The sequence below is a fragment of the Peromyscus leucopus genome, chromosome 15, assembly GCF_004664715.2.
Source record: "Peromyscus leucopus breed LL Stock chromosome 15, UCI_PerLeu_2.1, whole genome shotgun sequence".
Lineage (NCBI taxonomy): Eukaryota > Metazoa > Chordata > Mammalia > Rodentia > Cricetidae > Peromyscus > Peromyscus leucopus.
Window position 1 is genome coordinate 57755427 of NC_051076.1, and position 130071 is coordinate 57885497.

Sequence of the window (130071 nt, forward strand, 5' to 3'; positions counted from 1 at the left end):
GGAGGACAGAGATGATGGTCGCTGGCATTATTCATAAACAGTGATTCAAAACCGGCCTTCTAATGCTGCATCCGTTACCAGAATCGTGTCATTTACACACCAAACTGTCACCCCGAACACAAGATGGGTCTCTGTCCCGGATCTCATCCAGAACATGGCCCCCTGAGAGGCACAAGTTTCAAACCTAGTGGAGATGGCTGGATGACACAGGGTGGAATCAAGCAAATATTTACATGCAATGCGGGTTTCTACAAGAACCCGAGAGCTGTTTGCAGAAACACTGGAGAGGAGGAATAAGAGGCCATAAAGGCAGGTTGTACTTCCCTTTCTCACATTCAAAGAAAGCACCAAGGAATACCCCTGCTGGGTTCTCTCCGTTACAACCAACTCAACCCCACAGATCCTGGGTATGGAACAGAGGACCTCACTTCCTCACTGCTGCCGAGGCCCTAGGGCAGTAGTTCTGAGAGGACCATCAGCACCAACACTATGTGGGGACTTGCTAGAAACACGAAAGTCTCATATCCTAGCCCAGACCTACCGACACAGGAACTCGGGGTGCAGCCGGCAAACTGTGGTTTAACAAGCCCTCTCAGATTGGTTAGCCTCCAAAGTTTGAAGTACCAGGATGGAGAGAGAGGAAGGGTGCAGGAGCGGAGTAGGGACCACTGTGTCCCAGTGGCCACATCACAGTTCTCCCACTTTGTAATACTCAGAGTCATTCTTTCCACTACCCAGGAACCAGTGAATAGTGAGGCCCGGAGAACAGGAACTCACCGGCTGCTACCAACTTGGAAGGAAGAGGACACCATTACCACCACCACCACTGGGGGGAGCGGGGGAGGCATCGTGGAGCAAGGGAGGCTGGGAATTCCCTGGCCACTGGACTTTTAGGAATTGCCTGAAAATTACCTTCATGGGGGGAAAGCGAAAGTGAGGATTCCCCAGCCAGACACTAGGGGGAGATCCATATCTGGCCTGGAAAGAACCCTGAGGATTAAGGTGTAGACGAATTTATAGACAATTTCAGAATCTCCACCCACTGCATACACACACCATTGCCCCCATACTCCAACCTGAGGATCCTCGTCCCTTTTATAAAGTAGCTTAGTGCGCACAGAGAACGTTTTCGGCCATGTCTATATTACTTATAACATCCGGTATCGTGTAAGTGTATATGAATCATTGCTATCCAGCATTCTTTAATGAGTAATAACAAGGAAAACTGTGTACACGTTCAGTACAGACACGGTTTCCCCCCCCCCCCGAATATTTCTATCAGTGGTTTGTTGAAACTCAAAACGCAGACTTTTTGGATATGGTGCGTTGATTTTATTCCCAACGTTATTTGCTGGTGACTGCCGCTAAATTAATCAAACCAAACCTGTGATTTAAGGGGGAAAGTGTGAGCCCTAAGTCAGAACGACCCGAACTGGAAAGAGCAAGGGCTCCTGCAGCTACAAAATCAGGCTGTAGTAGAGGGCCGGGGACCATTGCTAGCCTACGACAGGACACAGGTTCAAATACCCAAGAGGCCTGCACCCCCATCTGTCCTCTCCCCCTTTGAGATGGGGCTGTGGACAGACCTGCTAGTCATTACCACTACTTAATTTTCAAGACTCAGTGCAAAAAAGAATAATACCTGGCCGTTTGTTCAAGAATTAGAACTTTCAAGATGGTGGCGGCAGAGCCTTAAGCCAGACAGGAGCCTATGGCGCACCCTTGGTGTGGTGGGAAGCGGACTTCTCCACCCCGCTCCCCAACCCCCACTCAGGTGAACCTCCATACCAGGAATAAAACAGATATGTTTAGGGGACTGGCGTTTCCGCAGCGATTACACCGGCAGGTTTAATTTAGGAGGAAGGCTCCTGCCCTCCCATGGAGCACAGAGACTTCTCACGATCACCCATCACCAAGGATCATCCAGGATCACCAATCACCCTAACCCCAGTCTTGGGGGCGGGGGGCAGCCTATGTCGCAGGGGCGCGAAGGGAGAGCCAATCTAGCCAGTTTCCCACGGCCAGCTTGGAGCGTCCGCGGTGCGCCTTACTGACCCGCGCGGGGCTCCGGGGGCGGCTGACAGCGGCGGGCTAGTTCCGGCGCCCAGGGCCCCACCCGGGTTCCAAAGCCCTCCCCTCCCACCTGCTCCCGGCCCTACCGGGGTGTGGGCGTGGGAGACGCCCGGAGGGGACCAGGCAGAGCTAGAGGCGGGGACCCAGAAGCCGGCGCCCCCCGCGCCTCGCAAAGCCTCTCGGATGCTCCGATCTCCACTGCCCCAGCCGCAGAGTCGCCCCTAAATCCACGCGGCTGGGGCCCGCAGTCACGCGTGTTGCCCTTCCGGCCTCTCCGAGGGCCCCGCCCCGCCCCGCCCGCGGGGTGCGGGCCCTTTAAAGGCGCGCTCGGCCGGAGCCGCCCCTTCTGTCGGCCAAGCTCGGGAGCCGCGGCCGCCAGCGGGCCTTGGCCATGGCGTCCCCGGCCATCGGACAGCGTCCCTACCCGCTTCTCCTAGACCCCGAGCCGCCGCGGTATCTGCAGAGCCTGGGTGGCACCGAGGCGCCGCCGCCGCCCGCCCGGCCACGCCGCTGCATCCCCGCGGCCCTGGTCTCCGCGTCCGGGGCGTCAGAGGGGCGCGGCGGCCGGAGGGCTGCCCGGGGGGACCCCGAGCCCATGCCTCGGGACTGCCGACCCGCTCGCCCTGTCCGGCCCGGACTGCAGCAGAGACTGCGGCGGCGGCCGGGTCGCACCGACCCCGCGACGTGCGGAGCATCTTCGAGCAGCCGCAGGATCCCCGCGTCCTGGCCGAGAGAGGCGAGGGGCACCGTTTCGCGGAACTGGCGCTGTTAGGCGGCCCGGGCTGGTGTGACCTGTGCGGACGAGAGGTGCTGCGGCAGGCGCTGCGCTGCGCTTGTGAGTGAGGGCAGGGCAGGGGAGGTGCGCGGGGGTGAAGGGCTGGGAGCCTGGGGAGAGGAGGCCATTGCCTTTTGTGGCCAGCCCGAACTTTAGGCAGGTAACCTTTGGAGACAGCTGCTGCCCACTGCCTGGTATCTTTTCGTGGCTGCCCGCTAACCAGATGTGGCTATGCGGCACGGTTACGCACCTTCAGACGGGTTCCAGCCCTCTCCCCGTGCATGCAGAGGAGCTTGTTTGCAGGTTAGGATTGATGGCCCGCCACAAGGTCATTCGGCTGTCATCCATACGCCCTTTAGATGTGCATTTTTAGACTTGGGTAGTGATATTGAAAGCGAACTGTGTATTTGACCCTTGCTTATTAGAGTTAATGGGGGACATGGCTTATTGGTCCCCTCTGGCAAAAGCGCAGGCTCTTCCTCCTAGGGGAGCTATTGGCACTGGAAGCCTGGGTAGGCTTTGAGTGGAAACAGGCTGTGAGGTTGGAAGATGCCAAGGTCACCTGCGCCTGCGGCCCCTTCTGCTTTCCACACCTGGCTCCTCGGCCCCTCTGCTTCAGGGTTTGGCTGAGTCCTGCCTCTTCCTTCTCCTGGGCCCCTGCATCAATCTTCTACCTCTAAACGACTAAGCTCCCTGCTTAGGCATCCCCCAGAATACCTGCTGGCCAGGCTTCTCTCAGTCCTGACTGAAACACCCGGCGCCAGGGTGGAGAGTTTCTGAGCCAATCTGCACTCTTTTTAGGGCTGATTATTACCTCTCTCCAATGGTGAGAATGTGTGTGTATTCCTTTCCTATGTGCCCTCCTCACCAAGCCATGTTGCCAGAGGATGCTCATAGTCATGTGTTTCGCTACTTTAAACCCCGTGAAACACACAGCACCTTGACAGTCTCCAGCAATCGGCTGTGGAAATGGATTACGGTTGTCGTCATGTGTTGTGGTAAAGGCCCTTCTCCCACCATAGCAGCCTGTGCTTCCCTCAGACTGCATCGCTGGACAGCAGCAGCTAGCTCTCCTCATACTGTAGTCCACAGCGGCATCTTCTCGGCCACGGCCAGGACTGAGTGAAAGGGGAAATGGGCGCTGTTCTTCCCACCATCAGCACGCCCCGTTCAGGTGCCTGTTCAGGAGAGAGCTGAGTGTGTGCCTCTGTCATGTGTGGACCGGCCGTTGTCTCTTGTAAATGCTTCTGAGCTGCGGAAGACTCCAGTGCATTACCTTCAGCCAGGCTTCCAGTGTTTTCTCCCTCCATGTTCCTGGGTGCCTCGCAGATCCCGATAACCCTGTACACAGGGAAACAGGCCACGCCTCCACTGCAATGGATTTACTGATGCTCACATTCCAGAAGCTGCATGGTCTGTGAAAAACATGCTCGTTGTAATTCTTGTTTGCACTTAGGTTGTAATTCTTGCTTGCATTTAGACTTAGAGCGACCGTCCGTTCCACGCCGAGTTTGTGGTATTCTTCTGGCTAGCAATAATGATGTGCTGGCGGTTTCTGTGTGGGTATCTGTGCAGTATTCCATGACTAAATGAGCATCCTCGTACCACATTAAAATTGTGTATTTCCCTTGCTCAGTCCCTAAATAGTTTCCAGCAGTTGGGAAAAGGGAGACCACAGACAAGGCCTCTGACCTGTGAATTGTTGAGGCCCTTTTGCTTTCTTGGGCTCCTGTGACCCCTGTGTGGTTGGTTTTGTGCCAGCCAGAGATGTCTGACCACTGGAGAGGCAGCAGGACCCGAGTCAAGAAGCCACAGAAAGGATTCTCTGTTTGTTGTTTTTTAATATTTAACTAACTCAGAGTGTTCTGCTGACCAGGAGCAAGTTGAGAAATTTTTGGTGTGCAGAACAGACCCACCAGGCATCTGGTGTCGAGCTGGGGTCTGGTTCCTTGAGAGGGTTGGTTTGCTTAATTTTACAGGTCAGAAAAGGAACTTCTAAAAGGTAATCCCGTAGCTGGGGGAGCTGGCAAAGCATGAGGACCTGAACTGGATCCCCAGAACCCACGTGAAAATAAAAAGGCAGGCTTGGCGGCACATGCTTGTCATCTCGGTGCTGGGCAGGGGGTGGAGACAGATTCCTGGGCCCTGCTGGCCAACCAGTCTAGCCTACACACACACACACACACACACACACACACACCTCAAACCGGAACCAAAGTCCTGGCTATGAATCCAAACTGCCACTTAGTCTCTCTGTGACCCCATCATTTGTCTTTTAAAAGTGGGAGCAATGATCTTATCTTCTGCATCGTGTTAATGTGAGAATTCAATGGATTAATCGTATACATGTAAGTTGATTATAAAGTGGTTGGCAGGATGCACAATGAGCATCTAATTAGATATAAATGTTACTATTATCTCCTCCCATTTTAAGAGCTTTAATGCCTAGCTGGGGCTCACTACACCTCATGAGCCTTGAGCACAGTTTTCCAGCTTTGCTGGGTTGTTGAGTGGAAACGGGGGAGTGGATAGTATGTCTTGGAAGTTCAGGTATGAAGTGTCCTCTAGAAATGACATCCCTGCCTAGCACTCAGGGGGGAAGTCAGCTGTGATTAAACCCACAGTCCTGAGGCTGAAACTCATGTATGCGTGCCCTCGGGGTCTCTTTCTGAGTGGCACTCGAGACCCGCACAGTGTCATGCCTGGTTTCTGTAAATGGTGCTTGGAAATGGATGCTTGTCTATGGGCAGTGGGGCTGTGACTGACAAGTGTCTGTTCAGGGAGGTGGTGCTGGGTGGGAGCCTGGTTGGCAAATGGACTTTTAATAGAGGATTGCCTTGCCTGGCTTAAGCGTAGTCCCACTTCAGGGTCTGTAGCAGCGCTGGTTAACACTGGATTTGCCAACAGGAAAGTTCAGAGCTAATGCTAACTCTTGGGATTACATCTGCGGGCTGGAAAGACTGCACAGATGATAAAGTGTTTGTCGTGAATTCAGATCCCCAGCACTCATGTAGAAAGCCTAACCCTATGGAGCTCACCTGTAAGCCAGCACCAGGGAGGCAGCTTGCAGGCTAGCCCGTCCAGCTGTATTGAAAAACTCCAGGAGCAATGAGAGACCCTGTCTCGAAAATAAAATGGTGAGCAGTCGGGGAAGAGATTCCGTGTTGACCCCTGGCTTCCAAACACACCCACAAAAAAAATGTGTAACACAAGCACACACAAAATCAAATTTGTTAGATAGAGAAGGAAACCCAATGGGCTTGGTGCCCATACTCAACAGAGGACAGTGGCCAAGGTGAGAGGTCACTGAACCCCAAATGCTTTGCTTTTGGGTGGGGTGGTAATGTTTGGACGCTACCTCCAGCATTCCCAGAGAACAGTCAGCAGCAGGTAACCTGGGAATTTCTCCAGCTGCTTCTTGCCCTTTCTTGTGTAGAAAGCAAGTAAAGATGGCCGCCTGCCATGTGTCTCCTTTGAGTGGGTGTGTGAACCGTCCTGGGCCAGGGAATGGTCTGGCCGTTGGAGAAATCAAGTCTAATTCTCTCAGCCAGGGAGGAGAGACTTCAGGTGGGAGCTGTTGATCCGTGGGTGCCCCAGGTTGGCTCCAGGAAAGAGTCCCCCTGAAGGGGCAGTTATTCAGAGTCACGAGCATAAAGTGATGGGAATGACAGGCTTGAAAAGGGGGCCTCCCCGGGGCTCAGCCCCCTAACCTCCCCCTCCAGTGGTAAACTTTGATTACAGTGTGAGAAGCTCATACTTGCTGCCAGATTCCTAGGGAGGGGCTCTGCGACTTTATTTGTGAGAGCTGCTGGGGTCTCTCGGGGTGCTTATGATTCCTCTAGTTCCGGATGCTGTATCGATGGCTGGGTTGTTTAACTAGGTCCTCTGTGGGATTGGAGCCACCCAGGTGGCCGCTCAGTGACTCTATTAGGGGCTCTTTGCAAGAAGACGAGGACCCTGACTTTGGCTACTCTCCCATCCCCACCCCACTGTGACAGACAAGGGTCCTCATAGAAAGCATCTTGGCAAGTGTCCTTTGTTACGCTGGTGGTCCCTGTGTTTACTCTGGGCACTTGGGGGCTGTTTGCCCAGAGGACTCGGTAGCGCTGGACTGTGTTCTTGTGTTTTCCTTTACTTAGACTCATATTTTGTTGGGGAAGCTGGAAAAATTAAGCACTAAGATTGATGTTTTGTTGTTAAGGATGACAAGGAAACACCCAGTTTTCTCTCCTGGCTTTAATTAAAGTCTTCTTAGGGAAGGCCTTTTTGGAGTGTGTCTTAAAAGAACAGAGAAAGGGCAGTGGTGGTACTCTGCATCCTCCAGTCCAGCATCCCTAGTTCTCCTTTTTTCCCTTCTCATCTTCTCAAAAGATGGAAGGGAAGGGATTAAATGTGGGCCAATTCCAACCCCCATTCATCAGAGCATGAAATTTTATGATTATGGAGTATGGGGGGCTTGAATTCCAGGTATAGTCAGAAATGATTAATGCCACTTGTCTGCAGCCTAATTAGACTTGGTAATGAATGTGTGTGTGTTCGTCTGCGGAAGCTGTGAGTTATTAGATGGCAGGGAATTGATGAGGTCTGGGCCTGGGATCTTTCCCTTTCTCCGAGCTCGCTCTTGAATCGGCCGGTGCCAAGCTTGGCAGGTAAGCCCTGAGTGACAGGGAAAACGGCCTCAGCCAGCCCGAAGGATTGTGCCTGGCTGGCAGCGTGAATCCCATCCCGGGGAGTATGCCCTGGTCAGGCTTGGGCCAGGCCAGCCGAGGTCTGGGAATGCACACAAGACAGTTCACGTGCCAGAGCGCCTCTGCTCTGAGGAACCTCATTTCCATGCTTCCCGCAGCCACACTCATCCTCAAAATAACCTCATGAGGCTGGAATGTGGGATGTTTCTGCCAAGCACTCACCTGCCTGCGGCTTTCTTGGCCAGCCTGCTAGCAGGGACCTCTCAGGTAGAGCCAACTGTGACAGGTCTGCCAGGCTTTGAGGCCATCTTAGGCCCTCACCATGTTTCCCCACTTTGGGCCCAGTGCCTAGCACTTCTACCATGGGCAGCCCCCAAGCATGGCAAGGCGGCATGTGTGTCCTACCCACTCCCGGGATCTCTCTGGCTCTCCATACTCACCCCCTCAGTCCTCAGTTTCCCATAGAGGGCGGGTGCTTGCCTCTCTTGCCCTGCCTGGGGTATTATTAAGGCTGGTGATGGACCTATAAACATCTCAGGTCCTTCCTGTTCGCATTCCAGAGATGGCAGGGCGAGTGTTCTTTGGAGGGCGAGCAGTTGTGGGTGTGCAAGGCATGTAAACACCCTGGCCTTTCTGTTCCTGTTCCTGGCTTTAGTCAGGGCCAGGCGCCTCTTCGCAGCTGACAGATCCTGGTCTGGAGGGCTGCAGGCGACCTCTGCCCTCCCAGATGCATGGTCTTGTCCGTGGTCTCTGCTGTCTGGAGCCACCCAGCCCTCCTGCAGGGTTCTGTTCCAGCTCCCCCACCCCCACCCCTCCCCGGGTCAGGAAGGGCTGGCAGCAGCTGACTGCCAAGGCCAGCCCTGACTGGAGAAGATGGTTTTGTATTTAGTCATGTTCGGGTTTTTTTCCAGACGCGCTGACAAACTTCTTTCCCCATGTTCTCAGTAAGAGCTCAGGGTTGAGAGGGGTGCACAGCCAGACTTGGGACTTTGGGGAGAGAAGGAGGGGTGAGGCGGTGACGTCAGGTTCGGCACAGTCGGCTTTCCCCGGGGGCACGGGTTTAGTGGGATAAAGACTGTGCTGGGAATGGTCGTGCGTACCTTGCCCCAAGGTCAAGGGTATCTTAGCTCAGACCTGTGCCAGTGATAGGTGGTGGGTCTTCACTGAGGCACACACTGTGCTGAGGAGACACGGGCAGGGCCTGGTGGACCTCAGAACCTCTTCGTGGTATGTGCATTGGCCAGCGTGCCTGTGCTGGGCCTGTTCTAGCCTGCTTGTGGTTCCTGGAGTAGAGGAAGTTCACGAGATACAGCCACTGGGAAATCTGAAGTTGCATCTTCTTGCACTTGAGTGGGGGGATGAAGGAAGTGCATTGTCGTGCCTCTTGGGAACCATGGCACCTCCTCAATGTGGGAGGATGGGCTGTGGCTGAGGGGTCTGGGTGACCGCTGGAAGCTGGAGTGTCACATGTTTGGACTGCAGTTGAGGACACCAGGAAAAGCACAAGGTGGCATTGCACAGAGGCCTTCTCAGAGGGTGGTGCTCAGTGTTTAGACTGTCCGTTCCCATGTGTCACTGGACGGGTGGCTGGTGGCGAAGTATGACACTCACCTGTGACCACAAGAGGCTAGGTCATACTTACTCCTTGGTAGAAGACCTCTGTGCCACCCTCTGCCACTCCCAACTCCCTATGTCTTGAATAGACACATTTCCAGGTCTCCAGTGGCGGCTGGGTGGAGAAAAATGAAAGCTTGGGCCTGGAGAGATGGATCGGTATGTGCAGTATTTGCTCTGCAAGCGGAGTAACCAGAGTTAATCCCTAGAACTCACATAAAAAGCTGGGCACGGGGCACACATTGGTGAGTTTTCCCCCAAAGATTTATTATTTATCTGTTTTATGTACAAGAGTGATCAGTCTTCATACATACCAGAAGAGGGCATCAGACCCCATTACAGATGGTCGTGAGCCACCATGTGGGTGCTGGGAATTGATCTAGGACCTCTGGAAGAGCAGCCAGAGCTTTTAACTTCTGAGCCATCTCTCCAGCCCCAGGTGACACACATTTGTAAGCCCAGCACTGTGGGGCCAGAGAAAGGCAGATTCCTGGAGATGGCTGGCCAGCCGGCCAAGCCTAACTAGCGAACTCATGGTCCCAGGGTGAGACCCTGTCTCACAAAATAAGATGGTTGGCTCCTAAGGAATGATACCCAAGGTTGTTCTTTGGCTTCTGCATGCACCTGTGGACATAAAAACATGGACACACATGTATGTGTACACACACGAACACACACATGAATAAAAGGAAATGAAAACTGATCTTACATGGCCCTTGATGAAACCGGTTCCTAAAAGGCGGGTCTATAAGTGGAGTAGTGTTGTTTGTGGTTCTTTAGAAATTCTTTTGAAGGTTTGGGGAGACTGCTTGCCGAACAGGTAGGAGGCCTTGAATTAGATGGGTCCTCACCACCACAACGATACTGCGGGGCGGGGCGAGAAACCGAGAGTCCTGCGAAGGAAGGACAGCTTGGATCCCCTCAGGGTTGTCTGGTGCGTGCTGGCCCTGGGGCAATTGTCTTCACTGAACCGTGATGTAAGTTGTTCTGTGAAGCTGTGGAAATGGAAATGAACACTCACCTGTCCTAGAGAGAATGGCCAACAAGTCCAGAGCGGAGAGGATTTGAACCGCACCTGGCTGTGTCTGGAGAGTTTTCCTGTTCAGCCCGTGTTGTTGGGCCTGGTGTTCTGCTGTGAGGTGGGCAGGACTGACTGGAGCATGCATGGCTGTCACAGGCGTAGAGACATCGCAGTCAGGAAAATCAAGGGGCTTCTGGGGGATGATCCAGACGCTAACGCAGAACTCTGCCTTCAGAGCTAGCCTTCAGGCCACATAGATTGTTAAGTTTTCTTAAGTCCGTCAATGGATGTTGAAATGTCCAAAACACGGTTACTAGTAATAGCTACGGGGGGGTGGGGGTGTAAAGAAAAAGAGGGTGAATCGTGTGCAAGCAGCAGTTTCCCTCAGTTTCCGGGTGGTTGAGAGTTGGTTGTACACAGCCTGTCTTCCCGTTCAGTTTCTAAGTTGGTCTTTGTCATGTGCAAATCACAAGATCTTTAAGTCCCAGGGTAGAAGAAATGAGTGTCCTTCCACTCCCAACATACCTGTTGGCGATAGGTGTGTACATGGGGTGGGTATGGGCTCACATAGACATGTGCACGGGGTGGGTATGAACACACATAGACGTGTGCATGGGGTGGGTATGGACACACATACATATGTGCATGGCGGGGATGGGATATGTACTACATAGACACATGCGTAGGGTGGGTATGGACACATAGACATGTGCATAGGGTGGACATGAACACACATAGACATGTGCATGGGGTGGGTATGGGCACACATAGACATGTGCATAGGGCGGGTAGGGGCACACTTAGTCATGGGCATGGAGTGGGTATGGACCCGTAGGCACCTCCTTTGTGTGTTGTGGCCGTCACAGTTCATGACACAGACCAGCCAATAACCAAAGTGAAATTAAGCAAACAGAACCCGAGGGGAGATGGCGAGGCAGAGAAGGGCTGGATGAGGATTGGAAGGCAAACCAGGTCTGCTCTGCAGACCTCTGGCTCGAACCCTAGGCAGCAGGTCCGCCGCCGCCTGCTTTCCTCATTCCCTTGGATGTGTTTTCCATCCAAGCCCAGAAGACGCTGGAGGTTTGGTGGTTTCTGTTGTAATAATTATGTCCTTTCTGCAACAGTGGAAAGTATTAAAAACCCAGAAAGTCTTGGTGCTGCCTTGTTTAGCCACAGATCCCTGCTGTAACTCGAGAGTTCGGAGTGAGCTCACGGAATGTCTGCTCTGGTGATGAGTGCTTTAAAAGCAATCCATTTTTATATAAGTAGGTGTTTGAGGGGAGGCTGTCTCCTACCCCAGACCTGTAAGATGGCGAAGACGGATGCTTCAGCTCTGTTCACCCTTGGCTAGACTGTCTTTTCAGCATGGAGAGAGATCCTCAGCCTAAGCTTGGACGTTAGGGGCAGCACGAGGTCATCATAGACAACCCCCTGCTGTGGGTGGTAAGGCTTCCAGTTGTAGAGCTCCTGTCTCATTCCCAAAGGATCAGGGATGAAGATTCTAGAGTACGACATTTGTGTGGGCCCCAGGTTTCATCCTGAACACTGAAAACAACAAAACAAAACCCCCAAACACATCAAAACTCTGTGTCGAGATAAGAGACGTGAAGGAAGCCCATCCTAGAGCCAAGTGGGAAGGACATCCTCTGTTATGCATATTAAAACTCTCCCAGCCTCAGATGACCTTCTTTCCTAGGGCAGTAGTGGGAATACTGCCCTTTCCTGGCCTGGGCTGGGCCAGAGTTCCTAGATGTTCTGGGCAGAGGCTCAGAGGGCCAGAAGGGCCTGGGCACCACCTCTTGCTTGACGGTTCCAAGCGTCATCTTGGGACTTGGACTCACAACCTTTTTCCAGTACAGAGCCTGCTTGAGAAGCTAACAGGCCACAAAAACAGACTAGAGAGACCCCAGTCTTCCTGGGTCAGTGTCCAGGCCTGAGGAGGGACGGCCCTGCAGAGGAGAAGCGTCAAATTAAGTCTTGGTACACACCATCCAAATGCTGGCTAAACTCCAGTCGTTTCCAAGATCGCTCTTACAACACGGTTTCCCAAATATCACGGCAGAGCCACCCCTCTCTGTGGCTGTATAGAATGATTTTTTTTTCTCCACATATAACGGATATATTTATTCTCTTCCGCGTCTCTATGTCCAGCAGCACCTGATGCTATCTCAGGACAGTGAAAGAAGGCCAGTCCACCCCCACAAGTTGTAGCCCTGAAATGTGCTGGATTTAAGGCACCTTGACTCAAGGAGCTCTTATTCCATGTTGTTCCTCCCGTTTTAAGAAGGGAGAAAGAGATATTGTCCTCAAAATAAGTAAAATGGTTGAATTTTATGTATTCTTCCTCAAACTGTACAAAAAACGACAGAAGAAGAGAATAAGGCAGGTTTCGGAGGGGAGAACACAGACTCCCAGAGCATGATGGGCCAACACACAAAATGAGCATAAAGCCACGAGGAGACAAAAAAAAAAAGGGGGGTTGTTTTTGCTGTTTTTATTTGTTTGTTTAACCAACAGGCTCAAAAATCTGTGAGACAAAAATTCTTGGAGTTCAGGCTGGGCAGTGGTGGCGCACGCCTTTAATCCCAGCACTCGGGAGGCAGAGGCAGGTGGATCTCTGTGAGTTCAAAGCCGGCATGGACTACCAAGTGAGTTCCAGGAAAAGGCGCAAAGCTACACAGAGAAACCCTGTCTCAAAAAACCAAAAAAAAAAAAAAAAAAAATTCTTGGAGTTCATACAGATTGATTTCAGAGCCCATGAACGTTAGTCAAATGTTCTACCACTGAGCTACACTCGTGGCCTCAGTAAGACAGGCCCTTGCTTAATCGCCTAGGCTAGTCTTGAACTCAGGTCCTCCTGCCCCAGCCTCCCGAGCAGCAGGGATTACAAGCATGTGGCATCATGTGTCTATATTAAATGGGGATTTGAAGCTATGTGCTGCCATTGCTTCTGCACTGAGTATGCAGACGCTCTAGGATGAGTGGGCTGGACAGACCCCCCCCCAGGCGGACTTCTGTGAGGAAGATGAGTGATGGAGAGGTGAGAAGTGGCTGCGGTTTGTTCCTTTGTCTCTCTGCTCTTTCAGCATTTACATGGTATCTGACTCTGGGTTTTTATTAATAAGACCAGTTAGGCCGGGCGGTGGTGGCGCACGCCTTTAATCCCAGCACTCGGGAGGTAGAGGCAGGCGGATCTCTGTGAGTTCGAGGCCAGCCTGGACTACCAAGTGAGTTCCAGGAAAGGTGCAAAGCTACACAGAGAAACCCTGTCTCGAAAAAAAAAAAAAAAAAAAAAAAAAAAGACCAGTTAGGATTCTGGCTACAGTGGGCAGCTTCTTTCAAGTTCAAAGTCAACATTTTCTTCTTTGAGTAGGTCAGAGGATGTGGAAGTTCAGCTCCTACCTCTTGAAGGGTTCTTAGGTAGAGGAGAGAGGAATTAAGAAATGACAGATAGAAAGAGAGACCTAGACGATGAGAAGAAAGACAGAGACACAGGATAGCTTTGGGAGGGCCTGGGTCAATACCCACCAGCCACTTGGTTTATTCAAAAGGGCTTTTTATAATATGCAAGGGGAGAGTCAAAAGACATCCCCCTTGCAAGATCAAAGCACACCATACAGCCAAGTGTAGACCCTTCCAAACATGTGGTAACCACGCCCGTGGCCAAATCATCTCCTTATGCAGCCCTGCAGGGTAAAGCAAGCTCAGATTCTCTGATCCTGAGTAAGGTCTCACTAGATAGCCTCTGTGGGCTCCCACAAGAGGATATGGCCTTTGGCCTATAGCATTCTCTTTGACTTTGGTGGAGTTGGGAGCACAAAGAGGTTGAGCTAGAATTTGGCAGTTGCTTGGGACTCTGGGACTCCCGTAGGGGCGTCTGGCTAGGTCTCTGGACAGCCTGAGGGTGGGTCCAGTGGCCTTCCCAGAAGGCTGCTGCCACCCTGGTACCAGCTCTCTTGACTTGGCCTGGGCAACAAGCAGGCTCTTCAGACATTCTCCCATGAGGCTGGCTACTTTGGGGTCAGAGTCAGGGATATCCTGTGAGCCCCAGTTTTAGGCCAGAGAGACATTCCTGTCCTTATGTGGGGGACCATTATTTCCCCTTTGCTCCCCCCACCTCCTGTAGCCCACAGGATCACATCTTTCTGCCTGTCTCTCCCCTCTTCCCAGGTATCTGGTCTAAGATAAATGCCCTGATCTCCTCAAAGCCACACAGCTTCCTCACAGCCCCCCTCCCCCTCTGCTGAGCGATATGAATTCAGCAATATGAATTAGCTTTGAGTTGTCCCTCAGGAACCCGATATTCAGCTGGTAAAGCATTATTAACCCACCCACCCCCAAAGCAATCCATTAATGAGCTCCTAGGCCGGACATGTGGTATGAGGTAACGGATGACTTTGGTCGTCGTTGGAACTTTGAAGACATTGATTTTTTTTCAGACTCACAGGCATGAGTGAGGAGAGAGACTCGGGCAGTCTCTCCTGCAGCCTGTTTGGTGGGGGCACTTTTATCTTATCTAGCTAAAAGCCCAGGAATAGAAAGTTTTCCATTGGAGGAGGTGGCAGGGACAGGATCTCGGCTGAGGAGGAGGAGACATCCGTGAGGTCTCAGGTGCCTATTCTGGTCACAGGAAGGCAAAAAGCTCTCTGCAGGGCCAGTGACTTCTCTCTCTCTTGGCACCCTCCCTTGACTCCAGGCCTAGAGAAGAGCTATTGATCGGCAGACATCTTAGAATGAGGGAGGGCCCGGAGGAGGAGGTGGTGGCCGCCTGCTTCAGCACGGTCGCTGTGTGTCTCCAGAGGCTCTTCCAAAGGCTCCCAAGGAGCCAGGAGCTGTCAGAAAAGCTCCAAACCCCACAGAGGCTCGGCAGCAAAGCCCTGGCTCATGGTAGGTCCCTGCTCCTCCATCTGGAGATGCTCCAGACCAGAAGGGAATGGGTATTTGGGTTCCCAGGTCTCTGCCTAGTGGCTTTCCTCATGGAAAAGGAATGTGGGATCCTTCAGGCAGCCAGGCCCTTAATATGGAGCCCAGCACCATTTTCTCGGTCCCCTGCCTCTGCAGAGAACAAGGTCTGGGTGCGGTCCCCTTGCCTGATTGCAGAGCAGAAGGACTGGATGGGCAGTCATCCTGGGTCAGAGACACTGTTTTGGCTGTGGGTTTTAATAGGTCTATGTATTAGGACTGAGTAGCCGTTGGGATCTGGCTTTCTGACCCAGTAGGACCCGGTGCCTCCGAGAGCTGCTCTCTTCCATTCTGCCTGTCTTGTAGTTTGCAGGGCGCCAGACTTAGTGAAGCTGAGTGAAGACCTGCCAGAGGAGCAAGGGCTCCTAGGCAGAGTTCCCCACTGGCATGGTGAGTGAAAGTAAGTGGTGTGCAAGGCTGGAAGCCGCTGGGTGGAACCTTCCGGAAGAAGCCTACCCTCGGGCCGTGACTGGCCACGACTTTCCTTTCCTGAGCACCAATTAGGATGAGAATGATCCTCAGCTGGGAAAGGACAGAGGGGCAGAGAAGGAGAGGAGCGAGAGGACAGCTGTGTCCCGTTACCACTGCTTGTCTGTTCATCCTCTGCTGCTTCCTGGGATCAACAAAGGCTCAGCCGGGGACCAGGGATGATCTGAGGTATTGCTGTCCAGCCAAGGCTCTTTCCACTGGGTAGTGTTCTCTCCAGGACCATTGGGGTACGACCTGCAGAAAACCAGAAACGTTTGTATTTATTTTTACTATCTTTCGTTTGCTCCAGATCCCTGCACGGAGGGAATGCAGGGAATTAGTCTTTTGCAGTGAGGCCCTTGTCAAAGGTCATGGCCTCGTAGCCAGAGCTGCAGGCCTTTGCCACTGGATTCTGCCCGTTACGGTGACCTATGACTGTTTCCTTTCGATGGTTGGAAGTCGTTGGAGGGCACTGTCTTTCCTTGGGGCACTCTGCCCATTTCTCTATTTTCTTCAGTACATTCAGAAATAAGTAGAGAGTCCAGGGAGTCACAATATAGCTTAGAGATGGAACTAAAATTAAATGCCATATCTGGACCAAAATTTTGGAGTCAAATTTTTTAAATGATTTTGACCATGACAGATAATTTTTCTGACTATGGCTTTACTTTTGAGAAATGGGAAATTTATCCTCATCAACAGCCAAATGCATACTCTGTGCCAAGAGGGAAAATGGCTACTGAATTTCTTGATTTCAGTGGGCACTCTCTTTCTTTAACTTCCTCTTTCTCTCTCTTACACACACACACACACACACACACACACACACACACACACACACATACACACACTTCCTCATTCCTTTGCTATTCAGCCTAATGAATTATCGACTGAATAAAAATCATTTAGGCCTATCATGGCAGCATGAAGGTCAGGGCCAATGCTACACCTCATCCACAGCTCACTGGCTAATTTTGTCAGGATTTCGCCTTGACTGTTGCAAGATGAAGGGAGAAGGAAGGGTGCTTAGAGATATGGGAGCTGTGGACTTCTGGAATACCTCTGCCTTCTTCTCAGGACTTCACGAGCAGCTGGGCTGTGGCATTAAAGAAAACGGATAAGGACTCGGGTGACTTGCACTTCCTGGCTGTCAGGCCTTGTCTTGTAGCAACTGACTTTCCTGGGCTTCAGATTTCCCAGTGAGGCCTCTCCCCTGGTCCTTCGGTCATTAGTGTTCTCAGACAGGCACTCGGGATGAGCCTCCACCGTGGCTGGCTGCCCTTCCTTTGCACACAGGCCAGAGTGGACGTCTGTGTGGGAAGGATCAGCAGTTGAAGGCCGCCCGGGCAGAAGAGGGTCACAAAACGCTTACAGCATCTTCTCCAGAAAAATCCCTGTCCCTGGGTTAACCACGCCAGCGAATCAACAGACAGAGCTGGACAGGCCCTTGGCTCAGCTTCAGGAGCTGAGCCAGCATGTCACCGTGCAACAAATCTTCCATTTGAAGGGACCGCCTGCCGGGTGGGTGGGACGAGAGAGGAGCAGACCTGGTCTCTCCAGAAGCTGCTGCACCACTTCTGGCTACAGTGATGTGGCTGCAAGGGAGCTTTTGTCCCGAGCAGAGGGACTGGCCACAGATGTCATGTATTTACCTTCCTTTTCACTGCAGAAGTCTGCGGCTCCCTCTGGCAACCTGCACTTGGGGTGTCTAAAAGTGACATAAAAGCAGATGTGGAAAAACCAGTTGGATGTAGTAGCTTAGTGTCCCTCAAAGGACTGACCCTGTCTGCTCCTGGCCACGGGTAACCCTCTGGCTCTCGGGCGAGGCACACATGCACACGTGTGTGTCTCTCTGTCCAGCTCATACCCACGCATGTGCACCTGTTTCCTTTGGTGCTCTGCGGTCTACATGGACCGGACAAGATTCCTTTCCAATCAAGCCCGCTTGGCTGAGGTCAGTGGGTCACTACCGGAAAGGTACCCCAGGTCTCCCGGAGACTGGGCCACTCTCTGTACTCCCTCTCAGAAATGTTGTCTGCTTGAGATAAAAGGGCGAAGTAGAAGGACATGACTCTTTCCCTCTTTCTATCTGTACCCCTCATTCCTGAGCCCACGTGCTTCCCTGTGAGCGCCACGCCCCCCCCCAGGAAACCCCTCCGTCTTCTTGGGGGTCCAGGGCTGGTGGTGGGGTCCAGAGCTCGGGTGGGACCTCTGATGTTTTGTTTCACACCTGGAGTAGACGGACCTATCCTAGAACAAGGGAGCCCTGAGCGGGGGCGGGGCTGAGAGAGCATCCAGAGCATGGGTTCCCAACCTTCCTGATGCTGCGGCCCTTTAATACAGCGCCTCACGTGGTGACCCACACACACACACACACACACACAACCATACAGTTATCTCCGTTGCTCCTTCATAACTGTAATTTTGCTACTGTTAGGAATCATAATGAAAATACCCGTGTTTTATGGTGGTCTTAGGCGACCCCCGCGAAAGGGTCATTTGACCCCCAGCTTGAGAACCCAGGTCTGCCCCCGCAGATTGAGACCACCGCAGTGGCCCCACCCTGGCTCTGGAGACCACGCGCGGGTCTCTTTTTGTTCGGTGCTTTTAACTTGTCGTTTGTAGTTCAAAACAAAATATTTTCTTTTCAAGGTGCTCTGGTAACTGGATCTCTCCTCTGTGACAGTCCAAGCAGGATGTGTCTGTATTGAGTTCTTTCTTTTGTTCTCTCTCTAAGGAACCTTTTCATACACTTCTTCCTGTTACGCAGAGTCTTTGGATGTCACTAGCTGTCCTCCCGTCACAGTCTTGGCCTGTGGTAGGCTGTCAGTAAATACACAGAGGGAAAGCAGGTCGGGAACCAGGCAGATTGGAAACACAGGAGACAGAACCACATAAAGAGATTTAATATTCTTTCTGAGTTCGTGTGTCCTGATGGGCGCGCACTGAAACTGCCTTGCTCAAAAACTGTTCTGTACCATTGCACTTTGGTCTGCGGGACCACACTATAAAACACAACTTGGACCTTCAAGTGTGGCGTCCTGATGACCAGTCTCCACCTTCATGAGCACATGATAAATACGATCCTTTTGTCTTGCTCACCACGGCACCCCCTCCCCCTCCACGGACATGGTCTCTTTGCTCCCAGAACCCATTGCTTCTTAGCATACAGCAGGGCCTGCAAACCCCCTTACCTGTCTACACTCCATCACCACGTCTAATCCCCTCTGTCAGCAACAGGGTACTTCATGAGGCCATGGTGCCACGGCACAAAGAGGCCAGTGAACAGGGGCATGTCTCTTTAAGGTACACACTGTACCATCAGGAAACATTGCATGTGAAAAATATAAATACACTCCCCACATATAGTCAATTAAGAGATTAAGTAAAGTTGAAAAGAGTTTATCAACTGTGACAGGACTGACTCCATCATGAATCTGATTTACCTGCTCTACTTTAGTCTGTGACTTGGGCCCAGGCGCGCTACCACCGAGCTAAAGCTGGACCTAATTTTAGAGCACATGCGAGCATTATAGTTAAATCTGTGTACATGTTATGAATGTTGGAAGTGTCCAAAAACATACAGAAAAGTATCAGGAGATGGGAAAGAGGGTGCTGGCATTCTCCCAGCCATTAGTGCTGTCTGCAGTAGAAGCCCGGGTCACCCCAAATTATTCCACTCTACTAAATTTGTTTATAATCGCACACACACATGAACACACACAAGATGGGGGCATGCTTCGGGGTAGAACACTCTCAGATAGAAGAAGAGCATAGAACTGGAATCTGGACAAGGTCCCTCTGCCCCCCCCCCCCCAGTCCCTCCTGCTTTCCACATCCTCTGTCTGAACGTGTGCGCTCAAGTGCTCTCCTTTTTTTAGCCCATCCCAACCGCCCCTGTCTCCAGCCTGGCCTGATGCTGTGCCTGCCCTCTGTTGGTGGTGTCAGTGTGGGGACATGTAGTTGGGTTGGTGATAGTTGATGAATGTGCGGGCTGAGAGGCACACCCACCCACACCCATTCACCCACAAGCACTCACACCCACCCACATGGGGCAAGACTGTGCCTCTGCATGCCTGCCTGGGAAGCCAGCTTCTGCCAGGTCAACTGTGTGTATCTGGGACATATGTTCAGGAGACACATCCCACATGCCTGGGAATGTGACAGGGAGCTCACCATGGGGAGTGAGTAACTGAGATGTCAAATGTAGAGGCCAGTGTCCCAGGGGATATTGACATCTGTTTTTTGTTTTGTTTTGTTTTTTTTTTTGTTTTGTTTTGTTTTTTGTTTTTTTTTTTTAGACAAGGTCTTACTCTATAGCCAAGGCTGGCTGGATTTACTATGTAGCCCAGGGTTGGCCTCTGCTCATGACCCTCCTGCCAAGTGTTGGGATTATAGGCTTATACCACCACAGTTGGCCCAGATATCTGTTTTAATATCTGCTGAGCAACAACCCAGGAGATCTTTCACTTTTTTTTTATGCAAAAAGGCTCCTTAAGAAAGAGTATACATGTCAACCTCACCCAACCCCACCCTAGCAAAATGGGGTCATTGGCAGATAATGGTGACCGTAGTCTGGGAGTAGGCCTCCAATCCTTCTTTGGGCCTCAGTTCTCACAGGCTCCCCAACAGCACCCCATTTCCCCAAGCCTTTCTCTCCTGAAGCTTGACCTACAAGACCTGCTTCCATGAACTCCACCATCCCTCTGTGTGACATAGCGACTGAGCAGCAGTCAGACCTGGGCATGTTCAGGTGGAGCATCTCTCAGAGACAGCACTCCTCAGCCAGCGGCCACCTCGCCTGTGTGTGAGAGGGCCAGCAACTCTGACCTCAGCGCTAAGGTCTTTTCTGTTGGTTCCCAGACTTTACTTCCTGACTGTGTGTGTGTGTGTGTGTGTGTGTGTGTGTGTGTGTGTGTCTGTCTGTCTGTCTGTCTGTCTGTCTGTCTCTGTCTTTCCTGTGTTTGGGGTATTGTTGGGGGTGGTCTGTCTTCTGAAACAAGGAGGTACAGTACATGGAAGGTGGAGGGAGCCCCAGGCTCCTTCCTGGAAAAGCTGAGAGGCAGGTGCCCCAAACTGTCTGTCTGTCCCTGGGACGTTCCCATCCTCCTGTTGCTAGTCTCATTAGGATTTTAACCAGGAGTGTGAGACACATAGAGGCTGCGTTGATTTGGGGCTGCGGTTGTAGACCTCCAGGCCTGGTCCCTGCAGCCTGTCTACCTTCCTCTTCATCTGAGAGACGAGTCCTTCCATCCACCTGCCTTACTCCTTTGGAACAGCCACAGGCAGAAGTAGCAGGTAGTGTACCACAGATGAATGGGAGAGTTATCGATCTGTTCCCACCTCCTTAATTCAGCAGAAGAGGACCTGAAAATCAAGAAAATCTTGGCTAGAGCTGGGCAAGGTGACACATGCCTGTGATATCAGCGCTGAGGACTCTGAAGCAGGAGGATTATGTGTGTGAGTTCAGGGCCAGCATGGACAACGTACTGAGATACAGAAAAAGCTCTTAGCTTGTGTTAATTGCATGGTGAAGCAACAAAAATCTGGGTACACAGCCTCCCACAGAGCTGAAAACACCTGCTGCTGTTTATTGAGCACCTACTAAGTACCAGGTGCCACTGGATGCTTTATCTAACCTTTCTCTAATTTTCAGAAAATTTTCCAACAAGAAAGCTATTATTCTAATTTTTCAGACAAGGAAATTGAGACTGAATGACTTCTGAATTTAACTAAGAGGAACGGTTCAGACATCTCCTATCCAGGCAGGCTTCAAGTTCAAATTCCGACCCAAGGATGACTCCAGTTATATCCACTTCCTAGCACCAGGCTGAGTGTTCAAGGGCCTCCAGCTGATCCACAGCTGGTGAGTGGATGCACTGGTGCCATTCTACAAGGCAGCTGGTGCTGGGAGCCTCTGTCCATCCTGATGCCACCAAGAGCAGGGTGCAGAGGGCTTCTTCCTGCGAGAGCAGATGAAAAAGCACTCCTGACCTCCAACCCTTTAGCCCAGGCCCCCAGCCCTATTCAGGATGACTCCAACCTTGGCCTCCAGGAGGAGGGGCATGCGGACAAGTGGGGATGCCTCTCTGAGGAGCAGGTTCTCACATGACCAAACAGGGCTGCGGCAAAGCAGCCATGCATGATGGATCTCCCCGCCCCAGCTGTTGCCTGCTGGCGGTGAGGCTGCCAGCTTGTAACTTTGCCTCTTTGATGCACAGTTGCTTTACCTATAAAGTAGAGGTTCAACAAAGGAGCTGAAAACCTGTGTCTTCACAAAAACCTGCGCATGGATGGTTCTGGCAGCTTTACGTGGAATTATTAAAAATTGGAAGCAACCAGGACATTCCAGCAGGTGAAAAATAAGCATGGTACATCCAGACAATGGAGTATTATTAGATGATTAAGAGGGATGGCGCTGTCAAGCCGTGAAAAACAGAGGAGACTCAAAGGCATCTCGCTTGGTGAAATCTGGTATTATATGGTGCCAAATTTTGTGTTATTCTGGCAACGGCATGACTTAAAAAGTTAGGGGATGGGTAAATCGTCAGAGCACATATTTTTAGGGCAGGGGAAGTACTTTGCCATAACCATGAATACTGGTCTAGAGCTACAGAATTAACAGCACTGAGTAAATCCAGTGTAAACTGTGGCTTCTGGATGGTGAGAAGAGTGATGTAGGGTCATCAGCTGTAACAAATGCACCCTCTGGTGGGGGTGTTCATGGTGGGGAGGCCACTCCTATGCAGGGGAGGGGCATAAAGAAACCATGCTTCCCATTGCATTTTACCACAAACCTACAACTGCCCCCAAACTATCCTACTTTTGAAAATCTAAGTGGAAGGATATATTGTGCAGGCACAGTATGGTCTGTGTAAGGTTGTCTAGAAGTAGTCTCTGGCAGCAATTAGTGGTACCAACCATTATCACAATGTGGCCACCTGATTTTTCCTTTTACATAGTGGGACGGGGGTCTCTACAAATGCCATGGCCAGCAGAGTAATGTTCCCTGTGAGGCAAGAAGGAAATCCAGTTCAGCATGACTCAGTAGCCCGAGTCGGTTCAAACTTCTAGAGTCTGACCCCGGGCAGTATATTGTTGGCGTAGTTAAGTACAGTACGGCTTGGAAAAAAAAGTTTCCTGGTGTAACACAATCCTGTGTGCACTAGGAGGCATAATTACATTGAAACACTTCTCAAAGTACATGCCACTTCTTCCATGAAGATGGGTTCTAGAGATAGGTCACCTGTGTTACCTTCAGGGCCTACAGGGAGGATCTGATGTGGTCTCGGTCATAGAGATAGCATAGAGGTCATCTGAGTTATGAGTCACCTTCAGTCCTGGTTGTGGGAGCTTGGGGAGCCCCTGGCCATTCGGATAATGCAAAGGTCACCTAAACTATTAGGTATCTCCGGTCCTGATTGTGGGAGCTTGGTATGGCCTGTCCCTATAGATAGCACAAATCACCAGGCTATTAGCCATCTCCATTCCCAGCCTTCTGGGAGAAAAATCAGTTAATACATCTTTCTTATAGAACCCAGGACCATCTGCCCAGGGCACCATCCACAGTGGGCTGGGCCCTCCCCCATCAATCACTGAATATGAAAATGCCCTGGGCTTGCCTACAGCCCAGTCTTATGGAGGCATTCTCTCAGCTGAGGCTCCCTCCTCTCTGATGACCCTAGCTTGTGTCAAGTTGACATCAAAGTAGCCAGCACACACAGTGTATTTCCCATTAGTAAAAATTATATATCCATTGCAAACAAAAAACAAACAAACAACTTAAGACACTGTCTAGAGAGGACAAACACCTGAAATCCCATCCCTTAGGCCCCCCTTGCAGACACATCTCTGCACATATGTAAGTATGCATGCATTTTATATAATTAGGGTCACGAAGTACAACCTTATCCTCTTTCGTGTTGACCAGTATGGAGCTGCAACATAAATGATAGCCACGTTGTAGTCCATGTAGAAATAGGTCATGACTACAGTGAGTCAGCTGCAGATGGATGTTGCTGGCATCTTGTGGTGATAACGAGCCATGTGATGAACATCTTAGATCTGGTAGGGAGTAGACCCACCCTTAGGAGGAATCCCTGCAGGGAGCTGATACCTCACATACCAATAGAATGCTTCCTCACATTCCCACCCCTGTTTTGTGACATACATTTCCTGGGGAGATGTAAGAGAGTCTACTCACCCCAAAAGGGAACCCATGACAGGCCAAAGTGATGATGGCACCAACCAGCTTGGTGACCACTGAGTTTTCATTGGGGCCACTAGTAAGAATGTGGGTGAGGGGTCACTTTAACAGGAGCAGGGGTGACTCAAAGGCCGTGGCTCACTGAAAAGCCAACCCAGCACAGGTGATAACTTAGGAAAGCTGTGTCCTTAAGCTCTGCGCTCAGCTTGTAGAACTGGACAGGTTGGGGAATCTCCTCTCTGCCACCGAGGGTGGTCAGTCCCCTGCCCCAGCAGGATAGCTGCCTCTATAACCCTGGGGAGGGAGTTCTGCTAAATCTTACATGTTTCAGCTTTCCTAGACATGCGCCCCTGAGTCTCATGGGCACCCCAGCCCTCCCCTCCAGGAGGGAATGTTCCAATTCAGAGGAAACCGCCACACAACAGCACCACCCCTGCAATGGGGAATCCGATCAACTTTCTTTTCCAAAACTACAGCAGAATTTCGGAAAATCAAATGTTGGGGGTGAGAGATTTACAAAAAAAAAAAAAAAAAAAAAAAGCGTGTCCCAGGGCAGCAGAGGTGCCTCTTCAGGAAGGTTACCTCATCTGACTTCAGGGACACCTGTTGTCTCCCCTCTGAGTAGCTGAGACCTGGGCATCTTGCCTGGACTGGGGGTGGGGAACAGCAGGGGCTCTGAGGAGGCGTCAGGGCCTGTTGCTTCAGGCCTCCGTAGAGGTCTGGAGGTTGGCAGCACTGATGTGGGGATGTGTACGGACAGGCTTTGGGATGCTGGAGGCCGTGGCCACTGGCCAGACTGGACCCGAGTTTTAGCCTGCTAATAAGAACGGCTAGCATTTCTCGAGCCTCGGTGTGTATCAGTGAGTGCACCGGCCACATCCGGTCTCACTGAAGTCAGCCGCACGATGAGGTAGGGACGACCACCACCCCCATTTAAGAGAGGAGAAACTGAGGCACATAGCATGCTAAGCCTAGGGTCTTATGGTCAGGACACTCTGGGCTCTTCACTTCAGCTAACGGTCAGGTATCATTCCTTCCTCTGCTGGCACAACCAATTTATGTAAGACTCTTGTCAAGTGTTCTGGTGAATCGGCTTTACCAATGCCAGGTAGGAGATTTGGAAATGCAGCCCTGGAGACTTAACAGGGGAGAGTGCTGTAGCCACAGAGAGAGAGAGAGAGAGCATGCCTATCTGTCACAGGGATGAAGGGGCGTGGTGGGACCAGTGGAGAGTGCCAGGAGACAAGGCGGAGACTGGAGGTGAGGTCAGGGGCTGGCCGCAGCGATGGAACGGGCCTGGGCCAGCCTGGGCTAGGTGGGGTGCAGAGTGTTATGGGGTCTCCTAGTCTTGGAACTGTCATAGCTGGTTCAGCCCAGAGGCTCCAACACAGGGAAAACGGAGCCCAAGAATGAGAAAAGGATTGTCTAAGAGGCCCAGGCAGCCACCCCGACTTCTTCTGAGAATTGGGATAAGCCTCAGTCCACTTGAGATCTGTAAATCGGCGTTCGGTGTTCCTGGTGCCCACCATCTCTTCAGATTTCCCTGCAATGCTGGATATGGTATTTTAAAACCAAAAGCTCCTGGTGTGTCTGTCTTGAAAGTAGCTGGCAGAATGTTGGTAAGGCCGGATTGCCCACCCACAGCTTGGTAGGGTGAAAAGGAAGTCCGCACAGAGGCGTAGAGGAAAGAGGAGCTGGAGAGGGAACACTAGCTGGGACACCCAGGTTCCGGGCTGGTTCTAGACATTAGAACTCCGTTTAATCCTCAGGGTGGCTCCGTGAACTGCCTGTTGTGATTCCCACTTCAGAGTTGAGGTTAGTGCTCAGACAAGTCCGGCATCTGGGGCACTGCCACAGAGCGAGTTGAGAGACTAGAGGCCAGGCCACCCACAGTGTCTCTTCTGTCCCCGTTACGCCACAGCATAAGCCATTAGGGCTGGTCCTGCAGAAGAGTCCAGAAAGACGTAGGGGGCAATGTGGTTGATCTCACAGAGGGCCGAGGACGCCTGAATGTGGGCAGTGGCTCTTCCTTGACAGGAGTGGCTGCAAGGAGGCAGTGGGTGCCATGTAACTAGGTCCTGTGACCTCGGGGACCTGCCTGCCCCTCACTCCCTGTCTCCACCTGGGCAGGAGGAGCTGAGGGATGAAGAGGGGATGCTGTGTTACCTTGGTATCTTGTATGCAGCTCCTTTGTGAAAGGAATTCTTCTCAATGCAAACACATCGAGTTCAGAGAAATGAGCCACTGGGGTTTCGCAGTGTGTTTCCATTACACAGCAGAATGTGTGTGAGCCGTGTGTGTGTGTGTGTGTGTGTGTGTGTGTGTGTGTGTGTGTGAACTCTTTCATACTGTGCACTTGAGAGCTGAGGTGGGGCACAAACTAACTCTGGCAGCCCTGGGGACGCAGAGGACATTTGGCGGCTTCTGCGTTTTGGGGAAAGCTGTCTCCTGGCACACAGCTCCAGTGCTGGCTTTTCCTCCTCGAGGTTCAGTAAGTAGATGGAATGCTACTGCTACACACAGGTTGCCGTGGCATCTGAGCCTGACTGTTGTTTGAGATGGTAACCTGCGGGTCAAAGCCAAGAGCTGGGCCACTGGCTGCTCTTGGGGTAGGTGACCCCAGCCTCAGTCCAGCCCTCCATGGCCCCTGGACTGCCAGTCCGCTGCAGATCTCTGGAGCTGGTGTCCATGGGAACCTCCATCTGTTTGGGCTTAAGTGTTCTGTTTTCCCAGTATGGCCCAGGGTCTGTATCAGGGTTGATCTGTACTTTCTGCCAAAAAGGCCTAAACTCCCAGGACCTCAGAACAGGGCCTCTGTAGAAACAGGGCCATTGTAGATGTAATTCGTCAAGATGAGGTCCTCCTGGAGTAGGGTGGGCCCCTGCTTCAGTCTGACCAGGATTTTTTTAAGGAGACAGAAACACAGGGAGAAGGTCCTGAGCAGATGCAGAGTTTGGAGGTGTACAGATGCAAGCCACCAAATGTGCCGCTGTCTCTGAAACCCCAGCAGCTCAGAAAAGGCAAGGAAGATTCCCATCCAGAGTTCAGGGGGAAACAAGGCCCTGTGGACTACTTAAGGCAGTCAGTTTCTGTTGTAGGCATTGGAGAGCATGCAGAGATAAGATAAAACCTGTGAGTCGGTGATCTTCCTTCTACTGTGTGGTTCTGGGAACGGCACCCAGTCAGGGCGTAAAGCCAGTGCCTTCAGCCCACTGGGCCATGAGATTAACCGTTTTACAGATGGCCATACTAACGTCAAGAAATGTCAGAAAGGCCAGCACACGCATGTTTATTTCTGCTCTGTTCACAGTAGCCAGGCAATGGAATCGACCCAGATGCTCATCAGCAGATGGGTGGAGTCTGCACACAAGGGAGTTCATTCAGCTTTAAAGAAGAACAAAATGATGCCATTGATAAGAAAACGAGTGGAAGCCGGGCAGTGGCGGCACGTGCCCTTAGTCCCAGCACTTGGGTGGCAGAGGCAGGTGGAGCTCTAAGTTCTGAATTCGAGGACAGCCGGTCTGCAGAGCGAGCTCTAGTACTGCCAGGGTACCCTGTCTGGAAAAACAAACAAAAAGATGGACCTGGAAGTCACGTTGAGCAAAGAAAGTCAGACTTACGCAGATACCATGGTTTCTCTCATAGGTGGGATCTAGATCACATAGAGAGGAATGGGGGAGGAAAGAAGTGAGATTCTCTAGAGGGGGGCAAGAAGACAGAACATGATGTACATGTCTGAAAATGCTACACTAAAACCCGTCATTTTGTACAATCAATGTACACTAATTAAAATGCCCAGAAACTCTGGCTAGGGCTTGGGAACATTCTCCCTAATCTTTTGTTGCCTCTTGGTGGTGAGATCTTTGTCCTAGCTCTTCAGTGATGGTGGGCCCCAATCCCTATGTTCCCTGTAATGAGGGCACTGAGCTGGCTGCAGTCTTTCCTTTCTTTCCATGCCTTGTAGGCGCCTTCATCCCAAGCCTGCCTTGCCTTCCCCAGCTCCCAGGACTGAACCAGCTTCCTAGATCTGTGCCGAGGGGGGCCTGGCTTTCAGCTATCTTGTGAGTCGCTTCCTATGTGTGTCCTCACTGCTCCCTGGGTCCTGAGTCCTGTCTTTTTGTTTGTTTGTTTCAAGACTGGGTTTCTCTGTGTAGCCCTGGATATCCTGGAACTCACTCTGTAGACCAGGCTGGCCTTGAACTCACAGCGATCTGCCTGCCTCTGCCTCCCAAGCGCTGGGATCAAAGGTGTGCACCACCGCATCTGGCTGAGAGTCCTTCCTATCTTACTTGGACTTACCTTTAGGCTAGCCCAGAGGATGTGGCGGTCCAGGCCTTGCACATGAGTGCTTCAGCAGAGATGGTGATATCTACACAACCCAGTTCCATCCAGGATCTATCTTCCTGTGTCCAAACTGAACACCGGATGAAGGTTGTAGAATATAATAGGACATCAGCGTCAGGGACTGTGTAGTAGTGATGAGCTAGCTGCCTTGGGAGAAGGAAGTCTATGGAGTTACCCCCAGGTGTCCCTAGGACATGGCCCAGGCTTTGAGACATGGAGCATTGTCCCACTTAAGGTCTACCCCAGCCCTGCGGAACACTGTTTCCGTGTGTACTAATGCTACAGGGGCTCGGGTGTCATCAGTGCTGGCCTGGAAGCCCTGGGCTTAGCATTTCCAGGGGCTAGGAAGTATGAGGATGTATTCCAGGGTCTTTGCTGCAGCCATGACGACATGGTCTTGTTGGAGAAGGTTGTTAGTGCTCACATGCATTTTTGTTTTCTTTTGTTGTTGTTATTTTTTTGTTGAGACAGGGTCTTCCATGTAACTCTAGTTGGTCTGGACCTCACTATGTAGACCAGGCTGGCCTTGAACTCTGCTCTCTGAGTGCTAGGATTAAAGGTGTGCGCTACCATACACTTCTCTGAAATTCCAAACCTGCTCTTGGAGTCTTCCATTCCCGTCTTGTCCAGTTCAGTGTCAGGATTATAAAAAGACCTTTCTGAGGTTTGGGGGGTGGGGGGTGTCAAAGAGAGGCAGAGAGGGGGGTAATGGAAGTCACGAGACCAACACAGGTGCCTGGATGGGCAGAACAGGCCAATTATGAGAGGCCCTGCAAGGGGAAGAGAAGAAACCTTGAGCCCTCTGGAGGTCCTTCTCCTGTGGAGGTGTTGGCTCTCACCTGCCTTGGAGCTGGCAGAGCGTCTAGCCTGCCCTCCTCTTCAGGTTCCCACTTCTTGGTTCTGGAGCATTCTTCACCACTCAGGGAATGACCAGGAGTCCGCCAGGCGTGTTCCAGAGCTGAGCCCTAAACAGTCCCACCCGTTGGTTCTGCCCTCAGTGTTACATTGTCAGAAAGTCCTGGCATTTCTGGGTGCTGTGGGTGAAGCTGGCCCACCTAGCCCTCTGTGCCCTTTCCCCACTGAGGGTGAGCTGTCTCCAGTGAGCTGTGTGTCAGCCGCAGGAGCCCCAAGACACCCGTGAGACCCTGAAGGTACGTGGTGCTGCCCTAGAGGACTGACCTTGCCGGTTATGACTTCTGTTGGGTTTTGTTTTTTTGTTTTTCTCCCCCCCCCCAACTTGACAAAAACCAGGGTCATTTGGGAAGAGGGAACTTCAATTGAGAAAAATGCCTCCATCAGATTGGACAAGCCTCTGGAGGTATTTTCTTGATTGATAATAGATGTGGGAAAGCATAGCCTATTATGGGTAGTGCCACCTCAGGGCAGGTGGTCCTGGGTTGTATAAGAAAGCAAGCTGAGTAAGCCATGGAGAGTGTCTTAGTCAGTGTTCTATGGCTGTGAAGAGACACCATGACCAAGGCAACTCTTGTGAAGGAAAGCATTGACTTGGGGGTTTGCTTACAGTTTCAGAGGGTTAGCCCAGTATCATCCTGGCAGGAAGTATGGCGGCAAGCAGGAAGGCATGGCGCTTGAGTGGTGGGTGAGAGCTTTATATCCTGCTTCTGAAGCAGCAGGTGGAGAGGGATGTTGGGTCAACTCTGGGCCTTTGAAACCTCCCAGTGACACGCCTCCTCCAGCAAGGCCACACCCCTGATCCTTCCAAACCGTTCACCAACCGGGGACCAAGCGTGCAAAGATGTGAGTCTGGGGGGGCCGGTCTCCTTCATACTTGCAGGTAGCGAGCCGGGGGCCAGCAGTGTTCCTCCATGGCGTCTGCTTCAGTGCCCGCCTCTGGGTTCCCGCTCTGACTGTAAACCGTAAACCTCCCGGAGTCGCTTTTGGTGATGGTGTTTAATCACACCAGTAGAAAGCAAACAAGGATGACCCTAGGCAAGAGCTCAGGGCTGAAGAAGGGGATGCTGGTGACTTTACCTCAGGGTCTGAAGGATATGAACACTAAGCCTCTAACTGACACCCCAGAAGGGTGGATGGGAAGTTAGACCGTGGAGGAAGGAGGGTGGAGAGTTCTGGACTCTGTGTCCCTACATGTGTCAGGGTCCCTATACAAGATGGTGCCTGGGGGCTCATTTGGAAAGACTTGGAGGGGGTATCTGGGAATGGAGTTCTGGAACTCCTGAGCTAAGTGGGAAGAAACCCAGCTGCCAAGGACCCCAAGACAGGGCGTGCCACTTGGCAGCTGGGAGAAGAGACCAAATGTGACAAATTTTGAAGTTGGTTAGCTGGAAGGGATTCTTGGGGTGCCTGGGCCATTGTGGACCACAAGCAGTCTTCTGACTTTCGGATTACCCATGCGAGCCCAGGCATTGAGGTCCCTGCCACAAAACCCAGCTGCACTGGCTTATTGATGTAACTAACCGTCTTATTAAATAAGAAACACAGAAACAATGTAAAGGAGAAAGCCGAGAGGTCAGAGCTCAGAGCTAAAATCTCACCCTTCCTCCTGCTGTCCCAGCTTCGCGAAAGAGAGCTACTTCCTGTCTGTTCGTTTTTTTTATAGTATGTTGTTCTGCCTTCTCATTGGTTGTAAACCCAAACACATGACTGCCTCGTCACTGTCTGAATGTACAGCCCCCTAGGTCTTTTTTTTTTTTTTTTTTTTTGGTTTTTTCGAGACAGGGTTTCTTTGTGTAGCTTTGCGCCTTTCCTGGAACTCACTTGGTAGACCAGGCTGGCCTCGAACTCACAGAGATCCGCCTGCCTCTGCCTCCGAGTGCTGGGATTAAAGGCGTGCGCACCACGCCCGCATAAAGAATTTTTTTTTTTTTTTTTTTTTTTTTTTGGTTTTTTGAGACAGGGTTTCTCTGTGTAGCTTTGCGCCTTTCCTGGAGCTCCAGCCCCCTAGGTCTTAAAGGCATATGTCTCCAATGCTGGCTATATCCCTGAACACACAGATATCTATGGGATTAAAGGCGTGTGCCACCACCGCCACACTCTTGCTATGGCTCTAATAGCTCTGACCCCCGGACAACTTTATTTATTAACATACAATCAAAATAATATTTCAGTACAATTAGATTACCACCACACTGGCTCACCTCAGGTACCTGTCTTCACAGTCGGGGAAGCCAGTACGTGGAAGGCTATGCTCTGACTGAGCTGTGGCCCTCCAGGACGGGGGCCACAGCTGACCCAGCAGTCGTCTGTGGGAACGGGGCTGCCTGCTGACCGCTGGCAATCATTTCTTCTGTTTCTACCCTTGCTTCCCCAGCCCCTCCCCTCCTGCCCAGTTCTCCTCTTAGCCTCTGGCCGAGTCTCTTTGCCTCCTGGCCCCTTTGCCTTCCCTTCCCTTTTGCCAAGGAGGCTCCTGACGAAGGCCCGGAGACAGGTGGGAGACAGCAGCCCCTGCTCCGCCCCTCACGGTCTTTCTCTACCTCACCTCCAGTCTCTGGGAGGTCCCCGGCTTTAAGGAAGTCCTTCGATGACAGTCTGCAGGTTCTTTACTTCTGGACGTTAAGTCTCCACTTCCATGGAAGAGAACCACTTCCGGAATGTGCTCTTCTCCCAGTTTGGGATATCGTCAGGAGACCATTCTAATGGACTTAAGAGAATCACTCCAACATTGCTGGTCTAGACTGGGCTAGAGAGAAAATGTTTATTGATAACGACTCTGCCTTTGGAGACCTTTGCATTCTTCCTGACACACCTTCCTATGCCTGCGTAAACATCTTCACATCACAGGCTGGGTGATAAACCTATGTTTTATCTACTGACCAAAGGAGACCCTCCCCAGGATGTGGCCTCTGGTTATCAGTATGAATTAGTAGAATGGGCACCGGTATATAGCCAGATGGTCTGACTGAAGAAATCGCTGAAGACTCCAGGTCACACCAGATAATGCCGGTGGAAGCCGTTTGCACAGGTGTGAAGCATTTGCTGCCGCCATTCGCTGTGGCGCAGAGGTCAGGCATCACCCTTACACGGTCCGCTGCACACACACACCCGCCCATTACACTGCTCTTCCCATCAGAGCTGGTGCAGCCTCTAATTTCTCTGGGTGGAGGGAGTAGATGTCCACCTGACCCCCGATCCCTTTGATTCTCTCCCTCTAGATTGTAAATTCACCTGCCACCCAGAGTGCCGCAGCCTGATCCAGCTGGACTGCAGACAGAAGAAGGAGGGGCCCGCCCTGGATAGACGCTCTCCAGAAAGCACTCTCACCCCAACCTCCAACCAGGTAAGCAGGGGAGCCCACAGGCTGTTCTCTGGCCAGGTGGAGCCTCAGACACACCCTTCCACAGGGAGCTGGGGAAAGTGACAAGAAGTCTACCCTGCAGCTTTCTCCATGCAGTCTGATTGGCTCAGGGCTCAGGTATGGGTGCAGGTGGGAGCAGAGTGAATCCTAGAGAAGTTTCTAGAAGGTCTGAATGGTCCTCATGGGCCTGAAGTTCCACATGTCATCTTGCCTTTAGATCATAGATTCTTCCAGACTTCTTAGACCAACCTTCAAAAGGGGCTGGGCAAGTGTTCTTTCTCTGCTTGAAGCAATGGGAGTGTAGTGTCCTCAATATCTCATGATTGTAGCTTGAGTTTTCCTGCCTGGCCCACAGTCAGGACAAATCTCTCTCACCCGCCAGTCCCACAGCCGCTCAGACCCAACCAAGTAAACACAGAGACTTATATTGCTTACAACTGTATGGCTGTGGCAGGCTTCTTGTTAACTGTTCTTACATCTTAAATTAATCCATTTCCATAAATCTATACCTTGCCACGAGGCTCGTGGCTTACCGGCATCTTCACATGCTGTTTGTCCTGGCGGCGGCTGGCAGTGTCTCTGACTCAGCCTTCCACTTCCCAGAATTCTTTTCCTTCTTGTCCTGCCTATACTTCCTCCTGCCTGACTACTGGCCAATCAATGTTTTATTTACTAACCAATCAGAGCAACACATTTGCCATACAGAACATCCCACAGCACATGATTCTGAGTTTTGCAAAGCACGTAAATGACAGTGCATCTGAACTGTAATGTTTAGGGTCTGGGATGCAGATAGAGGACAGTATGTATTGGTTAATATGTAAACATTTATCAGTTACCTGTTATGTACCAAGTGCTGTTGAGGGTAGGCATAATAAATGATAACATCAAAATGGCCCACAGAGAGCTTACATTCTGGTGAGGGATTGTAACACAACTGACTGGTATATGCTGGGACATGTGTGTAGTAAGTATCAGCCTGGTGTTTTGGGTACACAGTGTAGTTGTTTCTGCTAAGAGAAAAAAATCAAGGAAGGCTTCCCAGAGGAGGCAACATTTGCGGGCTTTTTCCTGCGGGTTGAGGAGCGTAAAGTGTATCCTAGCATATTAGCCATTTATTAACTTAACAAGGTGTTAGGTGTCCTGTGTATCCCAGGCCCAGGAGGAGTTGGAGATACAGTTAAGAAAAAATAGCTCTTTCCTGTCCTGTGCTTCCAGCCAGGTGAGGAAGGGGCAAACTCCGACCCTGAAGAGGGAAAAACAGGCAGGCGTCATGGAGGAGTCATGAGTGGTCTCAAGTCCCCACAGCCTCCATGCATAAGCTCCATGGTGTTCAAATGCCTGGCACGCCTGTGGGCGTTCCCAGTTCCCCTGCTGTCTCCGTGGAAAAGCACTGTTAGGAAACAAGTTTGACTCGTACTTCGACAAGGATAATACCGAACTGGCCCCAGGTTGTGCCTTGAGCATTTTGATACCTCCTCTCCAGTCTTGGGAATCACAGCTGCTCTAGAGTAGCCTGCAGCCAGGGCCTTCTGGGTACAGCCTGGTCCTCACAGGACGACTCGGCAAGCACTGATGAGCGATGTTTCTGTCTTGTGTTTTTTCTGGTGCTGGCGTGGACCCTGAGGCTTGCTAGCCTAGCGCTTCGAGTGAGCTCCGCCCTAGGCAGCCAGTTAATGAACACCCTCTTCCAAGGTCGAAGTAGGGGTGCAGATAGCACACATCCCCAAAAGCGTATTTAAACAACCGTCTCGTCCAGTTTCCCTTTCTCTTTGGGGACTGTCTGGTCTCTTCTTTTTTTGCTTCCAACCCTACGCACACACCCCATCCTGGATCCCAGTTCTCCACTACTGGATCTGCTTCTTGGGGTCTCTCCATGCCTCCCTCTAGAGCAGCGGGCTGCAGAAGGAAGTGATGTGCTCCTTCCCCCAAGACATCTGGTCATATCTGGAGTTGGTGTGGGTTGTTGGCTGGGTGGGTGCTCCTGGGACCCAGTGCACAGAGGCCAGGGCTGCCGCTAAGCATTCCGCATGTTACATTATGATCACAGCTGGCCCCAGCTGTCAGCTGTGCTGAGATGGTAAAGCCTCTAGGCTGTGGGCCAACTCCCAGGGCTGTGGACAGAGGCTGGGAAGGGCATGGGATTATGGCACACAGTCTCTTTCTTAGAATGATGGCCAGGAGGGGTGCTTTCTAGTAGTTCATCGGACAACAGAGCTCTGTCTGCCTTGCCTCCTCGGAAGAAGAGGCATCCTAGAGCCCTCTGGCTAACTGAATCACAGCTGTCCATCACAGAAACAGGCCTGCAACACCACAGAGCTGTAAGAAACCCACACGCTGCTAGTGGCCCCGAGCAGCCAACAGCTTGTGTGGGTCCAGGTTCCTGGGGTGCTGTGGCATGTGACCTGGACAGGCTTGGCCTAGCCTTCAGTAGAGTACCCCACCAGGCTCTGTAGGGAAAGCCAGGGTCTGATCCAGCTTTTTGCCCCACCCCACCCCCCTGTTCGTGCTGATTTCTGCCTTTGCTTGGATTCTATTACATATGAAGGTAGCTTGGTGCTTTCCTCCATCTGGCTATTGTTCCCTGGCTGAACTAACCTCTTGATATCTTCCTGTGGATTTATTGAGGCAGAGGCCTGGGCCTGAGTTCCACTAGGTGAGGGCCCGTTGTCTGTTGTGAGGTCTCATCCTGGTGACATTCCTCCTTTTTGCTGACCTTTTCCTTTTGAGGGAAAGAAGAGCATAGATTTTTCAACAGCTGGAGAGAAGCAGTCTTACATGAATTATCATGCATCCCCTCTGTACAAGCATTTATACACACACGTGCGCACGCGTGTGTGTGTGGGGGGGGGTACTGGGGATCGATCCCGGAGCCTTGTACACTCACACGAGGCGTTCACGATCCACCACTGAACCGCAACTCCCAGCCCTTCATACATTTTTCAAGCTATGACTGAGATCATCCTAAAGATCGGATTTGGCCTTCACCTTTCTGAAAGCAATAATGGCTGTCTATTTCTGGCTGTCTCAGCAGAGGAAGGAGGGGGCAGGATGGCTCAGAGCTTCAGCTGCAAACTCCTGAGGCCACGCGGCGGTCCCCGTCCCTCCCGAGGAGGGCGCTGATAGTTGCCTGCTTTTGCCAGCCCAAAGATCCGTGGTTTCACGTCTTTCCTCAGCGATCCTGAAGGCGGATGCCTTTCCCTTGGATACCCTTCCTGTGATTGGACACGCCTCCTGAAGGCCTACCCAGGTCCTGGCTTCAGCCTCGGCCTGTTTGCCAGAGAATGCCATGGCTGTTAGTTGAGGGGCAGGACACATTGCTGCAACAGCTGTGGTTCTTTTTGGGGGGCATCCTGAAGTGTTTTACGTTTCCGGTGGCTTTAAAGGTGCTCTTACCATGAAACTCCAGTGATGAAAGCCCTCAGTGGCTCCCTAGGACGCTCACAGTGAGGCAGTCCGGCCCCTCTGTTGCTCCTGTGAAAGCCCAGCTCAAGCGAGGATGCTGCGCTTGGCCGTCCTTTGATTCCCATCCTACCCTGCTCTCCAGAGCCAGGCAGCTCTGGCTGGTGACACACTTTTTTTTTGGGGGGGGGGGACGTGGAATGTGCAGATTATAAGAGACGAACCTAAGCAGGCCTCTGTCATTCAAATCCCATTCCCCAGTGCCTGTATTTCCTTCTACCCAACAGACTCCGGAGTCTCCCACCAAGCGTAGCCACTCCCACGGCAGTTCCTTGGCATGATCATGCTTGGGATCATCCTGGCCATAGCCTTATTCCACATGACTGTAATTTCAGTTCTCTTTGCATACAAACTAATTAAAATGTGTGTGTGTGTGTGTGTGTGTGTGTGTGTGTGTGTGTGTCTGTGTGTGTGTGTGTGTGTGTAGGTAGGTACATATGTGCACGTGTGGAGGCCGGAGATCAACTCTGGGTGTTATTTCTCATCTGTCCACCTTATTTTTTGAGACCGTCTCTCCTTGGAACCTGATGCTCACTGATTAAGTGAGGCTGGCAGGGCAGTGAGCGCCAGGGATCCACATCCCCAGTACGGTGACCGCAAGCATGTACCACTGCCTCCAGCTTTTTACGTGGTTTGGGGGATCAACCCTTCGGAGCAGGTGAAAGTCCACTCTACTCACCCATCTGACAACCAAAACTTGTCCCCATAGGGCCAGATGTCCTAAGAGAGGGGACAGATCACTCCCTTCTGCGACCTGCTGCTCTAGAGGAAGGTTAGACCCCCTAGCAGTAGATCCAAGACGGAAACCACAACTCTGGTCCTTGTGTTTGTGCGGCAGACTCCGTTGTTGGGTGTGTGCATACCAGCGCATATGTTCGCCTTAATAACCCTGCGGCCTAAACCATTGTGCCACTGTGTAGGTGGCCCTGTCCCCATTCACCCAACAGACAAAAGACTCTCAAAGCTCCAGAGTGGGTTGACCTGGCCTTTCAACCCAGCAGGTCTCTGTTTCCTTCTTTCTGCCTATATTCCCACCCCAAACACTGGCAGGCATCCCCCCCACCATTGTCACCATGCTTCAGTTGAGCCCTGCCTGGGGGTAGTGGTACAGGCTGAGAACTGACTCCTGCCTTTCCTTGAACCACCTCCCCCAGCACACCGGCTCCCTCCCGGGCCTTACCTTTCCAGGAAGTGCCATTGTCTGTGTTGAACCCAGGACCGCCACACGGGGGAGCCAGAGAGGGAAGAAAAGCGTCTGAAAGGACAGGCTCTTCTTTTTGCTTTATTTATTTATTTTAGGCTTTTTTTTCCCCAGGTTATTTTATTTCTTTTAGAGTTTTCATACAATATATTTTGGTTATATTATTTTCCCTCCTCCAAGCTTAACGAGTGCATGTCCCTTAAGGCCCTAGCTCCATTACGAAGATTTCTAGTAGATTCGATCATTTCAGAGTTATATATTCCTGGTTTTGGTGATGAGTCTAGGGCCTTCAGCATGCGAGGCAAGGGCTTGTCACTGAGCTATACGTCCAGCCCTTGACTTGTTTAGTTGTCTATGAGGCAGGGTCTTGATATGGAGTCCCATTGATCTGGACCTCATAAGCCTCCTACCTCAGGCTCCCGAGTCCTGGAATTACCAGCCGTGGGTACCTACCCAGCCATACTCCCCTGTTCTGAAGCTCCATTGCTGGTGTGCACAGTTTTAGGATAATTGAGTCCTTATAATTGGCCCCTTTATCACTGTGAAGTAGCTGTCTTTATCCCTGGTAACATTCTATGAACTGATATTAGCATAATTACTGATTTTTTTTTTTTTTTTGAGGTGCTGGGAACTGAACTTAAGGCCTCACACACAGCAGGCAAAGTGCTTTACCGCTGAGTTCATATTCCCAGCCTTGCGCTGCCTTTGAATTACTATAAGCTTACTATGTCTTTTTCCTTTATTTCTAGCTACCTACTTTTTGCGCACGCATGCATGCGTCTGTGAGGTCTGTGTGTGCGGTACATGAGCTCGAGTGTCTGGGTCCACACTCATGCATCCATATGGAGGCCAGGGAAGCATGTTGGGCGGCATCCTCTGTCAGTCTCTGCCTGCCTTGTCTCTCACAGAAGCTGAAGCTAGCCATGCATGCTGGGGTGGCTGGCCAGGGAGTTCTCAGGATCTGCCTGTCTCCACCCTTTAATGCTGGCTTACAGACATGCACAGCCATGCCTGGCGTTTTACCTTCATGCTGGGGATCCAGACTCCGTTCCCCATACTCGGAGAGTCCTTACCCACGGACTCTCTTTGACACTTCTTGTGTCTTTCTTCATGTCTTGTTTAGCAATAGAGATGTGCTCTGAGAAAAGGAATTTGTCCATTTGTAAAGGTCACGGGCTCTGCTGACACACAGACTTTGATGGTATAGTTTGTTACATTCCTGGCTTGTATGGTGTGTGTGTGTGTGTGTGTGTGTGTGTGTGTGCATTCCTTTGACTTCCTGTGTCTGAAAAAAAAAGTTCTTATTTCATCTTTGTTTTTGAGCTCATCGCTGAGTTGAAAATTCCAAACTGAAAGGCTTTTTCTTTTGTTACTTTAGCAACCCCATGCCACTATTTTTCTTGTGTGGTTTCCAGTTATAAATCTTCCGTTCTCTGTGTCCAGGGTCATCTGTATATGACACATTCTCCTTCCCATGCTGTGTGTATGGTCCTCTTTATTGTAACTTTTGAATAATTTGAGTATGACGTGCCTTTGTTGCTGTATGTTTCTTTTGCTTGAGATTCATTCACTTCCTTGGCTGTGTGAGTTTATGTTTTCATCAAAATTTGGGAAATTTGCCGGGCAGTGGTGGTGCACGCCTTTAAACCCAGCACTTGGGAGGCAGAGCCAGGTGGATCTCTGTGAGTTTGAGGCCAGCTTGGTCTACAGAGTGAGATCCAGGACAGGCACCAAAACTACACAGAGAAATCTTGTCTTGAAACTCCCCCCCCAAAAAAAAAAAAATTGGGAAAATTATAGGCATTATTTCTTCAGGTTTTCATGCCCTTGATTGATTTTTTTCTGGAGGATTTCAGTTACATATATATCATTTGGCTTTTTGAATTTGTCCCACCGCTTATTGCTTTGGTCTTTTTGGAGTTTTTTGTTTGTTTATTTGCTTTTATGTCTATTTCCTTGGGGTGGTTGCTACTGCCATTGGCCTCAAATTCACTAATCTTCTCTTTAACAGTGTCTAACTTCCATTAACTCCATTCAGCATTTTCTCATCCAAATCATTGTAAATTTCATTGCTAGAAGTAAGATTTGATATTTTTAGATATACTTTATGTCTCTACTTAACTTTATGGATAAATATAAAAACCTCATAATGGTTGTTAGTGTTTTTGACTAATTCTAGCATCTAAGTTATAGATTTGTTTCAGTTGATTGCATTTTCTCCAAATTAAGTATAATACTTCCCTCTGTATTTGTATTTCTAGTAATTTTTTTTGTTTTTTATTTTTGTTCTTTTTCTTGAGACAGGGTTTCTCTGTGTAACAGCCCTGGCCATCCTGGAACTCGCTCTATAGACCAAGCTGGCCTTGAACTCACAGAGATCCACCTGCCTCTGCTTCCTGAGTGTTGAGATTAAAGGTGTGTGCCACCATGCCCAGCCGTTTCTAGTAATCTTTAATTGAATGCCAGACATTTCAAATTTTGCTTTGTTAGGTGCTGATATTTTCATAGTCCTACACTTGACCTTAGCTAAATATGATATTTTTATATTCCCATAAGTATTTTTTAACTTTGCCCTGGTTAACTTGACTCTTTTGAGTATCACTTTAAAATCAAGTACATCATACTGAGGAGATAACTTGTTGCAAAGCTTGAGACTCTGAGTTTCAGTTCTTAGAGGCCACAGGAAGATGGAGATGGTAGTGTAACCCTGATGCTTCCGCGTGAGGTGAAGGATTTGCAGACGTTGGTGGACAAGCAGCATATTCGGCAGTAGACATCACAGAGACCCTGTCTCAGAGAGATGGGGGGTGAGGACGAGCACCTGAGGTTGACCTCCACCCATGTGCTGTGGTGTGCACACACACAGCATACATTATCATACCCACATGAACATGCAGGAAGAAAATGGGTGGAGGGATCCAGTGCCTGCACCTGGTGCCCGATCCTTACCGCCGCTCTCAAGTGTATTCTGATGATGGGAGAAGCAGTTCATCCTGGAGTGAGTTCCTGTCCACAGTCCTATAACCTGGCTAAAGTGGCCTAATAAATGAGTGACCTTGCAATCTGTGATGCAGATGTGATGCATCTTCTGCCATCCTTTGCCCACCATAAAATGGAGGCGACTCACCACCTATAGTTTGTGGGCATTAGCATGAAGGTTGGAAAGGCAGAGAGTAGGGTCCAAGATGCAATCCGGTCTCTTCGGGCAGAGTAGGAAGATGAGGGTGCATTAGACTCCACCTGCTGTCTCGGCAACTGTTCCCTGGGTTTCCAGGTTCATAATTTAGCCTCAGCTTCTGTCCTGACTCCTTTCCTAGATAAGGCACTGATTGTCCCTCCGGGGAATTCCAGAAGTGGCCAGACGAGTGCCAGCCTAGTCATGCGTGCCAAGGGAAAGCCGGCTCTCTCTACCCACTCTGCCTGCACTTGGCAGACTCTGCCGTGGCTTCCTTTCTTGACCCCCTACTACTTCCAGAACCAAAAAGTGCTGCTTAATCTGTCAGCCGTTCACCCTCTCCAGAGATCCCTCCAGCCTGGGAGCTTCCCAAGGCCGATTTGCCAGGCACAGGGTGAGCTCGTTTCTGCTGTGGCAGAGCCGGCTTCCTCCAAAACAGGGAAGTGCCCAAGAGCCTGTCTCTAAAGAAGGATCGAACTTGAATTCCAGTTCTATTTCCAGAAAAGCTCCAGAGCCCTGGAGGCATTCCTCTGCGCTCCTCACAGCCTGTGAGCAGTGGGTTTCGGAGGGGGCACGCCATTCCCAAAGCTCTGAGGCTCAGGCAGCAGGGCCTTCCTTTCTGTGGGTAGTATCACGAGAGTTGCCATCTCACTGTAGAAGGGCCATCTCATCCCAGATGCTAGAAGATTAGCCTCGCACCTGAGGGGCACCTGAGGGAGAAGGCTGCTGAATAGAAATCCCGACAGTCTAGGCTCCCCAAAGGACAACAGGAGGCACAGACCCTGAACCTGACCACAACCTGATCGTGTGTTTTTCGGGGAGTCTGCTTCATGCCGTGGGCAACTGAGTTCATTCAACTCCACCCAGGGTTGACATGCATCCAGACCCTGTTGGAACTGTTAGCCTGGCAGCCAAGCAAGGGAAGTGTGGCGTGGGCTAGTGTCTCCGAGAAAGTGACTCTCTTGTGAGCCTAACCTAAATGGTATACAGATGCTTATCTGGTAAGACAGGAAGTCATCTGTGGAAAAACAGCTCTCGGCTTTATACAGCCATGTCACGCTCAGAAGTGCCGCCCCACGGATGGTAGATAGTGGTCTTAAGATTCAGCCAGAATAAGACCTCTGGGAAAGGATGCTTCCGAGGAAGGTGTGGGAGGTGTGGTCATCACTGGAGGACAGGAAGCAGAGGACAGAGGAAGTGTGTGTGTGTGTGTGTGTGTGTGTGTGTGTGTGTGTTACATAGATGTATGTATGCATGTGGTGGCCAGAGGACAACCTCAAGGGAAATGCCTCAAGAATGCTATCTACCTTATTTCTGTGTGTTAGGGATGGTATGTGTAGGCATGTATGTAGAGAGCACTCATGCATGTGTGTACAGGTACACGTACTCATGCATGTGTGTACAGGTACATGTGCTCATGCATGTGTGTACAGGTACATGTACTCATGCATGTGTGTACAGGTACACGTACTCATGCATGTGTGTACAGGTACATGTACTCATGCATGTGTGTACAGGTACACGTACTCATGCATGTGTATACAGGTACATGTGGAAGCCTAAGGTGGGCATCAGATCTCTACCGTTGGCCACTTGCTACCTTAGTGCTTGAGACAGGGACCCTCCCTGAACCTGGAGCTCACTGACTCAGCTGGACTGGCCGGCCCAGGGGTGGTCCTGTGTCTGTCTCCCCAGCTCAGGAGTCATAGGTGCATGGCATCACACTGGCTTTTTATACGGGTACTGGAGATTGAACACAGGTCCTCGGGCTGGGGTGACAAAGCCCTTTATTGGCTGAGCTATCTCCCCAGTCCCCAGAAGAAGATTTTTGACAGAGAAAATAACGAAAGTGAAACCCTGAGAGGGAAGTGGTGGTTTGGGGGAATACAAGTCAAATGTTGCACCACTGTAATGAGGGCACTTGGCTGTGGCCACAGGTAACTTGCTGGCCAGGCACGCCGTGGAAGGGCCTCGAAGAACGCACTCTGAAGTTTTGAACATTACGTCATCAGTGGAGGGCAGACAGCAGTGCTAACAGGGAGTCACTGGGTCTGAGAGCCAAGCTTCCGTTTCTGCATCTTTTCAATGTTTCCTTGCAGGGCAGCAAGGGTTAAGTGAGGCCACACGATGTGTAAGAGCCCAGTCACTTCGACATGGCGCATAGCTCATACCACTCTCCTTTGATTTTATCACAAGAAGCAGGACTCAATCTCTTATGTCCATCATTTCCGTCCAAACTCAAACACCTAGTTATGTAGAAATAGTTGTTCAATGAATGAATGAAAGCACCAGGAGTTGGCTTCTGCATGGAAGGTCTTGTGATGGAGAACTTACTGTGGGTAGAGCTTGGTCTTGGGAGACTACCTTTGACAATAAGGAGGTGGGGAGCGCGGAGGAGGAAGGGACAGGGACAAAGGATGCCCTTAGGAGGCTGCGATAATTTATGGGCGAAGAAATGAGCAGGTGGAGGGTCAAACAAGAAATAATGAGCTGGATTTCAGGCTTATTAAGAGTGGGGCTACCGTGGTGTGCTGGTTGGTTCTTTGTCAACTTTGGACACAAATTGGCCTATAGGTTAAGTCTGTGGGTCCTTTTCTTGATTAATGATTGATAGGGGAGAGCCCAGCCCACTGTGGTTGGTGCCACCCCTGGGCAGGTGGTCCTGGCTGGGTTTTATAAGATTAAAAAGCTGAGCGAAGTGTTGAGGGCAAGCCAGTAAGTAGCGTTCCTCGGTGATCTGTGCTTTGGCTCCTGCCTCCAGGTTCTGCCCTGACTTCCGTCAGCGATGGACTGACTGTAAGGTGGAAGGCAAAACAAACCCTTCCCTCCCAAAGTTGCTTCTGGTCCTGGTGCTTCATCACAACAGTGGAAAGCCAACAGCAGAGACGTGGGGAGGGCTGCGGATGCAGAAGGTGGCTGCTGGGGAGAGAGATTGAAACCTTTGGCGTAGATGGACACTGGTACTCTCCCCCAGCACGCTCTGGGAGACGGGAGTCCAGGCAGATGGGACCGAATGGATCTAGCTTGTCTGTGAGGGCTTGCGGTTTCAGGCTGTGCCGTAATTATGACAGTAGTCATGGGCCAGCCCACAAGGACACAGAGTATGCAGAGTTCGAGGACAGAGTCTGGAATCAAACCCCACAGCGTTGATTCCTCTCCACCATTAACTGGCACGTATGACTAAATGGCAGGTTATTAAACTGCCTGATTCTCTTCCTCTTTGTAAAACAGATCATAACGGAGTCTCCTCGTGTGTTTGTTGGAGGGGTTAAATGAAATTATGCACATCGAGTTGGTGCAATATTAGCAAATGTTCATTTCAAAAATGTGTATTTGGGGGTGGGATATAGCACATCCTCCCAGTTCCCAGCTTCTGTTGGTGGGTCTTAGTAGATCTGCATCCCTGATACCCCTCAACGGTGCAGAAACCTGAGGCCTACAGTTGTTCCAGATGATTGATCAAGTGGAGCTGGGGGTAAGGCAAAACTCCCAGTTCCTGGGGGCTGGAGAGATGGCTCAGAGGTCAAGAGTACTGGCTCTTCCAGAAGAACTGGGTTAGAATCCCGGCACCCAAATGGCAGCTCACAACCATCTGTAACTCCAGTTCCAAAGGATCTGGCACCGGCATCTGGCCTCCAGGGGCACCAGGCCTGCCAGTGGTGTGCGGACACATGCGGCCCTGCCTCACAGTATCACCGCTTCTCTTGAACATGCAGGACTCCCCCCCCCCCCCCCCCGCTGGATCTGACAAGGGCTCGGGCCTGTCAGGATTCCCTGTGAGAACGGAGTCAAGGTTAAAAGCATTTCTTTCATCATCTGACACTGAGTCAGGGAGGTGAGCCATTCATAACTCCGCCGAGGCTTTCACAACCTGCACAGTGTAGTTTGGGATCTGCACAGCACACAGCACAGGTCCAGGCCCTGTTCCTGGCCCCATGGGCAAGACCAGGCAGTTCCCACGCTTTGTGGCTTACCCTTTAGAAGTTAAAAACCTGCCACCGAAGCTCCTCCACGCCCCCTCCCTTCCCAGGGCCAACTGATGTTATGACTGTTGATTGATTATTCAATGTCATGGTTCTAACCAGAGGCTCAAGGCAGCCAGGCCCCCTCCTTCTTGAGACTCGAAGGCTTCAGTCGGGACTTTTCCCTGCAGAAGCTGCTCAATCGCTCTACTGGGTATGATCTTTGCAGCTTTCTTTTCATCCCCCCTGGACCCTGCCTGTAATCTCGGCTTTGCTGATCCTTACGCCTGGCTTCCTTCTGAGATTAGATCCATTTGGCAGGTGGGGGTGGATGCAAAAGATGATAGCGTAATCTTTCTACTATTACACTAGGAGTCAGGAGGCTTTGAAAGTAATGAGCTGCGATGGAACAAGTTACTTCCATCAGTTTTTTTTTTTTTCCACCTGTGAAATGGGCCCAATACCTTGCTTTCAAGATCATAAAGTGGCCTGAGTGAAGTATGGCTTATCAAAGGCGCTCTGAAGAGCAGCCCTATTTAGAGCATCAGCTTTCACGGTGTTTGAAATAGCATGGAGCAATATTCTAAGAACGCAGCGTCCCGGAGAGAGCTTTCTTCCTCACCTCTGACATCCCATGTGCTGTGCACAAGAAGAGACTTCTGCTGCTTTCTGCGAGGCTCGAGCCTGGCGTTGGAAAGGCTGTTATTAGCTATGCTTCAGATCACACATTTTGAGTACTGTCACGCCGTTGTGGTAACATTGAAGAGCTCTGTGGGTGACCCCAAGGACACAGTGTGGTCACAGAGGGTCTGAGGCCTGCGTTTCCTGAATGTTAGACCACTCCATTGTACCTGGAGGTTGACTTCATTAAAAAACTGTGAGGGGTTTTCTAGCTGGACAAAGAAGGTGGGATGCTCTGGATGACCTGGGGGTTACCCAAAGCCCCCTCGGAGCATCTGTGTTACCAACATCAGACACGGAAGCTGATGATACCAGTGTCCTTGGCTTGAGCCACTGTCTCTGGGGAAAATCTTCCTGCCTCATGAAGAGTGCTGTGGGCAGAGCCAAGTCCTACCTTTAGTCCCATGCCAGAGAGGCTGCCCCCAACTCCTAGCAAATTCTCCTTAGTCCTCACCCCACCCTAGTCTCTAGCCTGCTGTCTGCCTTTACTTGCCTTTCTTCTAGGAAGGGGGAGCTAGCAGTATTGAAGGTTCTGGATTGAGGCGCCAGCACAGGGATGCCGCTCTCTACTGGCTTCTCTTTGGGAGGATGGAACTCAACTAAGTCACAGTCCAAAGCCCCTGGGCACTGGCAGATTTGCCTGAGGAGGGGGAAGAAGTTTTCCCACGAAGTAACTACTGCTTAAAATGGAGCCTGCAGCTCCATGTCTGAGGTGGGGGAGTCTGGCCCTTTGCCAGCCTGAGCTTCTTGAGCCCTGGACTATTTCAGAAGTATAAGAACAGCCACAGAGACTTGGGTCCTGATACCCTCCTCAGGACCTCTCCCGCCGGCCATCCCTGGGGTCCACGGGTCATCAGATTCTATAAATGTGGTTGATGCTTTTCAAAGCGTCATCATCTGAATATGGTGCAATCACTTCCTGGGGCTCCAGGGGTTCCTTTGCATTTAAAGATGCCAGAATGCCCACCAAATAATCTCATCCTAGCTAATGTATGGTAGGTACATCACGGCGACTCTGAGCAAATAGACCCTAGGGTCACAGATCTGCTTTGTCCCTATCATACATGGCCTATTTACATGACTCTACGCTTTGGCTTCCTCACCCAGGAAATGGAATTAATGGTCTCTGTCGAATGTTTAAAGTTAGTGGCCGACTGCATGCCATCACCCAGCACAGAGTTGTTGCTCCAACAATGGTAGCCCAAACTGCTGTCAGACCAACGAGGTCTGGATGTTGCAGAGATGTTCATTCTCTGACGTCCTGTAAGGATCCAGTCCCGAATAAGAATAGTGCTCCTTCTAGCCTGCCTAGAGACTGGAGAATTAAGTATAGGAATGCCTTGGTCTGGCAAAGCGCCTTCTTCACCAGGCTGCCAGGAAGATGTGCAAATAGCCTGGTGCTGTCTGCAGCTCTTTGAAGGTGAAGGTCTGTAGATGGAAGGGTGGGTCTGCTCCACCCTGCTTCGCCCCGCTGGGGACTTGCAAGTGCTTATTAGACCCTGCGGTTTCTTCTGGCCTTTTCAAGTTAAAATGGTGCTTCTTCTCCAGGCAGGCCAGATAATGATTTCCACCTCCAGTTACTTCTTTAACCACTGAGTGACCTAACTCCTGGGGAGGGGGAAGGACAGTGGGGTGGGATGATGGAGTCGATGGGAAAGAAGAAGTAGTGGAGGGATGCACACACCTTTACTCCAAAGCTGTGACCGTAGCAAGTGAGAAAGGCTGCTTCCAGAAGGAGGTAGAAAGGGCGGAGGGAATTGTCTCCCCTCGGTCCATCCTGGCTGGTCCCGATCTCCCGGCATCCCCACAGGGGTCCTTGGCACTCAGCTGGGGGGTGGGGTGGGGTGAATGACAGCCAGCAGGGTTTTGGGGAACCTTGCGAGAGGAAGTGGCTTTAGAACTGCACAGAGCAGTACAGGAAAGGAGGCGCTGGGAGAGGGAGGTGTAGGGGTGGCTCGTCAGCACCGGGCGGGGCGGGGACCCAGCGGGCGGGCACAGCGCTCAGGACCGCAGATGCTGCGGGAGAGAGAGGCGCACGGACCCCCGAGCCCCAGGCTGTGCGGGCGCCTGGAGCCCCAGCGAAGGCCCGCCCTGCCTGGTAACCGTGGCCCACTAGCACCAACCGCAGCACCTGAGCACAGAACCCGACGAGCCCCTCCCAGAGCCCCAGCCCAGCAGTCCGATGAGCTCCCAGACACGGGCGGGGCCCAATGACCGTGGAGGCAGCAGGAGCAGTGGGTACTGCAGCCTGGACGAGGAACTGGAAGACTGCTTCTTCACCGCTAAGACCACCTTTTTCAGGAATGTACAGAGCAAACACCCTTCCAAGGTAAACCCGATGACTACAGGCGCCTTCAGGGGAGGAAATAAGCTTCCGTGGTCTACGCGGGAAACTGGCATCCTCCCCCCCCCCCCCAGGCGGCAGAGCCATGTGCTGGTAGAGTGGCTGGGGGGGGGGGGGTTGCTGCTCTCTAGGACGCGGGGAGCTCGCTGGTTCATGGGTAGCTGCATGCTCACCAGTGCCTGAATGGGTAACTGAGCACCTTCTCTGTCCCGTCCCCGCTCCGAATGTGAGTTGACAGCTTGTAGATGGGAAAGAGATGGAACCCAGGCCCTCAGCAGATAAATGCAAGTTGAGACTTCCGTGTTGTGTGTGGCTAGAAACCATTTTAAAACCTAGCCTAGCAACTTTGCAGAAGTCCAGAGGGCTTTAAGAAACAGACTTCTTGCCGAGGCTGCCGTCATAGGACCATTTTTAGCTCCTGAGTAGGCTTGGGTAATGTCATCTAAAGGGGCCGTGTGTTGCTTAAACATGCTGGCCTGTGGATACCCAGCATGCCTGGTCCTCTGGCTGTCCTCTCCTGGGTGCCCCGGAACCACACCAGCTGCCACATGCATTGGCAGGGGCAAAAGTGTGTCCGGCTACTTAAGCAACCAGTTCCAGGACCTGCGAGAGGCTACCTCCAAGGGCCGGTTTGTAGACAGATGTGAATGGTTAAGTTTCACAGGTGTGTGGCAACTCATCGTCAACCCAATGGTCCTTCACCAAACAGGATTACCGCAGAACTTCCGTAAGCCTGACTTGGTGCCTCCTTTGTGAATAATAGTTCGCCTTGCTGACAGGCCCTGCCTGGGCTGAGTTCTGACTCGGGCAACTGTGCCGAGCTTCCCTTGATTGAGATGACCCCCCAGAACCCAAAGACGACTTGGGATTTTGTGTCGAAGGAAGCAACTAAAACAGATCCATGGAGCCAAGTACTTGATCTGGGGGGTGGGGACAGTAGTTCCTTCTGTGGCTAGGTAGGCCTCTGGCAGAGAAAAACATCATCGCAGAGGGGAAGTGTCCCACCCTCTCTTGGGGTTCTTGCTCCATTGTGAGCCCCTCCCCAAGCCCGGAGGAGCCGTGGTTCACAGAGGTAACTACAAGCAGACCTGGGAGATTTAGAAAATACTGACGAGGCCTGGGAAATGTGAAGAACTTTCTAGGGCATTCTGATAGGCAACCGATGTCTTATTGCTTTAGCAAGTTACGTTGCTGCCTGGGAAGGAAATGGTTCCTGTTTTTAAAACCAAGTAGGGCTTCTGCCTTGCTTCTCACTACCAGGCTGGTCCCAGGGGGTGAGGGTTTTGCATAACTGGGGTGTAAGAACGCCTTTACTCGGCCATTGAAAAGGGTGATTGTTTCTGGTATTCTTAGGGAGAAATGGAAACACCATTACTAGAAAATGCCTGGGATGGGGCTAGGAAGGGGGGAAGGGTTTTCTCTCTCCATTCCCACCTCTCCCTGTGGAGGTGGCTTGCTGTAAGCTGAGGCATCTCTCCATTCCCCCATACCCCTTCCCAGCATTGCTCCAGAAGACGCTGTCCTTTGGTTTCTTGAGTCCATTGCATCTTGGGTCCCTTCCATGTTTCTTTACCATTTTGCAAGTGTCTGTACTCACAATCAGGACAGGTATCCCCTCTCAGAAACTCATGTTCTGGAAAACATGATGCCAGGCAAGACAATAAGGGGTAACTAGTCCAGGGAAGGAAGGGAGGTGTCCTGACCTAGCTTAGCCTTGAACTTCAGGACTGTGGTCAGGGGCAGAGAACTTTTCTCAGCTGCAGTATGTCTGCCTAGCCTTTGGCACCCAGCTCACTCAGGGGGGTGGCATGGAGCTGGGTGACCTGGCTCTAACGTGGCGCCCCAGGCTCTGCAGAGGTGTGCAGAACCAGCTCACAGCTGAGGATGCACGCTCCAAACATTTATGATTTTTCTTTTCGTCAGGAGTGTTTTATTCTGTTTTTTTCCTTCAGTACATTTCCCAGCTCTACCTTCTCTCTTAGGGTCACTCTGGAAAGAATTTCAGGGTGAACTACTGCGTCTTAACCCCATTGTGACCTGTAAGCAAATCTTTCTCTCCTGCTCAAAGAGAAACTGCATTTTAGCTCCTAAGAGAATTTTTCCCCCTTTGTCTCCAAGGGGAGGAGTGTGTGTGTTTCCTTGTCACTCAGAGACTTAGGTCCCCTCGGGGAAGGCCAAGACTCTTCTATAAATAGCCTTGTCAGAACAACCCATGTCAGCTGCTTGGTGTGTCTGGTGGAACCGGACCACAGGAAAGTCCCTCCGCTCCTGAGTGCTGTCCCCTCGGAGCTGTCCCGGCCTAATCCCAAAGCAGTCACACAGGCCTCTCTCCAGCCCCTGTGTCTCCCCTTTCTACAGAGGAAGGCTGGAGACAGTAGGGCCTGGGCCCACCTGCTCTTTCCTCTGCGGAGATGGTGGCTGCCTGGGGCGATGTGTTATATTTGAATCAGGCCAGGGGACCTTTTGAGTCACACTAGTCGGTTTCAGAATGCTGACGGGTGCTCTCTGGATACCTCCCTCTTGACGGAGCCTAGTCTGTGTGCTCTGGGTCGTGTGTGTCAAAAGGGGCCTTCTGAGGGTTTGAAGGAAAGCCAGCCCGGGAGCTCAGGTAGTCCGCAGTGGTTTACACAGTTACCCCATCTAAGACGGTGGAATGTCTGCATGTTCAACAGACCCAGAGCCTCAGGACTCTGGGACCCCAGCAGGGCATCAAGGTGGGTGTTCTGAGGAGACACAAAGCCTCTTCTTAAACAATGCCAGAGGGAGAGAATGAGGTGAGAGAGAGGCCAGAGGACTTCACCAGGCCCTGCATCTGTATCTGGTCCTCTTCCTGCTTGGTGGGTGACAGGACGGACAGGCTTTGTATTCTCTGGACAGACCTAAACAGCCACAGGCTGGATAAGGCATTGCCATCCCTCCAAGGCATCCTAGCCCAGGGTGTAACTCTGGGTACAGTGGCAGGTCACTGAAATCTATTGATTGCTTAACACTTAACTCTTGGGGTTTATCCTAAAATGGAAAGACCTTACTAGCTGAAAAACTCTCCTGATGTGTTTTCTCTGTGGATGTGGCGAGCAAGGGCTGGCTCTCTTTATGATTAGGATTATATCTGAGCACACTGCTCCCCAGCACCCCCAACACTGGGCTTCCTTTGGACTGCCTTGAAACCCTTGGCTTCTTTGTATTAAGGCAAAGGCCAGAAGGAAGCAGGCTACGGCGTCCTCTACACCTCCTGCTTCCATCCCTTATTTCTTCCATTGCTCTTTGCCTGCAACAGGGCCCATGGTGCTCCGGGAACAGCAGGGAGCCCCGAGAGGAGCTCAGCCGCACCCCCGGGCCTCAGGCAGAGTTTCTGCCCCTGACCACCTTCGCATTTGAGAAAACACTAAAAATAAGCTCACTCCAAACCCGGAGCAATAAAAATAAGACAGGAGTCTCGGCTGGACCGTTCAGCTGCTCCCATGCCCTCTCCCAGAGACTCACACTGCCCAGGGCTAACCACAAGTGATTCTTGGTACTGGCATTTAGGAATGTGGTCTCTGCGCCATCCCTGCAATTTGTTGCCTCCTCCGGTCTGTGCCAGCTGTGCTTTTCCCTGAGAAGATGCCAGTCCTGTGAGACGAGGGATCGGACCCTTCGGGCCACGGCAGCAGTGTGGGCTTGGTTACGAAGGCGGATGTGAACTACCTGTGAGCCGTTACCTTCAGTTCCCACATCTTCTTTCGTCTGCAGTCAGGATGGATTGGCTCTCGGGATAAACTACCCCTAGTTTTCAGTCACTGAGTATAAATAAGTTTATTTCCCTTCACAGAGAATTAAACTGGTAGCAGTCAGGGGGCTGGGAGCTCAGGAGGCTTTTATGAGCCAAATTATTAAAAAATAATTTCATACATGAGTACCATATTTACGTAATTTTCATCCCTCCCTGTTCCCGCTCCATCTCTTCCCATGATCCCCATTCTCTCTCAGGTTCATGACCTCTTCTTTGTTGCTATCTACACATATACATACATACATATACACATACATGTATATATAAATCCAGACTGCTGGGTCCATTTACTGTTCATATGTGCATTTGTTTAGGACTGGCCACTTGGGAATGGGTAGCCTATGGGGCACTGGTCAATTTTTCTTTCTCTTAACAGCCATTAATTGCCTTCATGTAGGAATGGGGCCTTCTAAGATCTCCCCCATCCATTTGGCATGTCAGTTGGTGTTATCATTATACAGGTCTTGTTTAGGCAAACCATATTTTGAGATTTCATGAGTGTAACTTCCCCGTCATGTGTACTGACACACTCTCCCAGCAGAGGCCTTGAACTTCTGGTTCTCACAATCTTTCCATCTATTCTTCCACGATGCGCCTGGATCCTTAGGTCTAGGGGTTGTAGATGTATCAACTGTGGCTGGGCATCCCATAGCCTGCTGTTCCCTGCATTTTCACTGTTTGTGATGTTTGCAGTACTCTCCATCTGCTGCAAAAAGAGTTGTCTTTAATGAGAGAGGAGAAAGCTACACTTATCTGTGGTATAAGGGTACATTCTAGAATGCCGTTTATAGATGATACTGATTCAGCAATAGGGTCTTACCTCCAAGTTCTTGGAGGCGACCAAGGCAACAGCAATGCCCTGTATCATTTTCACCAAGGCAACAGCAATGCCCTGTATCATTTTGGGAGTCTCTTCAACTTCCTTCACCAAGAACTCAAGCGAGATGTCCCATGCCTGGCCCTGGGGTTTTGTTAGAGAGTCTACGGCTCTTGCAGAGAGCATTATGTGTGACCCAAGTGATACAACTTCACTGTATGTTTAGGTGTATACATATAGACTTACACATATTGTGTATATATATTTTAAAATATAATTTTTCCTATTCTTTCTTTTTTGTTTTGTTTGTTTTTTTGTTTTTGTGTTTGTGTGTTTTGTTTTTTGTTTTTTGTTTTTGTTTTTGTTTGAAACAGGGTTTCCCTGTGTAGCCCTGGCTATCCTGGAAGTCACTCCATAGATCAGGCTGGCCTCAAACTCACAGAGATCTACCTGTAATTTGTTTTTTATACCCATTTGACATCGGCTGGAACTGTCACCAGGCCACACCTAACCACGAGGAAGACTGGGACAGGGCGGGTGTAGGAAAGCCTTAGCTGTTTCTCCCATGCTCCTCCTGCCTCCCTCTCTGAACCTTGGAACCTCTGTTCACACTTTCTCAGTAAAGAGTGAGACCTCTGACCTCCATCTGCCTGGGAGCCCTGGTGAGGACAGATGACTTTAATCTCCATATTTAACTCTTCTCTGGGCCTCTGAAGGGGGGGGGGCTGCCACCTGCATAAGGATTGCTCTTTGAGCCAGTTTTTGGAAATAGAGACTTGGCCTCCGAATCTTTGCAGGTAGGACCCTAGAACTGCATTAATATTCTCCTCAGGTGACTTTCAGATAACTCTGAAGTCTAGGAGGCACCTATTCAGGAAATACATACCAATTCAGGGATTTCTCCAGGAGGAATGCAAATCTGAGTACTTACCACAGATTCTCTAGAAGTTCCTAGGCTGGAAATTAACCGTAAGTCATTTTACCTTACTGGTAAAATAATTTATGCCCAGTCAACCAGCTCAGCAGATAGAACAGCTGAGCCAGGCACCCCGGACCCCGCTCACAGGCTCCCCGGACCCCGCTCGCAGGCACCCCGGACCCCGCTCGCAGGCACCCCTGGCCCCCCTCACAGGCACCCCTGGCCCCCCTCACAGGCACCCCTGGCCCCCCTCACAGGCACCCCGGACCCCGCTCACAGGCACCCCGGGCCCCGCTCACAGGCACCCCGGGCCCCCCTCACAGGCACCCCGGACCCCGCTCACAGGCTCCCCGGGCCCCCCCCTCACAGGCACCCCGGGCCCCGCTCACAGGCACCCCGGGCCCCGCTCACAGGCATCCCGGACCCCGCTCACAGGCACCCCGGACCCCGCTCGCAGGCACCCCGGACCCCGCTCACAGGCACCCCGGACCCCGCTCACAGGCACCCCGGACCCCGCTCGCAGGCACCCTGGACCCCGCTCACAGGCACCCTGGACCCCGCTCACAGACACCCCGGGCCCCCCCCTCACAGGCATCCCAAATCCCTCTCGCAGGCACCCTGGGGCCCGCTCACAGGCACCCCGGACCCCCCTCACAGGCACCCCGGGTCCCCCTCACAGGCACCCCGGGCCCCCCCCTCACAGGCTCCCCGGACCCCGCTCACAGGCACCCCGGACCCCGCTCACAGACACCCTGGGCCCCCCCCTCACAGGCACCCCGGGTCCCCCTCACAGGCACCCCGGGGCCCGCTCACAGGCACCCCGGGCCCCCCCCCACAGGCTCCCCTTTACTCTCATAGCGTGCTGTGCTTATCTCAAGGCTATGGGAACCTTGTGACAGCCTTTGAGATCTTTCCTAGCACCCGGGCTGATGGGATGGTGGACAGAAGTGTCAGCAGAGTCCTGCTCATCCCAGCCCTGGCCCCTGACTGAGGCAGCAGCCAAGTCACTTCGGCTCAGGGACTTCGTCTAGTCCTTTCCAGCACGTGCACCTGTGATCTAAGTCAGCCTTTGGTTTGCTTCTGGGAAAGCCTCGCCTCTATTTCTGTGGGAATTAGACCCTTCTTCCCTCCTGGGTCTGAGAGGGAACCTAGATCGTGAGCCCCTAATTGTTTAAGTTGTAAGGATTCCCGCTAAAGTGAGATCGGGAAGAGGACCTGAATGCTGGCATGGGTCCTTTCTTCAGAACCACCTGGCCTTAGCCATCCTGCCCACGCAGAAGTGGGGCCAGGCCACCCCTTGTTCTGTGTGCCAGCGCCCCCGTCCCGATCCTCTTTCTTTGTAAGATTAGGCTGCTTTGTGTTGACTGAGCTGGGTTTTACCAGTTTCCATTTATGGAACATCTAACATCTACCTCCGCATACAGTTTAGGAAGAAAGATTCTGAGCCCCTGTTTCTTACCATCAGGCTGTGCTCTGGATTGAGCTCTCCAGAATGTGAGACACTTAACAGGCCCAGCCTGGGAGGCTTCCTTCTCTCGCCACTGGCTCCCCACTGAAGTCCCTTTGCCTCTGTCCTGTGCTTCTTTACCACCTTGGAACATCTGATCTGTGTCCTGTTGGGAGCCACAATCTGAGCAGGAGCCTGGTCATGGGAAAGGAGGCTGAATCTGGAGGGCTCGGGATGGGGCCCAGCTTGCTTGGGAACCAGATTGACCCCTAATATGTTTGAAGTATGGAATGGAAGAGAAACTCACAACTTTATGCAAACAATGTAAACCCACATAAAGGCCTCCAGATCTCCACGCTCTTGGAATCGTCTTTTACTTTCCATTATTGATGGATTTTTCAGTACTGGGGAGCGAACCCAGGGCCTGTGCATACCAGGCAGGCACTCTGTCAGGAAGTGATGCCCGTGGCGCTATAGTGAAATACACATAAAATTTACCGTCAACGACTCCTCAATGTACATACAGTTCTGGAGCATGACATACGATATTCACATTGCTGTTCAACTATCACCACATCCATTTCTAGAACTTAGGCTGAACCTAGGGCCCTGTGCATGATAAGCAGATGCCTTACTGCTGGGTCCCTGGCCCAATCCTTTACCCAAACTGAAACTCCGTACCTGTTTAATTACTCTAGGAACTGAGAATGAGTGGACTCTACCAGGGTGTGTCTTCTCGGGTCCAGCTTATCCCACTGAGCACAGTGTTTTCAAGGTTTACTCACCGGACACCATCACCAGAATTTTCTTCCTTTTCAAGGCTGAAAAGTATTGCACTGTAGGTCTGGCCCACATGTTACACATCTGCTCTCCTGTCAGTGGACCCTCAGGTGCCTTCTTCCTGTGTTCAGCCTGCTTTCGTTTGCTAAGCCCTAGGTGATTCTAGGTCAGTCTTTCGACAAGTCACTGGACTGTCTCCACAGAGCCTTCACTAATTTACATCTACCGTCGAGGTGGCCGATCTTGCTTGTTCACCTGGCACACCTGGGAAGAGGGGCCCTCTTCCCAGTTGAGGAATTGCCTCCATCAGACTGGCCTAGAGACAAGGCTGTGGGGCATTTTCGTGATTGCTCATTGGTGTTGTCTGCTGTGGGCAGTGCCATCTCTAGGCAGGTGGGTCTGGGCTGTGTAAGAAAGGCAGCCAAGCTGGGCGGCAGTGGCGCACGCCTTTAATCCCAGCACTCGGGAGGCAGAGGCAGGAGGATCTCTGTGAGTTCGAGGCCAGCCTGGTCTACAAATTGAGTTCCAGGAAAGGCGCAAAGCTACACAGAAAAACCCGGTCTCAAAAAACCAAAAAAAAAAAAAAAAAAAAAAAAAAAAAAAGAAAGAAAGAAAGGGCAGCCAAACACTAGTCTGGAAGCAAGCCAGTGAGCAATGCTCCCCTGTGGTTTCTGCTTCAGCTCCTGCCTTGGGTGCCTGCCTTGGTTCTTCCGATGACGGACTATAACCTGTAAGCCAAAATAAACTCCTTCCTCCCCAAGTTGGTTTGGTCAGTGTTTTATCACAGCGAACTAGGATGGCCGTTTACTGCTGGACGGAGCCCACATCCTACAATGTGTATCTCAGAAACGGTCAATGCGAATCAAGTGGAGTTTGGTTGTGATTTTGATGTGTTTTCCCCAACACTTTAGTGAGACTAGGCATACTTCATGTGCTTATTGAACATTTATATTTTCTTGAAGAAATGCCACTCGAGCTCTTTCCATTTTTGACTAGATCGTTCACATTTTTGTTGAGTTGCTGGAGGCCTTTCTATATCTGTATACCAACCCTTTATCAGTCACTGGCAGTGGATTCGTATTATTTATTTTGCAACGGGGTCTTGCCATGTTGCTCAAGCAACATGAACGAATGGATTAATGTGGGTATGTGTACATGTACGTACACGTGCAAGTGTGTGCGTGTGGAGGTCAGGTTGATGGCAGGTGTCTGTCTTGGTTTCTGGCTGGCCAGTGAGAGCTCCAAGGGTCACCTGTCTCTGCAAGTGCTACAGTTACAAAGGTGCCATGGAGCCTGGCCTTGCCCTGGGTGCTGGGGATTTGAACTCAGGTCCTCCTGTCTGCACATCGGGCACTTTCCTGATCAGGCCATCTCCCCAGCCCAGGCTGCTTTAACGCAGGGTGTTAACATAGCTGTTATGCTGAGGAGATCATCAATTAGAGCTTTCAACAGATTTTTATGGAAGATAAGACCTGTCCGTCACAAAAGTACTTAGGACTTTGGAAAACCATGATGTAGCCTGTCAGGGGGTCCAGGTTAACGGAAAGAACTCTCAGACTGGTTCAGCTTTCTCTTGCTTTCCAGACTAGTCGCTGCTGTAGCTGGTTCTGTGGCCACAGACTAGCTGAGGGCTGTCAGTTTTCACTGTCCTTACAACAAATGAGGCATTTCGAGGCATGCCTTCTCGATTATGCTACACAAAAAATTGCATGTACAAACTACATGTCATAAGCCTCCATGAAACTGACTTTCTGATATTTGCGGAATTGAAAGCAAAGGCCAATCTGTGGCCTAACGTGGATGGTGTGATCCAGAGGCAAAGCGCAGGTACTCGGGGTATAGCACCACCTCCCGACTCAAGTTATTTTGAGGGGTCAATAATGCCGTGAAGCCCCCAGAGCAGTGCCTGGAGCTGGGGCTCCCCACCCAGGCCTTCTGTCTGGAGCTACTATCCTCTGGTCCTGAACAAGTCAGGTGGGTTTCTCCTGCGGACTCCAAAGAGAGATGGGAGTAGTGGGGGACATGCTGGTCCTCTGGACTCTCATCACATTGCTGCTCGTTAGGGCTTCCTGAAAGCCAGTCACCGATGTCCAATCGCTCTGAGCCCTTTTCTGTCATAGTACATGTATTTCTGCCTGCCTTCTTTGGATGACCTGTGGGCTCCCAGGGATAGGGGGCACACTGGTCTGTTTCATCTCCCAGGGTACCTTTGCCAGTCTTCAACCCAGAGGCCTGTCGGTAGGTTCCTGTCGGTAGGTTCCTGTCGGTAGGCTCCTGTCGGTAGGTTCCTGTCGGTAGGTTCCTGTCGGTAATTGGCCCCTGCCGGCTGACTGCTGCCATCAGCCATCTGCTCTGCATTGTTGTCTCTGGAGACTTCATTCTCTTTCCAGTTTCTCACCCACTTCCTGTATCCTGTGTCTCCACTTACCCACTCTGGAGCCACTTGGGTCCCACACGTCTCTGCTTAGGCATGGCTCTGTGGTGGAGCCCCTGGCCACTCTGCTGCTTGTGACCCATTGGAGAACACAGTCTAGGAATTTCTAGTCCTTTTATTTTGGGAGCCACGGTCAGGTAACAAATGGACAGGAATGAACCCTTATATTGCCGCGGGTAGGAGAGAGGAGCCGTTCCAGAACATAGGCACTTTGGAACTGGGAAGGGACCCCCCGTGCATCTCACTGGAGAGTCCTCTTTGTATTTGGTGGAGACTGTCACAAAGGGACCTCTCCTGTGCTTGTATATTGATCAGGGCATTTTAAACGTGGCCTGGACAGATGGGTGTCTGCCCTTCCCCAGCCCCAGGTTCCCATTTAGGGCAAGGGCAACAGAAACTCAGGGGCTGGGCCTGGAGGGCCTCTGCGTGGCCCTGTGTTCGGTTCGTGCCTGCAGCTCTCTCCCTGGCTGGGGCTTAGAGCTCTCCACGCAGGGGTCTGGCCGTTGCTGCCCACCGGTGGACGCGCCGAGAGGGAGAGGAAATGAAGAGCTGTTTGAGCGTGGCTGAGGCGAGGTCTGGCTGACACAAAGAGAAAGCAGGTGGCAAGACTGAGCAGAGCCGCGGAGGAGAGGGGTGGCTTCTGCTCCTCTGGACCACGGTTACTGACGCAATTCAGAGGGACCCAGCTGCCCTGCGGGCCCTTCAGCCCCACACCCAGTTCTGTGAAAGGGAGGAGGAAGTAGTGACGAAAGCCCTCCCTTATCTTGTGTCCAACCTAGCCCTGTGGTGGGCCTTCGTTTCTCTGGTTCACTTCACGATTTGGCAGATGAGGAAACTAGGACTCTCTGAGAGGGGAAGTGGCCTGTCGTAGGTCACAGGTCATGTGATGGTATTGTATTCCTGATCAGCAAGCGACCAGAAGTAGGCCAGCCCAAGTCTGAAGCCCCAGGCAGCCCACATGTTCTTGGCAGTGAACCCTTAGGGTGCAGGGCAGAGTGAGGTGCTCTCGGGCCTGGCTGCGTGGGATCCATGGCTCGTGGACTCTATGCTGGGACTCTTCTCCAGCTGCTTTAGCCTCCCTGACACCTCATCAGCAGGTGTTTTTCTCTGCTACCTCCTTGGAGGTCACCTGCTTGTTAGCTGAGCCCAGCAGTGGGTACCAAAGAAACTTAAGCATCCAACATAAAGTCTGTCTCATCCAGGGAATACTGGGTTAATGGATGTGAGAGATCCTGTAAACAACACAATCAGTATGCGCCTAATCGAAGGCTGAATGAAGCCACACAGGCTCTGAACGTTCCTCCATGCGTCCTTGCAGTGCGGATTTAACATCTGCCAGCCGCTGCAGCGATCTGTGACGTATGGTAACGTGCAGCTTTGCTGTACGAGGCATCTGAGGCTTGGAGACTCTGGACTGGTGTTGGAGAGTGAGGCCCTGAGCCAGTGTGACCCACCACTCACTCTCATCCCTGCGTCGGCCTCCTCTGCCTCTGTCAGGAAGGGAGGAGAGGAGCTCTGGGGAAATGGCCAAGCCTTTGCCTATTGAGTTTCCATTAAGTGAGAGGGACGTTACAGCAACCCATACCCGGTGGTGTGAGGAGATCGACAGGAAACAGTAGGACGGTGTTAACTTGACAGAAGTCAGAATCTCCTGGAAGATGAGCTTCTTGGCAACCTGGGGGGATCTTGATTACCGTAATTGGGATGGGAAGGACCATCACTGGGTGGTACCACTCTCTGATTAAAGGATTCTGGTCTCTCTGGAGGGGTACACCTTGGATCCTAGACCCAAGAGGCAGAAGCAGGTGGATTTCTGTGAGCCTGGCCTCATAGTGAGTTCCAGCCCAGCCAGGTCAGGACTACCCTGTCTCAAGGATGATGATGATGATGGTGATGATGATGGTAATGATGATGATGATGATAATAACAATAATAGAGAAGCAAGCTGAGCACTGGTGTGTGAGTGCCATGCATTGTTCTGTCCTGACTATGGATGCAATACACACCCCGTCCCTCAAGCCCCTGCCGCCGTGACTTCCCCACTGCGACGGACTCTGGCCTGGAACGGCAAGCCAGAGCAAACCCTTTCTTCCTCAAGCTCCTTTGTCGAGCTGTTTTATTACATCAGCAGGAAAAAAAAAAAAAACTAAAACACATAGGAAGCATGACTTAGAGAGAGACTGGATAGAAGGGCATATGCTTTCCGTCATTGGAGAATTGAAATGTCACACATCCGATACATTCACAGGGTCCAGAGGATGAGAGACCACCACGGGCACCACATTGGAGGAGATGGAACCAAGGGGAGGGAGGCGTGTGTATTCTAGGGAGGGAAATGGCGCAAGCATCACCGTGGAGCAAGCTGCCGCCCATGGGCACATTGCACAAAGCGAGCTTCCCTGCTCATAGGTGCATTGCACAAAAGCAAGTTTTCTTGGGCCCCAGCTGCCCTCATTCTGTGGCTGCCTCTGTGTTACAAGGGTGGAGAAGAGTAGACGCCACAGACCGTGGCCTCCGAAGCCCGGTGTTTGCTACCTGAACCGCCACAGAAAATGCCTGCCCGCTGCCTGTGTTGAGAAAGGAAATGAACTCTAAGGATGTATGGCTAAGCCAGGATAAACGGTCAAGGACAGTGAGAAATGAAGTTGGCTTAGATGGAAAGGCCCCTGGTTGGGTTTGGTGATTTCTAAAACACCTTTGAACCCATGTCTCACTTAATTTGACTTTTATGTCAATCCTGAGTGACAAAGGGTTTTGATCCCAAATTTATAGTAGAAACCAAGATCTGGAGGTTCTCCGATTCTCTCAAGGTCACAAAATTGGGAGTGGGAGTCCAAAGCCAAATACATACTGTCCATCCCCCATGTACTTACCGAGCCCTACTATGTGCTGAGCAGGACCAAGGCTCTGGGATTCCACGATGGGCAGACAAGACGGGCATGATGCCTTCACTCACAGAATGCAGACTACATTTAAGTCCCAGACCCACCACAGCTCCTTAGAGAAGCGGAGACCCTTGCCCCCTGCAGCCAGGGAGGGACCAGCGAAGGCTCTTGAGCAAGGGTTCCTTATCTTCTTCATGCCCAGTGCTGATGGGCAGAGAAGGAATGAAGTCATATAGCCCTGGTCGGGAAGGAGCGTCCATCCAGGAGAGACAGGGAGCTAACTTCCTGGAGGTGTGTGGAAGCAGGAAGTAGATAAACTCCAGAAGGCTTGGCTTTCGGTAAGCTTAGCCGTAGTCTGGCTGTGGCTCACTTTCTCCGACTGTAGGTGGGTGCGATGATGGTAACTTTCTTCATACACTTGCTGTGGAGGGGAGTGGGCGTATGCATGCTGAGGACAGTACGTGGCGGTGGTGATGAAGGAGCGTGATCACCACCATCATCACTCAGGCAGCAGTGGCTAGGGAAGCCTTGCCAGGGAAGAGACTGCAGGTAGGAAGACGGGAGCCAGATGATGCAAGGCGTGAGCCAGGAGAACATGCGGACACATTTGAAAAGAGGGGAGTGAAATGCTGAGCAGACCCGAGGTGCATGTGGTTTCAGTCAAGACGAAGCAAGCTCTGAGAACGGGGACGCACACTTCCCTGCCTGCTCATCACTCTGGCAACTTCACTGGAGATTTCTTAGTCTGTCCAGGACCCAACTGGGGATCAGAGGCGACAGGCCCCACTGGGAGCTGACCTCCTCAGAGTGGAGTAACAAACCGAGGACTTCCTGTTTGTCATTGATTACAATGCAGAACGGGCCAGAGTGGTGGTGCTGCCTTGAAGTACAACACAGCCCAATTTGACTTAGGGTAAATCTGCTCTGTCTGGGGTTGTTGAAGGTGTTTTACTTTATTTGGCTTTGAGATACAGTCTTGAGAGCTCATTACGTGGACCAGGCTGGCCTTGAATTTGCCCTGATCCTCCTGCTTCTGCCTACTGAGTGCTGGGATTGCAGGTACATGCCATCACTCCCGGCCCATTCAGGGTTGGTTTTGTTTTTTCAAGACAGGGTTTCTCTGTGTAGCTTTCCTGCCTGTCCTGGATCTCGCTCTGTAGACCAGGCTGGCCTCGAACTCACAGAGATCCTCCTGCCTCTGCCCCCTGAGTGCTGGGATTAAACGCGTGCGCCACCACCGCCCGGCTAAGGGTATTTTAATAGAAGTGTTAGAAAATCACGCTGGGGAGGGGCATCTGTGCTCCTCACTAGCACTCAGCCTCTTCACTTGCTTGTCATGCCCCCACCCTGCCATTACCTAAAGAGTTTAGAGTGGTTACAGCCTTTGGCATGGCTTAGGGCAGGAGACAGCAGCTTTTCAGCGGTACCCTGGACGAGCTAGGCATACAAAAACAGCTCAGCCAATGCCGGCCGGCCGGCCGGGTTCAGCCAGAGTGACTCATTCCATGTCAGACATCCTGAGATGGACAAACTCTGAGAGACACCTGACAGGCGAATACCTAGATTTACTAATACATAAGAGCTCCCCATCCTGTGTGGATGATTGGGCACCCCAAGACACAAGTGTGTCTTCCTGCCTTCTGACTTTGTGCCTGTCATCAGAGAGACAATTCTTTCACTTTGAGGGCTTGAGAATCTGTAAGATGAACAGAAATCAGAGTCTGCCTCGTCCTTGGAAAAAAAATTACTGAGTTGTTGACTTGTTCACACAGTGGATACTGCCTTTGAAGCAAAACATGTGGGCAGCATTTATCTTTTGGTCCCAGAATATTAGCTCTGTAGAGGGATGGAATTGTTGGGAGGGTCTCTCAGTTTCTAAACCCTGAAACATGTTGAAATCACCTGAGAGATTTCTAAAAATCCTTGTTCCTGGGCTATATCCCAGACCAATGAAATTAGCACTCTCTGGGGAGAAAGTTCAGGAAACTGTATTTCTAGAAAATCCCCAGATGACTCCAATGTGCTCAGAAGCTTAAGGACCCAGAGTCTAGAATCTCTGGTGTTTCCCAGGCTGGTGGTAGATTTTGAGCTCTTGGACAGGGCTCACTGGTTGTCCTGCTTGAAATGATTCTTTCCATCTGTAGGTTAGGTCTTGCCTGGCAGGTTCAGTGTGGGCAGCAGCCAGCATGAACTGGGTGCTGACATTTGGTGTTGACAGTCTATGGGAGCAAGGTTCACAGCATTGGCCACACACAGGCTGCTGCTGGCACTCCTAGGTAGATGGAGCTCACCTACACACTCGAAGGCCAATGCTGAGGTCAGGGATGCTGTCTTCCGTCTCTGTCTGGAAGGTACTCAGGGTATGTACTTGCATCATTTCCCAGGCTTGTGGGAAGGGAAGAGAATAGATGGGTTGATGTAATGAATAAAAGTAGAACAGGAAGAAGAAACCTAAGGCCAAGGCAGCTGTGACTCACTGTGGTCCAAAGTAGGCGTGGAAACGGGCCTTGGCGGCCACAACATAGATGCTTTTTCAACAAGGAAGTGGCTGGAGGTTGACTGAACACTGAGACCTTCCAAGGAGCTTCTGGAGTTTTATATCACTTCACTCTTTTTTTGTAGATGAATATGAGAATATGCTAGGAACGACAGTCTGCCTGCCTTAGAGATGGGCAGAATGAAGTATAAAACAGCAGCCATACAGCTGCTCAATCAGGCTGGAAATGAGAGGGCCACAACCAGGTACATCTGGTCTGTAGGTACGTGCCCAGCATATGGAGACTGGGAATGGAGAGTCCCAGAGTGAGGACAAATGAGAGGCCCCAGTTTGGAAGCCCCCAGATGAATGAGTCAACAATAAATGAAGACAGCCTGTGAGGCTCACGTGACTTATTCATGTCAAGCAATCAGGAGAGGTGCCAGCAAGGTCCAATTCAGAGATCTAAGAGGGCATCCTGGTAGGCCCCAGCATCCTGCCAGCACCCTCCCACTCCAGATGTTAGAAGTCCCTTTTTGCCTGCTTCGCAGAGGATGCAAGACCCACTGGGACCCCTAGAGCTGGACGCACTGATCAGGCCAGCTTAGATGAGCGTCCCACAGGTGGGGTCTTGATTGCCCAGGGGGTCATCCCAGGCCTGCAGTGTTCAAATGCAGTTCCCAGGCCTGCAGTGTTCAAATGCAGTTCCCAGGCCTGCAGTGTTCAAATGCAGTGACCATTACCGGCGTGGTGGGGAGCTGATTCCTGCAGCAGAAAGCCTGCCCTAGGGTGACCCCATGGTCAACTAAGAACTCCAGGCTTAGATGAACTCCTTCATTCTCATTTGTACTTGGCCACTCACTAGCAGTGGACATGGGCACATGGGCGGGAGGGTCTGACAATAGAAAGAACATAGGCAGTATGTCAGAGAAGGCATGTGAAACACCCAGCACGGTGATGTTGCCATCAGGAGCCGTGGGTGATGAGTGCACAGGGAGCAGACTATGGAAAGTGCCTGTGATGAAAGAGGATGTTGCCTCGCCTCTATGGAGCGCTGGGAAGGTGGAGCCATGGCTCAGCAGTGTCCACTTCTCCCGTGGAGTCTGCAGTTCCCTGTGCTCTCTGGGATCGGAGTGTGGGAGGATGCATCGGCACGCTGTCAGTGTGATGACACCCCGAAAGCATGTGTGTTGAAGGGGGAGGTCAGGGGCGAGCGCGGTGGTGGCGGTGGCAGTGTGATGTGGGATCCGTTGTAAAATTCCCCCGACCAAACCCAAGAGCAGGTGTCAGATGACGTCAAAGCCATCTCCCTCTGGGTACCAGAGGTGACCAAACTTAGCCCCAAGTCTGCTGGATCTCTAAGATCGGGATAATTCTGGGAGAATTTTCACCGACCAGCTCCCATAATCCAAGCCACTCAGGGTGGCATGAAGGCAAAACTGGGAAGTGACAGCGAATACAAGAGAAATCCAGAGAACTGACTGAAAAAGACGGTGTAGCTCTCAGAATCCACCATGCACCGCACTGCGAGGGCTGTGAACTTCACTCAAACTGCATTCCTCCGTCTTCCTGGAGCTGGGAAGGGGAAATCGGGACTACATGAGGAGAATGAATGCAGCATGGTGGTGCAGAGAGGACATAGCAGGACAGGTGTGGGGTTCCTGGTCTGTTCTGCACATGCTGATGAGGGTATCAGGCCAGTTGGCAAATGCCTTGGTCTTGATGTTCCCACCTAGAAAATGGGGGTAATGAGTCATCATCACACAGTTTGGGTCTGTGAGATGCAAGGATGGCTGAGTATTTAAGTGTACAGAGGTACTCAGTAAATGCTGACTGTCCCTAGTAGAGGGGACTACAGCCCCCCTGTCCCTAACCAGTTCATTCATTTGACAAACATACCTTCACTTATTACGAGCAAAGCTTATTGGCCCCTGACGTGAGCTCTGAACTGGAGGGCAGGTGCCCTTGCTTCCTGGTTCTGAGAGTTACCAGCTTCTAACATGCATTTGTACTTCTCTGCAGCCTTATCATTATTATTTCTTTGAGACAGACCATGTCTTCGTACCTTTCATCTACGAGCACCTTTTCCATAGCAAACATGATCACATGACGTTCTACCCACTCACCAAGTTCATAGCCAGTGCTCGTGTGGCGCACATTGACATTGGTTTCCCAGCCAGTCTGGGGTTAGGCAGTGTTCCCATTTCAAAGGCAGTGAAGCTGAGGCCGAGAGCGGTCCGAGTGGCTGGCCTCTTACTGTCCTTATGCTGGCACTGATTTCTTAGCCAGAGAGGCCTTTGCGAGGTATGCTTACTGCCCTTCGTATCCTGAGAGTCCCTGTGACACTGCTCTCCTCCCTCCGCTCCAGAATGTCTGTAAGGCAGTGGAGGAGACCCAGCGCCCGCCCACGCCACAGGAGATCAAGCAGAAGATTGACAGCTATAACAGCCGGGAGAAGCACTGCCTGGGCATGAAGTTGGTAAGCAGGGCCTGCCCCTCCCTGCCCAGCATCCCTTCTGCCTCCCGCCCCACCTCTCTGCCTGGGCATGAAGTCGGTAAGCTTCATGCCCAGGGCCTGCCCCTCCCTAGCCAGCATCCCTTCTGTCCCCTCTCCCCACGGAAGAAGTGACTCCCTTGCAGCTCACTCTTCTTTGTCCAGGCCCAGCTTTCAGTGGCCTCAGGGACCCCGAGAAATAGAATGGGTTTTAGAATAGACTCCAGATACAATCTCTGTTCCATTCACGTGCTGGGAAAGCTTAACCTCTCCTGACTTCACTGTAAGAGATCTTTAGGGGATTAAATGACGGTGAGGAAGGGCTTGGGGGCTTGGTCCCCGGAAAGCCCTTGGCCAGGCGAGTTTTGCAAGAGAAGTGGAGTGTGTGTGCACGTGGTGAGCACCCCTGGCCTCGCACAGGGTCAGAGAGGCTGTCTTTAAGGGGTGATGCTGGAAGAGCCCTGCCCTCTGCTGGAGACTGGCAGCAACGGGCTCTTTGGGGTTTCCAAGTCACAGGGGTGCCTCCGAAAACAGATTTTCGTCAGAGGCCCCTCAGAGTTTGGTGGGCAGGACCTCTGAGGACCCTGGCGCCCCTGCCTAGCTCTGAGGTAGAGAGGTGCCCGCAGACTCTGCCTTTAGAGTGAGGACTCCACATGGGCAATTGGCACCTGTCTGGTAGAGGGTTTGGGGCAGCCAGCCCAAACTTCCTGTGAAGGAAGCCTCAGCAGCCCCACCAATCTCCTCTGGTAACCGGACTCCAGACCTCCTGGCCCGTGAGAAGAGGGGAGTGTCTGACCCCCGGCAGCTCTGGATAGCGGACTCAGGAGGAACTCAGACAGGCTGGCTGGAACGGCCCCCATCGGGGCTTCCGTAGTTCACAGCCTCGAGCGGCAGGCAGAGTCACCGAGACGTGCCTCCCGCTCGCAGAGTGAAGACGGTACCTACACGGGCTTCATCAAAGTGCATCTGAAACTCCGACGGCCCGTGACGGTGCCTGCTGGGATCCGGCCGCAGTCCATCTACGATGCCATCAAGGAGGTGAACCCCGCAGCCACCACCGACAAGCGGACATCCTTCTACCTGCCACTCGACGCCATCAAGCAGCTGCACATCAGCAGCACCACCACCGTCAGCGAGGTCATCCAGGGGCTGCTCAAGAAGTTCATGGTTGTGGACAACCCGCAGAAGTTTGCACTCTTTAAGCGGATCCACAAAGATGGACAAGGTAGGAGAGGGCTCCCACCCTCCCCCTGGTCTGCCAGTGCCCACACGGTCAGCAACCCACTGCGAGCCCCGGGTGGGAAGTGTGGGCTTCCAGGCAACAGGGCTGCGGCCATCTGCATGGTGTTAGGATTTGTGGAAGAGCCGAGCATGGCAGCTGGGCAGGGAAACTAGCAGAGAGCCCGATCAGGCAGTGCATGCCTACCACTGTCCAATGCATGCATGCACAGCAAAGACACGCTCTGGGCTCCTGATGTTTACAATGAGGAGTCCACCTATTTATTGTTCTGCTTCCTTTGGAAGATGACGTAAATGGAGGCCTCGGGAATGCCAGGCAAGAATGGAAGGCTTCTGTGCTACTGGTGTCTTGTCAGGTTCATGCACATTAGAAGAACATGTCCATTCCCAGTTATCTGCTCCAACCTGTGCATTTCCAGCCCACCCCACCAAGCCCGGACCCCGTCCTGTCCTTGTCCTGTGTCCTTCTCGTAGCTTGTGAGATGGCACCCACCCCTCCATTCTGTTTCCAGTGCTCTTCCAGAAACTCTCCATCGCTGACTGTCCTCTCTACCTGCGTCTGCTCGCTGGGCCCGACACCGATGTCCTCAGCTTTGTGCTCAAGGAGAACGAAACCGGGGAGGTAGAGGTATGTCTGGACCCTTCATAAAGACCAACCCCCGAGTGGGGGAAGATGGGTGCTGTTGTCCTCACAGCACAGCGTAGGTGAGGGCAGTGGTCCGGCTAGAGCCCTGTGGAGAGTGCTGGGCCCACAGGCTGGGTTTACCCCAGGAGAATCGATGGGACACGTCACAGTGAAGCAAGTTATAACCTGCACATGGCCAAGTCTGTGGGAAGCATTCACTTACTTTATGAAAATGGGGCTGGGGGTCTATGGGGGTGCGGGAGGGCGAGTCACACACTGAGAAACTCTATTTGGGCCCAGGCTGGTTTTGCCCCAGGCTGGCCTGAGCACAGCCAATTTCCAACTGGGTTCTGCTGGGCATAGGCAGTTTTTGAACCATTTTTCTCTCCTAAAATGAGGACTTCCTTTCTCCAAGGGGCACTAACCAGTGTCAGTCTCCTGGCAAAAATGGGGTAAAATCAGGCAGTAAGCCGCCAGGCCCAGGGTACGTGGGATGTGGTCTTCATGGTACAGAAAGAGGAGGGTCTAAGTGTTTATCACACTGTTCGGTGGAGGTTGAGCATGAGCAGGATTTTGGGGGGGTAGGGGGTAGGGGTGAGTCAGAGGAGATCTGAGGATCTCATTTCAACCAGGACACCTCAATGTGGTCTTGAGTCTGCAGCAGAGTCTGTTAGGAAAAGGGAGCCACTGGGAGCCTGGGAGCTCTGTGGTCCTATGGGCCTGGGGTTGGGAGAGCCGGAGTCCAGCTCTAGTCCTCACTGTGTGGCTGCTGGCTCCATGGCTGTGGTTTCCTTATCTTCTCCCCATGGAGTGTGGGGGTTAGAGCAGGTACTCCATAAATACTTACTCCCTTGTGCTCCAGGAGTGTGGGGATTAATGCAGGTACTCCATAAATACTTACTCCCTTGTGCTCCAGGAGTGTGGGGGTCAGAGCAGGTACTCCATACTTACTCCCTTGTGCTCCAGGAGTGTGGGGTTAGAGCAGGTACTCCATAAATACTCCACTGTGCTCCAGGAGTGTGGGGGTTAGAGCAGGTACTCCATAAATACTCCACTGTGCTCCAGGAGTGTGGGGATTAAAGCAGGTACTCCATAAATACTCCACTGTGCTCCAGGAATGTGGGGATTAGAGCGGGTACTCCATAAATACTCCCGTGTGCTCCAGGACTGTGGAGTCTAATTCTTCTCCCATGTGGCGGTAGCCTGGCCAGCTACAGCCGACTGACAGGTGGTACACTGGTTCATGAGGAGGTGGGTGTGCCTGACGTCCACAGCTAGTGTGCGGTGTCCTCCTGCCTCTGGAGAGCACAGCCAGCACCAAGGAGAAGCCCTCAGCTGCTGCTGACTTCCCATAAAAACAGGGCGTGTGGACTAGGATCTCCATGCGTGCCGGGATTTGACCGTCTGGGGCTGATGTGACGTCATGTATAGGACAGATGCCATTCATGGTACCTGCGTGTTCAAAGTGTGTGGGACCAGCTCACTGATGTAAACCGGAGACAGAGGCAGGACCCTGGGGTCATGTCACCTTCTAACCATCTCCCCTTGTCCTCCCTGCCTCACAGTGGGATGCCTTTTCCATTCCTGAACTCCAGAACTTCCTAACTATCCTGGAAAAAGAGGAGCAGGACAAAATCCACCAAGTGCAGAAAAAGTACAACCAATTCCGGCAGAAACTGGAGGAGGCGTTACGAGAGTCGCAAGGGAAGCCTGGGTAACCAGCCTCCTTCCTGTCCTCCGTGCCCTCCAATTTATTTTATTATTTTGCAACAGACACTTATTCTCAAGACACCTCTGGGTCCACCTGTGCCTGCCCAGCAGTTAACAGATGCGGCACAAAGTCTCTTCCACAAAGTGTCTGTGCAGGGTTCGATTCCTGCCAACCCACCGCGCCATGACTCTGGAGAGGTTCCGTCTGGATCAGAACTCACGGAATGAACACTGTTTATCCTCAATCTGCTGGCCTTTCACAAACCAAATAGTTGCCTCTCTGGTCACCAACTCCAACCAATCACACCAGCCGGCAAAAAGCAACGAAAGGTTTCAGAGCCCTGTGTTCCTTCTCCGGATTTAGTTCTTCAGTTCCTCTTCCTTGCCACCATAGTGTCTTTATTTATGGGTCAAATATGGGATATTCATTCAGCGAAGTCCTTGAAAGCAGGAAATGCTCATGAAAGGACTGCCCTCCTTGCCCCAGGTGCCTCCTCTTCACTAGGACTAGACACTCAGGGTTAGCCTGAGATGTCAGGGGCTACAGCCCGGACCAGGCCCCGTCTCTGTCACCCCACGGCCTGTGCACATGAAAACCCAAAGGCAAATATGTACATCTGTGTGGTATTTCAGCATGTCTTTGTCCGATGATGTTTGTTATGTTAGATTTTGAATTTAATGTTGTCCTCCTCACGGGTCTCTACCAAAGGGAAACCGGCCACTTAACAATTTTAGTCTCCTGCTGAGTCACCAGGAAGTACCACGGAGAAGCGCATCCAAGCTGTCTACAGCCTGCCTGCAGCTAGGAGGCAGTGGGGGCCTGGACTACTGGGTCTACTCCCTGCCTCCAGCTCTGCCTCCATCCTCTCCGGCTGGAGTAGCAGCCTTGATTACACACAGTGGGAGGGTTCTTTCTGTCGCGAAGCGTGGTCACAGCAGCCAGCAAACCTCCCTGGTGACTTCAGTGCCTTTTTGTTTTCCTGAGAGAAGAGCAGGGCATGTGTGCTCACAGCTCTCCTGCTGACTTGACCCTGGCAGGAAGTGGACAGTGGTGGCGTAGAGATAAGGACAGGGGATTCCTCAAAGTACAGGGTGATGATCACACGCCTCTTTGCCATCAAGCTTCCTGATCAGGCTCTGATTTCGAAGATGTGATATTATTAAACCACACTGACAGCATCAGATTATGACTCCAGCTCTTTGACTAGTTCAAACTGAAGACAAATTAGCCAGGACTGCAAAGACACTCAATACAGAGGGAGAAAATCTTGTCCTTTTCAAAGAAGGCCGGTGTTCCAATCTGGCCTCCAGAAGAGACATTTTCCTGTCGCCTTGCCCGTCCACACCCCTTGGGTTGCTTTAAGCCTAAGCTTCTAAGTGTAGCCTCAAAATTTCCTCCCCAGCTCAGGCCAGTCCACACCGCTCCTGTCCCAGAGGAATGCCGAGTCCTTGTCATTCAGTCTTCTCCAGAGCTGCCAAAGCAACATGAGCCGGCAGCTCTGAGAGGCTGTGCATGCCGTCAACCCGGGCTGTCCGCCGCCATCTCCTGCTCAGCTGTATCGCGTCCCTCCCTCCCTCCCTCCCTCCCTCTCTCCTCCCTCCCTCCCTCCTCCCTCCCTCCTGTGTAGGACGGGGCAGATGGAAAGTCACTCCCTCCATCCTGCATGTCTGTAGCTTCAGGAGAAGGCATGGCTCCTGCTGCAAACACTGTGAATGCTGCTGAGAACCTCCCTCCATGGATGGCTATTTTATTTTTGAGAAGAAAAAAAGTCATGTATATATATATATATACAAAATATATGTGTGTACATACACATAGAGGCGTATAGCTATATATGAAGAAAAGGTGTTTATTCAGAAAATTATAGAAAAGTTCAGACTTTAAGCACAGCTGGACTCAGGGCCTCTCCTGAGGCTGGGACTCGGGGAGCTCGCGCTCCTTCAGCCCCAGAGCTGCTGTCCCTGCTGGTGGTGCCTTCTATGGTTGTGTCGCTCCGTGGGTGTTTGTTTTGAAGATATTTTCTTTCTAAATGTCTTTCCTATATATGTTTTTTAATGATTAATAAAAGCTTACTGCAGAAACCATCTGTGATGGAGACATCCTCACTGAACTTCATCTTAGGGAACCGAGCTGGCGGGGTGGGCTCTGCAACCCCAGGAACATTGCTGGCAGAGCCCAGCTCTCTTCTACAGTAAGCTGGGGAGACAGGCTACTGTCCAGATGCTTTTGAGAAAACTGTCCACACGTGGAGGGTGCCGCCTCTTCTCCGGCTCCCTAGTGCTGGGGAGGGGAGGGGCTTAGAGCAAAGCACGAGTTGAGTCAGAACAGAGCGGGAGCTTTCGGGCTTCAAGGTAAGCACCAGCTCTGTTCTGGAAATATTTAAGACTAAGATGTCAACGTGTCACTGGTGACGCCAGCTGCGAGGGGGCTGAGCTGGTACCAAGCAGCCCTCATTTGGGCACCCTCAGATTTCCAGCAGAGAAGGATCTCTGGATCACAGGAAAAGGCCATGTAAGTTACCCAGAGATCACTGCCGACTTCCAGTGATGCTCATGCTCCACGCACTGCCAAGCATGGAGCCCACAGGCTGCAGGGTCCTGCCCCTCTCCACCGGACATCCTTAAAATCCGCCAATCACAGGACTGACGAGGCGGCTTAGTGGGTAAAGGTGGTTCCTGCCAAGCCTGTCCTCCCGAGTTTGACCTTGAAACCCACGTGGTGAAAGGAGAGAGCCGACTCTTGCAAGTTTTCCTCTGACCTCTCCATGTGTGCTGTGGCATGTGTACTCACACATGGACACACAATTTTGTGTGTGTGTTGTGTGTGTTGTGTGTGTGTGTGTGAGATGGGGTCTCTCTATGTAGCCCCTGGCTGCCCTCAAACTCAGATTCACCTGCCTCTGCCTCCTGTGTGCTGGGGTTAAAGGTGCCTGCCACCACACCTGGCTTACAATCAAACATTTTAAAGAATTAACTAAATTTTTGACATCTAACCTCCATGGCCAGCCTGGTCCTGCACATCTTATGCCAGGGTCCGGCCAGGTGGGTCTGCCCAGTCTCCAGACCCAGCCTGAGTCCCACATCCAGGACACCAGCCTAGTCTAGTCACCCCTGCCACACAGACTGCAACCTCCAGGCTTCGGCCAGGACAGACATGTGGACCATCCACCCAGACTTACCTCCTACCACCTGACTCCATCTTCCTGCACAAAAACTAACTTCAAATGGACCAAAGACCTAAGTGTGCAACCTGACACAGGAAACTGCTGGAGGGAACATAGGCAGTATCCTATAGGATGGAGGTGTAGGAAAAGGACTTCCTGAATAAGGACTACATTGGTCCAGAAATGAAAGCCAACAGTTTGGGAAACCAATCAAGTGAAGAGGAAGTCCACAGAATGGAAAGAATCTTTGCCTGCTCTACATCCGACAGAGGATTAATCCAGAAAATACAAAGAACTCAAAAAGTCAAAAGAGCCAAGAACCCATTCCAAAAAATGGACTAAGGAACTAAATAGAGATTTCTCAAAAAAATAAAAATGGCTAAGAAATATTTCAAAATATGTTCATTTAGGGAAATACAAATCAGTATTTGTAATTTTTTTGCCAGTCAAATTGGCCAACCAGTACTGGAAAGAACGTGGGGAAGAGGGCATTCTCACGTTGATGGGATTGCAAACTGGTTCAGCCACTCTGGAAATCAGTGTGGAGAACCTTCAAAAAACCAAAAATAAATCTACCATATTGTCCAGCTGTACCACTTGTTGGCATATGGTCAAAAGACTCCACATCCTACTCCACAGATAGGTGCTCAGCCATGTTCACTGGTGCTCTGTTCACAATAGCTAGGAAATGGAAACAACCTAAATGTCCTTCAGCTGACGGGTGGATAAGGAAAACGAGGGAGATATACTCTAATACACTATGGAATATTATTCAGCTGTAAAGAAAAGTAAAACCGTGAACTTTGCAGGTAAATGGATGGAACTAGAAAAGATCACATTAAGTAGTAGCCCACATCCAGAAAGACAAACATTACGTGCTCTCGCTCATCCGTGGTTCCCAGCTCCAAATCTTCAGAAGTGAATACATGATCTGGAGTAACTGAGGAAACCAAAAACCATGAAAGTAAAACTGGACAGGCTGGGGGGCTATTCAAGCTTCCAAGGGAGGGAAGCAGCCAACAGTCCTACCCAGCTGTGCCACCTACGAACCCTAACAACCAGCATGGCAAACATCCCTCAGGGTACAACAGTGGCACTCTTATGTGCTGTAACCAACTGCCTGACGTAAGGCCTGCTCAACAAGAGGAATGCATGTCTGGTGCTGAAAATCTGGCCAACTCCTCAGGGCTAGTAAGGTCAGAGATCTTAAAGGAGAACCTTCTCTGGCTACTTGACTAGACCAACAGAATTCCCAACTGCACCCTAAATACTTACCCTTATACCCACAGGGAAGTGTAGCCCCACCCATCATCAAAGAAACACCCCTCTGTAACAGAGACCTGGAGAGAAAACCACAGCTGCAGAGAACAACTGACCACGGGACACCATCACCAACTGCTAAAGCTACACCCCAACTCCTGCACCTGGCCCAGTGCGGTGGCGCATCCCTTTAATCCCAGCACTCGGGAAGCAGAGCAGGGGATCTCTGTGAGTTCAAAGCCACCCTGGTCTACAAAGCAAGTTCCAGGCCAACCAGGACTACAAAGTGAGACCTTGTCTCAAAAAACAAAACAAAAATCAAGAAACACAAAAGCCCAGGAAACGTTACAGAAGAGGGATAAACTATTGTAAGAGTCAGAAGAGCATGGAATCTGCTGTGAGGCTGTGTCTCCTAGAAATGACAGAAGTTTTGGTCACGGGGCCTCAATGGCATGGCAGCCTAAACAAGACCTGAACACGGACAACAACAACATGAAAGGGGGGATCTCATGGGGCCCTGCTGCTAGACAAAGAACTAAATCAACTAAGTAATGTTAAGAGTGGGAGAAACAGTCTTCCCCAGGGACGAGCCCTGTAATTGGCTATCCAACACCTGGTGGTCAGCCCTGAAATCATACATTCAAGTAACACTGAACAAGTGGAGCAGGCTGGATTATGTCTGTTCTGTTATAATACTCACATCATGTGCGCACACACACACACACAATTAAAAAAGAGGTGAGAGAGAGGAAGGGGCGATATAAGAGGGGCTAAGGGAAGACAGGGATAGGATATAAGTGCCCCCCCCAAAAAAAAAAAAAACCTAAGAAAACTCAGCTAATCACTGTATATCTGTAAGCTCTGTGCATCTCCCAGAAGGGCATGGGAATGAGGCAACGGTTTCTGCTTTTCACTGGGCTCCTTTCACTGTGGCATGGCATGGCAAGTTCAAAGTCTGACCTTGGTATAGATTATTTGGCTCAGCACAGAGAGAATCCATTCCACGCTCTGACTCTGCTCCACCCTCTTCCACATCTCCACGCCATTCACAGAGGAGAAAGGATGATGATTCAGTGCCAATGTATCACTATTCCTGGAGAAAAACACCCCGCCATGGCAGAGTGCCGGCTGAACCACAGTGAAGGGCAGATCCCTTACAGGCTTTGTGCCTTTAGCAGGGACGTCATCAATTTCTGCAGCACTACTTTCCAAGGGCATGCAGGACAGATGAGGCCTGTGAGAACGCAGCACAGTGCTGCATGCCATCTGTATGCATGCAGGAGACATGTGTTAGTGCTGCACATGCTCTACCCCTCAGGAGCGGACGCGCCTCTACCAAGGCTTTGTTGTAACAGGATCCTGCCAGGGTTGGCTTCTAGAAGGTACTTCCAGGTTCCGTCCACGTAGAGGATTAGTGACGGTAAGAAGTGGACTGTCCAAGTGAAAGGCCTGTTCTTGGTTTCACAGCAAGAGGCGGGAGTCGTCACACACATTTTTACACCCACCCCTTTCTTTCCACATCTAAAAGAAACGGGTGATCTGGTAGACAGTAGATGAGAAAGCCTCTTTTATCTCAGTTTTTTAAAGGATGAGAAGGAAAAAAGGTAGTTCTTTCTTAATGGTAAAATCCAGGAACTCTTAAGGAGTTTACAATTGCACAGCTCTTATTCCTATTCACACGGGAAGCTCTAGATTCACAACTGACCTGCACAGCCCATGGTGGAACAGAAACTATAGGTTAACTACTTCTGACATCCAGTGACTCCTCGGTACTCAGATGAACACAGCTCCTCTTCCTGAGTCCTCTGAAGACTGACTGAAGAGCCCTTCCTGGAACCCAAGCTTCAGAAGCTGGGGCTAACGAAGGCACTTGTCTAAGACATCACTACTTCAAAGCTTCCATCCTGGAGTTACGTCACAGACTTGGCCATGGGTGGCAGCATGCTGTAACTAGCTGGGGAAGAAGCACTGTCACATAGAACCCTGTGTTCTGTTTTCAATGTTCTCATACCTACTGGCTGAATGCTGCTGCTGCTGCTGCTGTGAGTTCATTCTCTCTGTTTCGGGGACTGAGGGCAGAGAAGAACCAGGCTGTTTTCTATGGGCCTAACCCTACAGACACCAAGGGCTGGCAGGCCTAGGAGGTTAATTAGGTCACAGGAGCACTAAGTAGGAAGCTGGGGTCTGTCTGGTGGAGGGACTTTAGAAACAGGAGGGCTCTCCCTGCTGCACTTCAGAGGGCTGCCCTGCCTCTTATACAGGGCATGAACTAAATCACAGTAACCGTGTGAACATTCTCACTAAGTGAAGGATAAGACCATTCAGATTTTGATTAGAATAAAAGCTTTAAGTAAAGAATTACAGTTTTTATTTGCAAAAGTTGAAAACGCTCATATCAATTACCAGCTCAGAACCTGAGTTCCCATGGGATCCACTGCATAAAATGGGTCTGTCACTTCTTGCCAGGTTTGGGGGCCTTTTCTAGGCCTTGGATGTATTTTCCAGGGAGCCGATACTCTTCTACAATCCAAAAAGAAAATCTTCAGCCAAGCCTGGTCTCAAGTCCCTACTTCCCCCGCCCCCTGCTTTCCACGTCCCTTGGGCCCTGTAACCTCCTTCCCTGCCCTGTCCACTAAACCGTGTGCTCATCCCTGCTGCCAAGGATCTGTTACAGTCATTGCCAACACATGACCCACCTTCTGTGTCCTGTTCAAGCTCACCGGTGTCCGGTGACACCTAGGATAGACCATTTACCACAGCTAGTAGTTGGACGATGTATTTTGGTCATTTATACACTGCTAGCTACCATCTAGATCAGTGGTTCTCAAACTTCCTAATTCTGTGACCCTTTAATACAGTTCCTCAGATGGGTGGTGGTGGCGGCGGCGATGCACACCTTTAATTCCAGCACGTGGGAGACAGAGGCAGGCAGATCTGAGTTCGAGGCCAGCATGGTCTACAGAGCAAGTTCTGGGACTACACAGAGAAACCCTGTCTTGAAAAAACCAAAATAAAAACAAACAACAAAACACAGTTTCTCATGCTGTGGTGACCCCCAACTATAAAATTATTTTCATTGCTCCTTCCTGAGTGTAATTTTGCTACTGTTAGGAATGGCATTGTAAATCTGTGTTTTCCAAGGACCTTAGGCCACCCTGTGAAAGGATTGTTCTCCCCAAAGTGGGCGCAACCCACAGTGAGAGCCGCTGATCTAGATGTTCTAAGAGAGAAGGTGTGTGTCTGTTCAGGTGTCTGTTCATCTATTTTCTTCTGTCTCTTCTTAGTCCCATCCACCACACGCGGCTCTCCACATAAAGGAGCTCAACTTTGGAAGGTAATTGCTGTGGACTGTCATAGGCCATGAGATAACTCTACTTACTGAGCATGTGCTATATGCCAGTCTCCTGAGTGTGAGACAGGCATGGGAAAGGCAAGGTCTATCTCAAGTTCTATTTTGCAGAGGGTTCAGACATTAGAGAAAAAAATAGCCAAGCTCCAGCACTAACCAGAACTGTCAACACAGTTGAGGAGCACTAATACTAGTGATTTTTACCACGTTCAAAGGGAAACGGGCATTGCCCCTGAGCTGTCCAGTGAACCTGTGAGGACAGACAGACCAGGGATATGGGGGGGCACACAAGACAAGGGAACAAGCAGGTACAAGCAGGTAGATGTCAAGCTCCCCATGTGTGTGGGAACAGCAGGAAACTGGCTGGGATGCCATTAGGATGTCAGGGAGCTGGGGAGAGAGGCTGCAGGAAAAAGAGGACAGGCTGGGAGGGGCATGTTTCTCAAACTCAGGAGCTCACTCCTGAAGGCATGGATAGACAGAAGGCCTTCTAGGGACAGTGATGGCATTTTACAGTTAGTTTAGAAAGGGGAGCCAGGCCCACAGGAGGGCTTAAACGAAGAACAAAGTAGAGGCCAGAGACCCAGAGGAAATCAAGAGAACTTTGGCTCTACGGAATAAAAAGATTCAGAGCCTATCCACAGTACTCAGGAGTCAGGTGAGCTCCAGGCAAGGTACTGAGTCTCTCTGGACCTCGGTCTCCTGATCTGCGAAACAGGCAACAGTCCTGTAGCACAGTCGTGACCTAGAAGATGTCCTCTCACAGCCCAGCTGAGCACCAGGCACAGCCGGGGCACTCACCACATGACGGCTAGAAGGGGCAACCAGGAGGAAAGCTAAGAATGTGTCCGATGGAGAGTGCAGGGGTTCTGGGAAGGGCCAAAGATCTGGTTCAAACACTGGCTTCATCTCTTGCTCACTGCTATAAACTAAAGTGTGTGTGCATATAAATACAGACTGTTGTTCCTTGATGGGGTTATGTCCCCTTATACACCCATTGTGAGTTGAAAATATGGTAAATCGAGGGGCTGGAGAGATGGCTCGGCAGGTAGAGCATTTGCTGCTCTTCCAGAGGATCCGGTTTTCAATTCCCAGAATCCACATGGCCGCTCACAACTGCAGCTCACATCTACAACTCCAGTTTCAGAGGCTCCGATGCCCTCTTCCGGCTTCTGAGGGCACCAGGCACACACGTAGTGCACAGACACACATGCAGGCAAAACACCCATACACATATAATTCTTTTAATTATCCAAAAGAGAGAAGGAAATGTGGTGCGTTGAAAAGGCACATAGTCCAGCTGAAGTGGAGGACACCTTCGCTAAGTGGCTCAGCATAGTGTGGCATTCTGGTTGTTCCCCCCCCCCCTTGGTCACATGACCGACGGGGAGGGGCTCTTGCTACTACCTAGCGTCTCCACAGCCTGTCTAGCCAACACTAGTTCTGGGAGAGTTCAAACTTCAAACTCTGAAGTACAGTTTGCCTGGAATGTGTCATTTTTGCACCACTGTGACGTGGAACTCTGTGAAGACTACAGACAGAGGTGTGACACTCACTCTAGTGAGTGCCGCGAGATCCTTGCCAAGCCATGCCAAGCGTCTCGTCAGCAGGGATACTCACCGAGCAATAGCCGGCCAAGGTGGTGGATCTGGTTTCCTTGGATCTGCACCTGCAGACTGTCTTTGGCCCCAGGGGCAGGAGAGATGATGGTGCTGGCCTGGCACCGCTGCTGGAGAGTGGCGGCCACTGAGCATGGATCAAGACCATAGGTCTCCAAGTTCCGGACCACGGTCACCTGGGGACAGGAAGCTGGAGGTGGGTGTTTATGGCACTCTCTCCTCTAAGGGGCCTTTTGGCAGCCACCTCACCCATGTTCCCTGATGGTTCTCTATCCCTGCAACCCTGGGGCCTTTCTGTCCATCTCATCCACTATATGTATTAAGAGATACTCTATTCTACCTATAACATGTAATTTAAGGGTTTTTTAACCATGGAGAACTTAGAATATAAATGAAAGGACAATAGTATGGTGCCAAGCATGGCGATATACACCTTTAATCCCAGCACTCAGGAGGCTGAGCAGGATGAATCTCTGTGAGTTAGAGTTTGAAGGCCAGCCTGGATTACGTATACCAAGTTCTAGGCCAGCCAAGGCTACATAATGAGACCCAATCTCAAAACAAAATACCAAAAAAGTACAAGAGTGTGATGGACTCCTACATACTCATTACCAATTCCAACAGTTGTCTACTTACTGGGTTTATGGCTCCTGGAATACTTTACAGCAAATCCTCCTACACTTCAGATCTTTTCCTACATAAATATTGCAGTATGCATCTCCAAAGGTTAAGGACTCTGTTTTCTTTTTCTTTTATAAGACAGGGTCTCAACTATGTCTCTGGTTGGCTTCAAACTCTCTATGTAGACCAGGCTAGCCTCTAACTCACAGAAACCCACCTGCCTCTGTTTCCTGAATGCTGGGATCAGAGGCAGGTACCACCAGGCCCTGCAAGATGAGGACTGTTCTAAACATGAAAGCAGCAGCAGCTGGTGAGACATCTTAGGGGGTAAAGGTGCTTGCCGCCCAAACCTGACAGCCTGGGTTCAGTGCCCGGAGCCACAAAAGGTAGATGGAGAGAGCCAATGCCACTAAGTTGATTTGTGACCCCCATACATTAGCTGGCCCATGCATGCTCCCCCTCCCAGTCCCAATAATGATGATGATGTTGTTGATAATGATAGTAAAATATTATGCGCCTGACAACAGTTCCTTAAAGTCACATAGCTAGTCAAAAACATGGCACTTTTCCATTATTGGCAACAAATGAGAAGAATGTGACCTCAGGACAAAAAGGAAAGATTTTTTTAAAATCACAATTAGGGCTGGAAAGATGGCTCAATGGTTAGCAGCACTTGCTGCTCTTCCAGAGAAGCTTAAGTTCAATTCCCTGTACCCACAGGACAGCTCAAAACCCTCTAACTCCAATTCTGGGGGAATCTAACACCTCTTCTGGCCTCTATGGTAACTCCATACCTGTGATATCCAGATATACATGCAGATGAAAAACCCATACACACAAAAATAAATAAATAAATCCTTTTTTAAAAGCTATAAAAATCACAGTCCAGGGCTGGAGATAGCTCTGTGATTAAGAACATTGACTGCTCTTCCAGTTCAGTTCCCAGCACCTACATGGCAGCTCCCAACTGTCTGTAACTCCGATCTTAGGGGATCTGACACTCTCTTCTAGCCTCCACAGGCACCAGGCCAAACACAGCACGCAGACATGCATGAGGCAAAACACCCACAACACACGAAACTAAAAATAGATATGTAAATGACAGTCCTTTGGTGGCTCTTCAAGATGAGAAAGGAGCACCATCCTGTGGCTGGGAAGGGCTGCTCTCCACAATGTCTTTAAAAAGCCTTATGCTTGCAAGGACTGCAGACACAATCTTAGACTCTATGAGGCTTTAGAGGTCACATCAAAAAGCCAGTTTCCTCCCTGAGACCCTGGCTGTATCTCCCCACAAGTGGTCACAAAAATCTTTGCTTGCACACCTCCGGAAAAGAACTCATCATTTCATGCAACACCAACTTCACCTTTGGATAGTCTATTATTAATAAACTTTTGTGCTGCTGGGTGGTGGTGCACATGCCTTTAATCCCAGCACTCAGGAGGCAGAGCCAGGCGGATCTCTGTGAGTTGGAGGCCAGCCTGGTCTACAGAGTGAGATCCAGGACAGGAACCAAAAGTACACAGAGAAACCCTGTCTCGAAAAACAAAACAAACCAAACAAACAAAAAAAGACTTGTGCTTAATATATACATAGGCGTGTGGTATACTGTCTGGCAGGTAAGTGTTGCTAATTAAGGTTACCATGGCGGGTTCTCATTTAGGGACTGCTGAGTGCTGAGTGCTGAGCCTACGCACAGCCCTCGTTTGGTCACTGAAGTACAGGGCAAGTATTTCCTCCATTCTTCAGAGAAGGGAACTGAGGCACGAGGAAGTTCAGCAGGTACTCAAGGTCAAGAAATGAGAAAAGGCCACATTGGAATTCCAAAACCTGGGCCCAGAACCACACACTCACATAGTTCTCTGTTTGGAGCCAAGCCTATGTTCTCAGAGTTCCTACCTGTCTTTCTCCTCTACATATGCAGAACAAGGACACTTCCTTTGCAGGGGACAGCATTCTATACATTTTGAAGGCAGTTATAATTTGTTCCCTACAACTTTGTGTTGCTAAGCTAAATATAGTTCCTTCAGCAAATTTTTACAAGTTATTTTCATTGAGCAAGGCCCAAGAGGTAGACTGTGGAAGAGACGAAGGCCTATGCTGTGGGATGGTCTGTATGTCAAATTGCTCTGATTGTCAAAAATAAAAACTGGGCAAGGCAGCAGGAAGAGGGGAAAGAGAGGAGAATTGGAAGGAAGGCTGACGAGAAAAACGCAGCCGAAAAACACATGTGAAGATCGAAGCACCACACGTGAAGGTAAGATTTATGAAATGATTAATTAACTATAAAACATAGCAAGAAGCCTGCACGCATACATTTGTAAGCAATATAAGTCTCTGTTTATTGTTGGTCTGAGCGGCTGTGGATGGGGGTGACAAGATTTGTGACGTGGGCAAGCAGGGAAACTCTAGCTACAGCTATAAAGCAGCACCTGGGAAAAACTCAAGCTAAAATACTGTTCACTTCTGAAACAGGCTCTAGCAAGTTTCTCAGTAGAAAACCCCAGAGGCCAGAGAAGTGTTTGATGATAACCCGCACCCAGGGCCAGTGCAGACACACAGCATGAGCCATCCAATCCAAATGCCTCCAATCACACCAGGAAACTAGAACTCAGCAGGGAAACTAAGTCACCGTTCTCAAACACTGGATCTTTTTTGGGTGGTGGTAGTGATGGAACCCAGGGCCTTCGCACAGGGAGGCAAATGCTCTGGCCCTGAGTCACAGCCACTGCCCAGTGGTTTTTAAATTACCTTTTTATTATAAGCCTTCTGGGCAAGGGTGATGTCAATCGGACTGAGTTTCCCTTTCTTCAGAATGGGCTCCTGTCCAGGAAACGTCACTTGGTAGGCAGGCTGCATATTTTGCAAACACCTAAAAGAGAGTTCCAGTTATAAACGGATCAAGGCAACAGCCAGCATCTCTCTGCATCCTGCTACCATGAGCACCGAGTGCAAGTGTTCGAGGCATACGTATATGCAATCTGGCTGCAGGTCAGAAGCACTGAGATCACGTGGAGAGCTGAACCACAGACCAATGTCTCAAAGCTCCCCAAAGTGTAGCCAAGGTTGACATCCACTGATCCAGGGAAGGAATCAACAGTGACTTGGGTACCTGGAAACTCTCCACTTGCTTGGCCTCCTGGGAATCTGCAGTCTGCCTTGTGGAGGTTACTACCTGTCTCAAAAGTGAACCTTCCCAGGTTACTGCCTCCAAGTGCTGCTCACATCTCTCACATGGTCCAGCAAAGCATGTATATGTTTGTGTGCGCTCCTGTGAATGAGGGCAGGCACCTGCATGGCATGGTGCATGTGTGGAGGTCAAAGGACAATCTCAGGAGGCAGTCCTCAACTCCTGCCCTCTTTGGAGCTCTGTCCCTTTGGTTTCCCCAGCTGCATACACAAGGTTATCTGACCCATGAGTCTCCAGGGACTCTTGTGTCTGTCCCTATCTCATCATAGGACAGGGATCACAGAGGTATGCCTGACGTTACCTGGGTTCTGAGGACTTGGACTCAGGTGCTCAGGCTTGGGAGGTAAGGGCTTTACCCACTGAGCCACCTCCCCAGTAACCTGTAATAATAACAATGTATCTTTTGTAGGACACTCAAGTCTACAGTAGTTCATGCCTAAACCCAACACCCAGAGGCGCAAATCCATGGCCAAGCTACTCAGTGAAGCTTGTCTCAAAAACAAATTAACAGGAAAGCCAGCTCAACTCTGGCATCATAGTACACAGCATCCCAAAGATAAGGCTGTGTTCCAATAAAACTCACATAAACATGTAACAGGCTAGAGTTGGTGTGAGCTACAGTTTGCTAGATCCCAATATGAACTATTTCAGCTATGGCTCTACAGAAAAAAAGTGTTAAGAATTTTTCCTTTGAAGACAACTCCCCAGCTTAAGTGGTTCTTTTATTGAAGTTCTTATTTTTCATTAATGTTTTTCTCTCTGTCAAGCTCTTCTATGCCATGATGGCTCAAACTGTAACCAAACCCTGCACATCAGAATTATTCAAGCCTATGCGCATGGAAAGAAAGTCACAGACTAAAATAGCGACAGTTTGTACATGCGGGGAGTTTGTACATGTACTTGTTGGCATAGATGTCTGCATGTGGGGTCTAGAGGTCAATCTGGGGCTCCTCAATCACCCTCTGGCTTAGTTTTTGAGACAGACTCTGTCACGGTACCTGAAGCTCATCAGGCTGGCTGAGCTGGCAGGCCCACGGCCTCCAACCTGTCTGTTCCCCAGCACTGAGGTCACGGACAGATGCCGCCACACCTGGCTTCTATGTGGGCACCGGAGAGCTGAACTGCAGTGTCCGTGCTGCAGCCACAGGCCCAGGCTGACGGCAGCGACCGCTCTGGAGTTCCGTGGTAGATACTAAGGGCGGTGGTGCAGGAAAGGTGTTACCTGGTCAGGAGATCGTCCCACGGAAGCTTCGTGACCGAGTGCTGTTCATTCTTCTCTAGGACGCAGTCACATAAGATAGGATCCAATCTCACCAGACTAAAGGGGAAAAGAGCGCTAAGGCAACGTAAGACTCAGCCGTTGCCAAGCGACAGCACCCATCACCTGCGTACCCTGTGCCATCCAGGATCCCCCCCACGGTGGGACCAGAGGACACCAGGCAGTAAAGGATGGGAGGGCAAAGAGGAGGAGAAGCAAATGGTGGACGGAAGTGGGAAGGAGTCGCCAGGACCCCTGGCTTGGTTCTGCTATGGGGCTTCATCTCAGTCAGCAGGCTAGCAAGGAGGGAAGAATGTAAATTCTAAATGCTACAGTCATTAGAATGTATACATGGCCTAAGCTGTTAGTAATACCCCAGAGACCCATATAGTTAAAGTGGTAACAGCTTAAAGCTGGAGGTGTGGTCGTAGAGTGTACACCTAGCTTTCTAGAAGCCCTGGCTTCTGTTCCCTACACCACAAAATAAATAGTAATTTAAAATAAGTAACAAAAACTTTTTTTTAAAGTGGGGCACTATATTAGTGTGTAAGTCTCTCTTTTTAGTCATGAGGATGTCTAGGAAAGAAAAACATTAGTGCAACTCTTATCTGTTAGCATGCCACCTGTGCCCATTTAGAAACAGAAAAATTACACCAAAAAGCCACAATGACTTTGAGTAAATACTTTTTCAAGGTTGCATTGTTTTCCTGACAACAGCCATATGCACTTGAACATCAGTGGTGGACACGTGTGAGATGCGTGTACTCAGCTTATGGTCATTCGGACAGCATGTGATCGACCTGAGCCCTAGACAGACCGTGTCCACAGCCTATGGTTTGCAATGACTGCATTTACCTATTTCTAAGCTGCTGTGATCGTCTATTCTCCATTCCAGAATCCCTCCCATCCTTTGTTTTTAAAGTTATTACATTTATTTATCCATGTGTCTCTGCAAGTGAACAATGGCAAGTGTACAGGGGCAGCAGTTTGTAGGAGTTGGTCCTCTCTCTACCATGTGGGTCCCGAGAGTTGAACTCAGGCAGTCAGGCTGGGCAGCAAGTGCCTCCCTGACTCCCTGAACTACCTTGCCAGCCCGCTCCCTGCATCCTTTAATGTCTGTTTGCAGAGACAAAGACCTGAGAAGACGGCCTCCGTTCTCGATGCCCACTTACTTCCTGTTGTCTGCGTCCACCAGGCTGTTCCTCTTGGCATAGTCAATGACGATCCTGCGGACCTCACCGCCCTCGAGGGTGCTCCCCTTCCTAGAAGAGAAGTAGCCCGAAGTTAGTCCAAGCTGTACATTCAGACTCCCTGCTCAGCAGGGCTCTTTCCTTAGCTCTCGCCTTTCTCTTCTCTTCCTGAGGGAGGCAAGCCAGGCTACACGAAGTCCAACTGCAGAGAGAGAGGCCTGCTCTCTCAACTGCCTAACCCAAAAGGCCATCCCAGGGAGGGAGCTGTGATACTGCATTGAGAAGAAGGAAGATGGGCAGAGCAGGTTTCCAGGCACAGGAAAACACCACTCGGGGGGAGAGGAAAGTGCAGGAGGACACCACCGTGCAGGCAGAAAAGGGCTGCTCTCCAAAACTCACTTGTGGCCAGACTCCTGGAAGAGCTGGGTCATGCTGGCTGGGACACAGTAGAGGGATTTTATATCTGGAGGGTGATAGGGCTGTTCCCTGCTACCCTCCTGGACAGTCTGGGAAGTCAGGGAAGGCTCGGGGATGACAAAGGATGTGATCCTAAAACCCAGCAGAAGAAAAGAAAAAGCGCATGTTACACCAGTGCCTTGGCAGCCCCCCATCTGTGGCCCAGTGTCCCCAAACCAACCGAGCTGCAGTGACAGGCCCCGCACTCACCTCGGGTGCCTCCAGTCCACAGCCACAATGCTCTCCACCCCTTTGCTCAGCTCCTTGACCTGGACAATCTGCTCCTGCTGCATGTGCTGCAGAAACTTAGAGAGCTGGGGAGAGAGGCCAGCACAGGGACTTCACTGACTCCTCACTGGACACCCAGGAGGGCCAGGGCGGTGCGAGGTGGGGACTGGAGCACGGTGACCCAGTGTCTGCTGCCGTTAGACTAAGAACCAAAAGACCACACACACTCCGGCAAGCGGGGGAGCAAGGAGCAACCAGAGGGCTAGAGACGGCTCAGTGGTCAGGAGCTCACACTGAGGGCTGGAGAGACGGCTCAGGGCCTAAGGGCTCACACTGGGGGCTGGAGAGACGGCTCCGTGGTCAGGAGCTCACACTGGGGGCTGGAGAGACGGCTCCGTGGTCAGGAGCTCACACTGGGGGCTGGAGAGATGGCTGCGTGGTCAGGACCTCACTCTGGGGGCTGGAGAGACGGCTCACTGGTCAGGAGCTCACACTGGGGGCTGGAGAGACGGCTCAGTACCTAAGGGCTCACACTGCTCTTGCAGAGGACCCAAGTTTGATTCCCAGCGCCCATGCTCAATGGCTCACAACTACATGTAACTCCAGCTCCAGAGGCATCTGGCCTCCTCTAACACCAGCACTCATGCATATATACACAATTAAAAATAAAAATAGCTTTAAAAAAGAATCAGCTGAACTGATAAAGCCTGTTAGACTCTAATCAGATAGAAAGGGGCCAAGGAGACTTTCATTACTCCCCATTGTGCCTAGAATCCAAAGGCCTATCAGTTCTAGCTTGAGCTTCCCATCTCCATCTTATCGCACGTGTATTCCTACATGACTCTGTACAGACATGCAAAGAAGGTGCGGGCTCTTACCTTTTTATAGCTTGACTTCTTTATATCCAGCTGCTGTCCTTCGGGGCTAGGACAGATAAAAAGGCGAGTTAAACCAAACAGTAAATGTTAGTACCTGCCTGACTAAATTAACCACCTCCTCAGCCGTCTTTCCCTACCCCAGAGTCAGAGAGGCCACCATTCTGGAGCTCTCTGCCCAGGTGTGGTACCAGAGAAGATACAGAGTACGGGATACTCTGAGTCAGAACTATCCAGTAACAACACTGTTGTGGTAATGGGATTTCTGTCCGTGGTGTCTGATATGGTAACCACGAGTCATCCATGTGCTATGAAACATTTGAAATGTACCAACTGAGACTGTGAGGTTGGGGACCTGAATTTTAAACTTTAATTTAAACTTAACTGGCCACATGTGATTAGTGACTATTGGAATCGGACATAGCTTTAGAGTCCTCTCAAACCAGAGAATCTCCTATGGCCTCAGAAGTTCCACTTCAAAGTGAGCCTTACCAAGAGCCAGCTCACACCGAGGAAGGCAGGTCCAAACCAGAGTTCAGCAAACTGCACTCTGGAGCCTGACTAACCCAGCCGCGCCCATCACTATCTGTTGTCTTTGGCCACGTGAGTGCACAATGGCAGAGGACCTGAAACAGAGTGCATACGGCCTGGAAAAACTCAACTATTGACTATGTGGTTCTTTGCAGTTGACTGGTGCCTGCCCTAAAGCAGTTTTAGGGGAATTGGAGATAGAGGTTCCTAATGAAAACTGTGACTCCTCCCTCTCGTCAGGAACTTGTATCTTCTCTCAAAACCTGACATTCAAGAGCAGTGTGACTGTCAGGGGGACTGTTCTAGAACCTACTCCAATCTAGTGCCTGTCTAGAAAAAATCCTGGAACACTGTTTCCAGTCACCTGCAACTCAGCATCGCCATGACAAGTTACCAAGACCCCAATGCCACAGCTGCCCTGGGTGCCTTAAGGCATGTGTAGACAGAAAGAGTTGGATTAATTACCACTTTCAAAACACAGCAAGAGTCTCAGGAGCACACCACCCTCTCTGAGAGAAAGCAGGCTGTGTGTGTGTGTGTGTGTGTGTGTGTGTGTGTGTGTGTGTATGTGTATGGGGTGGTTCTGCTCTTCCCCCACCCCCAAGAGTCTCACTGTAACCCAGGCTGATCTGGAACTCACTCACCAGCCCATGCTAGCCTTGGATTCACTGCTATCTTCTTACCTCAGCCTCTTAAGTGGTGTGAGCACAGTACCAGGTGATGGAGCATGCAGAAAGGACCCTGCCTCTTACAGTAGTAACAGGTACTTGGTATATGCCAGGCTGTGCAATTTTACAGCAATCCTGGAAGTATCAGACATCTGGGCTCAGAAAAACCCTGTGACTACTTGCAATTTGCCTTGGTTAAATATGCTAACGAGGTGTCGGCTGAACCTTGATGGCTCCGTCTTCAAAGTCAGTACTCCCTTTCCTAATGGCTATATTCTCAGTGGGGTGGGCTTCGTCTCCAGTCTCCTCCACGCACCACTATCCTAAGTGGGAAGGGCGGAGCAGTACAGGACACTCCTTGATTAAGGTTGTCCGAGGACTCTCGCAGTGCATGCCACGGTACCTGACTCGTGACAGACAGCCCAGAAGCACCTCGGCAGAAATAGCAGCCAGAGACTCTTGGGACATTCAACCTCAGTATCCCTTCCCTGGATAAAACTGAAGGTTTTAAAGCCAAGAACCTGATTTGCCTGCCAGATCACTTTCCGCTCTGCCCTTCGCACAGCATGTCACTCCACCAGCCCCCAGCACTCCTGCCTTGCTTTATCACCAAAGCAACAGTGGGGTCTTATCTGCAGCCCCCCTTCCCCCCCCACACACACAGCAGTGCCTTCCATACCAGCAAGAGAACATGTGACTGCCAAGGAGAGTGCTGGTGAGCAAAGGGAGGTCAGCTTTTTTGACTCGACTCTTCAAGGCATGCAGGAAGCATTGATGTAACAGCTCATCCATTTGCTCTGCAAGGAAAAGAAAACCACACCCTTCCTGAGGCTCCCACGTTGCCTGGGCACTGCAAACCCTGTCCCTCTCTCGTCACCTTGGCTCAAATGGAGCCCATCACTAGGCACCAATGCTCCCAAGCTGCAGACTTTTTAAAAAGTGTGTGTTTGTTAAATAAATAAAAATGAAAAAAAAAAGTGTGTGTGTGTGTGTGTGTGTGTGTGTGTGTGTGTGTGTTTGTGCGCTCACATACTACAGCATGTATGGAAATCCAAGGACAGGTTTCAGGAGTCAGTTCTCTCCTTTACCATGGGCTGTTCCAGGGATTGAACTCAGGTGGTCAGGTTTGCACGGCAAGTGCTTTACCTGCTGAGTCAGCTCACTGGCCCCTGTTTCCTGCTGAGTCATCTCACTGGCCCTGTTTCCTGCTGAGTCATCTCACTGCCCCCTGTTTCCTGCTGAGTTTTCTTGCTGCTGAGTCTTCTCACTGGCCCCTGTTTCCTGCTGAGTCATCTCACTGCTTTCTCTGTTTTTTTTTCTGCTGATCTCTCTCCTGTTTCCTGCTGAGTCATCTCACTGGCCCCCTGTTTCCTGCTGAGTCATCTCACTGGCCCCTGTTTCCTGCTGAGTCATCTCACTGGCCCTGTTTCCTGCTGAGTCATCTCACTGGCCCCCTGGCCTGTTGAGTCATCTCACTGGCCCCCTGGCCTGTTGAGTCATCTCACTGGCCCCCTGGCCTGTTGAGTCATCTCACTGGCCCCCTGGCCTGTTGAGTCATCTCACTGGCCCCCTGGCCTGTTGAGTCATCTCACTGGCCCCCTGGCCTGCTGAGTCATCTCACCAGCCCATTCTAGACTCTTGAACACTGATCTTGTAAGGGTGAGCTCCACAGGAAGGACCAAATCTACAGTGCCACCCAGCCAAGAACATCCATTCACAGCTGGAGACTCACAGCTGGAAACTATGTGACAGACAGGCACCGAGGGGCATGATTTATGTAAGAAGGAGTACAAAACGATTGCACAACCCCACACAAGGGTCCTGTGCTCCTCTCCCAGAGCATCAACGCATTCTAATCTGAAGGACAGGTGTGGGCTTTCCACTCCCAAAAACACACCTTGAAGGGGCTTGCTATCCTGGGAATCCTGGCTCAGGGCTCCGGAGCTGGTGTCTTCAGAGGCTTCTGGGTGATGAACCTTCCTATTCTCCTCCTCTCCCTCCAGGGTCAGGCTGCTCAGGTTTCCATGCAGACCAGGGTCCACCTTCTCTTCATTGCTATCTGTGGGATTCATTGCCAGTGGGGCAATGGCAGGTGGAGAGGACTTGTCTCCAGATTTCCTGGAAAAATCTGATGTTAGAAACACCAAGCAGTAGCGACGATACTCACTCACCCAGGTCAGGGGAGAGTCAGTTAGGTGTTCAAAGCCAGCAGAGCCAGCAGGCAGGAGTACCCAGGACACCCAAGTGATGTACACTCATCTCAACTCTAAGCAACTACTCTGGGACCAGAGAAGTCCCATGCCTCAGCTTGGTCATCTGTAAAATGTGACTGATGCTCATTTCCTCCCTATCTCAAGGAAATGATTGCTTATATTTTTAATAGTCAGCCTGAGACAGACACTAAAGGAAAAGCATAAAAGAGAAAATACAAAGAATGAATCTACACCAAAAGGCCACAACACTGGGCTACAGAACCAGGCTTGGTGGCATATGCCTACAATCCCAGCATTCAGGAAGCTCAGAGCAGGGGATCTCAAGTTCTAGGTCAGCCTGAACTACATAATGAGACCCCATCTCAACCGTCCCTACCCCTAGCCCATCCCCCACAGAAACCCTAGTTCTGCTGCTTTTGAGAAAAACACTGTTCACTGTTTGGGGAGAGTGACATTAGCCAGACAAGGGGCAGGCATGTGGATCTGAAATGCGATGGTTATAGCCAGAGTGTGTGTCCCATAATGAGGGTTCTGAGACATGATACTCGAATAGCATCAAGTCAATTATCATCCTGCTGTCTGACGGTTGATCTGGAGTCAGAAGCACTTGTCTCAGGACCAAATGATGTCTACAATGCACATAATGGACAAAGTCAGACTAATTAGTACTATATGTACATCACCACAGTGAAGGGCAAGGCAAACAATTCCTAAGTCTAGGGCAATTGTCTGGGACAACTCCAGGCCTAGAAAATAACCAAAGCTGTCTCTATTTCTTGTATGGACAAGAAAAATGTATTTGGCAAGTGGATGGAAGTCTGGGTCCACAAGTTGCATGAGGATGGGCCTAGACCAATACTTGCACTTCTGAATCTCAGGCTCACGTTCTCTCCATCCCTGCCCCCCCCCTCCCCCTTTCCCTGTAAATAGAAGAAACAATGCACCCACCACAAGTGATCCTGGTAAGTGTGGAGCACAGAGAAGCCCTTTCCCTTCAGGCCTGAAGCCAGCATCTGAGTTGTGGACATGGCAGCCACTCCAATTGCTACAGGAGCTCTAGGAAGGAAGCCAGGGATGAGGGTCAGGCAGAGTCTCCTCCCTGAACTGTTCATACAACGAGTCTTGGTTTCTTTTTAAAAGTAGCAGTAGGAGCTGGGGAAACAGTTCAATGGTAAAGTACTTTCCTAGCATGTATGAGGCCCTGGAAACAGACAGTAGCCACATGGCGATGGCTCAGTAGCTCTGTAAACATACTAAACGCCATCTGACTGTGGATGCAAGATGGGCAGACTACATATGTAGACCACATCCCATCAAGTCATTAAAAACATAGAGAACAATGCAGTTGATGGACTATAGAAATGATGAAAGACAGAGACTGCCACAGATCCAAGGGATAGCTGAGTGCAATGCGGTGTCCTAGACTGGACCATTGAATGGAAAAAGGTACTCAGGGAAAAAAAAATCCTGCAGAGATACAAAGAAAGGCTTGAAGATGTTCTCAGCATTGTTCCAGTATAGGACAGCACTCCTTATCTATGACAGCTGCAATGGGTAGTAAGAGATGTGGCCACTGAGGATGCTGGAAATCATGGTGTGCGTCAGAACTCTACACCATCTCTTATATTCTTCTATCAATCTGAAGTTACCTATAAAGTAATTTTTTAAAATTCAGCACAGCACCCACCAGGTAGTGGTGGCGCACAGCCTTTAATCCCAGCACTCGGGAGGCAGAGGCAGGAGGATCTCTGTGAGTTCCAGGCCAGCCTGGTCTACAGAGTGAGTTCCAGGACAGGCAGGACTGTTACATGGTCTCAGGAAAAAAAAAAAATCAGCACAGCAAACCTCTTACACCCAGACTCACAGGCTCTCCACTGCCATTCACTAACTTTACTGTCTGCTTCTTCCGGAAGAACTTATTTCTTCTTTCAGACCTCAGCCGTGTGTTTCGGGAGCTGTCGTCTTCCTCCACCTCCCTTGCACCTCTGTTCCTCTGTGCCCCCCCCCCCCCCCCCCCCCCCCCCCACACACACACAAGGCCAGCTCTCTGACACTGTACCTTACCTGTTCCCCACCAAGGCAATGGCACAGAGGTCACCTTGCTGTACCTGAGGCAGACCAGTAGGGGGCACCACTACCCCTGGCAGCATCAAATCTGTAGCAAATAAAAACATAACAGCTTACTTAATGTTCCCACTTCGTTTTCATGCTTTACTTTATCATACGTCCATCCACTTCACAAAGGACTCACAACGAGGAGCGCTAGGTGCTATCTGCTAAAGTCCCCTACTGATTTAAGTACAGCGTGTGGCAGTCCAAACTGCTTTCACTCTACTTCTAAACGGCTTACAACAATCAGATGTCCAGAACCACAGAATCAGCTAAGTGGACAAGGAACACACACACACACACACACACACACACACACACACACACACACACACGGGTGGATACAGTTTTCAACATATAAACACAAAAAATGAGCAGCCTTATTAAGGTGGCTGATAATGACTGAAGAGATTTCAAGGCATGGCTGGAACATAGAAAAATTCTCTTACCTGCTCCCCCGACCAGTTTTTCCAGGACCAGAGGCCATGTTGTGAAGGCTGGTAGGAGATCAGGATAGGACCACAGTGTGTACACTGTACCAAAAGAGACGGAGGAAACACTTAACAAACACTGCCCACTGCAGATCCAGGAATGCCTATACCACCGAGCTCACTTTAATTAGAATTCAGAAAGAGAAACAAACACACTCCACTTCAAGGTTATAGAGGTTAAAAGAGGTTTCCCAGGGAGACTGCCTTCAGGACGAAAGCAGAGACCTACTGGCACCAGGAAACTGGTTACTACTGAGACTTGGAGGCACCTGTTGCTGCTGCAGGACTGCCAGCAGAAAATGGCCACAGTGAACTAAAATTCGGGGCACAAATCAAAGAGACTTCCAGGTATGACTTCAGAAGCTATTAATCCCAAAACAGAGCCAGTCTGTAAGAAATTCTGAAACTTTCTCATATTTATATATTTTGAGATCCTATTTTCAGTGATTAGCATAAAACTCCTAGATTGGAAAAAAAAAAAAAAAGGCTGTATTTGTCTTCAGGTCCATCAGCAAACTGGAGAGAGAGAGAGAGAGAGATGGGAGAGGCCTAAGGATTCGGCATTGTACTGCTGCAGCCAGACAACCTTGAAGGAAAAGCCCAAGTGACAAAGTAAGTGTCAGCTGCTGTGGAAAGAGGTCTGTGACAGAGATTAAAAAAAAAAACAAACAAACCAGCAGAGAATCTTAGATGACGAATCAGAGCCTAGGAAAACCCACTGTGAAGCAACCCACGAGAGTGTGTAAATACACAGCTAGGGTGGCTTCTTTAACCAGCCCACTCCCCAGCCTAGGTTTTCTCTACTGCCTTTTACAGGCTGTTCACAGGATATTTTTTTTTGCATGCCCTGAAATTCCACCTTGTGCAACACCTCAGCTCTCTCCCAATTCTCCACGCTCCCTTATCACAGAACTTTGCAATTGTCATTTTTCTAAGGTTTTGTTTGGTTTTTTAAATCCCTTTTATGGCAATTTCTGGTCTTGAAAGGCTCAGTTCTAGGAACACTAGGTCTGAAAAGATCTTTAGGAATGGCGCTGGGAAATTCTGTGTTTATTTTATCTGAGAAGGTAAGTAAATAGTGGGAAACAAAAACAAATACCAAACCGAATAAACAGAGTAGCAAATGTTACACAAGGACCCCAGTCTGGGCATCTCTATCTTGTTCCGTACCTGTTGGGTACAAATTTTTCTCCAGTTCAAACAGGATGGGGTTACCACCAATCATGTACACGGTCACTGCATCCCCTTTGTGAGCATACAACTTCACGACGTTTAGCTCTTCCTTTCCAGGGATCAACTCAGAGACCCGATCTGTTCCAAGGGTGGGAAAAGCTGCTGTCACATCAGCCCGAAGTTTTCTTCTGCAGAAAGCACACCGGCACCATGAATACTATCTTCTTGACTGACATTAATAAGTACTGAAATTCAGAATGACTATAAAAATCATAAAGGCTGAAGAAAGACTGTCTGGTTTAAGACGCCCTGTTCTCAGCTTTCCAAAACCCCTATTATCTTTCTTACTCATTATCTCGTCTATTTTTCACAACTTTCTAGGCTTATCATTCCACATCGATGCTCGGTGAACAATCAAAGTTAGTCTCACATAGAAAACCCAGCCATTCCGACCTCACAGGCTTTCCTCACTCCTTCCTCAGACTAGTCAGCAAATCTGTCAACTTAAGATCAAAAGGCCACTAAGGCGCCAAAAATGACGCCTAAAGAAAGCTGGTTCCAAAATTCCTGAGGCGGAATCTGTCTGGAAAGATAGATAACATCTCTTCTTACCACAGCTTACTTAAACTCTGCCACCTCACTCCAGGGATCTCCGGCCACGAGTACCAGTTAAAAAGCCACCCCCCATCCCCCAAAACTTTTAGTTTTCGGTACTCCATCTGGGTTTTCCCATGGACTCTAAACTCCGTGGAGGACGGGGGCGCCTGTAGTTCCTCATTTTACATCTTCCACAACACCTAGTCTGAGCCCAGTACACACGGACTAAACTTTATTTCTTGGCCAAAAGACCATCTGGAAGACAAAAGACACCCCCACACCTCATCCTCACAATGTTTCCAACGTCCCTGCTTGGCTCCCTGGGGGTCTCCTCTCCATGAGCACCCCTAGCTGTCTAGGGGCCTCTCTAGGGGAAGCAAAAGCATCCTCTCCCTCACCTGTCCGATCCCTTGATGGCCGTGTTGGACTTGACCCGAAAGGCCTTAGCGAACATGTCTGCTAGGGTGGCCCAGGAAAGACAAGAAGAACACAGACTCCAGGGACGGTCAGCAAAACGAGGGTGTGGCAGCTCCCCAGCCCTCAACCCTGGAGGCAGCCATGCTGAGGACCCGGCGCCAAAAAGCAGCCGGCTAGGAACCTGATCGCATAGATTTGTAGCCCTAGCGGGCACACCGGCCGGCCCTAGTCCCGGAACTGACGCACGCCGGGCGGGGCGGGGCGGACTCGGAACTTCCGCCCCCGGTCTTGCTGGCTGCCTGCTGGTCTGCAGCAGGGTCCCCCTCTGTGTTAAAACTGCGCCCCATTTCTCTCCTTCTGCCCGATCCGCTCTAGGTACGTCGCGGAGAAGAAACTGCCAGCTTGCAATCTACTCCACACACTTAAAGTCCTCAAAGTTAATTGAATTCATGTTTTATTAAACTTGCAGATTTTATTGAATGCTCTTTTTTTTTTAAATGCTTAAAGGCTTTTATTTGTTCATATCTTTACATGCTATTGTAAACTAAAGGCTTCAGCTAGGAGTTTCTCCTTCTTGATGTTTAACTTACGAGTTAATAGGAATACACGCTCCACTCTGGATCCAGGTTTGCCCAGGCGACCAGTCACGCGGTCAGATAACAAAAGATGGGGCTTCCCTGAGAGAAACTGCTACTCTGTGGGCAAGGATTTAAACGCCTGAAGGTGCTTAATGTTAGGTTTCAAACCTGGGACAAATGGCTGAAGCACCTGTTTAACATATCAAAGCAGACATTGGGCGCCAGGTTCTCCCCGCATTCCTCAGTCACAAGGCCCTGCTGACAGCATACCCTTCCCCTCCCCTAAACTCCAGCCCAGGGGCTGGGCTGCCCTTCCTTATATAGTCAGCCATTTTGGTTACCTGGCTTTTCCGTTTACTCTACTTGGGCCTCCTGGTTGCTGCACCTGGTACCCCTCCAATCCCCTCCTTCTCTCCCCACATGGAGCTCAGTCTGGTCATGACCACTCGGGCTCTCCCAGATGTCTCTGCCTCTGGCTATGCTCTCCCACACACCTAACTTTCTCCTCCACCATACCTAGGAGTCATGTTCCTCTCCTTATTTCTTTTTTTCATTCACTTAACTTTTATTAAACTAAGTTTTGCATATCAGATCTTCCAAGCAGAGCACCCTTACAGTGACCATCATCACCATCACCATCACCATCCCAGTTGCACAAAGAAGAATTTCATATTGACTGTCCAGCGAAGTGCTTGGTGATATCTACCTGTCATCTACTGGGGTCTAGTTGCTAACCACAGCTTCTACACCTCCGACCCTCCAGGCTTTATTGGAAGCACCCCACCCCAAACCAAAGGCAGAGGAGCCTAGAGGAGGGCATTCCCCACAGACTCCTGTTCCTTGAACTGCTGTGTATCCACACTTAAGATATAACACTAAGTGTTTGTGGTCTGGAGGACTGAGGAAAGTCTCAGGGGAATACTAGAAATTTAAAGCTGGGAAAACTATTGTACGGTTGATCTGAAGATGTTAATTGTCATCCTAAAAATTAATTAATGGTCAATAAGTAGGAGCCATGATTCAGGGAATTAGGCACTGCTATTTCCAGCCTCTCTCAATAGGTTTGGAGCACAAATTCATATATGCTGACTTGTTCTTTTGTCAACTGACAAAAGCTAGAGTCATTTGGGTGTAGAAGCCTCAACTGAGAAAATGTCTTCATCAGATTGTTCTGTAGACAAGTCTGCAGGGTATTTTCTTGACTGATGATTGGTGTGGAAAGGCCCAGCCCATTGTGGTGGTGCCACCCCTGGGCAGGTGGTCTTAGGTTGTATTAGAAAGTAAACTGAGCAAGCCAATATGCAGTGGTTCCCTCTCATGGTCTCTGCTTCAGTTCCTGCCCTAATTCCCTCAAAGTTGGGCTGTGAACTGGAACATATAAGCCCAATAAACCCTCTCCTCCCAAAAGTTGCTTTTGGTCAGTGTTTGTGTTTTATCACAGCAACAAAAGTAACCCATTTATCCTTGGTGCGTACCATCTTCACATTCTCTGCCTGCATCAGGACCAGCCTTCTGCCTATGATGACTCTCTGCCTGCATCAGGACCAGCCTTCTGCCTATGATGACTCTACAGCTGGACAGCTAGCTGAAGACAAGCCAGCACCCTGCATCCCGTAGCAACCCCAGTGTGCCCCAATGGGTTTCCAGACTGTCTGGCAAAGTTGCAGAATTGTAGAAAGGTGAGGAAAGCTGCAGCATGCATGTGCATGTGTGCGTGTTTTCCTGGGATTAAATTTAGAGCCTCTCACATGCTGGATGTGAGTACTTTACCATCGAACTACCTCAGCTGTTTATTTATTGTATGTATGTGTTTTTAGGCAAGTTCTCACTAAGTTGTCCAGATTGACCTTGAACTCATTCTCTGGCCCTGGCATGCCTTGAACTTGTGATCCTCCTGCCTCAGCCACCCAAGTAGCTAGGATGACAGCACTACAACTGTTAAGAGTGAAATTTGCTGGGATGGGGGTAACTTTCACTAATTATACCTGGAGGAACACAGCTGTAACATAGATTCCTTACAAGAGTAAGGGATATTTTGAAGTAAGCATAGACTAGAAGAGAGATCCCCTTTTCATTAGCAGCGCAGTGCAATTGGCTTAATTAAATGAGACTTAACGGCTTAGGCTCTGTGCTTATTAAGGCGAGGGCCAGGTTTACCAGAAGAGCCTAGAAACCTAGGTTTGATCCCTGAACTCCGTATAAAGGTGGAAGGAAACAGCCCATATTAAAAAGTTGTCCTTCGGCCTCCACACGTGCACCATGGCACCCATGTATGTGCCACACACATATTGTACATACCCACACAAGAATGAACATAAACTAAAAAGAAGGATTGAACACAGTCTTTCTGCTCTCAGACAGCTTACCCTCTGAGGAGTGGCATGCAGGTCCCTTTGTGTTCCCTTCACTAGGTTCTTGTTGTGTCTACTGAAACCCAAATCTTCTGGAACCTGGGGTCACTGTGGTTTACATTTCCTGTGGGATCTATGGTTTGAAAATTTTTGGTAGATCCTGATGGTTTTTAGGATGAAAGGATGTTTTTGTGGCTTCAGGAGGCTGGGGGCACAGCTCAGTGGTAGAACACTTACCTAGTATGAGGACGTGACAGCCAGCCCTAACCTGATGGCACTGCTTTTACCCACCCAGAACTGACCTTCTCTACCCCAGTCATCAGAGTGCTCAGACCTGAGTAGTAGTTCATGCAGGTCCCCTGTGATGATGACTACAGGGACATACTATGGAGCCAGGCATCCTTAGGGGACATTGACCATTTGGATACCTGGGAGATGCTAGTGGCCTGCAGGTGAGATAAGGAGAGGACAGTGGACCGTGGGGAACCAACAGCTGCCTTTGCTTCTGTAACACCTGCTTATTGCTATGGGAACGGGATGACAATGGTCTTTTTGTTACTATGTAACAGGCAAGCAAGAGACTGCTGAGGGAAGTAAAACAATGTTCCTGCCCTGCTGTTGATTCCGTGGACAACTGGCACACAGACCTTTCTGATGTCCACCTTAAAACCTCTCACGGTAACCCCACTTCCGCATGCCAGGCTGTATCAGCTCTAAGGCTGCTGTCCTTCTGCTAGCAGTAAGAATAAATTCATTTCCTCTAAACTTGAATTGAGTCTAAGTCTCCGGTTTCTTCCAGGGGATTCAAACACCCCAACACTAGCACCCATGAGAGCCTGCGTTCAATTGGAAACAAAACAAAACAGAGTCTCACTGAACCGGGTCACAGACTGTTTTGTTTTACTGTTCTCACAGCTCTCGCTCTCACCTTCTGTCAACTCTACACAGCCTAGATTCACCAGGGAGTCTCAATGTGGGACTGACAGCATTGTTGGCCTGTGCGCATGTCTGTAGGGAGCTGTCTTAATTTAGTTAGTGTGGTAAGAGCCGGGCGCTGTAGGCAGGAAGTCCGGCACCTATGGGAGTCAAGGCCTCGGGCTGAGCACAAGCTAGCAGCGTGAAGGCACTTGTTTCTCTCTGTCCCTCCCTGTGGATGTGACGCACACCCCTGCCACCGTGACTTTCCTGCTGTGATGGACTGTCACCTGGAACTGTGAGCTAAAATAACCCTCTCTTGCCTGAGGTGCTTTTGGCAGAGTGTGTTATCACACTCACAGAAGTGAAACTAGAACACCTTCCCAGCCGTGCTACGGCCGTGTACGGCCTGCCCACCCCCACTTCGTTAAGTGGGAGATCTAGAGCACAGGGAGGGTTATTAACTTGTCCAGGCTCACACAGTTAGCTTGTATTATTTAGTCTGTGGATGATGCTTTCTAAGTACTAAGAAAAGACAGATGTGACAAATGGTGCTATCACCATAAATATCTAGGCACGGGGGTAGGGGTGCATTTAATTACCCCATGTATTTCATAAAAAGCAACCCCAAATAAATAAAATTTCTAAATGTAAAAACTACATGCCACAGAACTAAGTATGTTCTTATAACATGACCTAGTACTCATATTTCTTGGTATTTACCCATATGAATTTAAACTTGCATCCCTACAAGAAACTGCTCACCACTGTTTATAGCAACTTCATGTAGAATTAACAAAACTTGAACTTGACCTTCAGAGCAGGGTACCCTTTCACCCATCAATCATCATCATCATCATCACCATCATCAGCCCAATTACTTGATTAATTGACACAATTACTCAGAGGAGAATTCCACAAATAACTACAATGCCCTTTGGTAGGTGAAGGAATGTATCAGTCAGCCTTACACTGCTGTGACAAAATACTTGAGAGAAAGCAACTTATAGGAGGAAAAAAAAATGTCTGTCTCACAGTTTCAGAGGGCTCAGTCTGGGGACACTTGCTTTGAGACCTGTGACAAAGAGGGGCATAATTGTGGAAACCCATATTGGAGCAAAACTGCTCATGTCGTGGCAGTTAGGAAGCAAGAGAAGAGCTGCTTTTATGAGAAAGTCATTACCCTCAGGTTCTAATTAAGCTGTGTATCTATACATAAATGCCCATGAAATCAGAGCCCTTGGGATCAAACCATTTCCTAAAGACACTAACTTCGGGACATGGCCACTTTGGAGACCAAGCCTTCCACACACAAGCTCTGAGGTGACATCTAAGGTCAAATCATAACAATGGATAAACTGTGCTACGTCCACTAATACGATATTAACCAGCACTGTAAGAAACGCACTATCAAGCTGTAGCAACACATGAAGGATCCTCAGTTAGTATTAGGAAGTTAGTGAAGGCAAGCAGGGACTGGAGAAATGGCTCAGCAGTTAAGAGTGCTTGCTGTTCTTGCCCCGGACTGGGTTTGGTTCCCAGCGCCCACACGCTGGCTCATAACCATCCTGTAATTCCTATTCCAGAGGCTCTGAAGTCCTTTTCTGACCTCCACAGGCACTGCTCCCAAGTGCTGCAAATACATGCATGCTAGCAGAACATCCGTACACATAAAAGAAGAGAAGAAGCCATTCTGAAAATGCTTATACCTATAAAATGTAAGTAACAAGTTAACGGGGCTAACTATATGACACTTGCAAGGGGCATAACTGTGGAAACAGTAGTAGAAGAAGAAGGAGAAGGAGAAGGAGGAGGAGAAGAAGAAAAAGAAGAAGAAGAAGAAGAAGAAGAAGAAAAAGAAGAAGAAAAAGAAGAAGAAGAAGAAGAAGAAGAAGAAGAAGAAGAAGAAGAAGAAGAAGAAGAAGGAAGAAGAAGAAGAAGAAGAAAAGAAGAAGAAGAAGAAGAAGAAGAAGAAGAAGAAGAAGAAGAAGAAGAAGAAGAAGAAGAAGAAGAGCGGCTCCTGGAGTTGGTAAGAAGGCAGACATCTAAGGACAGAGAAACTATTCTGTGTTATACCATACAGTTGGCACATAAACATTGTAATATGCAAAGAAATGAACCACTTCTTACTTTAGACCATACTCAAATAAAACAGACATTAGGCCTAAATATAAAATATAAACCATAAAACTACTTTTTATTTTTATTTTTTATGTTTGAGTGTTTTGCCTACATGTGTGCATGTGTACCACATGCATGCCTGGTGCCTGCAGAGGACTGAAGAGGGCATCATATTCCCTGGAACTGGAGTTACCAAGGGGTGTAAGCCACCAAGTGCATGTTGGAAATTGAATTTGGATCCTTTGCAAAAAACAGTTGACGCTCTTAACTGCTGAACTATCTCTCCAGACCCTCATAAAACTTCTTCAGAAATGAGAAAATCATCTGGACATGATGGTGCACTCCTTTAATCCCAGCATTTGGGAGACAAAAGCAAGTGGATTCCTATGGGTTTAAGGCCCTGATCTACAGAGAGAGAGAGAGAGAGAGAGAGAGAGAGAGAGAGAGAGAGAGAGAGAGAGAGAATACCCTTGATTCTATTTAGCCAAATCCTCATATATAGGGCCAAACAACATAATATAAAATAGATAGATAGATAGATAGATAGATAGATAGATAGATAGATTGATAAAGTGATCATTATTCGAATTAACAAATTTTCCTCTTCATAAGACAGAATTAAGATCCCCCCCCACCCAAGACAGAGTTTCTCTGTGTAGCCTTGGCTGTCCTGGAACTCTGTAGACCAGGCAGGCCTCAAACTCACAGAGATCCAATTACCTCTGCCTCCCGAGTGCTGGGATTAGTGATATGCCACCACTGCCTGGCTAGAATTAAAACCTTGATAATTGCTAAGAGAGTAAAATTAAAGTGTTTCCAGCACAATAAATAAATAGAAATTGTGTATGCACTTGTCAGCTTAATTTAGCCATTTTATACAGGTAAAAACAACCAGTGGTACACAAGACATTTGTACCATTTTATTGTCAATTAAAAAGAGAAAGAATGTTTAGGATTAAAAACACATTAAAATAATAGAAAGATAAATCACAGACTGAGAAAAACAATTATATCTATAATATTTAAAGTACTCTCAAAACTCGATATTACGCCAGGTAGGTGGTGGTGCACACCTTTAATCCCAGCATTTAGGAGTCAGAGGAGGCAGATCTCCGTGAGTTCAAGGCCAGCCTGTTCTACAGAGAGAGTTCCAGGAGAGCCGGAGCAACACAGAGAAACCCTGTCTTGAAAAACCTAAATAAACAAATAAACCCACAACATTAAGGAAATAAATAACCCAATAAATGTTTTAATTAGCCTCCTGTGTTATTTATTTTGCTGCTGCATAATAAAACACCGTGACAAAAGCAGGTTTCAGAAGAGTTTATTTAGGTTTATGCTTCCATCAGGATAGGAGTCCATCACGGCAGGAAAGCATGGCCCCAAGCCACAGTCATGGAAGCTGAGGGCTAACATGTTCAAACACAAGCAGGGAGCAGAAAGCAAAGAGGAAGTGGAAGTAAGACTATAAACACTCACAGCCCATCCCAACTGGTGTACTTCTGCCAGCAAGGCTCCACGTCCCAAAGGTTCCATAACCTCCCCAAACAGTGTCACTAACTGGAGACCAAATCTTCAAATATGGGAGCCTATAGGGGACATTTCTCATCCAAACCTCAGCATGCCCTTTCCAAAAAAGCTATCCAAATGGGTTTTAGCCACATGAGAAGAGTCTTAACATTATTAGTCATTAGAGATATAGAAATTAAAACTACGATAAAGGAATGGAGAGATGTTCAGCAGCTGGAATCACTTCCTAGATGGCTGAGTTTGGTTCCCAGCAACCGTATCAGGTTGACCAATTGACCATCATCCCTAGCTCTAGCATCACAGCATCTGGCGCCCTCTTCTGGCCTCCTGGGATATCTCTGTATAAACACACACACACACACACACACACACACACACACACACACACACACACACACACACAGTTTCAGGCCCTTTAGGGCTGTAGATAGCACTGGTTATAAGGGGGGAAATGTGAAAAGTAGCAACACAAAATAAATTTGAAAAATGGGTTTGGCACTAATATGGACAGTCTTAAGGGCTTAGGAGACACAGGACCAAGCATTCATAATACTGGAAAACATCAAGTCTGAGAGAGTGAGTTTCCCAGGCATTTCATGGTTTATTTTAAACATGCATTCCAGTTTTGCGATACATGTGTCATCATACACATCACGGTACATATTGCTACAAAGAAATCCACAGCAATGAAATGATTTCAACCTGAACTCAACCCTCCAGAAGCTGCTTTATCACAAAACTACAACCGAGTGGCCACAGGGGCATTTTCTACTGCGTCCCTCTGAAAGTGTGGTGGTCGTATGCTGAACGTCCACTTGTTTATTTGTGTTTGTGGCACTGGAAACGAAAACCAGGGCCTCCTGCAGCTATACAGATATTGTACTATGGAACAACACTTCCAAATTCCTCAATCCCCCCCCCACACACCAAGATCCTGGGATAGTTGCATTAAAAAAAAAAAAAATCTATTACAGGCTCTTTAGTTTTCCTGTATACTAAAACTGGCTTCAAAAGACAGGCAAACATCTCAGATGATTTGGCTAGTCCATGGTAGGTAATTCTTGTTTCAGTTTTTTTGGAGAGAGATAATGGTGATTTTGAACCATTCTTCATTTATTTAAAAATATTTTAATTTATTATTTAATAACTTCATACATGTATCCAATGTTATCTTTAGAAAACATTTTAGATTTATCTTAGTGTATGAATGTATTGCTCATGTGTATGACAATGCACCACATGTGTGTCTGGTACTCTCAGATGTCAGAAGAGGGCATTGAACCCCCTGGAACTGGAGTTATGGAGTTACACCATGAGGGTTCTGGGATTCAAACCTCTGCAAGAGCAGCCAATGCTCTTAACCACTGAACCATCTCTCCAGCCCTTATCCAATGTATACGATCATATCCAACCAAAATCGCTCCTCGGACTCCTCACTGCCTCAAGACTTTGTCCTCTGCCTTCACGTCCTTCTTTTACTTACTTTAATGCAACATTTATCAAATATGTATTTTACATATGTGAAGTATGTAAAAATATGGAACACTTTATCCTTGCGCAGAAGTGTTTTCTTTGTATTGTATTGTTTCTTTGTATTTTCTTTGTATTGTATTTCTGTACATGGCTGCTGGAGTGAGTGTATTGAACTACACTTAAGCGAAGCTTCTCAACAGCGGGAGGCCACAGGGCAGTTCTTTAGTGAGGGTGTGGTTGTTGTTACAAAACAGGGGTCCTTTGAAATACTGGAAAGTCCTTAGGTCACTAAGGTCAGAAACTCATGAAGTTCGGCACCCTCGAAGAGTTCTCCCTCCCTTGACCATGGAAATAACGGGCTAAAGACAAAGGCAGCCTCTGTTCCCACTCCCCAACCCGTTTAGGGACAAGAAAGCAAAGCAGGACCCAGCAGGAACGCATCAGCTTGGCTCAGAAGATACGTCTTAAAGGCAGAAGCGGAGATACAGTGATTCTTAAAGCAGTGATTTACAACGAGGTAATTAAACACGTCTAGGCAAGTTCCATCCAACTCTTTCCTGTAGTAAAAGCAGTCTGAGGCGTTCACCAAAAGCAGGATCGTTTAGGGGAATTTTATAATCTTGGAGCTGGGAGGAGCCTTTTGTTGCCATGGAACTCGGTCTTCAAACAAAAGATTCAAAGAGCCCAAATTAAAAAAAAAAAAAAAACCCTGAGAAAGCAACATTTCACTGGTTGTGGGTGAAGGATAGGCAGAAAGAAAACGCTATTTAGAAACTTTAAAAGGTCATCATAGAAGAAAACATTTTTAACTATATCACAGAAAGACTAAAACAACACTGATCCTAAGTAAAGTGTCCCAAATGGACGGATTCCTAACTATAAAGAGACCGTGGATCTTCAGAGACGAACAGGGACTGTGACTTAAGGAACGCAGAAAGGGGTCTTGGGGTGGAAATTTGAAGATTTATGGAATTATGCTCTTTGAAACAAAGTGTACACCAGGTGGCGTGCGCGTCCGACTTGTGGAAGAATCTTTGGTTTTTCTGGTGGATCCAATAGGCCCGCTGTGTTGCAGCCTTAGGAAATCTGATGGGTACCATGTTCAACACCACAATCACTACCTCTTCTGCGGCGTAAGCATACTGAACTTTTCAGAAAGAGCGAGGTACGCTTTCGCACATTAAAGACGAGCAGAGCTTTCCAAAAGGGGCCCGGCTGCGCAGAAAGGCTGCGCTGCAGATGCTTCCAGGCTTGGTTTCACTGCTGGGCGAGCACGAGGAAGAAGCACAGCTTCTTGGGCCTCAGTTTTCTCTTCTGAAAAACAAACAAACAAACAAAAAAAACCTCCCAACGATCTAAGAGCACTACCGTGAGCAGCACACCCCTCGCTCCGCCCCCCGCTCCCGGCCCCTCCGCGGCGGCGTTGCGCAGGCGCGGTGCGGCGTGCGCGGTTGCTAGGCGACGCGGCCGCTCCCGCGCGGTCTCCACTACCGGCGGCGCGAGCCGAGAGCGGAGCCGCCGCTCGTAGCGAGGCCAGGAGGTGCGGTGCTGGTGGCCACCGTCCCGGCCAACCGCCGCCGCTGTGCCCGCGGGGCGAGCTCGCGATGGGAGGCGCAGCCCGCGGGCGCGGGAGGAAGGACGCGGCGCTGCCGGGGGCCGGGCTCCCGCCGCAGCAGCGGAGGTAACGGCGCCCGGGTGGGAGCGGGAGGACTCCTTGCGGGTCCGGGCTGCCTGTCCATCAGCGCGGTGGGCGGGAAGGGCGGGGGCGACGGGCAGCGCAGCCTCCCGACCAGCCGGGGCTGGGAGCACGCCGGGGACCTGTGCGCAGGACCTGTGAACCGCGCCCTGTTGCTCCGAGAGACCGACCAGCAGAGCCCGGGGAGCTTGCTCTCCAAACGCCGCCTGGCTTTGTGGGGGCCCCCTCTTTGCGCACCCAACCCTCTCGGGTCGTTCGCATATCTTGCTGTTGCTCTGCAGATGCGGTGCTGATCCCTGTGTGTGTGTGTGTGTGTGTGTGTTTTGTATCGTACTGTGGCAGAGGCAGGTCCCATCCAGAAAAAAATTGGCTTCTGTTACCGAGACATTGTCTGAATATGCTCTTTTTAAGGCGATGTTTCAATTTGTGTGTGTGTGTGTGTATATATATGTATATTTTAAGCCCCCTTTTTATTCCTTCAACACTTCAGTTAACTCCAGAACTAATTTTATGAGACAGACATTAAAAGTGACTGAAATATTAAAAAATATATTTTTTAAAGACAATGATGAATGTTACCTCGTCATGATTGTGTTCGTAGTATATCATCTGAGATGACAGCGTGAAACGATGACGTGTGTGACCATAGTCTCGGTAGCAGATAAAAAGTATTATTCAAGGCCATCTTTGTGGATCCTGCCCATTGTTTGTGTGACTTCACAGTGGTAGATCCACAGACTCGATCTACACTCCTTTAAACATTCCCCCATCTTCCGGGAAGTATAGTGGGAACAGAAGAGAGAGTCAGAACATTTTGTTACTTAAAACATCCAGTTCCTGTTGACTGCCTTTTTCACAAGTTAGGTTAGCTGTAAGTAGGTGTGTAGGTAAATAAGAGAAGACAGCCCAAAAAGGTTTCTTGCTTGTCAGAGAGTGTGGACCCTTTCTTCCTGTTAACTTGTGAGCCGGTTTAGGCTGGAAGGCAGTGCAGCCAGGTAGGGCTGAGATTAGAACCCAAGTCCTGAGACAGCAAACACCTCTGTCCTGTTTGCTCTCTTCTGATTTTAGGTTTGCTATTCAAATTGGCCTTCACTCTCAAGTAGTATGCTAATTGATGGCCCTTCATATTTATTTTTTAGTAACATTCAGAAAGTAAGATTTGATGTAACTATTTTATTTACTTATTGTTCGTTTTGTTAGAGACAGGGTCTCTTTATTATGTAGTTCTGGCTGTCCTGGAACTCACTCTGTAGACCAGGCTGGCCTTGAACTCAGAGAAACCCACCTGTCCCTGTCTCCTCCTAAATGCTGGGATTAAAGGCATGCACCATCACACCCAGCCAGTTGTAACTATTTTAAAAATTGAGTCTAGAAATATTTTCCTTTCTTTAAAAAGAAAAAGGGGCCAGGAGTGGTGGTCCAGAGGTGTAGACAGGTGGATCTGTGTGAGTTCAAGGCCAGCCTGGACTACATAGTGAGTTCCAGGACAGCCAGGGCTTTGTAAGGGACCCTTTGTAAAAAAATTAATTAATTTTTTAAAATGGAAAAGAGGGCTGGAGAGATGGCTCAGGCATTAAAAGCAAGGCTCACAACCAGGAATATGAAAATGGGGAAGAAAAGTTGAGACCCTTCTCTTCTGCTGCCCAATGTCCCACTTGTTTGTATGCAGTATCGGAAGGGGTAAGAAACAGTTAAGGTCTGGGGTGTTTTGAAACTGCAAGCTCATTTTGTTGAGTTACTGACCAGTTTTATCTGCACTCCTTTCCACTAGGTTGGGGGATGGTGTCTATGATACCTTCATGATGATAGATGAAACCAAGTGCCCACCCTGTTCAAACACACTCTGCAATCCTTCCGAAGCACCTCTCTCCAGAAGACTAAATGTAAGTACAGGACAGAATTCTTACTTGAGATTGTCTCAAGGGCCGGGCAGCGGTGGCGCATGCCTTTAATCCCAGCGCTCGGGAGGCAGAGGCAGGTGGATCTCTGTGAGTTTGAGGCCAGCCTGGTCAACAGAGTGAGATTCAAAACAGTCACCAAAACTACACGAAGAAACCCTGTCTCAGAAAAAAAAAAAAAAAAAAAAAGATTGTCTCAAGGAAGAGGAAGTACTGTGTACAGCTCAGGTTCAGTTCTGTATCGCTGGCAACACAGACTTCCTTTTGTTGTGGTGGTTTGTTTCTCTTGAGTTTGTTTGTTTGTTTGTTTGTTTTTGGAGGGTTTCTTTCAGTTTTTAAAATTAAATTTTTTTTTTTTTCATCACAGGCAATTTATTTTGTTCTATTCATTCACAGTTAATACAGAAAATACTTGGAAACATTTCCATATAATGTTTGACACAGAAATCATCAAATAGAAGTATACAATGTTGACAGGAGGCAGTACATTTATAATTTATAACCCCAAATGTATTTATAAATTAGAAATGGAAAGATCTACAAATGAAATTATGAAGGTTCACCAAAGTCATTTAATCTGTCAGTTTCTCATTCATTTTTATGTCTTAATAATATTCTATTGTATGAATAAAAAACATTAAAATTTTTTTTTTGGACACAGAGTCTCAGTATGAAGTCCTGAAATTCTGTGTAGACCAGGCTGGATTCAAACAGATGCACGTGCCTCTGTCTCCAGAGTGCTGGTGTTAAATGGGTGTGCCACTGTGCCTGCTTGGTTCGGTTTTGATTTCTCCTGACTTGGGAAAAACAGTCCTGAGGTTGGTGTTCGGCTTTTTAGAACAGTTTTGAAGTCTACCCTCCCCTTATACTTTTTACTGGGGTGGATATGGCAGACGGGGTGGGGTGGGGATCCTCTTGTTTAGGTGATGTTTCTTTTTATAGCAGATGACATACATAGAGTATTACAGACACTTCTTTTAACAGAAACCACAGGGAAAAAATGCCAGAATTCATAATCAGCTCAGCTTTCCTTTCTGGTCTGGCAGATCAGTATGTGAAAGGCAGCTGGTTTTGTTTTTGTTGTTGTTATTTTAACTCATAGATTAATCTTAAACAGCTTGGGTTTTGATGAATTCAAATCCTGTTAGGGACTGCAGACCCTTAGCTTTTGACATTGTTTGGTTTAAGGTAATAATGAAATGACTCCACAGTCCATCTGTGTAAGTAGAGTCGTAGAGTCTGGACAAGTTCCAAGGCAAGGAGCCTGTCTGTGACTCGAAAATGTGCTACAATGTGTCACTTAACAGACCTTCCAAGGAGCTGAGCTGACTGCTTGGTAATCTTTTTCATGTTTCCACTTACCACTTGGCAATTGTTCTTTTCTTATTTTACTCTGTAATTTGACTTTAAAAATATTGCATTTATTTATCTGTGCACGTTTCGTGGTGTGGCGTGTGTGCCCTCCCATGCAGGCGAATGCTTGAGTGTGCGTGTGCCTTCATTGGTCAGATTTGGTGGCAAGGACCCTTACCTGCTAAGCCATCTGGTTAGCCTTGTAACGGTTCCTACTTCTTCCCTGGTTTTTACGACTTTCAAGGCTAATAATATTACATATGCCTGGTCTAAAAATATTTAGAAATCTGGTCACGCTCTTTTTTCATCTCTTCTGGAGCTCAGTGGAGGTTCTTCCATTGCTGTGAGTTTGTTTCTGTGGATTCTGAACACCTTTAAGAAATCCAGAACCATCTCTTCGGTGACCATCGTATTTCCTTTATTGTCAGGGTGGGGAGCAGGGCAGCGGCGGGCAGTCGTGGTGCTTGAGCATACATCTGGGTCAGCAGGCAGCAGGAAGAAAGTGTGACGCTGGGCCTGGCTTGAGCATCTGGAACCTCAGAGCCCACCCCCCAGTGACACACCTCCTCCAACAAGGCTGTACCTCCTAATGGTGCCTCTCCCCATGGGCCTATGGGGGCCATTTATATTCAAGCCACACAACTGTTGGTTGAGAAAAAAAATGGAAGGAATGTTTTATTATAGCACAGAAGACTTGGTATATAATTACTCACTTCAGGATTTGAGATTTATAAAAAAAAAAAAAAAAGAGAGAAGCATGGTAAGGAAAGATCCCCTTTCTGTGTGGAAAAATCCTTGATGGAGTTTCCCCAGTTTGCTGGAGATTTGAACTTTGACAATCTGTAGTGGACAATATCTGAGCTGTCCACTGTCCGAGAAGCCACCCTTCAGGAAAGACACGCCTTGCATCCCAAAGAGACTGTGATGAGAGCCTGGTAGGCACGGGTCAGGGGAGAGGAGGAAATGGGGATGGTGTCCACAGAAGAAAAACGGAGCAAGGAAAGCACAGCGGCCCTGTTTACACTTCCAGGGACTTTCACATGAACCGTGGGCACAGCCTGGGAATTCTTAGTGGTGAGGGTAGCACTCAGTTTGCAAAGAGTGCAGGTCGGGCTCAGTGTACGGACAACCCGGGAGTCAGAGCAGTGGCACTCTTAGTTTTGTTAAAATAATTCTATGGGAATTGGACCTCTATTAAATACTTGTCCTTAGTAATGTACTGTGCCTGAGACCCAGCTCCTTATCACACACAGAAGTGAAGAGTCTTCCATTAGGCAGAGGATTTCCCAGGGGCAGATCCAGGGCCACAGATACTTGTCCCACCAGCATGCTGATGGTGACTCCTAGAGAGGCACCCCTTTGCATTAAGGCAGTGGTTTATGTTAAAGTCTGAATACCCCTGGAAAGACAACAGAAGACACTGAATAGCAAGCAGAAGGCAGGCTTTATGCCAGGGAGGAAGAGAGCTAGGTATCTCCATGCAAAAACTCATTGCTGGGCCCTTCTTTGGGCAGATAGTTAGCTAGATGTTCAGTAGAGGGAGCCTTGTGATGTGGAGCAGTAGCCACCACAGGAAGAAGAGAAAATCAGCAGGGAGAAAGGGAGAGAAGGGATGGGGGCTTAAGCCGTCACATACTGAGAAATTTTACATAGTGGTAGCCAGTGTTTTGAATATGTTTTACAGTTTGTCAGTCTTTCCTGTTTTGATTATAGTTTGATTTCCTCAACATGCTACGTATGTAGGTATTATCCGAGTTGTATAGACCAAGAAACAGAAGTTATAACAGGTTCAGTAATGGTCCCAGGTCCTAGAGCTTTAAGTGGTTCAGCCAGGCCCGGCACAGACCTTTTGACTTTGTATAGATTTACAGTGTGTTCCAAAGATGTTAGCAGTAAATATTTCAGTGTATTAAAATTAGGTAGGGAACGAGTTACAAAAAATTCACCAAGTTGCATGCAGATATTCAATATTTATATATATAATGGTTTGGCTATTATATATATAATATATATATATATAATAGCCAAACCATTATTCTTTGCCCAGCTCAGCCTTATAGGTAGATTAAACTTCTTAAGAGTACTTGTGTTTTTTTAGTATGGGTGCCAAGTGGTAAACAGTAGACATTCTGGTGAGTATTGGGTGGATGGAAGGAAGGAGAGAGGGAGCTCACTCTTGGTTTTTCTTTTTTTCTTTTCTTTTTTTTTTTTTTTCAGTTTTTGGTTTTTTGAGTCAGGGTTTCTCTGAGTAGCTTTGCGCCTTTCCTGGAGCTCACTCTGTAGCCTAAGCTGGCCTCGAACTCAAAGAGATCCACTTGCCTCTGCCCCCCACGTGCTGGGGTTAAAGGCGTGCGCCACCACCACCCGGCCACTCCTGGTTTTTCATTTCTAAAAGTAAGCTGGCTCTGTGGGTAAAGGCTCTTATCGCCAAGCCTGAGTCCAACCCCCAAGAGTCCCATGGTAAAAGGAGAACTGGTTTCTGATAGTTGTTCTCTGACCTCCACACGTGTTGGGGTCCATACCCTCCTCCTCACCAAGAAATAATACGTGTAATAAAAGTATGTGGCTAATAGTATGGCATTACAGAGGGAAGACTGAAGTTGGGTCTTGAAGGCATATAGGATATGAATGGATAGGGAGAGTAAAGGAGTCTCAGTTCAAAGACCTAAGGGAAGGGAGGTAGCATGTTGAAGTCACTCTGTCTTGAACAAAGCTGGCCACATGTAGGAGCTGGGGTGGGGGTATTCAGAAAATCCAAGGATCGATGAAATACATCTCTAGAGACTGTTGTTGCTTTCTTATTTCTTATTTGGGGCTTTGTACGCCTGTCCCGTCCCCCCCACCCCCCCCACCCCCGTGTGTGTGTGTGTGTGTTTTGTGTGTGTGTGTGTGTGTGTGTGTATGTGAGTGAGTGTGGTATATGTGTATGGTGTATGCAAATGTGTGTATGCATGCCTCTGAGTGCATGAGCCTGTGTGCACACACTTTCAGAGACACAGAGAAGAATGTCATCTGTCCTGCTCTGACTGTCTCCACCATGTTCCTTTGAGACAGGGTCTCTCACTGGATGCCGGAACTAGACTGGGTGTCCATCTCTGTCCCCACAGCACTGGGGTTTCAGGTCCACGGGCAACTTTTTACATAGGTGTCCGAACTCAGGTCCGAACTCTTGAAAAGCAATTGCTTTCAGCCCTGAGCCATCTCTCCAGTCCCCTGTTGGGGTCTTTTTTTTTCTTTTTCTTTTTCTTTTTTTTTTTTTCCTGGAGCTGAGGATTGAACCCAGGGCCTTGTGCTTGCTAGGCAAGCTCTCTACCACTGAGCTAAATCCCCAAGCCCCTGTTTGGGTCTTTTAACTCTAAAATAAAAGTGACTGACCTGTTCTGATGTTGTTTAGTTAGAGAGAAGGCCCTTTTGCCTTTCTGTGTTTCTGTGTGCCGTTAACAGTCCGCACGTTTCGCTTTTGTAGAGTACCACTGAGCCGTTGACGAGAGATCACACCCAGCACTTGGTGAATGGAGGTGAGATGAAGGTAGAACAGCTGTTTCAAGAATTTGGCAACAGAAGATCCACAATTCTTCAGTCCAATGGCATCACCAACTCTGAGAAGTCCTCTCCTCCTGTTCCCCAGGGGAAGAGTTCCGAAAGCCTGAACACGGTGAAATCCAGCAGTTCCTCCAAGCCTTCTAAAGTGCTGCCGCTGAGTCCCGAGCAAGCTCTGAAGCAGTATAAACACCACCTCACTGCTTATGAGAAGCTGGAGATCATGAGTTACCCAGAAATCTACTTTGTGGGTCCAAATGCCAAAAAACGACAAGGAGTTATTGGTGGTCCCAATAATGCGGGATATGACGATGCAGATGGAGCCTATATCCATGTGCCCCGAGACCATCTAGCTTACCGCTATGAGGTGTTGAAAATTATTGGCAAGGGGAGTTTTGGACAGGTAGCCCGTGTCTATGATCACAAACTTCGACAGTACGTGGCCCTGAAAATGGTGCGTAATGAGAAACGTTTTCATCGACAGGCAGCCGAGGAGATCCGGATTTTGGAGCACCTTAAAAAGCAGGATAAAACTGGTAGCATGAATGTTATCCACATGCTCGAAAGTTTCACCTTCCGGAACCACGTGTGCATGGCCTTTGAGTTGCTAAGCATAGACCTGTATGAGCTCATTAAAAAAAACAAGTTTCAGGGTTTCAGCGTCCAGTTGGTTCGCAAGTTTGCCCAGTCCATCCTGCAGTCCTTGGATGCGCTTCACAAAAATAAGATCATTCACTGTGACCTAAAGCCAGAAAACATTCTCCTGAAACATCACGGGCGCAGCGCGACCAAGGTCATTGACTTTGGGTCCAGCTGCTTCGAGTACCAGAAGCTTTACACGTACATCCAGTCTCGCTTCTACAGGGCCCCGGAAATCATCTTGGGATGCCGCTATAGCACACCGATTGACATCTGGAGTTTCGGCTGCATCCTTGCGGAACTTTTGACGGGACAGCCTTTATTCCCTGGAGAGGACGAAGGAGACCAGTTGGCCTGCATGATGGAGTTGCTAGGGATGCCGCCACCAAAACTTTTGGAGCAATCCAAACGTGCCAAGTACTTTATTAACTCCAAGGGCTTGCCTCGATACTGCTCCATGACTACTCAGGCAGATGGGAGGGTTGTGCTTCTGGGGGGTCGCTCACGCAGGGGCAAGAAGCGAGGCCCCCCAGGCAGCAAAGACTGGGCAACCGCCCTGAAAGGGTGCGAGGATTACTTGTTCATAGAGTTCCTGAAAAGATGCCTTCAGTGGGACCCCTCTGCCCGCCTCACCCCAGCCCAAGCATTGAGACATCCTTGGATTAGCAAATCTGCACCCAGACCTCTCACCATGGACAATGTGTCGGGGAAACGGGTAGTTAATCCTACAAGCGCTTTCCAGGGACTGGGCTCCAAGCTGCCTCCAGTCGTTGGAATAGCCAGTAAGCTTAAAGCAAACCTAATATCTGAAACCAGTGGTAGTATACCTCTGTGCAGTGTATTGCCAAAGCTGATTAGCTAGTGGACCACTCGGAGATGCGTATGTATGTATTTTTAGTTACCTTGCAAACATGCAAATGGAAAAAAAATCGAAGCCCATTCATTGATGGATTTGTTTTTGTTAAACTAAACTTTTTTTTTTTTTTTTTTTTTTAACGAGGCAGAACATTTTTATATGACAAGAAAAGAACTCTTCAAGGGCTAATGGTCTAACCAGCTTGTGTTGGCCATCTGGAGTATACATTAAATGACTTTTTATAGGTCAATGCATCTTTGTCCTACTCATTAGAGGTACCTCAACCCGTGTATTACTCTCCTCATTTAAATCTCTTTAAGACAGAAGAGAGTCTAAAAAATATATGCTATTTCTCACCTCTCGTCTCCCTCAGCATCTGTTTGGGACGGTAGTTTGGGGTTGTGTTAGGTATGGATGTAGAACAAAGCTACAGTTCTTACCCCAACAAGCAATTCTGTGTGCTCATTCCAGGTGGAAGGATTCACAGGGGAATTCGAGTGGCTGTTGTCACCAGGGCAGTGGGTTTTGTCTGTATTATTTTGTCCCTGTTTTATATCCTGGGTACTCAGTGGTTTACAGATCCTACACTTTATCAAATAATCCTGTAGTTATGGTAGGCTTTGGGGATTTCCCCAAAAGGCCGGCATGTTAAAGGCTCGCTCCCCAGCACCGTCAGGGAGTGGGGGAGTCCAAGAGGTGGGCCTCACTCCTGGGTGTTGGGTCATTATGAACACGCTCTCCAAGAGGCCTGTGGGGCCCTGGCTCATTCTCTTCCTCTTTTAACTCAAGTGAGTGGCTTTGCTGGGCCATACACTCCATTGTGATTTGATATCCCTGGCTTGGGACCACAGGGCTGGTCAGTCAACAGATTGGGACCTCTGAACAGAGTGTCACGGTAAAGCGGTCCCCGATATAAGTTCATCATCTTCGGGATTTGTTCCAGGAGTAAAAAGCCACCCCATACTGATTTTAAAGCCAGCTAGGGCATCCTCTTTCTGCGATGTCAAAAGAAGCTAACTCTATGTCACAAATGACCCAGAGTGTCAAAGGTAAGAGTCTGCATGAAAACAACAGTCCCTTCCTTGGTCGTCAGCGGCCAGACCGCTGGCCGCGTCATCATGGACTCTGGATTTTGTGAAGGTGGTCGCTGTCAGGTAGGCTCACAGCAGATTAGATGCCCCTTGCCCCTTAATGTTCCACACCTGCACTCTGAACTTCCCACACTTCCCCGATGCTCAGCGAACGAACTCTGGTTGTAAGAAGAAAACTGTTTGAAAGTCCAGAAATGTAATCATCTGTTTTCCCTGGTTCCGTTCCCTTCAGCAGCCTTCCTTTTTTTTTTTTTTTCTCTGAGATTTAAATTTAAGTGGCAAAAGCTGGTAGTGCCCGTGCCTGCCAGCCACACGTCTCCCTGGAAGGGTGGGGAGGGGACAGGAGCTAAGGAGCTCGCTGGTTTCATGTTAGTTTTGCCATCCCATCTGTTTCCTTGGCCCTTGGGGACAGATGTGTCCAATTGCCATGGGCACTGTGCCTCAGAGCAGTGTTTCTCAACCCATGGGCATGACCCTGTGTGTGTGTGTGGGGGGGAGTGTTGAGTGACCCTTTCACAGGGGTCACCGAAGACCATCAGAAAACACCACTACTCATAACAGCAAAATGACAGTTATGAAGTAGCAATGAATATAATGTTAGGGTTGGGGTCACCACAGCATGAGGAACTGTGTTAAAGGGTCTCTGGGTTAGGAAGGCTGAGAAGCTCCGCCTCAGAGCAAAGCATGGCTTGCTCTCTGCTGTGTGCTGGAGTGACCCAGATCACCTTTTCCTTTCCCCAGCACCAAGGCCAGAGGCAAGTCGCTCAGACAAGCCACAGCCGCTTTAAAGGAAGGAATCTTGGTACTTTGGGCCGGGGATGATTCAAACTGTATCTGCTTTTCTCCTGGTTTACAGAAGGCAATCCACAGCTCCTCGTAACTCCATCTGGACTTTCTGACTTGCTAGAGAAACTCACTCTCCCGTGTTATCTACACAGAGCACACGTTGGGGGTGGTTTTGGCTGTTATCAGTGTGGAAGACCTGCTCTCCCGAGCAGACGGTTGAAAGGGTCACTACCTTAAGTGACACATTGGATTGTGATGTTTGTTTGCACGGGCAATCTTTGTCAGTCAGCCCAGACAGGGTCTGAACTTTAGAAAGGAAGCTATGGCTGAGGCTGTCCTTCCTGGGTGATGAGTGGACGGTGAGCTCATTGCAATTGGGCTGAGTGGAAGGTTACAGACGGCCCTTGCATTATGAAAAGTAAAGAAAGCTCTGAAAAGGTGAATGGATACATTTCTGTCTAGACTTGGCAACCACGGGCATGACGCACAGCAGAGTCATTCTCATTGGCCGGCCTGCCTCCTGCAGTGACTCAGGTTTGGAGAAAGTAGGCTGTTTTCTAAATACAGAACTGGCTGTACTGATGAATTTGAGGAGCTTTGCCAGTGTTTTCAGAAGCTGTTGCTCTGCCCCCCAGACCCCTGTCCAGCCACAGCGGCGAGGGACCAGGGTCTTACATGGCTGGATGGTTGTCCGGCAATTTTCATTGCAGCCATTTCAGTGAATCTGATCAAGTTGGTTGTCTTGCTGATTTCAAAATCAACAAGCATCGATTCAGTCTCCACAACTGTTATCAACATAGTAAAAGAGTTCGGTCAGAATTTTTATTTTATTGTTTCTGAAATACTTTTTTTTTTTCATTTCACGTGGGGAATTAGCTCAGTCACCCTCTCAGTGATTCGAATAGACTGCTCCTCTTGTTCTCTTATGCGCTGTCAAGATTTCTCTGCAACACACGTGAGCTTCAGATGACATGAGTGTCTTAAACATGTACAGACCATACTCCTCCATGACTGGGCTCACTTCTCCTAAGTTCAACCACACACCCTGATGTCTTCTTTGGAAGATAGGGTAATCAGGTAAGAGTTACCCGAGGCTACTTTATTCTGGTAGGTACAGTTAACTTGGTAATAATATAAAGGAAAATACAAAGCTGGGCAGTGATGGCGCACACCTTCAATCCCAGCACTCGGGAGGCAGAGGCAGACGCATCTCTGAGTTAGAGCTTAACCACTCTGTCATCAGCCCCTTGATTCCTTGTCCTGTGCCTGTTACTATGCCGTTAACACAGATGGAAAGGTGACGATCGTTCTGCAGAGCCTGCATAGGCCTTATTTCCTCTGGGAACTAGAGAAAAGTACGCGTCCTTTCATGTCTGCCTCAGCCTCAGCCTCCTCAGAGATGAGGAGTCTGTAGATGCTCTCTCTACCGCCTTGGACACAGAGCAAGTGCAGGGCAGAGAAACCTACCTGGATCTGTCCAAGTCCAGAGTGAGAGGGAGCCACAGATTACAGGTCAAGGAAGAACTGTTGCTAAGCAGGGACCCGCTTCCTACGTTTCAAAAGTACTTTGTATACCCTCGTTTCAACTCACCCCTCTTGAGAGTCTCACACTTCCTGGAGCCCAGGGATTTTAAAGGGTTTGCTTTCCTGACCTGATTAGAGGCAGTCCTTTCTAGGTGTCTGTTGATTGCACCTACTGATATTCAACGAGGAAAATTGCAAGTCACGGTGAACTCATCTATGCAAGACTTGAAAGCTCTGTCATCTCCGAGATCCATACCCCTGAGGTAAACCAGGGTGTCCAGAGCAGTGGTTCTCAACCTGTGGATCATGACCCATTCAGGGAGCTCAAAAGACCCTTTCCCAGGGGTCATCTATGACCATCTGCATCTCAGTTATTTACCACTGTGGTTCTCTACCTTCCTAATACTTTTGACCCCTTAATACAGTTCCTCACATTGTGGTGAAACCCCCAACCATAAAATAATTGCGTTGCCTCTTCATAACTGTAATTTTGCTACTGTTACGAATCATAAATATCTGATACGCAGGATATCTGGTACTCAACCCCTCCCCAGGGGTTGTGACTTCCCCTCCCCCAGGTTGAGAACCACTGCTCTGGATGGAGACAAGCCGATACGCTTCTTATAGCTCACTCACTGCTAAGCCTGCCTGCCTGAGTGGAGGAGACTTAGAAACGTATTCCTTTCCTTTAGCACCATGCAGCTGGAACACAGAATACAGAACACAGAGAATGAGGCCAAGTGGCGACCTGTGGCGGCTTCCCCTCTGAACTCAGCCTTCACAGTGTTCAGTTTGAATCATTCTGTTGTCACAGTAGTCTTCCATTGTTCATTCGATCCTGCTGACTGCTCTGGAAAATGCAGCTTGGAGTGAATGACTCATCATTGCCTGGATCCAGGTGTTTTGTTTCTCTGGGGGGTAGTGGCAGTGGTAGTTTTTATATCAAAATGATTGCTTTGAGAGTGTTCCAGCAGCTCAGTTCTTTCAGAGTCAACACAACATAGACACTCAACTCTCGAGTGCCCTGTGGGGCTGGGGAGAGGGTGTGGTAAAGTGCTGGCCAGGGGGAAGCTGGGAAGTGCAAAGGAGCAGGAGAAGTCTTGAAGAGACTCAGCCCCTGTTCCTGTTAGTGCCCAGGGCTGCTGTGGAAACCCAGGTAGAGTGTTTGTGGATAACCAGCTCCCGGGGACCCCCGACTTGCAGTTTCGCAGGAACCATCCCACCAGCCCAGCTTAGTTTGCAGATGTGGCCTGACGAACAGCTTCAAGGGGGCGGTTTGTTTGAACAAATGGCAGGAGAGGGAATCGGAGCTTCGGGGTCTGCGGGCAGCTCTGCTTCAGCCCGCTTCTCTGTCTGGTCCCGAGCCACGCTGTTGTCCTGGTAACAGGAGCTAGAGGGGGATGAACTGAGAGACTGCCTTGTGCCGCCTTTGAATTGTCCCTCTGCTTTCTTCCTGGTCAGAGCACAGCTGGATGTGAGGGAAACTAATGCTGCTATGGCAGGCTCATCTTTGTTTTGTTTTGTTTTGTTTTTTCCAACAGGGTTTCTCTGTGTAGCTTTGGTGCCTGTCCTGGATCTCACTCTGTAGCCCAGGCTGGCCTCGAACTCACAGAGATCCTCCTGGCTCTGCTTCCTGAGTGCTGGGATTAAAGGCGTGCGCCACCACTGCCCAGCAGGCAGGCACATTTTAAAGGAATGTTCATCCTTCAATACAAACATTAAAGTTGACCACACCTGCATGCTCCCGTGAGTGTGTGACAGGGCTCGCCCAACTCCCCCCCCCCACTCCCCCATGTGCTCACATGGCACACAATGTGCATGTGGACTTGAGTCTCACCTTCCACATCTTTGAGACAGTCTGTCTTGTGCGCTGCAGCTACCCCAGGCTTGCTCACCCAGGAGCTCCCCGTTCCTGTCTCACTGCCAGGGTACTGGATTGCAGACACACTACTGCATCCATCTTTTCATGTGGACTCAGGGGGATCAAACGCAGGTTGCCAGGCTACCATAGCAAATACTTCCATCTGCTGAGCCATCCCCCTGGACCGCCCTTGGCTTCTTACACCATCAAAAGCCTGTGAGGCTTGAAAAGGTAATGAAATGGAGACGGGGTCCACGGGCATAGACGGACTTTACTTCTGGGACCGCCAGCTCACAAAAAATGACACGGAGACTTATTATTAATTATGAAAGCATGGGCTTAGCTTAGGCTTGTTTCTAACTAGCTTTTATAACTTAAATTAACCCATATTTAAAAATCTACATTCTTTCACACACCCGTTACTTCATCTCCATATGCCGATCCTGGTTATTCTGAGTCTGGCTGGTGACTCTGCCTTTCTTCTTCTCAGAACTCTCTCTGTCCAGAAGTCCCTCCGATACCTCCTGCCTACCTATTGACCATTTAGCTTTTTATTTAAACCAATCACAGTGACACATCTTCACACAGTGTAAAGGAATATTCCACAATACATGGGCATTTTTATTGTATCTTACTCTCTAGGAAGGACTGTGTTAGTCCAGAGGTAAAACCTGACGTGACTGCAGTGAGACCAAGCTGATACTGAGGACTGTCCTTGACCCTTCTGCCCCAGGAGCAATTTGCCCTTGGATGGCAGAGGCCACCCAGCTCTGCTTGGCTGTTGAGAAGCCGAGGAGGAGCAGCTACGGGCGGGACACCCAGTCTGAACACGATGGAACCTTCTCATCCATCCCAGGGTCAGAACCCAGGCCCAGAGTAAAACCACATCTCTTCTGGTGCAGGTCCATTCAGGTCTCTGCAGACCGAGCTGTCTTTCCGCAGTGACTTGGGAAGCTGCTGGTGTGTGCACAAGGAACGAAGTTGACTTCTTTCCCACCCTGTCAGAGGAGACAGGTGACTAAATGGGGAGGTGCAGAAACCGCAGCCCTGACATCGTTCCCTGTAGGTTTGAGCAGGTGTCGCTCATGGGCCTGGTTCTAGTCCCTTTTCCTTGAACTCTCCTCATTTAAGAGCCCATTTCTTCTCTTTGCAAGCCAAAGAAACCATCTGCTAGATGAGACTAGAGAGACACCTAGGTAAAGTTACTCTGGGAGAAGAAGGCGGCATCACTGTTGTGTGGGGACCAAGAGGAACGCACTGGTCACAGATCCCTCCTTCCCATCCCTCCTGCTAAAAGGTGAGGGCCAGGTGCCTCCCACCAGGCCTTCCTCCTGCTGGGATAGCTCTTGTTCAACTGCTGTGTCGCTCACACCGCCCCCACAGCCCCTTCCAAGGCTAGCCTGGTCTGAGGCAGGGGGATTTCAAAGATGGCAATTCCTCTGTTCTTTCTTTATTCCTGTCCTTAAACTCCACCCTGAAGAGGGCAAAGGGAGGTGAAGCTTTAGCCAGTAAAGGGCTGGGGAACACAAGAAAGAGTTCCAAAGTCAGGAACTGCAGGAGTACTTCAGCTTTTCCTAACTAAAAAATGGTGGAGAGCCAGACTCCCCGAGGCTTGCTCCCCGCTCCCCTAAGAGTTTTACATCCCATTCTCTTAGCAGCTCTCCTTCCATACTTAGCTGCCAAATGTTGCTGGAGAGCTTCTCTCCAGGTTCCCCAAGCCCCACAGTCCCACAATCCACATATAAAATAATCACTCAGACATTTATATTACTTATAAACTGTATGGCGTGGCAGGCTTCTTGCTAACTGTTCTTATATCTTAAATTAACCCATTTTTATAAATCTATACCTAGCCACACGGCTGGTGGCTTACCGGCGTCTTTACATGTTGCTTCTCCTGGCAGTGGCTGTAGTGTCTCTCCCTCCTTCTTCCTGTTTCCCCAATTCTCCTCTCTCTTTGTCCCGCCTATACTTCCTGCCTGGTCACTGACCATCAGTGTTTTATTTATATAGAATGATATCCACAGCAGCCAAAATAGCTTTATTTTACACACTGGGTTGGGAAAGGGACAGAGGCTGAGGCTAGGAAGTTGAGTAGTGCCATGCAGGGCTTAAATAAGGAGAGGAAGCCCAACCCTGCTGGCTTGGTCTGAGGAGAAGCCATAGGGCATAGGACACAGGACATAATGGCACTGTGTGCCCTGCCTGGATGTCAGTCCCATGGGATGAGGCCAGTTAAAGACAGCTCTGGGAGACTCCCAACTCAGACGCCTCTTCTAGCATGAGAAGTCTCCTAAGTGAGGGTGCCAGCCCTTCATTATGGGGTAGAGGGGACAAGAGGTATCCAGGCAGGGAGCTGGCCAGTGGGACTTTGCCCCAGGCAAAGCTATCCCCAGGCTGGCACTGACAGAGGGTGATAACATGGGTGAGGGCAATGTGGACCAAGTTTGGCAACTTAACAGTTACCTGATCAAATCTAAATTTGGCCAAGGGTGTTGTTTCTGTAATACCATCTCTCTCTCTCTCTGTCTCTGTCTCTGTCTCTCTCTCTCTCTCTCTCTCTCTCTCTCTCTCTCTCTCTCTCTCTCTCTCTCTCCCAGCTTTGCCCTGCTCCAATACATTCCTGCCCGCCTTCCCCACCCCCAGCTCAGAACGTCAGAACCTATCTTTAGCAACATGGACACTCCCTACTTCCCTGGCCTCTCCTGGGACTCCGGCTGGTGGACACTTTTCCTTTCTGGGCCTCAGTTTCCAATCTACCTCTTCAGGCAATCTAGGACAGAACACAGGGAGAGGCTCCTGGGAGGTGTTAACTCCGCAGCTGGTCTTTGTACTGAAGTCTCAGAAGTAGGTTAAGTGATTTCAAAAGCTGAATTTCTTGCACAGACCTGAGTTCACTGAGGTGTTGGGAAAGGAGCCCTGGGAAGAGAGGCCCACTGCCGGGATCCTCCTGGCAAGAGCATCGAACCTCAGGAACGCCAGTGTGCCTCGTGGTGGGCTGGCTGGATAGGGCTGGAGGCAAGAGGCCATGCAGGGAAAGGCAGGGCCCATTCTACAGGTCCTTACTAAATGGCTGAGTTTTCAAGATGGACTGGGCCATCCCGTGATGTTCCCACTGAAAATCCAAACACGATAAACCTAACAGTCAAACCCTTGAAGTATGTAATTGTATGTATGTACGTAAGTGTGTAACCCTTTGTATATGTAATTGGTAAGAAAAGTATTGGTGGAGAGAAAAAGAATAATTTGAGATTTTTTTAAGAACTGTTCTAACACTCCATGGAGATTTTCTTTTTTTAACCAAAATCAAATACTTTTATTATTTTCTCTAGCTATCATAAATGAAAGTGCCTAGAGACAATTTTACAAGTTGCCCACAAAGTTGTATGTGGCTTGGAATTTTCTTCTGTGGCTTATCTTTTTATGTGGCCTTTCTATCCCAGGAATCTCTCTCTCTCTCTCTCTCTCTCTCTCTCTCTCTCTCTCTCTCTCTCTCTCTCTCTCTCTCTCTGATTATTGTTTCTGTGACGGTTTTTCATAGTAAATCTGGTAAAACCCTAAGAATAGGAAGGGAAAAGTCTCTAAGGGAAACTGCAGTTTAGCTAAATGCTTTTACATAAAGTTTTAAAAATATGGAACGCTTCACGAATTTGTGTGTCACCCTTGCTCAGGGGCTATGTTAATCTTCTCTGTATCATTCCGATTTTAGTGCTGCTGAGCGAGCACTGAGATTATTCCTAAGGCTAGGCACAAATGCCTGTTTTCTCAGGTTGGAGATTTAAGAGATAAGTGGCGGTCTGGGACTTAGGCGGATGTATACAAGGTCCTGGAGTATAATCGCTTGTAAGCTTGGCTGAAGCAAGTGAAGACCATGGCCAGTGTGGGGCAGGTTATCTGTAGAGCCTGTGGAATGGAGCTGGAGTGGAGGGAGGGTGGGAAACATCCTGCAGAAACTGGGTCCAAACTCCTACAGTGGAGCAATTCAAAGACTTTACAAAATGTGGACTGGGTCTCAGGAAACTGAGAGACAGTGAAGGGGCCGGAGCAATGGCAGCTGTTAGAGCACTTGCTGCTTGCAGAGGACAGAAGTCACGTCCTAGCACCCATGCCTGCTTCCACATTGGGTGGCTCACACTGGCTTGTAACCAGGGCTTCTGACTCCCTCTTCTGGCCCCGCTGGCACTGACACACAAGTGTGCATGTGCACACGTGCAAACACACACACACATACACACAGATGCAAACACACACACACACACACACAAATACGCACACACGTACACACAGATGCACACATACATAGAAATAAAATGAACCTTTAAATAAATAGGAACACTGGTGCATACGAGGGCCAACCATATCCAAAAGGAGTGTGTGTGTGTGTGTGTGTGTGTGTGTGTGTGTGTGTGTGTGTTCCATTGGAACCTCCAGCTCACTCCTGCAGGATCCGGAAACCCCCTTTTCTGTCTCTCTCTCTCTCTCCAAACCCCACCCTCTCAGAGAGTCTTTGAACAGTGGAAAGGTGCCAGAAAGCCCAATTCCACATTCTTGGAGACTACTGCTGCTTCCTCCCCTGAAGTTGCCGGCTACCCAAGTCCCTGCCTAAAGTGCTCAGCTTTTGACCATACTTGGGCACAAACCCAGGTAGTGGCAGACACGTCATCACCCTTCCACTACAACCTATAAAGTCTCCCTGCTTTCATTTGTGGGCACCGCTTCTCAGGCCGCCATCCCTGGGACTGGGGAACCCACCCAGGAGTTGCTTTGCTCAAATAAACCTGTAGTTATACTTTTCCAATTCAGCTTGATCTGGCTTACTGCATTGGTGAAGAAATCTATTATTGGGGGGTGGGGGGGTGTAGAAAACCTATTAGTGTGTTGGAATCCTGAAGAGGCCTGGCTGTGGGAGAGGATGTAAGAGATAGCTGCCCACCTGCCAAAGCTGTGGTCTCTGGTGGAGGGAGCAGGCCCTGCAGCCTCTGGCCAGTGAGAGGAACCAGGAGAATGAAGAGGCTGACTGCATCTTTGAGCATCCTTATTCTCACACCTCCCATTGGCCAAATGTAACTGGGACCCAGAGGTCAAGGAAGTGTGACTGGAGCAATTGCAAACGTGGAGCGCGGGAGGATGGGTGCCCATGGCCATGGCTGCTATCTGGTGGGATGGAAGACTGAAGCTTGACTTTGGAGCTGATTGTAGAAGGGTCGTAGGTGGATCCAGAGAGGCAAACGACACATGCAGCACAGTCTCTAAGACCTCCAGGAGACAGTTTGGTCAGCATCAATAAATACCTAAAAAAAAAAAAAAAGATTTATGTTCGGGTGGTGGTGGTGGCGGCGGCGGCGGCGGCGCAGGCGCATGCCTTTAATCCCAGCACTCAGGAGGCAGAGCTAGGTGGATCTCTGTGAGTTCGAGGCCAGCCTGGTCTACAGAGTGAGATCCAGGACAGGCACCAAAACTACACGGAGAAACCCTGTCTTGAAAAACCAACAAACAAAAACACGTATCTGAGTGTTTTGTGTGCATGTATGTATGTGCACTGTGTGCGTACCTGGTGCCCACTGATGCTAGAACTGGGCACCAGAGCACTTTGAATGGGACAGTTGTGACCTACTATGTGAGTATTGGGAACCCGACCCAGGTCCTCCACAAGAGCCTCAAGTATTCGTAACTGCTGAGCCATCTCTCCAGCCCCCAATGAACACCTTTTTAATGCATAAAAATGCCCAGTACTGTGCTGTCCACTGAGAAGGAAATACGGGAGTGGAGCTCTGAGAACCTGCTTGATGGTAGTGGTGGTGGGGCTGATGAGATGGCAAGAAAGCTCAGTGGGTAAAGACCCAAGCTGACGAGTTCCATCCGGGGCCTCATGTGGTAGAACCAGAGAACCCCTGACCTCCACAGGTGTGCTAGGGCACAAGTGTGCCCTCCCTGGTCCCAATAAGCAAACAAACAAATGAACAACTTGGCGATTCAGACGTGAGCCAGAGCAGGAGTGCTGAAGAAAGCCTTCTTGGAGGAGTGGGTATGAGACGCCCCGGTGGGTTGGTGCCTGGGACTGTTTTCCTTGAACAGAGGGGCACAACAGATCAGGCACAGGCACCCACTTGATCGTGGCTGTCTGAATCCACAGCTTCCTTTCCAGCCCATCTCACCAATTCGCCTCCTTGCCTGTTTTTCCTGCTGCTTTGTCGGAAGGACAGGTTTCTCCCAGATTCCAAGAGCGTCGTCCTAATAAATCAAGGCATCCACCCAACAATAAACATTCACCGGACTCACAAGCCTAGGCACTGGGGCTCTATAGGCACACGGAGCGCGTTTTCTCCTCTCAACAAGCCCATATTCCACATGGGCGTAGACGTCAAAGGTGTTTGATGAGGTCTAGTGGAAGTCTGAGCAAACTTTTAGAAAAACTGTAGAGAGGGTGACTAACGCCTTCAGGCAGGTGATTGCGTCGTAATCCCATTAATGAGAGGATTTGTCATGCTGCGGAGGGAATTCCTGGCACCCAGTTTGAAATGTGTGGGAACAGCAAAATGTGAAAAAAACGTGGGAGCCGGGAAGATGGCTCAGGGTAACGTTAAGAGGGTATACTGTTGTTGAGTTAAATTCCTCACATCAGACAGCCCTCAGCCACCTATAATTCCAGAGCCGCTGCCTCTGGCCTCCGGGGACACCATCAGCCACGTGACAGTGTCCCCACAAAGATCCCACTCGTGTATGTGATTAAAACCAATAATAAATCCTTTAAAACTGTGACACACACAGGGTGGGCGGCCAGAGCACGGGAGGGCAGGTACTGAAGCTGGAGAGAGGTTTAGTTTGTATCGAAGGACGTAACCCCAAGTGAGGAGCTTGTCAGTTTGGCAGACAAGGACCCAGAGTGGGTTCTAAGGTGGTGGGAGAGAGTGATGAGTTTTCCTATCAGAAGGCTAATACACTAGCAGGAAACAGGGTTTGCTCAAGCAGACTCTGAGGACCTGCGGTGGGATCGGTGCCCCCCGCCCTGACCCCTACCTTCACCCTGCACCTCACATCCTCACGTCCCTGTCCTTACCACCTCTCTCCACAAACCAACAGTGGTCATTCCAAGTTCACCAGAGCTCTGGCTTTGCCTCAAGACAACAAGGCTGAGTCGAACCTCTTTCTTGATCCAGGACATTGTGAGTTAAGAACACCCAGGAAGCCTGTTTATTAGTCGATTTTCAGGTACTGTAAGGAAACGGGTGAGGCTGGAAACTTTCTAAAGTAAGGTTGTTGGTTTAGCTCATGTTTCAGAGCAGTAAGTCAGAGATCAGGCAGCGGATTTATGTTTAGCCTCTGGCAAGGGCCCCAGGTGTTCACAGGTGGATCGCATCATGGTTGTGCTTGTGAGACAGAGAGATATACCGAGAAGATACCAGCCAGGGGCCGAGGCTAGCCTTGCCTTTCATAACAACCTCTCGCAAGAACCAATTGGGGGCTTGGGGAAACCGCTCTAAGGCCCTCTGAAGACAGCCTTCAGTGACCCAGTTCGCTTTATTAAGGTCTCAGCACTTCTTACCATCACTACACTCCCAACACATCAGCTTCTAGGGGTCACACCTCAGCCATACCCAAATCATATCGTCCTTCCCTCCAGCTTGTGCCCCATCCTCATATGGGACAACAGGAGATACGGATGGAACGTTAAGTGACAGGTGGGACTTGGGACCTGCTAATCCAAGAATAATCGTCCAAGTCCAGAGATCTTCAGTCTTCCTGGTGTTCTTTCCAAACTTTGTGGCTATTCCCCCCAGGCCTTATAGCTGAAGAACACTAAAAATAGGCCAGCTCATTTCAATTTAATTAGCCATTCCTCTGAGCACACCAGATGGAATGAAGCAAAGACAGATGCGCGGAGGGGGGGGGGGGCGGGCAGCGGGTTAACCGGAGTGGGAGTCGGTTCTAAATGTGGTTCTGGGAGCCCAGACAAAGGCACGCTGCAGCTTTGGGTCTTGTCGACCACAGTCTGGCTGTTGTTCCTCTGTGCTGGGGTGCTGGGCACAGACAGGGGAGAGCTGGTGTGTGAAGAGGGTGGGGGGGGGGAGGTACTGCGGTTGGCGCGGGCAAGTGGCTCCAGGGCACGGAGAAAGAAAGCTTCTTCCTCCTCCAGGGCTAATGTGTGGTCCCTGCGGGGACACCTGCTAGTCTGGCTCCCGTCTTAGAGGCTGTGGACAAGCAACAGCCCACACCAGGAAAGACTGTAGCTAAGCGAGATGAGGAATCTATTTCTGGAGCCCTTTAGGAGGGGGAGAAACTGCCGGTTGCCCGGGGCCAGATAGCTTCCTTATCTGAAGACAGGGTGATGGGTACAGAGTAAATTCAGGCAGCGCATGGACCGAGGGAGATTAAAAGGTCCCGAGAGCGCAGGGTCCAGCCCCTTAACCAGCGTCTTCACAGCGCATGGACAGACAGACCAGCGGTGTGGAATGACTGCCCCCCCTGGTGGTGTATACAGGGATAAAATTACCGGGCGCAGTTGATGAGTTTATTCTCTATGTGGTACAGTTTCGCTCCCCAAATTCCAGACAAAGGAGTGCGAGTCTGAAGTATGAATCCACGACTGCATTCATCTCTTTCTAGCTTCCCCTCCCCCCTCTTTGCCCTCCCTTCCTCTTCCCTCTCTTTCCCCTTCCTCCCCCCCACCCCCCATTGCTGGTTAGTCCCTTATCGAGGGCTTTTTTTTTTTTTTTTGCAGGCCCACGTGTGTGAGCGGAAACCATCTGAGCTATGACTTGAGTAGCTCCAGGGAGAAGGCTGTGTGCGTCACTTTTCCTTCTGGAGGAAAAGGCATGGCCCTTTGTAACCTCTCCATGCACCTTAGCTAACCTGAAGAATGGCCAGACTCGCTGCTGCCCTTGCCTGCCCCAGGGAGGCTGGAAGAAAGAATCTGAACCACTGGCAGTGAGCGCTGCTTCCTGCCCTCCTTCCGACCTGATCATGACGATACTTTCCCGGCTGTCCGAGGCTGGCTGTCTGGAAAGGGTGAGCCGCGAAGACACCCTGAGGAGTCTGCCGGTTTGCCATCGTTCTTACCACCACTGGACCGTCTTTCTCCTGGAGATTTATCCTTCGACTTCTCACTAGACACGATTCTGAGTCTACCAGCTACTGGGTGCTGCGGATGAGAAACAATTCTGAGGAACAGATTCCTGTTCTCTTTTAGAGAACAAATTCCTGTACTCTGACCCTGGTTGAGACTCAGGGAGTTTCTTTCCTTTTTGAGCTTACAAGGCCAAAGGCACCAGGAATGGGCGAGAGCCAGCTCTTCCCTTCCCTCTTCTCCCTGCTTTCCCTCCAGACTCCTTTCCTTCCCTCATCCCTCCCTCCTCTCCCTCCTCCTTCCCACCTCCCCCTCCTTCCTTTCCTCCCCCTCCCCCTTTTCTCTCCCCCTTCCCTCCTCCTCCCCTCCCCTTCTCTCCCTCTTCATCTCCCCCCTCTCCCCCTTTTGTAACGCCCCCTTTTCACGCCCCCCCCCCCACTTCAGTAGGTGTTCCCTGGGAAACGGCTGCGCTGCTGCGCAGTGTGTTAAAGTGTGTTAACAAAAGCTGTGAAGCATTGGTGTGGGGCTGTTGAGAGAGAGGGTTTGTAGGTGAAGGCACTCACCCCCAAGCCCGACAGCCTGAGTTTGACCCCAGCATCCACAACACAGATCCCAGAAGGTTGTTCTCTAACTCCATACATGTGCCGTAGCTTATGTGTGTGCACACTTGTGCATGCATGCACACAAAATAGATACAAACGTAATAAAAAGTGAAGGTTAATTTTAAGATTGCCTCCAACGGTTTTTTTTTTTCTGTAGTAAAATATATATAAGATAAACTCTATCATTTTACTTTTTCACAGTGTACAGTTCTTTGCCGCTGAGGACACTTACAGAGTTGTGCATGCCTTGTCTCCAGAACTTTCATATATCCTCTACAGAAACCGTTCAAGGCCTATCTTCAGCCCAAGACTATCTGAGAAACCACTGGAGTCACGCTGTAATTTCTCGGTGGCCTGGGCAAGCAAGTGGTGGCCACCACGCTCCAGGCTTCTCCAGATGCTAACAACAGAGGAGGCTGAGGCCACTTATTTTCCTACAGTCAGAGAGTCTTTAGGGGTCCATAACACCCCTTCCCAAAGCACAACCACAGCGAACCTGGTACTCCAGCTCCCTGCCTGACATGAATCGGCTATTCAAGAAGGGCTTCCTTATGAAGGAGTGTGTCCATCTGTGCAGGTAGAAAGCTGTACCCCAGAAAAGAAACTCTATGGCTGTTCTTTGTCATAAAGAGATGACCATGGCATGCACTTTGGGGTCAGAAAGATTTGAGTGCAGATGCTGGTGGTGGCCCTTGTTAATCACATGGCTTGTTTTGTCGTTTTGGTTAAGTCACAGATGGGGACACCCAAGGCACAGAGATCATTTACCTTAGAGGAGCAGAGGGAGACTCAGAAGTACTCTTCCTCCCTCCCTCCCTCCGACCAGAGAATGTCAGAGAGAACTCGGCTCTGATTCCTATTGGCTCCTTTTCTGGGGCATCAGTTCTCAAGAAAGAAAATGCTCCCCATTTTCTGAGCCCTGACCTCATTTTATATTGGTTAAATATGAAAAAAGAATTGTTTCGCTTCTGCTGGATGGGGATGTGGTTTGTTCCTTCATGCTCTCTAATTCCCCTGTCTCATACACAGTCACTGGCATGGCTACTCCTCTAACCCTCTGAACTAAAACCGTCACAGCGAAGTCTCTCCAGATCCAAGAAAGGGACAGAGGCCATCATACACATCATAGAAACCTAACATCTTTTTTTTTTTTTTTTGGTTTTTCCTGAGACAGGGTTTCTCTGTGTAGCTTTGTGCCTTTCCTGGAGCTCACTTGGTAGCCCAGGCTGTCCTCGAACTCACAGAGATCCGCCTGCCTCTGCCTCCCGAGTGCTGGGATTAAAGGCGTGCGCCACCACCGCCCGACCCTAACATCTTTTAATGCTTTACATGTTCCATGTGTTTACTTTGCTGAGGGGGAAGAGCTGTCCCCTGCCTGTGGAGGTCAGGCGACAATTTAGGGAAGTCAGTTCTCCCCATCCACCGTGTGGATCACAGGGATGGAACTTCCGCAGTCAGCTTGGTGACACGTTCCTTTATCTGCTGAGCCAGCTCCTGGCCCAGGCACCTACTTTTAAAAGCAGCCAGGATCTGTCAGTCATTCCCCCATGGTGCCTCGTTCACCCACCCTTTCATCCCAGTTACTTGCCCATTTATTCTCACCTCCAGATTTTCAGATCAGGTGTGCCCCGTGGGTGTATAACTCTAACATTTAAGGTCCTTGGAAGAGCCAAAAGTGTGATGGAAGGGGGCACGTTTGCATTTTAAATCGTTAGATCGCCGTGAGTACTGTGTATATTCAAGGGGGCCTGGGCATGGGGTTTGGGAATATAGGCTGATTATCCAATATGATGATTAAAGACTTTTTCAGTGTTTTCTAACGGTCTCGGCAAACTTCCCTGCCACCCTTCATCCCTTCAGTGATCTCTCCTACACAAGACTTACAGATTCAGATTCTAAAATTAGTGCTCCTGGTTTAGGAGCCAAGACATTAGATCCC

At 49.8% G+C, this 130071-nt stretch overlaps 3 protein-coding genes and 1 non-coding gene across 8 annotated transcripts; 2 read left to right on the forward strand and 2 right to left on the reverse strand.

Annotated features, from left to right (window-relative positions):
* Nucleotides 1-2415: 2415 nt before the first annotated feature.
* Nucleotides 2416-70447, forward strand: Rassf5 (Ras association domain family member 5). The gene is given in 7 exon segments (XM_028876500.2): nt 2416-2741; nt 2744-2908; nt 32282-32406; nt 65148-65258; nt 66201-66498; nt 67025-67140; nt 68703-70447. Coding segments are annotated over 7 exon segments (1245 nt in total). The 5' UTR covers nt 2416-2464; the 3' UTR covers nt 68856-70447.
* Nucleotides 70448-75591: 5144 nt separating this feature from the next.
* On the reverse strand, nt 75592-94490 carry Eif2d (eukaryotic translation initiation factor 2D). Of its 5 annotated transcripts, none has more exons than XM_037211439.1 (15): nt 94236-94490; nt 93238-93378; nt 92026-92109; nt 91532-91622; nt 90416-90523; nt 89152-89372; nt 87934-88051; nt 86059-86104; nt 85163-85266; nt 84896-85045; nt 84479-84568; nt 83271-83384; nt 81610-81730; nt 78241-78415; nt 75592-75791 (listed from the first exon to the last, which is right to left on the reverse strand). In XM_037211439.1, exons 2-15 carry the CDS (start codon nt 93290-93292, stop codon nt 75724-75726), a joined length of 1545 nt encoding a protein of 514 aa, XP_037067334.1. In that variant the 5' UTR covers nt 93293-93378; nt 94236-94490; the 3' UTR covers nt 75592-75723. The 5 variants fall into 5 exon arrangements, with proteins under 5 accessions (XP_037067334.1, XP_028732331.1, XP_037067332.1 ...); XM_028876498.2 differs by having other exon boundaries at nt 83271-83366; nt 93238-93428; XM_037211437.1 differs by having other exon boundaries at nt 93238-93428.
* Nucleotides 94491-104697: 10207 nt separating this feature from the next.
* On the forward strand, nt 104698-113649 carry Dyrk3 (dual specificity tyrosine phosphorylation regulated kinase 3). The gene is made up of 3 exons (XM_028876497.2): nt 104698-104903; nt 106690-106801; nt 111636-113649. Exons 1-3 carry the CDS (start codon nt 104827-104829, stop codon nt 113208-113210), a joined length of 1764 nt encoding a protein of 587 aa, XP_028732330.1. The 5' UTR covers nt 104698-104826; the 3' UTR covers nt 113211-113649.
* Nucleotides 113650-122092: 8443 nt separating this feature from the next.
* On the reverse strand, nt 122093-122196 carry LOC114698138. The gene has a single exon (XR_003735304.1). It is a non-coding gene; the product is annotated as a U6 spliceosomal RNA (small nuclear RNA).
* Nucleotides 122197-130071: the final 7875 nt, after the last annotated feature.

What these genes read in the sequence shown, in the direction of transcription:
- Eif2d (XM_037211437.1), bottom strand. Translation starts at nt 94,291, where the DNA reads ATGTTCGCTAAGGCCTTTCGGGTCAAGTCCAACACGGCCATCAAGGGA. An exon ending in GGATAGCAAGCCCCTTCAAG is followed by an intron (nt 88,052 to 89,151) that starts GTGTGTTTTTGG and finishes TTTTCCTTGCAG; the next exon opens with AGCAAATGGATGAGCTGTTA. An exon ending in CCTTGGCCGGCTATTGCTCG is followed by an intron (nt 75,792 to 78,240) that starts GTGAGTATCCCT and finishes TTTGGATTGTAG; the next exon opens with AAGAGTATCGGCTCCCTGGA.
- Dyrk3 (XM_028876497.2), top strand. Translation starts at nt 104,827, where the DNA reads ATGGGAGGCGCAGCCCGCGGGCGCGGGAGGAAGGACGCGGCGCTGCCG. An exon ending in CTCCCGCCGCAGCAGCGGAG is followed by an intron (nt 104,904 to 106,689) that starts GTAACGGCGCCC and finishes CCTTTCCACTAG; the next exon opens with GTTGGGGGATGGTGTCTATG. An exon ending in CTCTCTCCAGAAGACTAAAT is followed by an intron (nt 106,802 to 111,635) that starts GTAAGTACAGGA and finishes TCGCTTTTGTAG; the next exon opens with AGTACCACTGAGCCGTTGAC.